The 121,394-nt window shown below is 41.4% G+C and overlaps 1 protein-coding gene and 2 long non-coding RNA genes across 3 annotated transcripts; 2 read left to right on the forward strand and 1 right to left on the reverse strand.

Annotated features, from left to right (window-relative positions):
• The first annotated feature begins 20,969 nt into the window (after nt 1–20,969).
• LOC137164513 (uncharacterized) lies at nt 20,970–23,921 on the forward strand. The gene is made up of 2 exons (XR_010923067.1): nt 20,970–21,339; nt 22,504–23,921. It is a non-coding gene; the product is annotated as an uncharacterized lncRNA (long non-coding RNA).
• Nucleotides 23,922–41,321: 17,400 nt separating this feature from the next.
• On the reverse strand, nt 41,322–110,975 carry TGFB2 (transforming growth factor beta 2). The gene is made up of 7 exons (XM_067564944.1): nt 110,160–110,975; nt 66,679–66,842; nt 51,081–51,213; nt 50,854–50,964; nt 48,781–48,958; nt 47,539–47,692; nt 41,322–44,997 (listed from the first exon to the last, which is right to left on the reverse strand). The coding sequence occupies exons 1-7, from the start codon at nt 110,500–110,502 to the stop codon at nt 44,839–44,841; spliced, it is 1,242 nt and encodes a 413-aa protein (XP_067421045.1). The 5' UTR covers nt 110,503–110,975; the 3' UTR covers nt 41,322–44,838.
• On the forward strand, nt 65,052–70,725 carry LOC137164243 (uncharacterized). Its single transcript, XR_010922973.1, has 3 exons — nt 65,052–65,186; nt 66,705–66,851; nt 70,627–70,725. It is a non-coding gene; the product is annotated as an uncharacterized lncRNA (long non-coding RNA).
• Nucleotides 110,976–121,394: the final 10,419 nt, after the last annotated feature.

Here is a 121,394-nt window from a genome sequence, read left to right on the forward strand (position 1 = left end):
ACAATACCTAGCACATGGTGTTGCCAGAAACAAATAATAATCATTGTTACTCTTCTCTTAAAACTATTAGCAATGGTCACAGAACCAGTTCAGATGAGAAATAAAATGGCCCCCTGAAGCTGCAGCAACAAGGCTAAATTCAGGAAAACTTCCCAAATTCTGTCTTTTATTGCAGGACAGTAGAAATATATATTTTTTCCTCTGAGACTTTAAATTATCTCCTGAAGAATATTGCTAACAGAAGGAAAGCATCTGGTGAATGACTTATAGTAAAGCAACATTTGGCTTGTACAGTACACTACAAGATTTTCTGGGTTTTCAATGGAGTGAAAATAGGAATATGTTATAATTGTAATCATGATTTATTAATTAGCAAAGACTGTCATCACATTCTTTTTATAGCTAATCTAAATGGCAGCCACAGGGGAGTCTGTTTTGTCTCATATTCTCCCTCTCAGTAAAATCAGGCACAGACACTTTGTTGGATATCCAAGGTGCTTTTATCTTTGCCTACGGAAACCCCCATGGAATGAAAACAGGAAGAAGGTGTGGCAAGGGGATTTGTGTCCCTGCCTTTTGGAAGGACCTGATTTTGGCGAGCTCCCTTCAAACATGGTATCTTAGCCAGTTCTTTTTTCTGTTTAATAGGACATCAGAGTAGGAAAAAAGCTGTAATGTTGTCCAAATCCTGACCCCAAACAGCAGCAGAATGATTTTTATGTTTCTCCCAGCCGGGACCAGCAATGGATTTTTCTAACCATAAAATGAAGTATGGGAGTCCAGTTTTCAAGAATGGATCTCTGCCATGATGATCTTCAATTAGTAACAAAAGAAAAGTGAATTTCACTATACAAGGAAAAGATTCGAAAGGACGGAACTCAGTACTCACAAGTGAGAATGGATATTGTGGATACTGAAGTAAATATTGGGTTTTTAAATAGGGTCCAGGATAAATGGTTCTCTCTTGAACAAACAAGAATGTTGTCTGAGACCAAGTCCCTCTTTTACATTGCTTAACCCTCTCCTTATTTTGGCAAGAGTCAGAAAGAAATCCAGGATGAAACAGGCAGATCAAAGGGATGGACAGGATGAGCACATATTCACCACCCATGTGTTGCATCCATGCAGTCATGACTCCAGAAGCCTGATTGACTGAGGTTTGTTTTCAGCAGCTCATCCAGCTAAGGAGCAGAGCTACATTTTGGAAGAAAGCTGCCAGATTTCACCCCCAGCTCCCCAAGATCAATGAGATTCACACAGGCCTGAGCTCTGAAGAAGAGCTCTGTGCAAGCTCATAAACTTGTCTTCCATCATCAATAATAATAATTGGTCTAATAAAAGATATTACCTCACCCGCCTTGTCTCTTTAAGATATGCCCAAAGCATTTTTAAATGTATGCCTACCTATTATATTATATCATATCATATTAACGTATTATTATATTAACATGCCTATCATATTAACAAAACATGTCTTGAAATATCATAGAAAGAAAGACACCACATTGTTTAATCTTACCTCAGGTAGGAGCTACAGCTCTTGGAATCAGCTATTTTCTATTACATAATCTAACTATGACACAACTGAAGATGGTTAAAGTGTCCCACAGATTTGTACTTTGTCCATAACCTCTTCCCATATTGTAACAATCAGTTACAGGAGTGTAAATCTGATACTGCTGGCTTGCAAACAAATGTTAGACAATCTGCAAACATGAGCTCATCACTCCAGGCAAGGTGCAAAAGAATCTCTGATGTGGTATCCTCATTGCTGGCCCCCAGATATAAGTCAAAACTCCAAAAGGAAACTGGTGTTTAATGTGGTGTCTGTTTTCATTTTGTTATCCTTTGTTCCGTCTCGGACTCTTTCACACTTTGAGATCTAGTCACTCTCTCTCTTTTTTTTTTTTTTTGCCTTGATTCAGTCTTGGGGCATTTTTTTATTAAACAACTGTTTCCCACAACAATGCTGTCACTGTGTTGAATTTCTTAGGGGAGCCATTTCATTCCCTTACTTCCCATACGCCATCTCCACCTTCCCTTAGCTCTGATTGTTTTCCTGTAAAAGACTTTTTTAAAAAGGAAAAAATAAAATACAACCTCCCCCCCCACCCCCCCCTCACACACATACAATTGTATGGCTGCTGTGAACAGACAAATAGGGACAGATTAGAGCACATTCAGGCCTTCCTGCTCCTCCTGCCCCAGTGCTCCTGTGCAGAAAGCAGCTATATCCTGGCTGTTTGCACTTTCCGGGAGTAAGAGAAAAGAAGGGGGATAGCTAGCATGGAACATCCCAAAAGCATGTGCCTGGACAGGTTGGAAGCAGCTACCGCTGGTGGAGTACAGCACTGGTGGAGGTGTGGTAATTGACCTAGCCTCTCTATGGCAGGTAGCATATTTGCTTTTTGGTAGGCATGATGCTGTACGCCACCACACATGTGGTGTCCATGCACTCGTTCTTAACATGGCTCAGGCTCCTTGAGTCATAAAGGAGCCCTCCATACTCTAACTCGTGGCAAATGAAAAAAACATTTGACATCAGACTTTTGCACCCTGTATTCTAGCCTAGAATAACCACATTAACCACAACATTACTCTTTCACTGCAGGCAGTGCTTAATTTGTGCCAGGGCTGAGCCCCGGCACCTCTGGGCCTGCTGTATCAGTTCTGAATGTAAAAAAATTGCTTCAGATCTGGCCCCTTTTTCATTACAAATTAAGCACTGATTGAAGGGATAAACCAACCACTTCATATAAAATAACAAACTCACTAGGAGCTGTGCAAATCTTGGTGGTTTCTGTTCATGAAACTTCTTGTGAACCTTTGGTCCACTTTTGCTCTCGACCTTTACTTTGTATTTCAGATAATGCAAAACTGTGTTTTGCAGTAGTTTCTACCTATTCTTCCTTAAAATTCAGCGTGGATGGGAAGAGAGAGGTTCATAAAAACTCAGTGATCCCAAAGTGGGTTTTGGGCTTCTAATAAAACCCCAAATCTAGCTAGAAAGCAAGCAAGCACACACACAAAAACAACTTACCCTTACTTGGGGTTTTGATCTAAAAAATTTCAATAAGCTCTAGAATTGGCCTGAGCCTTCAAGCAGAATTCGAACTGAATTTTAGCTGAGATTTGAAAATAATCTTTTGTTTTGCTTTAAACTAGTCTTATTCCTTTTCATTTGCCTTTGCGATTCCTGGTTCCAGACTGGTCTGGAAACAGAGGCACCAAAATACTGTGAGAAAGTTTGTTCTCACAGTATTTTCAGCATAGATATAAGAAGACAGTACAATGTAAACTTATTAACCAAACCCTAGGTGAGCAATAGTGCTGGCTCTCTGTCGATTGATTACATTTACTGGGGATTACACTGGATCTTCTTCACTGCAACCAAGGTTTGCCAAGTCTGGATTGTAGCCACAGCGCGCTGTACTGTAGGGAAGCCAGTTGGCAAGACATCTGCTTCAGTGTGCTCCAGGTTCTTCATACTCACAATGGACCATCTCCACCATGGCAAAGTAGGGGAGAGGAGTGCACCAGTGTCATTGAAGATCAGCTCCTGCAATGAATGACACAGGGAGCTTGGGTTATCTGCATTTTAACTTGTCCGAATTTTAGCAAGGTTCCATATGTCCTTTACCCAGACCTTTGGCTAATCAGAGTTTTCTGGTGCCAGAAATACTACAAGAAATATCTTGTATGGATCATATCTCCAGGCCAGTTGTTAGAGATAAAAGACTTGTATAGCAGACCTAGATTGGTCACCATCAGAAAATCAGCATTTATCTTATACAGACACTGATTCCCTATACTTGGAAGAGAAAAGAGCTGCAATATTTTTGAAGGGTGATTGCCACAATATCAGTAAATGATATTGCAACAGAATGGTCTGTCCACATTAAAGGCAGTGAGGTGCCAGAGTCAGTCAAACCTGCATCATTCCTTCTTGGAAGGATAAGCGGGTCAAGGTGGTATGGGGGGAGAAGTCAGGTGCCTGAGCCATGTGACTATCTGCTGAAGATTATAAATGAGTGCTCTTAGATCAGTCAAGGGCGAGCCTTGAATCAGGAGAGACCTGCAGGGTGGGACTCCTGGGACAGAACAAGGACAACTGCCAGGATTGGAGCTCAACCCCACAGAGGAGAGCTGTGAAGATTCTTCCCAAAGGGAAGAAGGAATTTGAGCCCAGGGACCAGGAAGAGACCAGGTGGAAGGTCTCACCAGAGATACTGGAGTGAGACCAGCAGAGTTTCACTGGGGGAGCTGAGGGAGAAATGGAACCCAAAGCCCTGAAAACAAGGATAAATTGGAAGTCCTTAGCAAGGAAGAGTTTCACCCTGGAAGGGCCAGATGAATTGTGTTTGTTTTGTGACAACTTAATCAATTAGATCCCAAGAGAGGAAATGTTATTTCAAAACTCCTGTGATGTATAAATAGATTGGGGAATAGTTGCCAGGTGTCCGTTTTTTTATCAGAAAGTCCGGTCGAAAGGGGATGCGTCTGGTGTCCAGTCAGAAGTACTGACTTGACACCAAAAGTCCAGTTACCGCCTGCAGGGCACCAGAACAGAGGGGTTGCTGCATGCAAATGCCTCCGTCAGCCTGATCTGGAGTGTGGGGACCAGGAGGGGCCAAGATGAGGGGCAGAGCAGTGCAGGGATGGGGGCACTGGGTCAGCAATACATGCCAGCCCCTTCTCAGATGAGCTGCCTCTTATCTGCATCTTGTGGGCAGGCAGGGTCCACATCAGCACCCAGCATGGTTTAGCAGGTAGCAGGTGAGTCCCAGGAGAGGCGGGAGCAAGCGAGTGACCGGGGGAAGGGCCTGTAGTGTCTGGTTTTAAAGAATTGGAAAGTTGGCAACCCTATGGAGTAGGGGTGACTACAGTTCCATGCCATAGGGTGGCATGGTCTAGGATCCCCACCCTGCAAGAGCAAGGCATTGAACAAACACAATTTGAACAAACATATCCTAATAGTAAGAATTTTCTAATACTTCCACTAGCAAATACAATGTTAACTAAAAACTTCAGGGCAGTTCACAGGTTTTGTGTCTTGCCTTCCACTTTCCTCAAACGAGAACCAATTTTTAAACCCACCACATATCCAAGTGCAGAATATCCTTTCAGTGAATCACCTCAGCTGGGACTTTCACACTTGCTGGCTTCTTGACTGAAAACTTAATCCTGATGCCTTTGGGATGTGTTGTATTTTATATCAGTCCTCCTTATGCTTTCAGTTCTCCACCTCTGGCTGTTTTTCACATTTCAGTCTGTAATCTTTCTAGTCCTCTTTACTGCCTTTATACTGCCTCAGCCATTCACTTTTTTAGTTCTGCTCTCATATAGCATCTGAGCATAGTCACTTGTTGTGTTTCTATATGGTCCTTTTCCTCTTTTTTTCCATTTAGTTCAATTTCAACCAAAATTTGATCTAAAATTTTAGAAACTTATTTTTCCAGCTCATTTTCAATCTCGTTTCAAACCTAATTGAGTGGCGATCCTTATTGATGAGCTGCCTTTTTATAGCTCAAATATTTTTTCAGTGTATCATTCAAAACAAAATCAAGAATAACTTCCAGGGCTGGCCCAGTTGCAGGACAGTGTCTGTCTACATGTTAGGGGCTCAATCCTATAAGGGATTAAACAGGAGCTGAGGGTACTCAGTAGTACATCACAGGTTCAGGATCCAGGTTATTACAGGTCTATAAGTACTGAAAAATTCTCTGATCCCTGAGGTGTGGACTCAGGTTGAAGCAAAATGGTAGGCCAGTGTAAGGTAGTTTGCTGTGTGTGTTTGATAAAAAAAGAGTGAACAGACAGCTATAGAGCTGATCCCTTTTTTCAGCTCTAAGTTCACACACAAAATATTTTTCTAAATGAAAGAAAGTGATATAAACAGAAACACTTTGTTTGTTTAAACATCTCTTCTTTTTTTTTTAATAGCCTCTGACGGGATTTGTGACAATGTTTAAATCAAATATTGGGTGACCTTTACTAGGTGGAGTAGCCATCAAGTAGGAACAGGCAGCAGCTATTATAGTGTCTCTCTGCAACGCTAACTCATGTTGAATAATACTTACTCATGAGAGTCTCTTTGAAGCAAATGTGAATCCAAAGTACACTGTATTTGCTGAGGGCCAAGACAATGTGCTGTTTGTAAGGGCAGTGGAATCTGGCACCCACCACATGCAATCAAGTCTACCTTCAAATTTGAAACCTAAAACAAATACAAGCTTTTAAATATCTTGCTACCTTTGTTAGCATCTAGAGTATATAAGCTTTGTTTGCCAGTCCTTTCTTAATGCACAGACATTTTAAATATTTTCATAGCTTTGAGGGGTGCTAATTAAAGCATTCAGCAGCTTTACTGTTTAAGCAGCGTAAATGTGATGTAAAAGGAAAATTAGAACATTCACACACACAGATGCTTGCTTGTTCATTGTAGCTATAAAATATAGCTGCAGGGACCTGGCAAGAGCACCAAGCTCTTACTCTTCTATACAAGTTATTCAGCAAAAAATTAGACAATGAATTCTAGTCTGAAAGGGTTTTTAGCTGGGTTCATTTGTTTTCTTCTACCAACACTGCATTCGGCTACCTTTTTCCTGGTTTGTGATATTGGTCATTCAAAAGAGCTGCTGAAATGGATTAAAAGCTGATTGGAAACAAAATCTTTTTTCAGTCTCTCTGGGTCACAGTCCACACACACAGTCTTTATTTATTTATTTGTTCCTATATCAGCACCTGTTGCGTGGGGAGCCTGGGTCTCTCTGTTACAGAAAGAATCCATTTAAATATCAGTGACAAGGCTGCAGGCAGAAAGGAGATGGCATGTGGAGGTATTTTATTTTCCAGTGTGGGTTGATGTTCCAGTCTTAGATTTTAAAGAATACATAGTGGCTTGTTATTTTTACTCCAGAGAAAGGAGCTTTTTAATCAGGGGAAGCTGAGTCACCCCTTGTTAGTTTTATCAATTTGCTGGAAGTGAATGTTGACGCTTGATCTTTTGCTGACCTCTTATTTTGATTTTCTGTAGAGCCCTGTCCCAATGTATTTCCTTTAATCATGTCTCTTTGATATGCAGGGGAACTGGATACTTCTTCATTTGGCTTTACATGATGTCATAGGCAAAAGCAATACAAATCCCACAAGGTTCCCCTCCATTTGAAATGGTTCACTTAGAGGATGAGGCTCAGTCCTAGAGTTTTTTCCAGGTTCTGAGTTATTTTCCATTTTTTTCCCACAGCCATCGTAAGAAAAATAGACCATGGGTCAGGTAATGTAAGCAGCAGACTACAAAACCGTTGCCAAAAAAATGTAACCACCCAATAGACTCGAAAGGAAAAAATTCATTAAAGTGACACATGTTAATAGTATTGAATTCAAAACACTTGTTTTGACATCCAGATGTTGGAAAGCGCCATATCCTGATTAACAAAAATATTCTCTGGTCTTTCAGTTCTTCCTTCCTTATTTTGATTACAAGTCAAGTTTTGGAGAAATTCTTTCCCACTACTGTCCACTGATCACATCCCCAAAGTATTTCAGAATTTTAACTAGTTTCCTATAAGGAAAAAATGGAAAGCATAACCACAAATATTTATGTTAATGTCACTGTTTGTTAGTGGAAGCTTAGTTCAGTCTGCTACAGTGCTGCAGTACCATACCATCAGATATGCAATCCAACTCCTCAGGACACTGAACAACAAACAACAACAACAACAACACACACACACACAATTGTTACAACATGGAAATAAAGTGACAGTGTGCCAAATATAAAAGTCTTCAAATACAATTTGTTTAAATGAAGAATTGTGAAATAAGCACATAGATATTACAGACTGAAAGCAAGGCAGAAATGCATCTAGTTCAGTCTTGTAGATCAACCATTCATTGGAAAGATAAATTAAAAAATGAAACATGCAAGGTCTTAACAATGAAGCTCCAAACTGCTCCTCTACAATAGAAATGTAGTCTTATTTTACAACTCGGTAATTATTTGTAAGATGGGGGATAATGACACTTACAGACGAAAAGCGCTACATGAGAACTAGGTATTAAAACAACAACAGTAATAAATAAATACAGAGTTATGTGCCTTATCCAAGGTCACACAGGAAATTTGTGGCAGTGTCAAGAATAGAACTCAAATCTCATGAGTCCAGTTTTGTGCTTTAACCACAACTGCAGCCTTAATATATGGTTACAGTATACATATCATGTATCTGCAAAGTGGCTTCATTTGGCAGCATCTGTATGTTTATTGCATACTTCAGTGTCTTATTTTGTTCAGTGGGAAATATAGCTAATCAACCATATTACAAATATTGGGCAAAATTAAGTCCTGACCTAACTTGGCTGTGCAGTGTGCAAGGAGGAAGCAATGACTTTCCACTGTCTTGTAAACCAATATATAGGCAGCAAGAACCACAGGCTATGTCTTCACTGCCGCCGTCAGATCGACTTCTCTGGATCGACTGAGCAGTCAGTGAAAACCCGCTCAGTCGATCCAGAAATCGACATATTAACACCACCTTCTCAAGTGTCACAGCGTTGCGTCGACGGGAACCATGCAGTGCAGTGAAGACAGCATGCAGAAGAGAAGTCGACAGGAGTTACACAAGTTTTTTGCGTAGCTTGCGTAACTCCGGTCGACTGCTGCCGAATCTCAGAGGTAAGTGAAGGCAAGCCCACAGTCTCTTTGCTTGAGGGAGCAAGGGGCAGCTCTTCAGAGGAGAGGCCACAGGAGCTGTGAGTAGGCAAGGCTCTGGCGCTACCCCCCTCCTGGGCTCCATGCAGCAAAGGAGAATACTACTTAAAAGGAAGTAATTATTTCCCAACCTTTCCCCCAGCAGGCATTGTGCCTCTGAAGGGTGTCTCAGAGGCAGAATGCCTGCTGGTTCCTCTTCATGGGATGGGATGGATCTGCTGTACCCCCAACACAGTGCAGTGTATAAAATGCTTACCCTAATCCATCTGGAAAAGGAAACTGTTTTCCTGCATGGCAAGGAAGGCAGACTCTTCTACTAGGATAGAGTTTCAAAACATAACAAAAATAAAGTGTACCATTGTTCCAGAACTTCTAGATTCTCATTCTAAAGACTGGTTATAAAAATTCTTCCTGATTGGAACAAAATGTTAGCTTTCCCTCTGCTCTGGTTACAGCTCACATCCCTTTTAAGACCTCGTGCTCTGCCCTGAACTATTTGTATAAGAAAGCTTATGTTTAAACTGGAATTGGCACAAATACTCACCCACTGGATATGCCTTTCCTGCAGTAATCTGATCTCTTTCAGTGCTTCACAAATCACACTATCCACTGAGGACAGAAGCCTGTGCTTTCTTATTCTCCAAAGAGAATAAAAAATCGTCAATAACCCTGACAGCTTCCTGTAATGCAGCTCTCACAGCTTATTCCAGATGAGCTGAGCAGTAAATTTGCCATAAAAATGTTATGATGTGAGTATGTATCTCCCACAGTATTCAGAGATTAGTTAGTGAGTTATATACCTACCTTCATCACTACCAGTCTGCAGCTAGCTCACAGAGATGGGATAATGGCACACCGAAGAAAAGACAGACCAATAGTAGCAAAGCCCATGAACATTTCTGTGTGATGGCCATTTTGTAGTATCTTTCCAAGGTAATCTTTAGCACCACATGACTTGCACCTTTCTTTACTTAACTGAGCATAAGTCATGATTTACGCTGGCACCTGTTTACAAGGTTTCAGTCAGTTCCACATTGAAACTGAATTGAACAGGAGGAAAGGAGGGGTCTAGTGGTTACAGCAGGAGACTGGAAGCCTCGGTTCTATTCCTAGCTCTGCTACTATCTATGTGACCTTAAGTACTCACTTAACCCCTCTCCACTCCAGTTTCCTCATCCTGTAAAACGGACAATGATCCTCTCCCCTGCCTACCACAGTTACAATAAGGGATGAAAAGTACTACTGAAATGCATCATTATTGACTAGGGGGCCACTTCTTAGCTGTTGTAAATTGTCATAACTCCATTCATTTCATTGGCTGACACCAGCTGAGGTTCTTCTCACTGAATAGCTGCTGCTTTTTTTTTTTTTTTAGTCTATTATGTCATTGCTAGATTTTAGAACAGGGACACAAGAGAACTCTCAAGTGTCCTGGAACTTATAAAAAATGGATGTTTCTCAAACCTCCCTCTCCTTCCCCTTCTGAAAATGTTTTTTAAAATGTGGAATGTTGTGGGAAATTACTCAAAACGTAATAAAAGTGTACATTAAAAAAAAACCTCTCTAACTTACAGTTTCCTTGGCTAGAGTGAATCCCAGGGTTGGATCCAGCTCAGCAATGCTCTTTGGCCTTTCTCTAGGTTTCTCTTTCCAGGACCATGTCTCTCATCCATTCTTTGCTTCCAGGACCTCATCTCTCACACACACTCAGCACATAAATATACAGACACATTCAGTGGACACACACCCTTTCGGCAGAGCAGAATGACCCCAAAGCCTCTCTTTTCCTCTCTGTTTTAAAAGGCCTAGGCTGCTCTTAAACCACAGCACCTCCATTCTCCCATCTTTGTTCTCCAGACAAGTATTGATAGCCCAACACAGTTTATTTGCAGGATCTGTCGTTTTTTTCCCTGGCATCCCTAGCTTATGAATAGCAAGAATGACACTGCCTGAAAGTAACTGCTGTTACAGGTGTGTGGTATTTTAACAAATCTACTTTGTAGTGAGTTTCTCCCACCTCCCATGCTATTAGAGGTGATCACCATTTTTTAAACTGAAACATTTTCTTGGAAAAAAATGGCCATTTTTGTCCAAAATTTAACTTTTTTGCAAAAAAAAAAAAAAAAAAAAAAAAAAAACCCCAAAACTTGTCTTTTTCATAGTGTGTCATTTTTCATAAATTTTCTGGCATCTTTATCCAAATGTTTATTGAAAATATTATCAGCACCACCAATTCTCTTTTTTTGTTTGATTACCAGAGACATTTTTGAACAAAACATTTACTGGAAAACCAAATTTCCACAAATGAAAAATGTCTTGCAAATGGTCTTGATAATGTTTTCAATAAATATTTCTACAAAATAAAATTGTGACTATATTGCAAGAAGAATAAAATATGGATCTGTTTCAAATTCCTTTGAAAGGGAAACAACTTCCACATTTCAAACTCCAGCTACTATCTAGTCAAGTAGCCTCAAATCTCAGATTTAACTATATCAGAGCGCAACACTCTTTCCACCTTTCCCCCCTCTCCTTCCCATTATCCCTTTTTGACACCGAATTATTTTCTCTTGCCTTCTCTACAGCCAGGAGGAAGCATTAGGAATTAAAAGGCAAACTGCAATGATTATTTCTAGTGCATGGGAGTGTTATAGCCCTGATTCTGCTCTTATTGAAGTCAGTGGCGTAACTCACATTGAGTTCAATGTAAGGAACAGGCCTTTCAAGAGGATGTGTGTAAGCCTCAGTTCAGCAGAGCATTTAGCATTTACTTAGCTTTAAGGATGTAAGAAGTCTCACTGAAGCTGATTAGCTGATTGCATGCTTAGTTAGGCATGTGCTTAAGTGCTTTGATGAGCTGAGCCATAAACCAGGAGATCTTAGGTGGTGGTTACATAAATTAAACACAAACACACACACACACAAAGTGTACACTGAAAATAACTTTCCAAGCTTTAGAAATACTTGCTCCAGTTTCAGTTTCTCCCAAGAGAAGGCATCCCTCACTGGGTGAAAGTCACCATGTGTGTAAAAACGATGCACCATTGAAAACCCTGCTTAACCCCAATTTTGATAGTTTATGTGGCTCTCAAGTGATGCACAGGAAAGTCTGGATCTGGCTCTTTGCACAGGAATGAATTTCACCCAGCGAGAGCTTCCACAGTGCCAGTACAGTGTTTCAAAGTGCTAATATTCCACTCTGATGTTTTCTGAATCCCAGGAAATAGAGCTCAATATCTCAGAAAGATGGAAAGCACTCGGTGGAATTATAATTTATGGTATATTCTATTGTTTATAGGTATTAGCATTTTGGAAGATTGCAACACTGTGTCAATGAGCACAATCGTTTCTAGAGCCCCTCACAGTGACTTTCAAAGTCTCCAGCCTTCGTGAGAACAGAAGCTCAGAACAGGACTAGTTTTTTCCAGGTTGACAGCCAGCACCGACCTATCCTGTTTTCCAGGATAGTTGTTTCGTTAGATGAACAGATCCCTAATGACACTGGGGAGGATACAAGCAGCAGCAGCACGGAGAGCAGGCTGTAGAATGTCTATTCTCATCATCCATATCATGGCTCTGGTTTATTTATAAAGGTATAACACTACAGCTTAAGAGCAAGACCAAAACACTACTGAGCACATTGCTAGGCTAGAGCAAACTGTCTCCAGACAAGTGGGAGCCAGTGAGAGCTTAGCTGAACATGGTGTGGGGAGAAAGCCCTGTTCTCAACACATGGGATCTGGCTAGAGTTCAGAAGATTGGGTATAGTGTGCAGGCTTTGAGAGTCAAGGGTCACTTCCTCTGCTGCGTCCAGTATTCTTTGCAATGTTTTTAAATGGATGAATTCATCATAAAGGGACATGTGAATGGGGAAAATCCATCCATCACAACATAATGTACTATCAACAGCTTCTGTAAAGGGTTTATTTTTCACATGAAATGTGACAAAGAGACCAGGAAAAGGCTGTATTCAGAGCTAATCAATATTGGTTGGTTTTTTACCCCTCCTCCTCTAAGCCTATGTGGAAATGCCCCATTGAATGTAATGTTTAGAGGGCCAAGGGTAGACTCCTAGACAGACACCCACTGTCCACTTAGGGAAGGAGCTCTTTCAAACAGGAAATATATTTGTCACTCTGGTACTGGATTGTCAGTATAAGGGCCTGCCCCTACAAGGTACCAAGCTCCCCTCTGTCCCTCGGAGGAGCTGAGTGCCCTCCATTCACATTAGACAAAAGTCTTCTCTCACACTGGAGTAAACCCAGGGTAACTGCACTAGTCAAGATCACCAGCTGTGACGGAGGAATATTTGGCATAAGCTGAGGAGTGGAGACATGAAGGTGCCTTTTGTGTTTCGCCATCCCAGCCTAATTAGCCTGCATTAGCCTAATTCCTGGACACAGGTTACAACAGTTGGGGATCAGTGCAGTGTAAGGGAAGCCCTGACTGGCAGCTTGCTATCCAATGCTCTTGCTATACAAGATCTTTGTCAGAAGATCCAGTCAGTGCCAGATTCACCTGGTTTAGGGCCACTGTGGCCTGGTGCCAAGGTGCAAAGCAGCTGGAGTGTAGTCCAGGAGCAGGTGCATTGATTTCAGGGGAGGTACTCCAGATTTACCTGTGTAACTGAGAGCAGAACTTGGGCCCATTGACTTCAGAAGGTGTGTTGGGCACTTGGAGATAAACAGCACTTTACAAGGTTGGACCCCAAAAGCTCTGTAACAGAAAGAGGCTGGGATTTTGAAATAAGCCTAAGGCACCCAAATCCCATCTCCTTCCGATGGTTGCTGGCAGCCCAGATCCCTTAGGCACCTTTGAAATCCCAGCCAAGGAGAACCTGGGCGGACACTGTGGTGTAGTTTGACAAGTTGTTCATAGAGTCTGAAAATGAAACAAATGCCCAGACTGCTGCAAGGAGCACTGAGACCATTGTTGTTTTGCACTGTTTCCTACGTGGTGATGTGCTCACATACAAACACCACTTCTCAGAAATCCCTTTTTGGTAGCTCATGTGACTAAAATGCTTTTGTAAAATTCTTGTTGAGGTGAGGGTGCATCTATGAGATTTTTTTTCTCCTTAGCTTTGGTACAACTTAATCTACACTACAAAGGGTTTGCTGGTTTACTATGTTCCTGCCTGGGATTTGATGAAAGTTCATCAAAGCCAAGATGTTACCCCAGAACATTTCAGGTTTAACTAATCAGCATTTTCCATCAAAACTCTGTTTCATTGGAAGATTCCTAACCAGCTCTAGTCAATAGGATATTGTACTATGGGTCAAATCCCTGAAGCCCTAGAAAGAGCTGATAAATGTCCTGAATGCAGTCATTCTAGCATGCCTGTGGAGCAGCAAGATTTGGGCAGGTCACACAGGGAGTGTGCAGCCCATCCCTACCACAAAGTACTGCTCTTTAAGGGCTTCCAGCATCTCAGAATGCAGCAGGAAGGTTTGGGAGGTGATGGCTACATGGGTCCACTGGACATATCCCACTATGGAAGGCGAAAAGACTGCATGCAGCAGCTGAAAGGGATCATTACAGTTCTAAATGTGTAGCAGTGACTGTGGTGTTGCTCCATGGCCTGGGGAGAATCCCATTCCCTCCATCCCCAGAGACCCATGGCCAATTTAGTTGGACTTGACACCGGAGTGGGCATTTGAAAATCGTTTGGTGGAGCTAAACTGCTCATTGTTGACTGTTGTTATTTATTATTAGCATAGTGGTAGCACACCAAGGATCAGGGCTCTATTGTGTTAGGTATAATGAACAAACAATCCCCGCCCCAAAGACCAACCTAAGTAGGGATTGGAAAGCATGTTTCCATTGATATGCTTTCATGTTTGTGTAAACAGATGGTTACCCAGGGAGGTGTGATGCTTGCACAAAGCTCCAAACATTTTGTCCATAGAATGATTGACAACATCCAATAATCTAATCACAGCTGAAATGTATGCAGGATCCTGTTAAACTGAACATGAATTGGCATTGCGTGTGACAAGACACAAAGATATACTCAGAAATACTATTGTACTCTGTACACAGTGTTAGCAAGGGTGGCAAATCTAAAATGCAAGGCAAATCTAAAAAGACAGGTAAACATATCTGATTGTACAGGAATATTTTGGAAAAAGCAACTAATGGAATTGCTAAAATAGTCACAATATTTAAGCTATACCCGGATTATTTTGCTTACAACATTAATGACATCGGAGAAGCCAGCAACACTAATTACAGTTCATACTATAGCCTAACAAATGAGTGAATTCACTGGCCCTGCATGAAGGATGGTGTTCTGTATGCAATAAAACTACCTCTAAAGTAAATATAGGCAAAAATTACACAAGTCTATTTGCATGTTAAAGATAGTTGCTCCACATGACCCAACCAACTTAATGGTACAGGAGTACTAATAACTCCTGCACTTGAATTTTATAGTGAGTAGCAGGCAATCTCATGAATAGTTAAGCAGAGACCTATTCTTCCACTCAGCTTTAAATGGTGACTATATTCCAAAGCTGAAAGTATGGAAAAGCATTTAAATATGATTTGCTGAAAGAATTACAAGGAATCTCACTGCACACATAAGGAATATGTTGACATGGAAGAATGGCTGACCATTAGTCTGAGTAAACTATTACATAACAGCTAAGCTATAATAAAGCCCTGATTCCAAATCAAATAAGTCTCCCAGACTGCTTAAAATGAGTCACCAACAGCTTTATAAACACAGAAAATACTTGACAAGGAAGTCTCTGATAATTTTTTAGTAATTATGTCTGTGAATTGTTCTCTGTTGACATCATTATTAGAAATGGTTTCCCATAAGTTTGCATTGCCTGTTAACATCTGCTCATTAATCACTAAATCTTTGAATATTTCTTTCATTACAAATTTATTAGAGAGTTTACATGATTCTGAAGCTGGCTGCTCTGAGATTTTTAATTAGCACAGAAACAACGGTCCTGGACAATATTTGTTTTTTTCATGTTCTTTAGAGTGGGGTGGGTTTTTTTCAGTAGATTCTGCATAGTTTGAATAGCTTCATACCAAAACATGGTTCAAATAGCTTTACACCAAAACATGGTTTCACAAAACAAACAAAGATGACACAATTTCTGTTTGTCTCAGATAGATGCAAAAAGCTATTGGATTTTTATTTTTTTGTTGAAAGTCATTTATAAAGAGATGTGCATAATTTATCTGTATCTTGAACAAGATTTTCAAAGTTTTGCCCTAAATGTATGATTCAGAAGCAAATCCAGAGCCAAACTTGAATGTCAAACCATGGTTTCTTAATATGGTCTGGCCAAACTGATTCAACTGATAAAGCCAGATGATGAGTGCAATACAGAGAATAATGAGGGCCTGAGAAAATTTCCTCATCATGGGAGATGTGGATTTTAGGAGAGTGTGGCCTAACAGTTATAGAACAGTATCAAGAAAGCAGGAAGGTCCTGAGTTCAAATGAGGACTGAAGTATCACCTCAGGCAAGTCACTTGACTTTTTTTGTGCCTCAGAAAGCCCCACTGTAAGACTGGATTCCACTGAAAACCAGACATTGCCTCTGAATCAAGCTATGCTGAGTAAATAAGTTACAAGAAAAACTGTGCATTTGAAAAAATGTTTTAATCAGGGACTACTACAAGAGGCTACTAACTACAGACCAATCAGGAGTGTCAGGTGCTGTGGTGGTTATAGATATTTCAGCCACAGATGAAACATGTAAATTATTTTGCTCCCTATGTAAATATTAGGAGGGAAATAAATAATGACTTGCAAGGTAATTTAAAGCAAAAATAAAAAGCTATAGTGAAAAGATGCAAAGCAACATATGATGCAAGGTAGAAATAAAATATGCTTTTAAATTAAGAAATGATTGCAGGGACACTCAGTGAGTTGCATTGGCTAAGAGATCTGATGATACACAAGTAAATGAAATACTGTACTGTCTGTCCACAATAGGCAGGACTAGAATGACTAACAATATAAAGACATTTTTTCAACAAACACCCACAGTCTGTAAAGAGGCAGATGCCAACCTGTTCAGAAAGATCAAAAGGACTCACTGGAAAGAACCTGGGAAGAGCCATATGCAAAACAATGTTGTTAGTGCCAAGAGCGAGGACCACACCCTGGTGTGCCTTAGTGCATTTAATTAGAGTGCATTTAAATCCCTGTAAAAGGCAGTTTGTGTTATATGCTGATATTCCACGTGGCTTTGCATTACACTGTCCACCTTCAGAGTTCACCTTAAAAGTTATGGGATGACAGTAGCCATTTTATGACTTTTTCTGCAGAGAAATGCAATAGAAAAAAGATTATTGCTTTCCAGCAGGTAGAACTTTGGATCTTTAAATTGTAGTTTATTTCCTTTCTTTCAGTACAAGCTGCTCAATCTCCCTGTGGTTTTAAACTCCGCTGGTGGTGTCATTTCCATCCTCATTACCACAGTAAAGATTGGCACTGAAATAGACTGTCAAATAAATGACACTGCAGCTACAAGTCAGCACCACACTTTTGTAGAAAGACAGATTTCAATTCATTATGTTATAGGTAAACTATTTAGATGGACAAATTGTACCATGCAGAGCCAGGGAGAATACCAAATACGTAACAAGCAGGGTTTTAAAATAATGAGTGAAATCCTGGCCCTATATAATCAAGGGCAAATCTTCCATTGGCTTCAATAGGGCTAGAATTTTACCCAGTGTGTTATGTTGGCTACATAGTGCTCTCCTATAATGCATGGGGGGAGCAAGGAGCCCCCTTCCCCTTCCCCAACAAACTTCTTGGATGGATATATTAGACCTGTCAGGAACACAGTACTAGGTTGGGGGGTGTGGAGTTTCCTGACTGATGCGCCTTCTGGCAAGCAATTTTGCAGGGAGGGATAGGGGGTGATGAGGTTGGCTGGATGCAAGGTAGAGGTGGCATGCTGTGCCCTTTAAATGGCTGTAAAAGTTTTTTCCCCCATCCCCCCCAGAGCAAGAGGTGATCTCCCAGGGAAATGAGACTCAGAATAGTGTCTGAGAGGCACAGTAGCTACCAGGGGCAGCAATGCTTATACACCACCCTTTGCTGAGAACTATGCCTAATGGCTCAGTCGTGTCCTGTGGGTAGAACTCCTATATATAACACGTACAGAAGGGACAAACTGCAGGGGGAAGCAAAAGAACTTGATGCCTGCTCCTTCTCCCCCTGAACTCAAGGGAATTTTGTCACAAAGCAAATGGAAACAGAATTGGGCTCTCACAACTGTACTTTTCAAGCACCAATATTTACTCAAGGCCAGATTCTGCCACCCTAACTCCTATGGAATAGTACCTTACTCTCAGAGTAGACCCCCCCGAGTGGCCTTTGCTCTTACTCAGGTACTGCTTGATGTGAATCAGGCCTACATGGCTTTCACCTCTCTTTTTTCCCCTCCTTACCTCTTCTTACTGTCAGAGTACTTTTAGCACAGTGAGCAGAATAGCAGTGGCTCTATCTTAGCTTGGGACTGACTCCACTCTTTGCACTACCGTTACACAAGCAGGTTTGGTTTGAAAGCATGCTGTCAAAATGAACAGGGAGTTTGCCCTTTTTATTTCCTGCAAAATGCTAGGAATGTTTGAAAGTTACAGTAACCAACGAAACAGAATAGGAAACGAGAGAGACGTTTATTCCCTTAGAAACAGCTTTATTCCCCTCAGATTTCCAAAGGAGCATAGACATTTTCTGTCTTTTTTGGCACCAAAAGGTATTAAAACAACTTCAGACATCAGGTTTTTTCCTGCCTTTTATAAGGACTGCACACACTGGATATCAGAGCAAGAACACAGAGCTCAGCTTTTAATGACATTTTACTCAGGCTATCAGCAGGAGAGTGTAACAAGTTAGAAGTTCTCTTGAAGGTTACAGATTAATCCAGAAGAATATAAAGTCACACTTCCCTCCAAAACCTATTTTCTCTGAGTAAAAAAAATCCACACCTCATACTAGCCTGTCTTCTAATAGCCATCTTCAAATCTGTTGAAAAATACAGAGTAACTCGAAGATGAACATAAAGGCCATTTGTACTTCCTTGTGTCAGGGATAGTTATTTTTCAGCTTTGGAAAACAGGCACTTTAGTTGTGATGGTGATTTAGCTGGTTAGTAAAACCAGTCACTAGGAGCATGATTCAAAGCCCACTGAGGTCAACAGGAGTCACCACTCACTTCAGTGAGCTTCAACTAGGGCCTAGCCTGCCCTGCAACCTACCTTGATCTTAGATTAGTGCAAAGAAGCTTATCTACACCCTGCAATGGTAAGAGCTCAAAGCACAAAGAACCAAAGGTCATTTTCACTGATTTTATACAGTGCATGGTGTTAGATGTAGATTTGTGTATTCTGAGCTGACATCAAGAGCAATTTGGAATTAGAGGTGGGTATCAAACAACAAGGTTTCATATACAACACTTTAAAGATCTATGAAACAAATGCAAAGGTTGGGAAGCCAAAGGAATTTAATCAGCTATTCTCCATCTAATTGTCAGAGAGCTATTCACGCTGTCAGAAGTGAGCAGTGATAACATTTGAATAGTTTGACATGCAGTATATATCCTAGCTCACCTAACTTCAATGCTTTTACTTATAGCATCAGTCAGGGTTCTAATCACTAAAGGTAATCTTAGTCAGCGTATAATTCTTTGACTATAAAAGAAATTAATGCCTGTTTTAAGTAGCCCTAAGAATACACTAGAAAGCTAACACAGTCAGTGAAGCTTGAACTGAAGATAGTTACCAAGGGCCTGAAGTCACACATTAGTATTCAGATGATTATATCTAGCACAATATGAATCTCTTTCTAAAGTCCCATAATGTGAGAACAAAAAGAGTTACTTAACCAAATGTGGGAAAATAAAAGGAAATGTTTTCACATAATGGTATAAAAAAAACCTGTGGAATTCATAGCTGCAGGAAATAATCAAGTAAAATAGTGGGGCTAGATTTGCCTAGGGGATTGTCACAGGGTTCACTATTAATTGCTGCAGTACCACCTTGTAGCTGCATTGGGGGAATTAGCTCTCAACCACTCTAACCTCCCCCCCCCCTCCCATTCAATTGCTTGCTTGCCCTGTCTCTCTCTCCCTCTGGACTTGATCACTCCCTCTTCATGGCTTGGTCCTCCAGCCAGGTCACTATCATTTTCCCCTTCTGAGGTATCAAAGTCCCACCAGATGAACAGTGTCAGGCAGTCCTCTGATCCACTGCCCAGATTGTGCAGCTTCCCCAGTTGCTGATAGGAAAACCCAGGCCCACCCTCTACTCCAAGCTCCAGCCCAGGGACCTTGTACCTCAGCAACCACAGTCTACCCAATCTCAGACCCTCTCACAGTTTCCCTAAGTTTCATATCCTCCTTTCTCAGTCTTCTGGCTCACCCCTAGAACCTTCTCTGTTTCCTATAGCTACTTCACGCTCTTTCAGGTTCTTGCTAAAATCTGTATTAGCAGGGGTTTTTTCCTCTCACCCCCCAACACTTCTTTGTATTTTCCTACCCCCTCCAAGAACTAATTATAGCTGCTCTATAGCCCTACTTTCTGCTCCACTTCCTGCTTTTATACTAGCTCAGTCTGCCCCTGCCTAGCTGGGCCTCATCATCAATTAGAGCTTATTAGTCCTGATTCTCCTCCAGGTTCAGTCTGTCATGGGGTTATTTGGCTCTTTCTACCTACTCAGGCTTTGTGTAGGGTAGACACCCCATCACAGGGGTGGATAATTTTGTGAGCAGTAGGAACAAGTGTAATTATAATTTAGGCCCGAAATCTGTGTGAAATTAAGCCCATACACAAGTTTTTGCATCATCAGAGCTTTAGACCACAAACTCCTTGGGCAGGAATATGTCTTCATAATTATCTATAAAGCAACATGCACATGGTGATACAAAAATATAATAAAGATATTGTGTTAGTGCTCTCAGCAAAAATTAATGCCCCAAAGGAGAGTGGCAGTGTTTAACAGCACCTGCCAACATCAGGGTGAATGCCTCTCCTGGGGTACAGAGAGGAAAGGGGGTCTCAGCTAGTGAACAGGGATATAATTTGCCCCACCTTCTGCCACCTTTTCTGAATTTAGCCCAATGAGAGGAATTTAGAACCAGTATTCAAATAAACAGTCACAATAAAATCATCTGAAGTTGGGGGTTTATGCAGTTGCACTTCTTTATATAGAAATGAAGGTGGGCAACCATTTCCTGTACTTTGTAGAATGTAGCGAGAGGGGATTAAGGTTGCTATACAGAAGTGTATTGCAGTACAAACTGGGACCGGGTCCACAGCCTGCTAAAGCTGATGGAAAGACTCCCAATGAGTTTTGGATCGGGTCCTTGATGACTTGTAACTGGACTCCTTGGAGAAGAAAGAACCCATCTTCCTCAACTGAAAAATGTAATATTGTCTTGAAATAAGTGCTGGCCTAAACAGTACTGAGACTTTGTTGTTGTTGTTATTGTTATTATTATTGGAAGGACCATTTTCACAGCAGCTAAGATCTGCTACAAATGATGACTCACTTGCACCACTGATCTACACAAATAGCATGTGCTAAGATTACCATCTGGTATAACAATCTACATCACAAGGCTCCACATTTCCTGTTACCCAGGGTAAGTAAATTTCAAGCGTGAGGGAAAATTTTAGCAAGTACCTTTGCAGAGAGAATAATGCGTCTTACACAGAGGGGGGAAAAGAAAGGGAAATTATGAGGTAAATGTTATTCCCTTCCCTCTGCCCCTTCACCATATAAGAAGAAAAACATATTAAGTTTGCAGTTCTCATTTCTATCGTATTCAAAAAGTCAAATCTATGTAATGAATACCTGCTTGGAGGGATTCCAGCAGGATGCTGACAGGCTTTCTAGACACTGTTTGAAATGGATGGTGAACATTTCATTCTTTTTTTTAATGTTAAGACCGTATCTGATACAACGATGATATAAAGAGCTTTAGACCCTGGAAAAAAAAGACCTACTCTCTCATTAGGCTAAACTATGCTGCTAAGGCACAGTCTTGCCCCAAGGGTGCTGAGGGGCCACCCTGTAGCTGGGTCATCCTTTAAATGGGTGCAGCATCTGCTTCTTGCACTGACCCAATACCTGTACATCCTCAGTCTGACTCTGTATGTACATGTAAATGGCTGCTCCAGATGTGGATGATGGAGGGAGAGTTGTAAGTACTATAGGTGTAGCTATAGATGATATACGCCAACTGGCCCTGTCTGTGTAATTCACCATAGCTCCATCCACTTCAACAGCTCTGTGCTGATTAACCTAGTGGAGGATCTGGCCTTTTCTAGATCTGTATCACCAATAATACACCCATCTAAGTAAACAGGTGCAGCTATAAAGGGCATTTTTAAAATTAGAGCCAACATGGAGTGCACTTCAGGGGTAACCCTTCGTTTTGGCAAAGCTTCTCAACACCCCACAAAACTGTCCTTTTGTTTCCTTCTGTGATACATTCCCCACCACCTCCAGAGAGCAGGGTCCTTTTGGGGAACAGAATCCAGAGCCACCACTGAGCAGAAAGCTTTGACTAGGCAGCTTTAGGAGCTGCCTAGATGTTACACCATTAAACCTCTCCCTGCTCTCGCCCAGGAACACTCCTGCATGTTAGGCCCAGCACTCGCCCCTCTAGCAGCAACACCCCTGTCCCTCCCTGGTATCTGAGCAGCTTGTCTAGCCAGCTTCTTATACCTGAAAGACAGGAACCAACCCCCTCACCTAATCAAAGCAGTGTTTCCTATTGAAAAAATACATTGACATTTGGCAGGAGCTGAAGAGAAGACCTGAATTTGTGAAGAAAAGCAGAGAAAGTCTCCCAGACAAAAGAACGGTAAATAATAAAAATTAAAAAGAACAAGCTACTGACTGCCAGACATTGTTCACACAAATAAGGTAGCTGAAAATCAACCAGGATTCTGAAAAGGGACTCGTCGGCCTCAAGAGGTGAATGATATATTCCATTATGTTGCAACAAGGAAGACAATACAGCTCAATATAGACAAGCCTTTGCAGAGACAATAGAGACTTCATCCTCCATTCACATCTTACCCAGAATCTGATGTTAAAAGAGAACTGCTGTTTGCTGATCTAAGGACTGCCATGGCTGCTTTTGAAGTCTGGTGCATAAGAACGAGGCAAGCAGCTGTGAGAAAGCAGCATTTCATCACAATCTGAGGTAGATGGATGAGTAGGGAGACAGAAGTGTCCTTCCCTCACTCTCATCTTAGTGCATTCTTCCATGCTGTCCTCTGTATCTGACACTCCCCTTTATCCTAAAACCCTAGTTGCCTAGATGCTCCTCCTTCAAATTCCTCCTTCTTCATGAAGTCCCAAACCATTAACCCACCTCAGTGAAAATGTTCGCACCCAGCCATGATATGAAGAGAGAAAACGAATATATATAGACAGATCCTCAACGGGTGTAAATTGTCCTAGCTCCATTGAAGTCAATGCTCCAAGGCAATTCCAGTCAGTGGCCCATTTGCACCAGCTGAAGATCTACCCCTTCCTAAATTAGAAACTTGCTCTTGGTTTCCTCCTGCAGTTTTAAATAGATGGACAGAAGAAAATGAAAACTTCTTAAGGCAAGGAGCCTATCTTCCTCTGTGTTTTGTACAGTGCAAAGCACTTTGTCAATGCCTAGCAAATAATAAATAGCTAATAGCTCAGTGTGCCTTAGGGGTCTAGACAATGGTTGCTATTTAGAAGGTCGTGAATTGAAATCCTGTCTAACCCACTGGCTGACCACTTTAATCAACTCTGTTGTAGATGAGGTTCTAACAAAGTTAGGTTCATTCTAAAAATGTTATTTATACATACACACAGACAAACACAGCTGCACTGTGACACGGGGGAAGATTTCTCTTACTATGCATGGGCCCAGTTACTCAGGCCAAATGCTAGGTGCAAGATATGGGCCTTTTAAAGAAAGTAGTAAATCAATGAAGAAATGTGGAAAAGAATCAAACATCATAAACTAGATTGTAGAGGGCCAAACTATTTCCATCCTCTGAGTTAAGACAATCTTTAAGAAGCTTTAAATGGGCTAGACTCAAGTCCAGTAATCCCAGAAGACAGCAAGATATACAGAACATTATACTGGTTTTCTGTAATATTTGTCAGCTACTAAATTTACGCTCAAATACAAGAACAAGATTATGTATCCAGAAGTGAATATGACCATTCTTATTTCTTGTGCTGCCTCAGTAAGGCCTAAATCAGCATTAATTTTTGGGCTTGTGCAAATCAGGAGTTATTCCATTGACATCAATGGAATTAGACTCATGTAAGTGATGGAGAATGAGGCCCAAATTACATGTCAATGTTTTGTGAACTATCTTGTCCATTTGAAACGTCTTTATTATTGAGCTTTTACTGTAAATCACTGATACCCAAACCTTTATTTTTCAAGCATAACTTTAAAGGATGAGGCATTGGGTGCAACAGCTTCCAAGAAGTTCAAATTCTGTATACCTATAGGGATGCTACCAATGGTAGGCCCATATTTTGACCTTCTTTTGTCTTATAACTTTGTAACAGCCACATAATACATTAGATGTGTTTTTCTTATTTCATAACAAATGTTTCATGGCTTTTTTTCCTAAACTCTGTTCAGAACAGAAGAACCATCTCAATGTCAGGAGCGCAGAACCTCTTAGCAACCCTACAATAACAATGCAGTGTGCCTGAACTCAACAGTCATGAGTCACTCTACAATAAACCCGCCATTGTGCCTGGAACCCATGAGCACCTTATGACAAACCACCAGTGACAGACTGAAAAAAAACCCCACTGAGTTAAACAAAGTTCAATTTCAAGCTTCTAAGCAATTATTTTTTATTTAAAAACCATTAGTGTGGGGGGGAACTCTGAAATTCTGTACATAAGTCCTGAAATATGATATTTAATATTTCCATGGCAGCTTTTTATTGTTTCTAAGTAAAATAAAATATACAGCCTCCCCCAAGTCTCTTACAATCTTTGAGGCTATGGCAAGACAAAATATGATCATACTCACAGCACTGATCCCACACTGTATAGATCACCAGTACATCAAGTACATTTCTATCTTCTATTTTCATGTAACATTTCAGTCAAGAGCCTTTGGGATGGAGAGGCAATTGATTGTGTTCATGTTTATTTTTGCTAAGCTACCTTTCTGACTTGATTCTTCCAGGCATAGAACCATGAAATTATTACTTTAGGTCCTAATCCTATATCATTGGAATCAATGGGAGCCTTACCACTGACTTTAGTAGGAACATATCCGTGAACCAAGATTTTCAAAGGTGACTAGTGATTTTGGGTGCCTCAGTTTTGGGCATTCAGTTTCTGCCACTTCAAAGGGACCTGATTTTCATAAAATGCTGACCACTCTTCCTCTGAAAAATCAGGCTTTTTGAAAGTGTCTCAAGTTGGGTGCCCAGAACCACAAGTCACTTTTAGAAATCTTAGCCTTAAGTTTTCAGGCATTGCCAGACACTCAGACAGGTATGCTGGGAACCTCCAGATACTGAGTTAGTAAAAAGGAGTATCACCAGCCTAGCTTTAGCCTTTAAAATGCTTGTATAGAGTGAATAAATATGCTACTGTTACCGATGTCACTTTGAATGAGAGAGAACAGGAAATTTTTCACATATAAATATATATTTCTATATGGGAAAAATGTTAAAGCTCTCAAGTTGGCTTGTGAATAATCAAAATTACCCACAAATGCACTCGACTAGCAAACAAACTGAGAAACAAGAATGCAGAATCTAACAATTCTGCCAGTTATCTTATTCCTTTATGGGCGCCAGTCTTATCTGTAATTCCAGACCCCCTCCATTTTCTGAGGTTTCTTGCAAAAACACATCAGTCTCAATATGAAATCTTTGATTCCCACAGAGAATTACATTTCAAAATGATGCTCCATGCTAGTAATTTTTTCCCTGGCCTTCCACATATGGCAATATTTATCTTCAAAGTTTTCCTCTTTGGCTCGTAGGCTGGTTTGTAAACCAGATGATCTTGTGTGGCCTAATTGTAAGATGATTTGTTGTGTGATTCAGTAGCATTGTTTATTTGTACAGTGGTTTGATGGAATTTGTAAACTGCATAATATTGTTTTACAGTGTTTTCTGTTATGAAAGAGTCACATTTTGCTCTAGCATTTGCGGAGGCAATTATAATTAGATGTAGTTCTCAAGATACTTTGATCTCTTCTCTCTTGCTATATTAACTAGTGAGATTAAAGCAGCAAAGTTCTCATTTAAGCAGGGCACTGATGGTGAGTTTGAAGACTGAGTGACAATAATGCTCCATCAGACAAAGAAGATGTAAAGTTAAATGGTGGAAATTAGATGGGTGTTCAGCGGCCCTAAGTGTTTCCATGTTTTAGGATAGCATTTTAGCTCCCATTTCAACAAATATCTTTTGTATTAGATCTTCAGAGATGTGTTATTTGCCATTCAAGACAATGATAGCTTTGTTCTATTTGATCATTGTATATTGTGTAGTTATGAGTATATAGAGGCTGCCAGGCCTATGAAATATTCTAAAGGCTTACTGATCTTCCCACTCAGTTTCCGTCATTAAATACACCTTCAGGAGCCTGTTTGGTTTTCCAATGGCAGATTTCGGAAGGGGTGTCATGAATGTAAATCCAGAAAATACTTTGAAAAACTTGGATTCCAAAATGGGCCTTTCACTTCTAGGCCACTGATTTGAATCCAATCCACTCCACTCAAAGTCATTGTATCTCATGGCTATTTGTTGGTCTGTGTGAAAAGTGGTGGTCTCAGTCCAATTCCTTGTGGACAGAAATCAGAGTTGCCAACCATCCATAAATTTATGGACAGTTAGTAAAAAAAAATGTACAATTTTAACAATGTCCATCAACCTATAAATAAATGAAAATGTCTCTGAAATTGGGTAGAAATAAAACATGTATTTTGACATTGATTGTCATCGTTCAGAATCACTTCTTGCATCATAAAACTACACTGATCATGATTTCATCAATTTCCTGTTTTCTATTATTTAACATGCCCAAAGACCCTGATTGATCAATTAAGTGCAGCTAAAACAATTGCATAATTTCGAATTCCTGTGTACAAAATATTGCAAATGAGTACACACTTTTGTGACGTTATTGTATTGTTTATGGTATTTTTAGTGATGTCAGTAAAAAGTTTACCGTGTCAGTAAAAAAAATCAACTTCAGATCTCCATGTCAGTAGAAACTAAAATGCAAGGTTGGCAACTCTGGAATGTCCACATCAAACACAAAATTCCCATTATTACAACTAGTGAGCTGATGGACAATCCCAGCATAATGGCCATAGATTCAATAGACATAAGGTTTGGGTTACTCTTTTAGCCTCTGGATGTGTTTCTCCATAAAGAGGGTTGAACTCCATTGATAGTATATTGAGTATGGGAGCTGGCTCTGCTGCTGACCACATGATATGATTTCATTGGATAAAAGAGTGACATCTGTTTCTAGGACTGTTGGCTTTTTCCCTTTCACCCTCACTCTGTTTTTCAGATGTAAAAAGTAAAGCACAGTTAACCATTGGACTCCACCAGCAGTATGTAGGACCCAGGGCATTCTCCACTGAAGATTAGTGTTGATCATCAAGCACAGTATCCCCTTTGAACTATTATCCTTGTTGTGTGTTCCTTTGCTGTGAAATGTTTTTTAGGGACAGAAGGGAACTGATAAAGGGACAGACTAATTAATACAGATGGGGAGTTGCTGCTGTGTATGATAGATGAACCTCCAGTGTCTGATGAGTGTTTTATAACAGAATTGGATACAAACAGTAGAATCACTGTCTCCCAGATTCATTCTGTAAGGATTTCAGCAGGAAATATGGATGCAATGGTGATTCATACAGAAAGACTACTAAAGAGTTTGGCTGACCTTTCATTTTTATTTAGACATAAGCTGTTTTTTGTACAAGCAGGTACTGTGAGAGAGAGACTCTGGCAGAGTATCAAAGGAATATATCAAGACGAAAGGACAGGACTGCATTGTAACAGAGGAGAGTAACACAAATTCATATTGCAGTTTTACCCAGACTATGCAATTAAGCTACTTCTCCACAATCCTCAGTCAGGCTATCCTAGCAGAAACATGTCTTGTCACCCTTTACAAAAATATTTCTTGTTCTACATTTCTCTACAGGAGATGCTTTTCTGAAACATAGCATTTTTTTCTCGGCAATCTTTATTATAAAACTAATTTAATTAACAACAACCTGGCTCCTGATTTGGGAGTCAAGAGACCTTGGCTCTATTCCTAGCTCTGCCACTCACCTACTGTGTAGAAGCTACTTTTCTCTCTCTCTTAGTTACCCCATCTGTAAAAAGGGGATAATAATGTCCTTTGTAAAGCACTCTGAGATCTACATATGAGAAAATGTTCCATAAGTGCTACTTATAGCTATTAGTAGCTGTCAGAGAGATGTGCCCAAGCCACAAAGTTTGAATCCAGATTTAAATCCAAACTTTCTCAAAGTTCAGGGTGTGTTTGATTCTGAGGTTTTGGTCTGGTGCAGGAGTGTTGTAAGACATTTGGCTTTATTTTTAGGCCTCAGTCACATGACATGGGTCAGAGTTACAAAGCATTTGCCCCTGTCCCTGGACATGGCTAGAGACCTCTTTAAGGCTTTTAATTAAGTAAATACTACTGGGAACTGTGTGATTATGGGATACTTTAACATCCTAGATATAGACTGGAGGACAAGTGCTAGTAATAATAATAGGGCCCAGTTTTTCCTGGATGTGATAGCTGACAGATTCCTTCACCAAATAGTTCCTAAACCAACAAGAGGGGATGCCATTTTAGCTTTGGTATTGGTGAGTAGTGAGGACCTCATAGAAGAACTGGTTGTAGGAGACAACCTTGGTTTGAGCAACCATGAGCTAATTCAGTTCAAACTAAATGGAAGGATAAACAAAAATAGATCTGTGATTAGGGTCTTTCACTTTAAAAGGGCTAACTTTAAAAAAAATTAAGGGAATTACTTGGGGAAGGGGATTGGACTGAAGAACTCATGGATCTAAAGGTGGAGGAGGCTTGGAATTACTTCAGGTCAGAGTTGCAGGAACTATCTGAAGCCTGCATCCCAAGAAAGGGGAAAAAATTCATAGGCAAGAGTTGTAGACCAAGCTGAATAAGTAAGCATCTCAGACAGGTGATTAAGAGAAAGCAGAAAGCCTACAAGGAGAGGAAAATTGGAGGGATCAGCAAGGAAAGCTACCTCTTGGAGGTCAGAACATGTAGCGATAAAGCAAGAAAGGCCAAAAACCAAGTAGAGTTGGACCTTGCAAAGGGAATTAAAACCAATAGTAAAAGGTTCTATAGCCATATAAATAACAAGAAAACAAGAAAGATGAAGTGGGACCGCTCAACACTGGCGGAGGTTAAGGATAATCTAGGCATGGCTGAATATTTAAACAAATACTTTGCCTCTGTTTTTAATTAGGCTAATGATGAACTTGGGGATAGTGATAGAATGGCTAATGGGAATGAAGATATGGAGGTAGAAATTACCACATCCGAGGTAGAAGCCAAACTCAAACAGTTTAATGGGACTAAATTGGGGAGGGCGGAAAATCTCCATCCAAGAATATTAGAGGAACTAGCACATGAAATTGCAAGCCCATTAGCAAGGATTTTTAATGACTCTGTAAACTCAGGGGCTGTACTGTATGACTGGAGAATTGCTAACATAGTTCCTATTTTTAAGAAAGGGAAAAACAGTGATCCAGGTAACTACTGGACTATTAGTTTGACCTCAGTAGTATGCAAGGTCTTGGAAAAATGTTTGAAAGAGAAAGTAGTTATGGATATTGAGTTTAACAGTATTTGGCATAAAATACAACGTGGCTTTACAAAAGGTAGATTGTGCCAAAGCAACCTGATCTCCTTTTTTGAGAAGATAACAGATTTTTTAGACAAAGGGAATGCAGTGGATCTAATTTACCTAGATTTCAGTAAGGCATTTGATATGGGGCATTATTAGTTAAATTGGAAAAGATGGGGATTAATATGAAAATTGAAAGGTAGATAAGGAACTGGTTAAAAGGGAGACTACAACAGGTCATACTGAAAGGTGAAATGTCAGGCTGGAGGGAGGTTACTAGTGGAGTTCCTCATGGATCGGTCTTGGGACCAATATTATTTAACCTTTTTATTACTGACCTTGGCACAAAAAGTGGGAATGTGCTAATAAAGTTTGTGGATGACACAAAGTTGGGAGATATTGCCAATACAGAGAAGGGTCGGAATATCATACAGGAAGATCTGGATGACCTCGTAAACGGGAGTAATAGAAATAGGATGAAATTTAATAGTGGAAAGTACAAGGTCATGCATTTAGAGACTAATAACAAGAATTTCTGCTATAAGCTGGGGATGTATCAGTTGGAAGTGACAGAGGAGGAGAAGGACCAGTGCATATTGGTTGATCACAGGATGAGTATGAGCCATCAATTTGATGTGGCCATGAAAAATGCTAATGCGGTCTTTGGATGCAACAGATGAGGTATTTCCAGTAGAGACAGGAAGGTGTTAGTACCATTATACAAGGTGCTGCTGAGACCTTATCTAGAATACTGTGTGCAGTTCTGGTTCCCCATGTTTAAGAAAGATGAATTCAAACTGGAACAGGTGCAGAGAAGGGCTACTAGGATGATCCGCGGAATGGAAAACCTGCCTTATCAGAGGAAACTCAAAGAGCTTGGCTTGTTTAGCCTAACCAAAAGAAGGTTGAGGGGAGTTATGATTGCTCTCGATAAATACATCAGAGGGATAAATACCAGGGAGGGGGAGGAATTATTTAAGTTCAATACCAATGTGGACACAAGAACGAATGTATATAAACTGGCCATCAGGAAGTTTAGACTTGAAATTAGATGCAGGTTTCTAACCATCAGAGGAGTGAAGTTCTGAAATAGCCTTCCAAGAGGAGCAGTGGGGGCAAAAACAGCCTGTAGCAAGGAGGTGTGACCTCTATCGGAGATTGACAGTGAGGTAGGGCCAGACGCCCTCTGCTGGGTGGAACCCAGAAAAACCACATCAGAAGCAGAAGGGTGGGACAGAGACAGAAAGTACAAAAGGCGGGCCCTGCAGCTCAGCTGGAGTGGAGCCGCCGAGGAGGATTAACAGATCTCACCAAGTCCAAGAGCCAAAAGAGCTTCTGGGGCTGCCACCTGAGGACTGGCCTGGGCCGCCAGACAACCAGGAGCCAGAGGAGCTACTTGCAGTGTACCTTGGGGTAACAGAGGACAACCCCGACCTGCACATACATTACAAAAGGGGTGTAGAAAGTAGCCCAGGCTACAGTCTGGCTCTGCTCCTGCCCAAGCACTGATCAGCATGTTTCAGCTGGAGGCCCACCAATCCAGTGTTGGAATGCTCCACCACTGTTAGGGCCCTGGGCCAGGACCTGGTGGAGTAGGGTAGGGCTAGGTCCCCCAAAACTGTGGTGGCAGACTCCCCCCACTAGGCCAGGAGGCTTATGGTTGGTGCTCACACCTGCCAGGGAAGCCTAGATTCTGTTGACACTCACCCCTGCCTGGGAGGCCTAGACTGTATGGAAGCTCACCCCTGCCTGAGCCCCTTTGATTGTTCGGTGCCCCACCCTACCTCAGGGCTTGGATTTACAAACTCACTACTGCTCTACCATGCTATAGGGTTGGAGCCCTGGAGATTGTTAACTTCCCCTGTTGCCAGACTGTCATTTTAAGACTGTGTAGCAAAAGCGGGTGGCCTCCCTTGGAAATTGACAGCCCCGCACTGCTACATGCCTACATGTGGTGGAGAATGCAGGCAACACCCACGCCCCTGAACCCAAGGGGGACTGCGCTGGTTCCAAGACCACCAGCAACAGAGGCCACCATGGACTGGAAACAGCTGCTGGAACGCTGGGTCAGGAACCTGCAGTGATACCAGGCCACTCAGCTCCAAGAGTAGCAGCCGCTCCTGCAGCAATTGGGGGTGCAAGGCTGAACCTGGGTCTTGGAACACAAGCCCTCTACTTTGAGCATGGCACTATGGCTGATGAGGGACTTCCAGGCTGCAGGAAGCCACAGTCATGAGGAGAGCCAGTATGGACTCCTACAGTGCCCATGCCCCATAGCCATTGGCTCCTATGGCCAGGTCTGCACCGGAGAGACCCATGCCCATCAGCACGATGGTCCTAAGGTAACAATCCCCATGATCCTTGGGAAGCTACACCGGAAAGCACTTCTTGACTTGGGGTGTGGGCAGACGTTAGTGCACTGGTGACTGATCCCAACTCCCAACCAGACTTGAGGGTAGATTAGTCTCCGCTGCATCCACAACTCACATCACTCTGAGGGTGGCTGGTCTGTCATAGATAATGCCCAGGGGTGTTACCATGGGGCTGCCCTACCCATCATTCTTGGCTGAGACTGGCCTGGGTTCACCCAATTTGGCCTCTGAGAGCCCCGCCAGATGGCCATCGAGGGGGACAATCCCGACAACATGGAGGTGGAGATGGGAGAACCAGGCCTAGTGGAACTTAAGAGGGACAACCTCGATGACATGGAGGTGGAGTCTGCCAACGCCTGATTCTCCAATCAGCCCACCTCACCAGAGGAACAGTCGCCGTGGAGGATGCTGCCCCAATCAAACCCAAAGGCAAAGTCATCCAGCTTGACCCGGTGATAGACTTCTGTCAAGACCAGAAGGACAATCCCATACTGGGCCATACCTGTGAGCAGCTGGTCTACATAGATGGCATGGCTCAGTAGCCCTGGTTCAAACTCACTCAGTGGCCCTGGTTCAAACTCACTGAAGACCAGCTGTATTGAGTCAAACGTGACCGGCGGACCCAAAAATCCTGGTCCCAACTACTAATCCCTCACTGCCATCAGAAAGTCATGCTACACTTAGCCCACAACATCCCCTCCACTGGGCATCCGGGTCTGGAAAAGAACCTAGCCCAGATACTAGCCTGGTTTTTCTGTCTGGTGTACACCGAGACATTAAAGATCACTGCACCTCCTGCCCAGAATGCCAGGTGGCAGCACTTCCAGGGGTCCCATGAGGCCTTCTGGTTGTGGGAATGCCCTTTGAAAAGGTAGAGGTGGATTTGATCGGGCCCCTCGCAAAGAGTGCCGTGGGTTTCTGGTATATCCTTTTAATGATGGATTATGCCATCCACTTCCCTGAGGCTGTCCCCCTGAGAAGTGCCACCACCTGGACTGTAGCTGCAGAACTCCTGAAGATCTTCACCGAGTGGGCCTGCCTCAACAGATCCTCATGGATTAAGGAGTAAATTTCACCTCTAGACTTCTTCGGGAACTCAGTCTCCTCCTAGGGATCAAGAGGCTAAGGACCTCAGTATACTATCCCCAGATGGATGGTTTGGTCAAGCGATTCAATTGGGCCCTCAAAACTATGCTCCGGAAGTTCCCAGTGGAGGAATTCTGCTGCTGGGACCAACTCCTCCTGCCCCGTTACTGGCAATAGGGGAGGTACCCCAGGCATCCAAAAAATTTTTCTTATTTGAGCTCCTTTATGGCTGCCAACCTCAAGGCTTGCTAGACTTCATGCAGGAGAGGTGGGAGTAGATCCCTACTGGATTACGAGGCTACTCCAAGATGTCCCCAAGCTGCAAAAACACCTGACAAAGGCTGGAGCTCTTGTGAAGGAGAATCTTCAAATTGTCCGAGGGACCCAAGCACAAGGATATAACTGGGGGACCCATGACCAGACCTTTGAACCAGGAAATCGGGTTCTCATCATGCTCCCCTCTGCCAAATCCAAACTGTTGGCCCACTGGCAGGGACCATATGAGGTAACCTGCCAGAAAGGCTGCATCAACTATGAGATCCGCCAACCCAACTAATGACAGAAGCAGCAGATTTATCATGTTAATCTGCTGAAACCCTGGCATGGACGAGAAGGGATGATGATCTCCCCTTACCTCCCTGAACCAGAGCGTGGCCACCAAGTGTCCAGACAGCCCGAGCCCAAAGGACCCCTGCTTGGGGATACCCTCGCAGAGGGATAACTGCAGCAGGCAAGGTGTCTTGTTGCAGCCTTCTCCAGAATGTTCACCGCCACACCCAGACAGACCTCCCAGATCCACCAACCCTGAAGAAGTCATCCAGGGGATGACCCAGTCACGCCAGTACAACATGCAGGATGCAGTGAAACAGGAGGTCTAAGCTATGCTGGAACTCAGGGTAATTGAGAGATCCTTGAGTGAATGTCCCCAAGCCAGACGAGACCCGCCAGTTTTGTATCAATTTATGGTAGGTCAATGAAATATCCTGGTTTGATGCATACCTGATGCTCCAGGTAGATGAGCTATTTGACTGTTTGAAGAAAGCCCAGGATATAACACCCTCAATTTAACCAAGCGATACTGGTAGATCCCGCTGGATCCTATCTTGAAAGAAAAGACTGACTTTGCCATCCCCTACTCCCCTGCCAGGCTCTGCCATTTCACCCAAATGCCTTTCGGTCTTCATGAGGCCCCCACAACCTTTCAGAGGCTAATGGACCATCTCCTTCTAGCCCACCTTGAGTACGCAGCTGCATACTTGGATAACATGGTAAGATATAGTTGACACTGGGAAGGTCACCTAAATCAGGTACCAGCCATCTTGGGGATCCTCCAGGAGGCCGATCTTACTGCAAACCCCAAAAAGTGCTGGAGCAATTGGCAGGAAACAATTTATCTGGGGTACACCCTTCGGTGAATCAAGCTGCACCCCCTTATCAAGAAAGTTCAGGTGATCCAAGACCACCCCACCCCGACCACTAAGAAGCAAGTCCCATCAATTCCTAGGATTGATGGGCTATTATAGATACTTTATACCCTATTTTGTGACAATCGCCACTCCCGACAGGACTGCTCAAGAAGGACCAACCCCTTCAAGTACGATGGATTCCTGACTGCGAGGTTGCCTTTCGGGAATTGAAGTGCCACCTATTCCATGAACCCATGCTCTATATCCTAGACTTTGAAACATGAAACTGTGTGTAAACTGATGCATCTGCAGTGGGATTAGGGGCCGTTCTCTCACAGAATATAGCGGCTGAAGAACACCCAGTCTTGTATATTAGCTGAAAGCTGTTTCCATGGGAATGCAATTACTAGGTAATCGAAAAGGAAGCCTCAGTTATTACCTCCTCAGGAGCCCCTTCATCGTGGTGACCGACCAGGCTGCAACAAATGAAGGACACCAACGCCTGGCTGATGCACTGGTACCTGACTTTGCAACCTTTCGCCTTCACCATGCAACATCAAGCCAGTAAGGAGCATGCCAATGAGGACACATTGTCCAGACCAGGGGAAGAGGACTTGACGAGCCCTGGAGATCAGGAGCAGGGCTTGAGAGGGAGGGAGTGTGTAGCAGAGGCGTGGCCTCCCTCAAAGATTGACAGCAAGGGAGAGCCAGATGCCCCCTGGTAGGTGGAACCCAGAAAGTCATGCCCACCAAGTCAGAAGCAGAAGTGTGGGACTGAGACAGAAAGTAGAAAAGGTGATTCATGCAGCTCAGTTGGGGTGGAGCCACCAAAGAGGACTGATGGATCTCACCGGCTCTGAGAGCCAGAGGAACTACTGGGGCTGCCATCTGAAGACTGGCCTGGGCCACTGACCAAATGGGAGCCAGAGGAGTTGGTAGGACTGATGCTTGTAGTGTACCCTGGGGAGATGGAGGACGACCCCAAGCTGCAGGTGTACTACAAAGGGGGGTGTAGGAACCAGCCCAGGGGTAACTGACTGACTATAGTCCAGCTCTGCTCCCACCCGAGCACTGATTGGCACATTTTGGCCGAGTCCCGCCAACTCAATAGTGGAATGCTCAACCACTGTTAGGGCCCTGGGCTGGGACCTGGTGGAGTAGGGTGGGACCAGGTTCCCCTACCCCCTGCCATTCCAACCCTGGGGTTGCAGACTCCCCCCACTCGGCCGGGAGGTGTGTGGTTGTTGCTCACCGCTGCCTGGCGGGCCTTAGACTGTGTGGGTGCTCATCCCCACTTGGCAGGCCTACACAGAGGGTACCCACCCCTGCCTGAGCTCCTTTGAATGTTGGGTGCCCTGCCCTACCTGAGTGCTTGGGCTTACAAACTCACCACTGTTCTACCCTGCCAGTGGATTGGAGCCCTGGAGATTGCTAACTTCCCCTGTTGACAGACTGTTGTTCTAGAGCTGTATAGCGAGGGGCATGGCCTCCCGCAGAGTTTGACAGTAAGGGAGAGCCCCGCACTCCTATATGCCAACATAGCCTATTGCTGGAGTAAACCAGAAGTAAAACAGCCTCTGGAGTTTCCTTTTTTTTCTTCTTTTTCTTTTTTTTTTCTTTCAGGACAATACAAATGGATTGCTTAAAACTTAGCAAATGATGATGCTCAGATACTATAGTAAGGAGCAACAATAGAGAGACCTACTCACAATGAAAAATAATGCAGTGTAAACATTATGCTGAAGTGTACATTTTAAAGAGATCTCACTCTGGTCTCTTTGTGTGCATCCATTTATGCAATGAAAATATCTGCACATGCAAGTGGATCAAATGTGCATCTAGTCACTCACTGGGAATGCAAATGCCCGCTTGCACATGTGGGTTTTATACCTGTACATTGTTGCACATATATTTTTGAATATGCAAAATCAGAGGCTGCAGTTTATAATATGGCCCCAAGTGTATGGCAGAGATACTGATTCCATCTTCATTGCTCTGTAAGGGAGGGGGATACAAAGATTATGGAACTCACTCAAGATTTCCTCTCTTGTTACTTATGATCCCTGGCATCCCTCATGTACCAGCAAGGATAAAAATGGGACCCCATCGCCTCTCTCCACTTTTATGGACTCATTCATATAGAGGTATATAATCTCTTGATGTAATGGGTTCTTTCCTTTTTACCACGTCACAAAAAAAGGCATGGAAAATAGGTAAAACTGTAAACCTAAGCGCACAAATGAGATGTGCTAAGAAAACCTATGTCAATCTACTCATGCAAACTTGACAACTAAAACTCCTGACTAAGCCAAGGGTGATCATCTACACACTGGAGCTGAGCCTGAGCCTGAGCCAGAATATTTGGTTCTGGATGTGAACTGCCCTAGAGTTTGAGGGTGTTCCCATCTGGAGTCTGAGTTTGGGTGCAGTTAGCAGGCTAGCAACTGAGCTGCAAAGGCAATGCAGCATAGCCAGCAGGGAGGGGGTGACTGCAGGCATAGGATGCCCGTGTGTGAAGCTGGAGCCAAAGGCAGTGGCATCACAAACATTTCAGCCAATTGGGCTGAGATATCCAGCTCCCAGGGAGGAAGCCCTGACCATCACATGGACTAAAAGGATAGGCCCCTGAAGATGGCGTGGAGACCAAGACCTGGCCACTGCATACTTTACCAAACGCAAGTGTAACCCACCACAAGCGTATGTTACAAGTCCCCCTCTGTGCACAGTCTGCAGCAGATCTGAGTCTGCTACAGCCCCTTTAAGAAACGTGACTGTTTTCAAGATGTAGTAACTCATGCTTTTAGGTCTGGAGGTCCCCAGACCAACTCCCAGTTTGTTGGCCAAACTGGCAGCACCATATAACCATCATCGGTTACCCCAAAGAGAAGGAGGTGCTCCTAATTTGGGAGTAAGAGACTGAAGTTGGAGGAGCCATCTGGACAGTTTAGTTGCTGGCCAAGTGCCTTGGTTGCCTATCTAGGATTTTGTGCATTGTATATCGTGTATAATTGTTGTGGTTACTTAACCACACGAGTTTTGTTAATTACCCTAGGATTCTGTCCATGCACTCGGTGGCTGATAAAGGTGTTGGAATATATCTGTGATTGGAGTTGTTGTTAGAAAAATTCCTCCCTGCTTAAAGGTTTCTCTGTGCCAAGACAAAGAAATAGGAATTTAGGACAACCAGTGGCAAGTTTGATAAATACAAAAACAAATACAATTGACTTGCGTCTCTGTTCAGCTTACAGTGCTTTACGTTCACACAATCCATCCTCCATACACATACTCCTTGCACACACTCAGTGCTCCTTATTTATGTGCACCTGTCTCCTCGTGCGTGAATTGGCTTTTATTTCAGACCAGACATCTGATTAATCTCCTACATTGCATGTATAATAGTCTGGGTTTGTTTAAAAAATGCTCATTTATTATATTTTGAAAACTTATTTAACTTTTCTCACAAAACGGATGGAAACAACATATTTTATAACATATCTGAACACAGATACAGCTCCCAAAACTTCTTAAATTGATCCAGACCACCGCTAAGATAGCAGGTTACACACTGCAATGGAATGCATAACTTGACCGTGAACTGCTGCATATTTTGTACTTCATATTTACATTTTTCCAAATGGGGGAGCGTGGGGGAGCAGTTTTCTTCCAGATAAAGCACTTTCTGCTTTTGATGGATGAGATGAATCTGTATATCCTTGGACTCTCTGCTGAGATTGCCAACAAGTTTACACTAAGAATTGGACTGAAGCCACAAATTCATTTCAGATGGGTTCCATCAGATGGCAATGACATTGTCAAATCAGTACCATCCTGCTGGAATTTCAGTCACTAGGTGACATAGAGGCTTTTTCCCCCACTACCAGTTCCCTGAGGTCTATCTTGATGTGTGAAGATATAGTCCTGTGACTACTATTTTAGCAAATGGTAATTAGCTGAGTAGATCCCTAAGTGGGATTTGGAGCTGGAGTGCTGGCAGTTATGATCTCATGGCCCCTAAAGGCCAAAGAAAGTCTAGAGGCTAAATTCACTATGGTCACCCACTTAAGTAAGTGCATAGGCCTTGGGTGAGCTCTCTGCATGGGAGCAAATTTCACCCTGCTAGTGTAATTTGGGTTCAGCTAAACTCAATGGAGCTGTCCTTGCATACTCCAGCAGTGAGTCTGGCCATAAAAACTCTGGTTATACCTCAGCCTCAGAACCAAATTCCCAAACTTTGGCAAAGTGTGGATCCAGATTTAAACATGATAGCTGGGGTCTAAGTAACTGACTTCAGAATTTGGAAATATTTGGACCCTCATCTGAACTTTTATAAGAACAATGTTCTGAATCCCATAGTGTGGTTCAGAGCATGGAAAGAGACTTACGTCCTGTTTGCCAGTTGCATCTAGTTCCCTTTCTTATGACAAAACTTTTTAGGTGTGAGTTGCATGGATTGTTTAATTGGGCTCAGTCTACAATATGTGCAAACATTACAGAGACCCAGTGATCATTGACCCCTTCCCCACTCCTGCCAACATTTTGGTTTGGATTAAAACAACCCATTCAAAGGCAATGTTAGTTTTTTGGACCACCACAATATGCTTTATGAAAGTTTTATGCCCATGGGGCTCAGTATTAGATTCCAACAGGTTACTTCATTAGGCAGGCATATCAAATTTGATTGGGAGTTCTCATCAGCTTTCTGTTCCATTTAATTTTATTTTTATACAGATGAAGAAATTACTGTTACACCCATACCCACTGACAAGCCAACTACATTACTTCACATCTACTTTACAACCACATATAATTACATAACCTCTTGGTTTATTTTCTCCCAGAACTCATGGCTCCTCTCAGAATCTATTCCGTCTGATCTAAGAGGCAGATTTTGGCCTAAAAACTGGTTTTCAAGATATTTACATGGTTTGGGGTTTTTTTCTTCTACATTGAATATTCTACATTTATTAACCACATTTTGATTCAAGCACTACAGCACAAGTTTTTCTGATCAAGTCTGGGTAAGCTGTATTAGTAAAGGGAAAAGATAAGCCCAACACACAGAAATATTCTGCACAAATAATCTACTTTTAATTATGCATAGCTGTTTGATTACATCTCTTTATGATGGGACAATTCTCATATTTTCAGCCACACATTATAAAATCTTTTCTCAGGACATTCTGTTCTCTTGTCTTTTTTTCTATCTAATTATATGCACCACAATACATTTTCTAACTAAAAATCCCCATCAATCCCCACGAAACATTCTTCATTTGTAGAAATGGAGAAACCAGGACTTCAAAGTGTTTTGACAAACAGGTATTCTATAAGAATGGGATTGGAAGGTCATATCATTGGGACTTTTATGCCAAAAGCAGCATCTTTTAGCAGATCTTCATATAAATGGGTATAATGAAAGTAAAGGCCTGATAGTTTTACATTACTACATTTTTATGACAGTGTGACTCTACTGAAATTAATGAAGAGAAACCAGCATAAAATTGGACTAACCCTGGTGAAGGGTCCATAAGATTATTTTAACATTCATCCCAAACCTAATTGTTTAAGAAGATATTCACAGTCCATGAGGTCCATTTGTTATTGTTAGCAAAATATGCTAAATAACCAGATACAATCAGATGTGTTTTTAATTCAGTACCTAAGAGACTATCAAGGAAATATTATGCACCCTTAGCTCCCACTGAAGTCAAAAGCAATTGCACTTGCTTTGCACTTCTTGAGATCAGCTCCTATGGTTGGAAATACTTTAATATACAGTATCAATATTTTCATCTTAAAATGTTGTGATCTAGTCTTGTGACCATCCCTCACTTGAGTTATGTTTACTCACGTGACTAAGGCTACTGATGATCCCATGAATAAAAGCATTGGGCTCCTTGATTCTTATTTGCTTAGATGACATGATTGCAAATTGCAGAATGGGGTGGGAAAGACTCGTCTCATAACAAACAGTGGAATCAAATTACTTCTCAAGAGAAGTATAGCCATGTAACTATTTCTCTGCGATGAACAAAGCAATATAAACACAGTGGTTTGCAGGTAGAGTATCACACACACTTAGCCAACACATGACAGAACATAGGGCAGACAGGATTGTGAAATCTTCTGGTATGGTGTGGGAAATTGCACAAGAGCTCACAATGACTATGAAGCTTGTCAATGTGAATACAATACAACTTCCATGAGTTCTATCTAGGAGTCTGAGTTGGGGCAGAGCATTTGTTATATGGATCAAGAACTGGACTCAGATCACCTACTCACTTCACACAGCACAACTGAACAGACCAGAATTACTTTCTGTCACTGTCAGCTTAACCTGGTCTGGATTCAAACCCATGACCTAGCAGGGAAACCCCTCACAACTGGTAGCCTTGATGGGCAGTCTCTGGAGGGAGGTTCTGGATTGATTATGCATGGTTCAGATCAGGTTCCGAGTGCAGTGATGAGAAGGTGCAACACAGTTTGCAATGCCATTGCCTCTGTTGCAACTGTTCTATGAATACAAAGGACTTTACTCTCCAGGACTGTTAAACCACTTTTGTTGGCACTACATTCACCTGGAACAATTTTCTGTCAATCAATATGCCTTGTATTTATACTGCAGTGAAAGAGAAAAAAGCACTACACGGATTATGTAATCTATGCTCTAAAACAGAGCAAAGAAGCAACCCATCCATACAGAGGCCAGTTTTTGTTAGATTCAGGCCACAGAATACAATTTGAAGAGCATGTATACAAAAATTACTTTGAAGTGTAAGACCTTCCCACAGTAGGCTGAGACGTATAGTACTGAACTGAGGATTTCTTATGTCAGAAGAAGACTGCCATACGAATGCGACATAAGCATATAATTGAAATAATTTATTTACCACTAGAGCACCACAAAAACAGACATACAATGTGTTAAAATACAAGGTAATCGGTCACCAAAATACAACACAGCTGTTCTTATGTTCCTTTTTTAAAAAAAAACCATGCCGTCCATACAACTGTATTGCTGCTAAACACACAAAAAATGCTATCCTAACCCACCCAGCTAAGTGCTAAGATTTGTCCCTCAGTCCCACCCCTTCGAGTCTGATCCTGTGAGGTACTGAGTCTCTCCTGCCCAGTGCTGAGTATCCTCAGTTCCCACTGACTTCACTGTGAGCTGAGCAGATCAGCACCTCACAGAGGGGCCTCATGCTTTGTGCCTCTGCACTTTATTTCCACTTACACCTCGTTCGGAGGCTTTACACTGGACTTAAATAAGTGGCTAGGCCTCCCTTCCTCTGCCCCTCTACACAGGGGTGCATTTCACCCCAAAGGAGCTCTGTCTGCACTTTGCAGGATCAGGCCCAATGTCCTTATTCACTAATGGAAAATATATGTCTAAAAATAAACCAAAAGAAAAAAGATTTAGGAGCTTTAAAATAGAACATTTCAAATACTATCAGTGCATTTCTGAGGAAAAATATACAAAACAAAACATTAGCCAATTTGGGGGAAATGACCTAAAGCAACTGTAAGGCATTAGGCACAGATTTTAAAAAACATACCCCTCCACCTCCCAAGCCCAAACTTTTGGCTGCGTCCAAAGCAGTGAGTATAGATTCACGCTAACGGCATCTCACATCCTGCCATTTCAAATCATCGTGCTTCAAAACCAGGGTTTTTTGGCCATATCTAAATTGATAGACAATAGCAAGTTGGTTTTTTAAGTTGCCCAACCCTTGCTCCCTTCTTACCCCTGCCATATAATTCTGATATTGAAGCTAATAAAACAGATTAGGGCTAAATGCTGCAAACGCTAGCAGTCACAGGGCTTTCTACCTCGAAGAGTTTCATTGATTTCCATGGGTCTCTCTTCAGGATAGTAAACACGGCTCTTGCAAGTGTTTGTAGGATTGGACCCTTTATTTGTTAATTTCAGTTTCCTAAATAATAATAAAAAAACCACATACACACAAAGGCTCATACACCTCCTCTGCACTGAGACAATAGGTGGGATCAGATTATTCACAGGGCTACATGGCTCCCAGGGAAGTCAACGGGAACTGTCTGTACAAATCAAAGGGGCAGAATCCAGACCTTGAGCCTGATTCTCCACTATGTTACTTCAGTTTTACAGCGGTGTTGCTCCTCTGAACTCAGTGGAGTTACACTATCCTAAATTCATGTTAACATAGTAGAGGATCAGGTCCCATATGCTTCGTTCTCAGATGGCAAAACTCTCATCGACTTAAATGGAGCCAGGATCTCTCCATAGGTAGGTCCTGTTCCTGTATTATCTTTGTGGGAGTGTTCCCTTTACATCCAATTGTCATATTTCCTTGCAGTTTTCAAGCTGTGCCATTCAGAACAATTTATAATGTGAAATCAATCGAACTATTTCTTTCATGTTTTTATCCCTTTGGCTAGTTTAGGGATCTATTGCTATTCATTTATTTTTAAACAATGTCTACGATGTAGATCAGTTTTTACTCCCTCTAGAGTAAGCTGACGATTGTTAGGGCCCAAAGGAGTTTCTTTAGGAGCCTTGAAAGAAAAGGGGTTAGCTGTAAAAAACCAAAAAGATTAAACAAATTTAGACGAAATTCACAAACCTGGGGCCCAATCCTCCAAATCCTTCCACGTGCCCACAGTCTCACTAGGCCTTATTTGCTGCCACAGAAGTCAGTGGAAAACCTTCTGCTGACCTCTGTGGGAGCAGAATCACTCCCATAGACTAACTGCAGGTGAAAAGCATGGCTGTGCATAGACCAACACAAGGCCTATAAACTGATGAATGCCACTCAAGCATTCTTTTGAGAGCTTCAGTGACACATGTGCTTTGCACTGGCCCTCTGCACAGTAGTGAATTTCTCTCTCTGTGTAAGGATTTGCAGGGCTGGGCCCTTGCCTCATATCACTTAGGCCATGAAATCATTTCATGAAAATCTTGCTCCTTTATCCCTCTGTTTGACTGTCCTTAGCCGAGAAAATAAAACAAAACTGGGTTTAAAACTCTGAGTCGCATTGCGATTCACTATTAGAAATGTGGATGATCTAGGGTATGGGGAAGGGAAGGGAAGAATATTTTAATCCATCCTTTTTGTAAAACAAAAAACAAATGGAGTCAGGTAGCTTATGTCATAATGATGAACAATATACAAAGCACATGTATAGCAAATATTATAAAACATGTATTTGTAGTGCAAGTCAAAATATAGGGACTCTACTCATACTGGCCAGCTAGAGGGAAACACATGACTGACTGATCAAAAAGAGCCCCAATTCAATTTCAAACTCATGAGAGTTGACAGTATTACAGAATACAAACATATGGTGAAAATTTACACATTACACACAAAGTACTTAATTTTTTTAATAGTTTACAATAGAGATCTACAGATATGTTTCCAATTAAGCTGGCTTTTACTACCCACCTATTGTAATACTATAGGTACGGTTACATATACCAAAAGAACAAAACATCCCATAGCATAGCTATACAGCAACATATTAAGGTCTGAAGATTAGACCAGTACATGTTAAATATTTCACTGGTTTACTAATCATTTACAGTAAAAAAAAATCAAAATCTTATAGACTTGTCTTTGAGACTGAAACAGAGCGTCCTTTATTAGTAAGTTTTTCAGTATTTAAAACAAGGGTTTGAGACCTTGCAAGAAGCCTCCCTAAGCCACTGGCATGAAAAATAAGGTATATTTAAGGCAGATTTTCTCAATAATGTAATAACTGACTTCTTCTGTTTTAATTGAACTAAACTAACCATTAGTTTCAGGATCTTTTGAGCTTGACTTCCCCTAAGCATTAAACGTATTTCTGGCAGTTTATTTGGTCTCCACTTTGTCCACATTTTTTCTTTTTTTCCAATGTCGAAGAAATGTTCATTTGATAGTTTTTACATACAAATAAATAATGCACTGTTAACGCTAAAACTAAAAAGAATGGGTAGGATGCCTATCACATAACAATACAGAGAGATCAAGTAAGGCATGGGACAGATACAGCAACTCCACTTAATGGGATTTTCCTGTTTTTTCCTTTCACATAGTAACACTAACATATTCTTCCAGTGTTTATTTTTTAAAAGGTGTGGTTCTTTTAGTTTGTGGTTTTTGTTTGCTTCTTGTCTATCTCACTAACTGAGTAGGTGAAATGTAGGATAGAGGCCTTCAATGTTTTGTTTCAGATGCCAGTTTAAAAAAACATAAACTTTCAAACAGTTCGGACTAGTACCACGTTTCTTCTTCTTCTTTAGTTTTTTTTTTTTAAACACTGATGAACCTAGGTTTTCTTTTTTCTTTCTTATTCTCATTTTCTTTCTTCCTTGGTTATTTATTTATTGACTGATTGATTGCTGTTTCAGGCATATCTTTTAGCTGCATTTGCAAGATTTTACGATCATGTTGGAAAGTTGTTCAATTTTGGGTGTTTTGCCGATGTAGTACAGGATGGTGAGAGGTTCTAAATCCTGGGACACACAACATGGAGAGGCAGATGCTTCTGGATTTATGGTGTTATACAAACTGAGTACCTAGAAGAAGAAAGGAAAAAATTGGGATGAAGACATTTATCCTTGAGTCCAAAAATCAATGCCTATCTGTGTGTCTAGCATCACTTGCTCCTATAGGACCTGATCCAAAGTCCAATGAAGTCAGTGGAAATGCTCCCATTGACTTCTATGAGCTTTGGATCAGGCCCATAGCCTTGGTCACTCCTTACACTTTAACTATACATCTCATCCCGTTTATCTCCCTTGCCAAAGACCAACTTCATGCCTTCTTCCTCACTCAGCCTGTACCCATCATCAATAGATGCCAGTATACACCAAGATATCCTTTCCTGCTTCAACGGATCTGTAAAAGCCTGTTCCATAGCACTTACCATCTAGAAATATCATACCAAACTCTGCTTAGTATTATATTATGTTGTGCCAGCTTGTAAACCGTCTGAGGTACGGACACTGACACAGATAGTTCACTGTACAACACGGTATGTGACTGCAGGGCCACACAAATTGTAATGAATAATACAATTGGTGTTGATGCTCAGCATTCTTTTACTTTGAGGATCTCTTATACCCTTGAGGTACTGTCTCCTTTATTTAGATTGTTAGCTTCTTGGGACAGAGACTGTGTCCTCTTACATGGCTGCAAAACACCAACCAAAAAACGTTTAAGTAAATAATAATGTGTGTGCAAAATGTCCATTGTTGGTAAATAAGCTTAGTCAGAGTTGAACTGAAAGGCTTTATACCTGCCAGGATCTGAGTTGAGTTCACTCTATAATGTTTTAAAATGTCAGCGATATACAGTAATTGTCGCTGGAGGAGAAAGGCGAAACACTAAAATCAGGTCTTAGCAGGTGAGTAAGAGAGGAAATTATTTTTAAATTACTTTATTTGAATGTACATTGACTTGATTTGTGCACAGATATTGGGGTTTGAGGGCACAATGGACTTCTGGATATTTTTCTAGGAACATCCCCGGAGACTGGATGTATTAGACATACATTCTGCACGTTACATTCTGTTAACATGGTGGGCACTGAAAGAGCTATATTTATGCTTTCAGATTTTAGTTGACTGTTAACTGATGTTGGTTTTGCATGTGCATCAAAGAGAGAAGGGAACTCTTCACTGAGTTAGGCACTCCTTTGTTTTCCTCCCATGCCTCTGTGTCCATTATTGCTGCTATGGATTCATTGTGACTTTGATAGCAAAACTCCTGTCTGGAACCAATTAAGGCAAAGTTAGCAGCTTGGCAGCTTTCATGACACATTAGATTCATATGCAGAACGGTTTTCTCTAAGGGAAGTATGTAGGTTACCCACTGATGATACACAGGTATTTCCGAGGATGCCATTAATGTGTTAGTTAAACACTAAGTGGCCTTTTCCCAGAGCTTCAGCACAGTGTTTGTAGCAGAGACAGAAGTCCTGTTCAGTACAGCAACACTAACTACTTTATGAAGCAACCTCTGACTTGTTGGGTAACTGTCCAAACCACATATTTGTGACCATGACAGTTATTCTTCCTCTTTCCTTAAAAAACAAGTACTGCTCCAAACTTTGCATACTACTGCTGTGTATCAGAGGGAATTTATACTTCCTTCTTGCATCTGAGCCTTGTTGACACCACTGGACTATAGTGATGCAGCCAGCCAGCCACACATATACAGTGCCCATGTACAGAATTGTTTATATTCAAGATCAAAACAGGCCTTTAACAGGACGATTTTCTCAGACTAGAGAAAGCAAGATTACTCTTCAATGTGCTGAAATCCAATTGCTTGCTAATGCTAATCTGATATTTTAAAGAAGGCTTGAGGAATGGGAGCCATCATTCTTGGCTTGAATCCAGCTGCAGATTCCATGGCACAATGCTGCAGAATCATCAATCAGGAGACAAGTTCAACTTTTCACATTCACTGAATCTTAAAAATAGACCAAAAATAGGGAATAAATCATATCTATTCAGTTTCCATGAAACTTGCAACAGGTGGCAGATCAACAGTGGAAACCAAAACCCTCCAATTATCCAAATAATAGATAAGGTCCAGATAGTGGCTGCAAAGGCTTCCCCTCACAGGTACACTATCATGCTTTTGTGATTTTGCAGGTGAAAGAAAGGGAATCCTTAGTGGAAGCTCCATTTTCTCAGGAAGCCTAGCAAAACTAGAACATGTTAAACTGCAGAGAGAGTGAGGCAAGTCTCATCTTGTCAGCAGGGCCAATGGTGAAGCTAAGGCACTCTCTTCTTCATGTTCGTGACATATGTGAGGCATCCATATGTCACAGTGATGGGCACACTATTAAGGGGAAATTCACTCCCATGCAGAGAGCCAGCACAAGGTCACATAAGTCCCACTTAAGCTCTAAGTTGAGGCCTGGCACGGTTCCATTTGCAGGGCTGAATTTCACCCTAAGTCATTAAAATAATAAATGTCTTGCACTATGAAAGCTTTTGGTATTTGGTGGCAATGATAGCTCTGGAAATATAATGCAACCCAAGGTTTTAACATAACTGTTCTAATACAAGTCACATGAATCAAAGTTCTCAAAAGGCAGGACTTACTCTGCTGTGCTGAGTATCTGAGCTCCATAAATATGGGCAGGCTCCTGCACAGAAATTAGCATGATACCCTTTAGGTTCATGAATCCATTTCCAGCCAAGATCCCTTTTGAAGTCAATATAAAGTGGACGCAGGCAGCAATTGTCCTGCACATTTCTGGAAATAAAAATACAGACAAATGCATTGTTCAGAACCAAAATGTGTGTGTGTGTGTATGTGTGTGTGTGGTGGGGGGAGAATCCATTTAATTGCTTCTTGCATAATGCTTTACAGGTGAGCTCAATCCTAACCCTCATACTGATTCACAGTGTAAGATTCCATACAGTGCCTAAGCAATGATATCAACTCCATGTATTAAGGACCAAATCCTGGTCCCACTGAAATTAGGGTGAGACATCAAAATCCTTCCTATGGATGCCTCACTACTGATATTGGATATGATTTGACACATTATCCCATATACAGGGGAAGCACTAATCAGTCACTAGTCTACTAATGTTGAATCAGGGGCATATATTTGAGAAATTAATCTATAGTTGTCTCCTGTGTGGAAACAACAGTGCCTGTGAGACTTAAGGTTTTCCCTGCAATGGGAAAATGTGCAGGGCAACTGACCAACCCGTATGGAATTATGTGACTCAGCTCTAATTCTTTAAACCATGGGATACTGGAAGAATCTACACTCATGGGATTCAAGAAGAAAGAGACAACTACTTGGAAATAAATAGTATCAGAGTATACCTGGAATAAATCAGAGTACACGGGAATCCATTGCTTAGGCACAATTATTTTTGCTCACATATACAATTGTTTGCCAGACTTAACATTAGGAAGGATTTTTCCCGAGGTCATATAGGTATGAAGCCTGCCAGGGTGAACTTCCTCTGAGGAGGTTAGCATCCTCCTATCAATGATCTAGTTCCTGTGATTGTATGACTGGTATGGTTGGGGACTAGTTCTTGTGGATCATGATATCCTGTTTGCTAAAGGTCATGGGTGTTCTCAACTCTCTTTAACTTCAATTAACTTCATCTCCTATTAGGTGCATATCCCACGTGGACATTTCAGTTTTACTATAGACTGACCTAACCTGTCTGTGAATGAAGGGTAGTGTTTTGTGTTAACACCTAGTGAAAAGATAAAGAAATTTATCAAATCATTTTATGAACGACCAAATTACCCATTAGAGGCCTGTAGGCATGTGTGAATAAATATAAGTAAGTTGACTATATACGGATATTTACCTAAAACAATAGGCAGCATCTAGAGCACGCTTCTTCCGCCGACTGGGTTGTTGCGACTCAAGTCTGTAGGAGGGTAATAACATTAGCAGAAGATGTGGGGTCTTCCCACTGTATTTGTTCTTATGGGACTTTAAAGCTTTCACATCACCACTGGAATATGTGTAGGAGTCATCAATACCTTCAAAAAATACATTTTGGTGATAAACATTGTGTTGCTTTTTCGTCACAAATTATATAACCATCTCTTTTAAAAAATCTGTCTCAGAAATCAGGTGGTGATGACATCAGCTGGGGGTGTCATAGGGGAGGGGAATCACAACCTGAGATCTCTGCATTAAGGTATATATAGGGTCATGTACTCCCATGTTTGACATTGTATTGGCCTTCCCCCAATTTCAGTCTATCTAAATGGCTTTTTGAAGATGATTAATGGATCTATCAAAATTAGTGATGAAAAACACCTGCTGGACCACCTAATCCATCCTCTTACCCAGGTGTGAATGTCCATTTTGTCTAAGCTAGTTTTAAATGGCCCATATGATGATGCTTTTGCTACTTTGCGTGGGAGACCAATCCAATAGAATCTCTCTCTTTTCATAAATTCACAGATTCTAAGGCCAGAAATCATCATTAGATCATCTCTTGACATTTAACCTACATTTTCCCTTGCTTAATTTCATTCCACCATCCCTATTTTTCCTCATTGTACCACATGAGCAATTCCTTTTCCTCCTTCATATTTACATCTTTCAACTACTTGTACACTCTCCTCTTATCTCCCATAGTCTTGCATATCACTAACCAAAACATATTATTTTGTTCTGCTAATTTTCCTTCATAAATCAATCCTTCCAGCCCCTTAATCTGGTATAGACAAGGCAACGAGGACGGAGTTAGAGATCACTGATATTAGGGTTAATTAATTTTTTTTGGAAGCCATTGACAATGATCTTAGATCACTACTAGTTTTATTTAGTAGGACAAAAGACTTCAAGAGATACAATAGGAATTTGGTGGATACAACATTGTAGATCATTTATACAAATTTGGCATGCACTGTATAGTTCTTCCCCAAATGATCTATGCCACAGTTAGACTTAATGCATATTGAAATGTTATGTCAGAGATATAACCAAGTGAAAACACCCAGGAGGAACAGGAGCCTCTAATATCCCCCAAGGAGTTGGGTGTCCATTTGCATGTACTCACAAGTTACTCACAGGTACGGATATGGTTTTACATCAGCCACAGAACCATTACCCTTCCAAAAATGGCATCTTGTGATCAGCCAAACAGTGTCTGGCACCATGACATTCTTCATGTCATGTAAGTGGCTCTTCTGTCCTCCAAATTCCAGATGACATTATTCATTTGTTTGGGGAAATGGAAAGCAAAACACCTGACTACTGCCTGGTCTATACTAGAGAACTTTACCATGCTAAGAACTGCTTAGTCCCTCTAGCACATCATGTTCACACATAAAAGTGATGCAAACAGTGTGCATGTACTCTGAATATTGTCTGGATTAGATCTGCCTACACCAGGGCTAATCAATGGTTTAGTCTACAGTATTGTAGCCTGCACCATTTAAGTGCTAATGTGGACAGCAATAAAATAGTTCAACTGAAACAGTTCAGTCAATCCTGTCAGCTCAGTTATGTCTCATATTGCAATGGTGACCTTTCAAGATCTCCCAGAATACATTGCTTTGGGAGCTGTGCCATAAATTATGAGATAGATACTGATAGGGCATTGGAGCTAAAATGGTTTGGAACAGGCTAGTGTGGATGCACGGAACTATCTGTGCTTATAGCAGTGCAATCTCATCTATTCAGATGTGGAACAGTTCGATTTTATAGTGTTGACATGGTTTTAGCCATGTGTCTTCAATCATCCCATTCCCCCCAACAAACAGTCAAAGCTCTCTAGTTCTTCATCATCCTCATACCCCAAAATGAGTTGTATTTTAGATTTTACAGAGACCATAGAAATTCCTTATTTATATATTTTAACCAGCAAACATCACTCCCCTTTGTACAAAAAAACCCTACAATTTTGTTGTTGTTTTGTTACCTGCAAATCTTGCTTCTAGCTCTTCACTTTTATTTGGGATGATATAATTATTTGAAGGCACGAAGGTGCAGCATGGACAATGTAAACTTATCTTAAATCCAAAGTTCCTCTCTGCAAAACATGAAGTGAGGGGGATCATTTTTACATCTGGAATGATCCTGAAATAATTCAGGTAATGGAGGAAGAGATGGGGTGGGAAAGCGGGAGGGAAGAGCATTAATCATCACCTTTGTGATGGAGCCATTCATGTACAGCGTCAGTGACATCAAAAGATAGCCATTCCCCTTCAGCTCTTGTTTTAACTACTTTGCTATCAATGTAGCGCTGTCCTGGCGAAGGTAGTTCTTTGGATTTAACAACCTGCAAGAAACAGTGAACAAGTCAAGACTGTCTGCAAATTACAGTTTTGCAGGCTTTTATCAAAATGGACAGCCTCTAAGAGCTCAACATAACACAGAGTTACGTTAATAAATAAATTAACAACAACAATCCACACATACACAGGATAGACAGCCATTCAGGCATTTCAAATGAAAATGTATACTAGGAGTCTTATCCTGCACTACTGCTATTGATGGTAGCTGTTTTGCTGAATTGCTGTTCAGAGCGCACAAGATCAGGGACTAACTCATGCCTATTGTGGTAAAAGTCACCTGAAAGATACTGGCAAATGAGATATTTTCCATCTCTGATTTCTATTGTTCTGTTCATATTGTCTCTGAACACCACCAGTTACTCCATAGTTCTGCGTAGTCATAGGAACACTGGAGTTGCCATGCTGCAGTTCATATCTGTCTCTAGTGCAATACATCTTGCCTCTAAAATGCTCGATGCTTCAAAAGAGGGTGAGGAATCCCCATATTTGCAGCTAGACTTACGAAGTATTTTTCTCAGCGAACACGGGGAAACTGCTGAAGTAATAAGTTTATATCCCGAAACACAAGCACTGTCTTCCACGTAAGTTCTCCAAGGGGAATCATGTAGAAATGACAGTAACAATATACTGCCCTGTAGCATAATACTGCAGAAGTGGTGGAGCAATGGGAATAAACTCAAAACATTAAATGAAATTAGTGAGGGTAGTTCACCATTGGGCATAATATATATGTTGGGTAAATTAACACATGCTCACCTCAGGCTGAACGAAAGCTTGTTGGTGCTGTGTACACTGATGATACTGTTATACTGCTCAAGAACAGTTCACCTGTACATAAATATTGCCTTGTTAGAGCTACTCATGTCTACTCTGACTCAGGGTTACTGGCCACATGAGTGCCCACTGTATACATTACAGGCAACCCATGTAACAGATGCAGCCAATTGTAGAAAGTGATGCAGTATAAAGCAGTGTGAATCCTAACTGAATATAGCCTTTTATTTGTACTATGTAGGATGATTTTTTAACCCAAATTTTCATTCCAACATCATTTGTATTTTATGTCAACAGATTTATCAAAACCTGGTACTGAGTCCACCAAAATCTCATTAGAAAAAACTCTTTTGTTACCTATATAAGACACTGCAGCACATTTCCAGATTCTCAAGTGCAACAAATTCTTCCCCTTATTTCCACACAACTGAGCAATCACCTCATTGTCTACAATCTCTGATTCCCTCCATATCTGGGAAGGAAAACTTGGGATTACAGCTATCTGTGAACTGGAATTCCAGTTCCCCGGTATTACTACATTGATGCTTTTGTGATACAGGGAGCTGATGCCATGTCACGTTAAGTAAATGTTAATCAAAATTTAACATCAGTTTGCACCCATTGGTATGCAATGGTGACTTGCATGCAGCTCTGTGACTTCATGTTTTTTTTCCACAGTCTGAGTCCATCTCTAAATGAATGATGACAGAGGTATCCATTTTTCCATCCTGTGTTCTCAACCGGTCAGCACTTTATTATATAATCAGCAAATGAGATGTTAAAATTCATCTGAAAAAAATCGTTAACAGGCATGAAAATAGGCCATGTGATTGAAATAGGTTCTTCATCATGAAAAAAATGGGAATTAGGCTACACTCAGATGGGAGATGAAGTGACTCCTCTTTCTAGATAGTGCTTTGGAATCCTTACAGATAAAAGATGTTCTATAAATGAATAGAGATTATAACACTCCACATCCTCTTTCCTATCTTCCCCTGTTGTCCTTCTCGCCACACTTTTTGCTGTGCACTTTATTTCTGTTCATACTCTACACTTGCAATAACCTCTCCACTTCCAGTACACTAGGACCTGCCATCTCTATCAAATACTGTTTCAAGCCCACTCACTCTTTTTGTGAAGCTTTTCTTTCTATGCTGATCTTCCCTCTGACAATGTGTCAGCACCTTCTCTGACCTGAAATATTCTCTTGTGAATTGCATTTGCATGAGTTAAACTATGAGTTCTTTTGGCAGGAGTCCTGCCTGTTTAAATTATCTGGAAAGTACCATGTACACTTCCAGTACAATAACATAATAATGGAAGATAGAGGTAAATAAGTGGAAAGAGAAAGGAAAGATATAAATGACTCCAGGTGTTGGGGAGAAGGGGATTGGGGTAAAATCCCCAATTTACAAAGCTATCCCTTCATACATCCATCTAGCATCTCCTCTAATCCTTCACTTTTAAGAGCTACAAAGAGTCTGATTTTCATTTGGATCCCAACTGGCTTTTTTGTTCATTATCACCTGCATATGAAGGTGACAGATTCAATCATGTGCAGGTTTAGGAGATATAACTTACATAAACAAAACACCATCACCCACATGTACCAGCGATACATTTGATCACCTGCACACATGGGTAGGTGACGATGCTCAAAAATGTCCATGCACAATACATTCACAGCATTATCAGTGTATGAGTGAAGGCTGCCTTTGAAAATCAGGCCCACGATATGTAAAAGCAGAGTGAGAGTTCTGTGAAATACTGCAGCTTATAAAGATGTGAATGATCTTGTGCATACATAACATGCTTTTCTGGCCTACCTTTCACATGCACTCACGCAATAATGTGATTTTAAAAAGGATTACTGCACAGTATGCAAATGTATGTGGTTGTGTGATGGAAAGATTACTCAGGTAAGAGGAATGTATCTAGTAAAGTTCTGGACAATTGCACATAGTATAACTTTGATTCAATAGCATTGCTTTGAAGTCTGAGGGCAGTTTCTTGTTTTTTGCCTGCTCTTTTTGTACATAGTACACCTCTGTAAAGGCAGTGACTGAGAGAAACCTCTTTGTTAATCTCTCTGAGATCTTCATAACTGTAGTATCTGAGTGTCTCATAATCTTTAATATATTTATCCTTAAGGGAGAGGATTATTCTAGACCAGAAATTCCCAAACTTTTTTTGCTGCTTGAGCCATGCTTTCAAGGGCATGGAGGATAGGCCCATCAATGGCTATTAGCCAGGATAGGCAAGGATTGCTGTTTGTCTGAAGTTGGGAATGGCCAATGGGATGGATCACTTGATGATTACCTGTTCTATTCATTCCCTCTGAAGCACCTGACATTGACCACTATCGGTACTGGGCTAGATGGACCACTGGTCTGACCCAGTATGGCCGTTCTTATGCTCATTTTCTATGGCACTGCCAAAAAAGTGGCATGGCTAAATATTCTGGACCAAGTTTCTTTTTACTTACTCATGCACTGAGGGCACCTTAACAAAACTCATAGATGGTGTCTTGCCCTGTTGCCTATGCTTTGTATTATCAGAACCCCTTGAAAAAAACCCCACAAACATACATTGTAGTTCATTTGGAGAGGCTGATGAAACAGCGTAGACAGAAACATGCATAAGACCTCATTTGCCTGCACATGTTTAATGAACCCTAACTCACGCAGATGAGTACTCACAGAGATTTTAAAGGGGCTACTCACAGGAATAAATTCTTGTGGATGCAAATAAGAGTTTCACAGTCTAGTTCTTTACAGATTACACAAGGGTATCTTTGCAGAATACACCCAAGGCCCTGCAAACAAACGGGGTATTCACATTTTGCTGCTTATTGCCTATAAGACCCAAAGTACTGTATCTTATGCTAAAATTTTCTAGTGGTGGCAGCATAGGGACAAAAAAACCCTCTCTCTGCCAGTCTCCATTCTGTACTTGCTCTCACCAAACATCCCACTCTTCAAATTCTGTAAAGGGACTCACTAAAAAGTCTCAATAGTTATGAAGTGACCCTGAAGCTCAAGGGGTGCATTCTCTGCTCAGCAAGCAGAGATACCTGTATGCATCTCCCTATCCATTGGGAAGAGAGTAGATCTTTCTGAGACTCTGGAATTACGAAGACCAGGATCACTATATTTAGTGGTGAAGAGGGTTAGAATTTCATCACAAATAGACATTAGAGGAAATGCATTTCTAGTATAGGGATGTAAAATGCTTAATGGTTAAATGGTTAACAGTTAAGTATTAGGCTTACCATTAAGACTAATATTTATCGGTTAACTGGTGGCATGGGGGTTAACTGGTGGCACAGGCTCTCTGTCTCCATGGTGACGGCATTGGGCAATGGCGGAGATGGCCACTCTGCTGCTGCCCAGGAAGACTGAGGCCCTGGTGCAGGCGCTGTGGAGCACCCTGCTGTGGAACACCAGGGACCACTGGTCCGAGACAGGGGTCCCCCTGGAGCCGGGCTGGGGGCGCTACCCAGAGGCTGAGGAAAGGGGGCAGGATGTGTGTGGGGGGACACAAAATTATATCGGTTAAATGGTTAACTGATATCATTTTAATAGTTTAAACGGTTACCTTTTGTAATGGATATTTACATCCCTATTCGAGTAGGTTGTACTCTCAATTTCTGTTGCCACTTGTTCTGCTTTGTTCTTCATACAAGCTACAGTGCATTAGCTTTTAAAAAAGACATTTTTTTTAAAAACTAAGAGAACAAGACAATTAGATGAAATTATTAAAATTCTGGAAGACAAACCTCCTTAATGTGGGTGTGTGTCTCCACTTCCAAGAGAACACTGCATGTTTCAGTAAATAACAAGGCAAAACATTCTATGTACCACGTAAAAACTAGGGGCAAGGATTGTCTTATTCTGTTTTGTAAAGCACTGTGTACACTTACACTGCTATATACTGCAATTTATATGATAATAAACAATAATGGAGAGTTTCTGAAACTAGCAGAAACACAGCTCTTTTTCCAAGACAGGCCAGACCCCAAGTTTGTGTAAATCAGTGTGGCTCCATTTCACTTCAGCAGAGTTATTTCCACCAGCTGAGGATCTGAATTTCTAACTTTTTAAATAGTGAAAATACAGAAATGCTCTGTTATAACCTTTGCATTGGCTACCTCCTTTTCACACAACTAACTGGCAAAAATAGGGGATAAATGAAGGACTGCTAACCATCTAAACCAGCATATTATCATCATCACACACATAAAAAGGTGGGAATCTCACAGAAAGACAAAGGCAAACTCTCTTCAAACAACTTAGAACTCCAAAAGCAACTTTCTTATAAATATAGTTAAGCTCCAAACTAGACCCTGATCCTGCAAACATTCAATCATCTGAAAAACTGTGCATACATAGATAGTCCTATGGACTATTCAAGTGCATAGTTACTCAGATACATAAGAGCTTCTAGGATCAGGACCATAGAGTAATCCAGGTATGGTGGCTTGGCCAACAGCTACTGGTATTCTTACAGCTACCACATTAAGAAATCAAAGAACAGAAAACCTCTAAACAAGTGTTCCAAGGACCTTGTAATTTATTACTAGGTAATTTTGGCTAATAAATCCATCACCTCCTTAAAAAACAAACAAACAAACCCAACTACAGTTCAGTAATGACCATATACAAATATAGATATGCAGGCTGATATTGTGCTTACACGCGTCAATTAGAGCCGAAAAAAACTCTAGGCTCACATCAAAGACCAAGCTTTAACAATAACAAAGGGCATTTTATACTTGGGGCTGGGTATTACGGTCACGAAATATTAGGAAACATTTTTGGCAACTTACCCTTCCTTTAAAAATATTACTGAATAATTTTCAAAACACAAAAATCAAACGGCAACCCTAGAATAACTATCTTGTCTACTACATTGCAACACTATTTAGGGTGACAACTATAATCAATTAATACGCTTTTTAGCTATTTCTATAAAACAGTAATATGAGGGTATTCTTTTGTAAAAAAATGGCAATAATCTGTTTCCCATCTCCAGGCACCCTGGGATCTCTGATCTCCTCCTTCCAGATACTCTTGGCTCACTTATAACTTCTTTTCTTCTGTTCTCTCCTCTGCCACTTCAGACCTCTCAGATTGTTTTGTATTATAGCATCTCCACAGACTCACTAATTCTTCCCACACTCATCAGTCAATATCCTTTGTCTCCCTGAGAACTTCATGTCAACTTTGTCAATAATGGAAATAACCTTCAGGATAACCTCTTTTATGGTTCACACTGTGATCCCAGGTAAGATGGCAAGAGTCACCAGATGCTATTTCATCCTGTACAATATAACTGAAAAGGTTTCCAAGTTTTGACATATGCAGTTTTTGGTTCCTGTGAAGTGTGTGCCATTCACTACTGAATAAGAGACTCATTCCCTGTCAGATCCCAGATTTCACTGATATTCTCAGACAATCTTCTTTAATTTCACGCTGTCCTTTCTAAGGAGTAAGGTTGAGAAACCAACCTCCAAGTTAGCCCCCAATTTCTTCTCACTCTACTGTTGAGTTCAGGAACTGGAATGAAAATCTTGCACTCTAGTAAGAAACAAATCCATATGTTTGTTGCAGATCACGATCATCTCTGATTGCTCTTCTCCTTCTTTTCTTTAATGATTCTGTGTGAAAATTCATGTTGTAAATTAACTGTGAAAAGATTTTGCAGCACATTTCATAAGATACTGATAAAACTGATCTAAATGAATTTGCTGGTTAAGTGGTTCTCACTATGGGTGCAAGAGAGCAACCATTTATTTGCTATAAGATTTGCTGCATGAATTTTCAAGATTTTTCTGGAACAGGTTTTGCAACACATTCAGACTCAGAGTCTGCTCTCAGAGCCGTACAACCCTATGCAATATTATAGAGCTACGAGGGTCTATGGCCCTGATCCAAACCCCACTGGAAGTCAGTGAAGGTCTTTCCCCTGACACAGTGGGCTTTGGATAGGCTCTAACTGAGGGCAGAATTTGGTCCTTAGAAACTAACCTACGAGGTGCAGGGTTCTTGCTAAAATACAAAAGTACAAAGTACTTGCCAAAATGTTTTTAAAACCTATAGCTCTATGATGCATTTGCTTGAAACTTGCCAGGCACATTCTTCACGCAAGCTTCCAGATAAAAAGAACATACTGCACACAGACCCAAATTCACTTTATCTCTAGGTGTGAGGCAGCTGCACTTGGCACAGTAACTGCCTAGCTGCATCAGCCTGCTAGTTGCTTTGAGGGTATGGAGGAGGGAGGATGCGATGGTTAAAGCAGATCAAAAAGGAAGCTGACCAGTTCAGGTGGTTGTCATGGTCAGGTCTCTAAACGTGATGATACAGCACTGCATCATCTCATGGTGGTGGGATGAGCCATGCAGAAGGCATCCCTATCCTCCAATGAAGGCCCTACTCAGCCAAATGAAGGTACATGTATGGGTGTGTACAATGCGTGGAGGTGGTGTTCCACAGCCTCTTTTCTATAAACACGTTTTACACTTAACCAGGAGGGAAGACTCTGCATTGTGTAAGCAACAAACAAGAAAGGAGGGTTGGGGATGGAAGATTTTGAAATACTCAATGCAATTTCCTGCAGTTTAGAAGATTTTAAGATAGTTCAGAAGAAAGGTTTTATGCAAAATGAAGCAAAACAAAAAAATCTTGTAAATGTATCTAGCATTTAGCTGTAACTTGCCAGAGGCAAGTTGGGTTTTATTAAAGCACCAACTAGGGGCCAAAGCCAACAAAGCAAGAATGGTTTTCCATTCTCCTATCCCTACCCTCAGAGTCCTATGCAATCACGTTCTCATCTCCCATTTTAATTTAGGTCTCTCCCGCTTCTCCTACACAGTCGTGTCCCCTGACATCTATAGCTTATATTCATGTGCATTTTATTGCAATATCTTGGCACCACACCTACTATCCAATTTAAAATGATTGACTCACTGCATCTCCCAAGATCCTGTCTCCCTCTCCATAAGTCACTCCTCTTTGTTCCTTTCCATCTCTGTTTGCTTTGTTTTTCTTAAAATCCCATTTTCTCTTGTGATTAACTTCCCTCCCATCCAAATCTTTACTCTGTCCCCCTCCAGTTTTCTTTCATCCTTTTTCCTCCACTATCCTTCACCCTCAGATCTTTTCCACTCACTTATCTGATCCTTTTCTGATCCCTGTGCATATACTTTGGACTGCTAGAGGTCGTGTGGAATCTAATGGGATTCAGAGCCATGTTGTTGCCCTGGGATTTTTGGTTCCAAGATGGGAGCAGGAGCTCACTGACAGAGCATCTCCTCTTCAGTCCTTTTTATTCTATGAAGGGGAGGGAGGAGTCTTGTATTCATGAAGAAGCAGATGGGGGTCACCTCTTCTTCTCTGTCAAGCATTGATTCTGCTCCATCCACAGGTAGGAAGACTAGAAATCCAACAAACTCTTTCTACCAGGCAGCCACTTCTTCCACTGCACCTTCTTCAGATTCCCCTGCCTATGAAGTTTTCATTTCACCAGCCAGTGAGGAAGCCATGTTCCTGCACACCAGTGAAAGAAGGGGGTACCTTTCTCTCTTCTTTTAGCAGAGAAGGGGTCTCTGTGTTCAGCTACATTCCTCCCTTATTTTTAGCCCAGGCCTGCGGCCCTTTTTACAAATTATTCTTTGATTATCTAGCTCCCAAGACAAAGCTGTGTGGCAGAAGCCATTTTTTCATCAGTGTGGCAAAAGAGTCTTGAATAAGTAATAATCAGAGCAAATCAGAGCTCCTTTTGCCAATACACACTTGCCTGAGGCCAAAAGACACCATAATACACCATGGTGGTCATTCTTCAGACCCAGGATTTATTAAACTCTCTTTCTAACTCAGTCATCTCTGTTCCTTAAAAAGCCAAAAGGATGACTTTCAGCAACACAAGGTTCTTTATCATTACTGAACATTCTGCCCAAAATGGAGGCTAAAGCGTCTCCCTCCACAACACGCCCAGCTCCTGCTAGTTTGGGGGTAGAACCCAGCCTAACCCTGTATCCTACAGGGTGTTAACTGCTAGGCCCCAAGATGTATCGAAATACAATACTGCATCTCTGTATTCAGTTGCTCTGACACTGTGTTGCTTTAATAAGGAATACTTGTCACTAACTTGAAAAATGTCTGTCTGGCAATGGTCTATATTTCTATGTTCAGTAATGTATACCTGTGACTATGTATTCACCTATGTCAATTTGTAACGGGATATGGTTTGCTTCTTCAGATTGCACTAGACTTCGCAGGATAACAAACAAAAGGGAATTATAATACAAATAGAAAGCAGTTAGGCATAAATACACCCCACATACCAGAGATACACTTAATACTGACCCACCAAGTCTCACCATTTCATTTTTTCCTTTTGCAGGGAAGAAAACTTATGTCCACATATTCTACGAAGTTTGTAGTATTTGTTATAGTGAAGCCAGATTTCAGATTGCAAGAGTATAATTTCTGGATAAAATCATATAAATTGTGATAACTATCAAAATAAGATGTTTTATATGTAATCCATCACAAAACCAGTCAAATGACGTCAAATGCCTCGGGTGAGGTTTATAGATAGATTGTCCTGGTTCAGATCCCCAAATCCAGTTTCTCTGACAAGTATTTCCCAAGGCATGAAAAATGCATTACTTAGCAAACCCATTTAATCAACTGGAATTCTCATTCAAACGAGAAATGGGGCCCACACAGTACTGCTCTCAATTACACGAGGGGTTAATCTGTGGTAGCTCCACTGAAGTTAATGTAATTACTTCAAATTTACACCATTGTAGCTTGGCCCAAGCTTTTAGTATCTTGTTCTAACTGTACTCCCTAACTGAATGAAAACAAGACAAAACACTGTCTGAATTGTAAGTGTGGTATTTGGAACACTGGCTGTGGTTTACATTTAAATCTGACTCATAATGGGGTGATATATTCCACGGCATCTTCTTTCTATCCCTCAAAAGGAGGCCCTTAAAAACCTTTAAGGTATCTTTGTCTGAAGTGTATACTCTTCTGTTCAGCTCTTATCCAATGCCACAGAAGTCTTGGATTGGGTCCTGACACATAAAGGGTAAAATTCTGCTCCCAGTTTCTTCAAATTCTTCATTGTAATCTGATGTCCCCCTTGGGCTCTAACCTGATGCTGCGTGCTTACTTCAGCTTGACTATTTCTTCCTCTAATGTTTCTTGTGGTGCATTCCTCTCTTCTACCAGCCAATCAGGTACCCATATAGAGAGAGCAGCCTCAGATAACAGCCACAATAAAAACCAGCGTTTCAACTGCATTTTTCACGATGCTTTATGATGTGTTACCAAAACATGGCGCCAGTTCCACAGGAAGTCATTTTAACATGTTATTGTTTGACAGTCTGTACCTAATAAAGCTACCTTAAAAACAATACCTCTCAGAACAAGTTGAGTGGATAGGAATCTGCCCTGCTGTGCTTTTCACGTGTCCTGCTTTGCTAAGATGCCTATTTATTTTTGGAACACTTATTCATAAAAGTTGGGCCTTTTGAGAAGAGTGCAGAAGTTTTATTCATAAATACAGAAGCACCTTAATAAAAGAAAGATGTGCTGAGTCTTCAAAGCAGACAAAAGCACTGATGAACAAAGACATTCCCATAACATCCAAGCTTTATTTGATCAAATTCCAATAAAGCCTGCATTTGGCATAAATCTTTAAAAACATAGCGAGGGCCACTGGAGGATGCTAGGACTTGTTTATTTAATCTTATTCCTTCTCCAAAAGGACTTTATCCTCCTCATATTCGCTAAAGTCTTGGTGTACATTTGAAAATGCATCACATGAATGCTTTTGAGCCGACGGTTAGGGACACACTAGGAAAGATCATTCTCTGGTGTTTGTGGCTGTGCTGTTTTCCTTCGAGCTTCCCACTCTCCAGAGTGCTGATGTTCAACAGCCACCATGAACTGATAAAAGGGAGTGTTCAGGGAGGAAAAGAGACAGAAATGATAGCTCTTTTGACAAGTTTAAATATCTGTGGGTCCATCCACCTGTTACAGGCTTAGAAAGATAGTAGCATCTATATAATACAGAAGAAGCTTGGCTCCTGCTCCTGAGAGGATGAAATAGGAATGAATGAGGATGAAATGAATGGAATGAAAATGGAATGAGAATGAAATGAGGAGGAATAGGATGAAATAGTTAGCACTTATACAGCACTTCACATCTGCACAGGGCTTTTCAGACATTCACTAACTGATCCTCAGAATGCCACTGTGAGGCAGGTAAGTGTTATTTTACCACTCTGACAGATGAGAAAACAAAAGCCCAAAGGGTCAGATTTGGATCTCATTAACACTAGTCAGGCACTGATTTCAGTGGAAGTACACTAAATTTATACTGATGTAAAAGTCATCAGAAACAAGTACAAAGGACATCAAGTGACTTGCCTGTGGTCACACAGCAAGTCAGTGGCAAAGCCAAGATTAGAACAAAGCCCCTGATACCTACAGTGGCACCACAGTGTGCAGAAGCGGGAATATCATTGACAGAATGGAGTCAATCAGGGCCAGATTAAAGCATAGGTACTATAAATGAATATCTGGGACCCAGCTTGCAGAGTCATGTGATTACATCAGAAATAAGCTTTCATTTAAAATTTTTAGTTTTCATGGCTGTAAAGAAAACCTTGAAAATGTGCCCCTGATGTAACCAATGCAGTGACATCTGCCTGAGTCCACGGGGGATAGAAACAATAGCTCTGAGAAGTGTAACTTCCCTGTGCATCTCAATAAGGTGTTAACTCTGAGATCTTTTCTGCGACAGGAGGAGAGGAGTGCAGCGGCCTGGGCCAACCCCTCAAACAGCTCACTCTGGCTACTGGGGTAAATACAATGCTGCCAAGCCTACTTCTCTGGGGGTGGGGAGAGGGGATCCTTCTGCCACCTCCAAGAGGGGGGAGGCCCTTGTTACTGCTCCTGGAGTGAGAACAGGGCTCCATGCCACTACCCCACCTCTCTGGGAAAGAAGAGAAGCCCACAGGCACCATCACACCAAACAGAGGGCTGGAATCATGGGGCTTTGTGTTCTGATGCATCTAGGGCCTGAGATTGCCTTAATACAGTCCTGGAATTAGTGCCCTTATTGGGTCTTAGCAAAACTCAGTGCACTCTTTTTCTGCTGAGGACCCAAAAGGAATGGACAGGAACTGTCAATAGAACGTCTTAGGGAAGCAAAGATTCTGCCTTTTATCTTTTTCAGCTTGAAAGGGGTGATTCTGTAAGGTGAGAGGCCCAGGTACCTGGAGAACTAGAGGGAGAATGCAAGGAAAGTTTTTCATTGTGATAGCTGTCAGGTGCTAATTTCGCCATCTCTCTCTTTCCCACCTTTATATTTTTGGCTGTAACTGTTCCCAAGATAAGACTATGACATTAACTCCAAATACTAGGACCCTGTCCTGTCATGCATGCTCTATTCACTGCTGCGTTACCAAGTTAGAAAAAGTACCTACTGGTACCAGACCTTTACACTCCACCCCACCCCGTTCACACACTGCTCAAATCATAGCCTCTCTGACTATGAGGTGAAATCTACTACATGGCAAAGCTGACAGGTCTCTTTGGTTTCCATGGAGCCCTTCACCCTCTCAAATCATCCTTGCACATACAATTTTGGGGGACACCTCCTTCCCATTGAAGTGGCTCCTGCCCCTCCCATCTCCCCCCTGAATTCAGCTTTGCAGAGGTAGATAGAGGACTCCCATGCATACTCATTCCCAGAAACTGGTGGAAATGGGAGTAATTTTAAATGAAATGAAAAACTAATGAACAGGATCTCATTAATGAAATACAATTCCAACACATAATGCAAATATCCACCCCACTTTCTTTTATTATTCCTCTCTCCTTCCTACCTCTACCAAACCAGAGGACTTAAGGACCTGGCTCAACACTCATTTCACCTCCCATACACAGGTTCTCCTCTCCACCTCCAGAACCTTCTAGCTCTAGTTTCAACCTCATCCTAGCCCCACAGTTCTATTCAAGCTTGTCTCCTCCTTTCCCAAGACATCTGTTCTTTTTATCCCTCCGTGGATCTGCCTTCCTCTCCAGCTTCAACCCTCTCTTCTGGATGTCAATTCATCTTTGAACCAGCTGAGGCATTTCAAAGTTCTGAAGACCCCACCGAGTGCCCCTTCTTTTGCTGCCTCCTTTTGGGTCTGCAAGTCTTGGGGCGGTCAGAAAGAGAATTTAGCAGTACTTAGAGATGGTAGTAGTAAAGATGCTTTATAGCACAGATTCACCATTTACAAAGCTAGCTGAATGATTGGGGTAAACCCTTTTATTAAGAGCTGTATGTAAGGATGCAAGATTGGTAGCTAGGCCACAGTGAAAAGGAAAATAAAAACCTTAAGAGGAGGGAACTGGCCATAAGAATATTCCAGAGTTTCAGGAGCCTTTAATAAGTGAACCAGAGAGTCTGACTTCAGTAGCTGCACAAACACCATCACTCCAATAAGTCACTGCAAAGGAAATGTTGCAGACAAACTCAAGTTTATCACACTGGGGACCTAACACTGTATTATAGTCCCAGGCTTTGTGTCTTTAATCAGTAAGTAGGAGCAAAATAGTAAGTACACATATCGAGCTGGCTGGCTTTAGCCTCCTGTTTCTTTGTGGAAGTCTGATTTGATTTCACTCTAGTCTAGATTTATTACTGATATAAAACCTTCCCTCATTACTCCCTGCCGAACACAAAAAGAAGGCAGCTCTCCACAATAACTGCACATATAGGGCCAAAGTACTTGCCCTTTCCCAGGTGTCTATACTTTACCTAGGGCACAAGCTTGCTCAAGTCCATACCCCCCAGTAACGAGTTCCAGCTGGCCCTCATTACTAGTCAGGCACTCAGTTAAGAAAAGGCACTCTTTGAGCCCTTCATCCCCTTCACTGCCCAAATGAAGAAATCCAATGGGTTTATCTCAGGCTGCCCCAGACACACACCTTCCAAAAGGTTGATTAGCTACCACAGAAGCACTGTGACAGTAACTCCTGTTGATGGGAGCCAAGTGCCTAAATACCACTGAGAAACTAGGCCCTTGGAGGAAGTCTTGGTAGGAAGACCAAGCCAGCATAAAGACAGAACTACCCTCAGATATGGAGAGGCACACTGGTGTGATAGCAGGGTGAGACTTGCAATGTCACTCCCCACAATCACCTTATCTGGTTTATAACCTTCACCAGAGGCTCACTTTAATTTTTTCTTTTAATGAATGTTACAGAAACTTCAAAATCAAATCATGCATTTGAACTTACCTCCCACCCCATCACAGGTATAAAATAAAGCCAGGTTCCAGTCTACAACCAGCTGCTGAACTGCAGAGGAGTCATAGTCTATTGTGAATAGTGGGGCCATTATATCTAGAGCTCATTAATTTGTATGCACCTGCTCTGCAATCTTCACTCCAGCACTCTTGCTGCTGATTTCTAAGAGGATTCTGAGACCCTTTGTTTTGTAAGTTGGGCACCTGCACAGCAGAACCTGCAATAGAATTCTGCACATCCCTGGCCTAAATGATGACTGCAGTGCGTATGTCTCATGCTAGCTTCTCAGGAGGATGGCAGCAGAGCTCCAATTTCAAGAAAGCAGCATAAACCCTTAAAGCAAATTGTAATAACCTTATTCCACTGAGCTGTGGCTTACTCCACAAGCAGTCTCACTGACGTCCATGGCACTGCCCAGAGTCTGCCCTGTTGATTTTACTGAGGTTTAACTGGTGTGACCCAGGGCAGAATGCCTAGCAGAGAGGCATTGCTACACTAGTATCACGTGGTTCCTGTAATGTCCATATGATAACCAACATACTCCTTTGGTGAGAACTCCTGGGAGCTGTGTTCATAAATCATCCTATATTATTAGCTGAAGTGCCTGGTGAAGTTTCAGAGTAACTCACAAAAAACCTTTTATTAAAATATAAAAGAGTCTCACCAGGACCTAGGGATGAGAAGAGGTAACATATAACTCATTGTGTCTGTTCCTTTCCTTAATCCCATAACCAAGTGCATCTTCTACTCCCTCCTTTCCCTGTGATCTGTGGCTATCATACAGAAACCACCCTAGAATACTATGAATGAAGCCTCAAATTGTAATCTTGCTTTGAAATGTTGTAGAGATAGTTTTTGGTAAGGAATAGTAAATAGGCTCTGATCCAGTTCAATTGGGGATTAGGCCTGAGAACAACAGTCCAATTTCTCACATGTAAACAGAACACCCAGAATTAGAGATACTTCTGAAAATTGGGTCTTAACTTCATTTTGTTCAATCTGTTTAATTGGGGATAATAAAATTTGTTTACTTCAGAGTGGTGCTGTAAGACTTAATTAGTGAATTATTATTTGTAAAGCAATTTGAGATATTGTAATGAAAGGAGATGTACAAGTGCAAAGTATTATTGCTCCTATTAATTTATTAGCTTGAACTGTGAAGTCACTTGAAGATTTTGAACACATGAGGCCTGATTTTCTCCTTGTGTACATCATTGTAAATTAGGAGTAACTCCACTGAAGTCAATGGAATCATTTAAGGTTAAACCAAAGTAAGACAGAAGAGAATCAGATGCATGGAATGTAATCATAAGGACTTAGTACAATAATCCACAGTAATAGTCAGAGCTTTACCTGATACAGTTCTATTCGTTGTTCAGATACCCGTGCCTTTGAATTCTGCAAACGAAAGACTCTAAACTCTGCCTTCACCAAGTTGGAAGCATTTTTCTCCATCGCTGAGACATCAAATCTTACGATCCTGTAGTAAAGGCTGTAATAGTTTGGTGGGATGGCATCTGCAAGAAGTTAGTGTAATCTTTTAAAATGATCAAATACATTGTTCTTTCAAAGACTGCAACACAAGATAGCCTCAAGAAACAAGTAAGGGAAATGTGTGCAGTATGAGTCAGTTTCCAATGGCCAGTTTCTGGTTAAATTGTTAATGATATTAAACTCATGAATTTGACTATAGGAATAGCTTATTAATAGAGATTAACAAACCATTTCAAACTCTTTCCGGGCATGCATTTAACCCTGGTTGGGTTTATTTTTTTTTAACATAATGGTGGAAAATCCTGGATGCTTATAAATTGGAGCGCGTTCATGATAGTTGATATCAGGCGGATGATTTCAGACTTGCATATGCTTAATCGTATTTGCCAAGAAACCAGAATTTAATGACAAACACTTTGTCCTGTATAGGTTTCATTTTTTCAAAGTCTAGAGTAAAAATATCCAGCCCTGTAGAACGTTTTCTGTTTTAAATATTTTGATTGTATTGAACTGCAAAAAAGAATTAGAAGGGAAAGGGAACAAACTAGCATGTACAAAAAGAGAACTACGTACACAGTGACCAGCTACAAACAATAACTGATCATGTATATTAAAATGAACTTCTGCTGTGCACTGGAAAGGGTCAGGCAAAGGCACAGGTACTGTTTTAACATTCAGAAAAGCTGAACCAAAATCTTTAAAGATAGCATTAAAAAAATCATCAGTTTAAATTTCAAAAGGTCTTCCTCTCCTGAATTGCATCTGAAGTTAATGTGGCAAGCACTTAAACCCAATTTCAGATAACATAATGGGTTCAGGGATCGTCTTAAGATGTTCTACCTAATTTGTCCATGAGCACAAATAGCAAACTATGTGTAATGCTGATGAACACGCTCTGCATTTGTAACATTCTCCACACCCTGTTGTTTGGTAAGAAGTCCTCCAATTGCAGAGTGGGTACAATGCGCCAAATTCAGAGATGAGTCGAGGTGAATGTAGGGGCCTAATACAACTCCCACTAAAGCAAAGGGAAAGCCTGAAATTTCTTTTACATTTTTTAAACTGAAAACTGTATAGAAAAGCAACAAAGATGAAAAACACATAATGGGGCAGGGGAAGCATTAAAAATAGACAAAGTGAGCCATGTTCTCTGTCCATGTAACTACAGAGGCTTCACTGGGGTTATGCTAGCAGAAAATTTGGGCCACCATCTTTAAAACACAACATTCTCCCCACCCCTCACACAACTCAATACTTGTCATACAGTGGAAGCAGTTGGCACCCAGCACACTACAGGATAGGGCATCCGGACAATTAAAAACCCGAGTGTGACTCCCATGCTTTCTCAAATGTCCGGAGGAGACCTTTTGCTCAAACCCTTTCCCTGTAGCATACTGACTCTAGGACAATAATCCATTCTCCTACCGATGGAATAGAGTTATTTCTTCTGTAATGCATTGTACAATTCCTAGCTATGGAAAAAGCAACTCCAATAAGTTTGAGTCTATTTCTAAGCCACTTGCAATAGAGGATGATTGAGACAGATCATTAACAACGGAAACCCACAGACAAAGAATATGTTGTATGTCTACAATGTCTTTAGGGTGTTTTTCCACTGCTATCAGAACTTCTGAACAACCCAGCAGTTTCAGACAATATGCAAAAAGGTGCCAGCCTCAGTTTTATATTTAGTACATAGGTCACTGTTCATTGCATCTATTTTACACATTCTGTCTGGACTTGAATACACTAAAGAGCAAATACAAGCAAGTACCAATGCAGTAAAGAGAAGGGCAAGAGTGAAATCATATATCTGTCCTGTTCTTATGCCCCTCACCAGGGCATCTCCTCTAGACACATGACCCAAAATCTCATTAAAAACAATTGGGGAAATGGTCTACCTGAAAAGTAATCTTAATAAGAGGAAAGTCTCAGATGGCACAGAATTAATCTAGACCATAGTTTGGCTTCACTATACATAGTAGATAACCAATTCTCAGAATACCTACCAAAACCCACAAAAAAGAGGACTCCCAAAATAAAGCTCCACTCAACATGGTCAAACGCCTTCCTCACAACTAGTACAGTTAGCACATTGACTTACCAGTCTTTCTTACTGGTCCCATCAATTAAAACGCCTTCTTAAGTTAACAAATATACCATATCCTAAAACAAACCCTGAATGAGCACTGTGCTGGGCAACATCCTTGCTACTGTGTTGGCTAAAATGTTTACTATAATCTTAAAATCAGAATTCAAAAGAGAGTATAGTCTAAAAGCCTTGCTCAAAAAAGTCCTTATCTTGGGTAATACAGTTGTCATGGCCTCACTCAAAGTTCTAGGGAATTGCCTTCTGCTAAAAGTTTCCCTTTACATTCTAAACAAAGAAGAAAATAATTTAGTCTGGATACTTTTGAGAAATTCTATCAGAAAGCTGTCTGGACCAAGGGTTATATCCAGTACTTAATTTGTAATTACAAATGTGACAGGGCTCAAGCAATTTTTTTACATTTATAACTGACGCAGCAAGCCCAGAGGTGCTGGGGCTATGAACTGTCAAGCCTAGAGGTGCTGGGGCTCAGCCCTGGCACAAATTAAGCACTGGCTATAACCCCACTGAGAGCAAAACAGCCTTCTTAATTTCTTTTTCTGTTACAGGGAATTCCAAAACTACTACTTGTTCCTCATCCAATTCTTGACCTACTAGGAAAAGAAAATCCTCAATAGAACCCTCAAATTTCACATTATGGGAGGAATATAATGTTGGCTAATAATGCATAAATGTATCATTGATGTCTCTAGGATTAATTGTAAATTGTCCTTGTCAATAATAATTCCATGTCAATTATTTAAGGTATCAGCCTACAATTGTATTCCCTGTAGCTATACCAAGCTAGGAAAGAGTTAATCCAGCAGTACACACAGGCAAATGCACACACATACACAAACACACACATCTCATTCATATACTCTTTATTTGAGGTACATACGATCCATTTCATCCCTCAGAATTAAATAAAGCTCTACTGTATTTCCAATTATTTCTTCCTCTATTTCTATTGAATAAGACTTAGCAAGGGTCTCCTCTAGGTTGCTCAGTGTTGTTTGTGGAAATTAAACTTCCTTGTCCCTTTTCTGTTTTCTGTTTTTGATACAGCCTATTATTATCCATGAATGCATTCCTGAAAGATCTGCCGGTAATTCCCCTGATCTGCCTCCCCAATGTATTTTTTCTGAACAAACAAAATCAATGTTTTCTCTATTTATTTTACCATTTTTTCATTGCCAAATAAAATAAGATTCAATCTCCATTACAAGAAAGGGGTAGGACATCAAAAATGTGAAAATAACTGAGGATGGGTTACTTAATTTACAAAATCCTTAGAAACAACTGCAGAATTGGAGCTACAGAAGAAATCTATACATCCTATTGTATCAATATTAAGTCTGTGTATTGTAGCCATCTTTAAAGCAGCAGAAAGACTCCCACTGACTTTAAAGAAAGTTGGATTTGGCCCCAAGTAACTCTAAAATGCTGTAATTTGTACCCTCTTCTGACCCCTCCTTAGCATACAAATTGTATCAAATTAGGTACAGTTGGACTCCCTTCAACTCCCCCTTTGACTCTGTCCCAATGATTTCAATCCATTTGCACCAGGGATGAGTCTGTCCCATTTAGTTTCTAAGCATTGTTAGAGAGCAGAAGCCTTATGCATTCTTTGAAAGAGCATCACAAATGAGTGGAACTAATTCAATATGTTTTCTGTTGTTAGGAAATGTAAACAACTTTTCTTTTCTCATTGGTAGAAACCATAAAGAGTGACTTCACACATCCACCCACACTGGAAAGGCTGAGAGCTTCAATCTAATCCTTCCATCAAGGGCCAGTAATAAATGCTTCAAAGATTTATTTTTATTCCCTTTTGTGTTTATTAAACTTTGGACAGTTTTCTTTGCCTTTTATTTTCCCCTCCTCCTCTTCTTTCTGGTGCTTTGCCCATTCTTCATTATGGCAGTTACAAAGCATGGGGTCCCTTTTTTCTCTCTCTCTTCTTTTTATTCCTCTTAACTGAATTATATGAATGGCCATGTAGTAGGCTTTGAAGACGCATATGCAAATATTTATAAGAGTAGCTTGATTGTTATTAAATGCAGTTGTTATGCTTTCTATGCTCTGGCAGACAGCCCTAGCCTCTGACTATTAGAATAATCTAAGCTGTGTAGATTGCAATTCACTGATAGCAATAACCTACATTTTTTTAATAGGCAGCAGTCACTTTTGCATAACATGACATTGTTTCTTCCCACCTCCTGTTTAGATTTCATTCCTTGCCCTACATATGGATTCTTGCCCAGAGCAGCCCCCCTTTCATAACAATGGCATGTGACAACTGAAGCTGTATGTACTGGGAAGTGGAGGCAAAGGCAACTTGTAAGCTATCACTGAACTTCTTTCCAGCAGGATCCTGTCCTTGCTGTCAGGCTCCCTCTTCCAGTGAAAACCTCTGCAAGGAATGAGACAGTTGACTAACACATCTGGATTCCAAAATCTCACAGCTAACTGCTCTGCTTACCTCGTGACTCCAACATGACTGAAGAATCCTGCAGAAAGCAGAGTCTCCCAAATGCAGTCGGATGCCTATATACAGATGGACCAAATCATACCTATGGGCTACATTAACATTTTCAGGGGTCCAACATTCAAGTATTCAGAGGCCCAAATGGACAGCTCAGGTGTACACAGTTACCCCTGTGGTAAGATTTTCCCTTTGTGATAAAAGCTTCTGAAGACATCCATCTGCTATTCCAGTGCCTTGGAATACTGTAGCTGTAAAGTCATTCTTGATGCAGTTATCTATTCAGACATCATTCCCAACTTCCTGCAGTGATGCCATAAAGTCAGGAAGTATTCTACACACTCTGCATTGGCTCCCTGTCCAGATCCACTTTAACATCCCAGTTTTTTATCTTCAAAGTTGCCAATGGGTTATTACCTGGCTCCTTCAGCAACCACTTCTCTGTTCACAGTCCCCTACCATCAAAAGGGACACTGAGGCTGATGGAGCTAAGGGTGACATTCTGGGGACTGTACTGCAGGGAGTTTTCAGCCGAGGGCTCAATGGAATTCCTTTCCACCACAGATCATGATAAGTTTGTGTCTTGTCTCTTTCAGAGCATAATGCAAGACCCACTTTTTTGTAGCTTCTATTATTGAGGGAGGCCAAGATTTATACAGGCACTTATGTGTTGCTGTGCTCATTGCTGCAATCCATCTCTTATTTAGGAATTGAAGTCTCATTTTCAAAAAGGATTTAGGCACTCAGGAGCCTAAATCCCATTGATTGTCAATGGGATTTTGGCGTCTAAGTGCTAACTCCTTTTTGAAAATGAGACTAAGGCTCCTAAGTCAGTTAGAAGTTGCAATGCCAAGTGCAACAATGCCTAAGTATCTTTAAAAATCTGTTCTGAAGAGCCTAAGCAAAATGACAGGTAGCTTGATCTATTGCACAGAATAATCCCTAGAAATAAATCCTAATCACAGGGGGCAAAAGGGGAGGGAAAAGAAGTGGTGTACAAGGCTCAAAATCTCATCCCCCGGTACTTCTTTGAATTCTTGCATTTGGTGTCTACATATCATGGCAATGGGCATAATATATTTGGATGGATAGAGAGAGAGAGAGAGAGAAGGAAAGGAAGAGAGATTCCCTTAGCATAAAGGCAATAAGAAAGAGAATAGGTTTAGGACCCAATTGCTGAATATTCTTCTGAAACAGTGGAAGAACTGAATATTGATGACTATTGAAATCAAATCAGTTGCTGTACCACTGATACTGGCTGCTAGAACTGTCAAAACAGCAGAATGGTAAAGAACCAATATGCCACCATTCAGAACATGGATTGTAAAGTCCTGGGAAATCCTTGCTATGAAAAACAAACAAACCCAAAACCTTAGTTCTAGAAGGGGCTCCCATTCTACTTAATCAAACACCTGGCTTGTTTTCATCAGTTATATTTACACAAACCAATATTAAAGAGGTCTCTTTATTTAATTAACTTCTTTCCATATTAATGAATGAGCTTTTCTTTTAAGGAAGAATCATTGTGGTCAATACATATCCAATAGGGAATCTATCTGTGTAATTTTCTCTTTATATTTTCATGAACTCAATGTAGATCACAGGCCCTGTTCTGCTGATAACTAATAGATTATTAGTTATGCTTAAGTGATACAAGCTTACCATATTTACAGCAGGAGAATATGAGTTCTATCCCTGCCATGCCTGTGAAATTCCATGTACCCCACACAGTGCACAGCTAATTACAGCCATACAGTTCTGGGAGATCATGAATTCACAATATAATAATTATCCAATTTTGTGCTTAATGTCCCACTGTTGGACTGCTGTTCCTCTGTAAAAATCTATTATACAATAAGAAAAGAAAAAAGTACTTTTACCTGCTTGGAAAGTTAGACACAGTTAGAAAAAGATGTAATTCTCTAACAGATGACATGCAACTGTTGAGGTCACAATTAAAGGTTTGACCCCCCCCCAAAGTTTGAGTCATGCCTCCCCCGCACCCCAGGCAGGCCTCCCCTTCCTCCTCTCCCTCAGTCTCCCTTCCCGGAAAGCAGCGGCCCCTCCCTGCAGCACCCCCCAGCTGTTGCTCCTGCCTCTCCCCACAGGGTGCAGCTCACAATGCAACTCGCAGCTCGCCTGGCCTTTGAGGTCACATGCTTGGCTTGGCTCCGCCAGCTGCTGCATAGGTAGGGGGCCCGGTGGCACCATGTGACCAAGCAGGGCCAGCTCTGAGTCAACAGGAAACCCATGAGCAGGAGTGGGGCAGCCCCAGTCCCACCCCGAGCCTCTGGAGGCTGGGTGGCTTCCAGTTGTAACTTCCAAGCCCACCCTAGCTGGAAGCACATTAACTTCCCAGTGGCCCTAGTTAAATCCCAAAGGGTCCCTGTGCGAGACCCGAATAAATACCAGGGCATGCGCTTGGCCCCACAGGCCAGCAGTGACCCTACAGTGGGCCTAACAGAAATTTGGGGGGGACACATGACTCTGTGTGCCCCTCCCCCATGCTTTGCCTCTGACTGTGCATGTTCTCTCTGTCTCCCTTCCACTCCCATTCCCATGAAGCTAGCAATCTTTGCAGACAACTTGAAACATAATTCAATCTGGAAAACAAACAAACAAGGCAGTAAATGGCTACACACCCACTCCACCTAGGTAGCACTGTCACATGCTCTGCAGGCCATTCAAATTCCTTACCCAAATCTGAGCTAGAGGAGTATGACTCCACAGCTGATGCTGCTATTCTGTGCAATGTCCTCCCATACCACCAAAACTGGCTGCAAACCAGTTACCCTACTGAACAGTCAGTTCTGGCTCTTCCTTCTTCCTCTCTTATTCACTGTGTGCTACCAAGTGGAGAAGGGCCGTTATGCAAGATAACAAGAGTGAGTGCATGTTCATCTTCTGTGCTACATGGAAGTAATAGTTAGCCACTCTGCTAAAACATATCCGGTCGCTGCAGCTGAGGAGGAGACAATGAAAAAGGACAACAGCTACTCCACTCCCTCAAAATGTGGGGGAGGATGGTGAAACTTAATACCAAAGAATAAAGTTACAGGGACACGTATGTACTGCTGGTTTATCTGAAAAGATGTCTGGTGCTGGGCAAAGGCCTCAGATATAGTTAACATTATCATCCTCTTAGTAGGCACATATAGCCACTGCTTTCTGATATACTGCAGTTGTAATGAAACAGTGAGTTAATTCAGGCGTGGAACTTACACTGGGGCAAAGAGACTCAGGGTCCATTTGCAAACTGTGAAACTAATGCTAATTTATTTTTGAAAGACATGGATTAACCCTTTCTGCTGCTTTAAACCAAGACCAGAAAGATCGTATTTTCAAGTACTCAGCACCCATAATTTGGGTTAGGTTTTCAAAAAAGCTCAGCTTCCTCAGAGATACCTAAATAAGGGTCAGAATTTCCAGAAACCATAGCAACCAGTAGTTGTTACTGTGACACTTGTGGCCTGATTTTCAAAAGCGCTCAGCACATTCTATACTCTGAAAATCTGGCATGTATTCTGGTGCTGAAATGGGAACAGAATGCTCCTGAAAATATGGCCCCAATTGTGGGTGGTAAATCCTACTAATAATCTGACCCTAAATATTGACAAATCCCTAGCATAAAGCAAAGAGTTTTCTCCCAGGCCCTATCGGTTGCCTAGGATGACTGTGTCAAATGTGTGATAAATAGACAAATGACAAGAACATGCAACCAATTGTTGGACACAAGTGTCTGCATGATCAGAAAGCCACACAGCGAGCTATAAAGTAATACACTGCGCATGGCCTAAATGTAAAGGCAAAAATGCAATGAAAAAACATCTGTGTATCCTCTCTTTACCTCTCTCTTTCTCTTGATATTCCCTATCATATGCTGTTAACAAGCGCAACATTAATATGTTACAGGATGCTGAACAGCGTCATGGGCACCCATTCCTTCTTCCCTTCCTGCAGATGAATGAACTATTAAAAAAACAAGACCAAAAAGCTAAGTGCTGTCAAAGCACAGACAGCAAGAGCTAAACAGTTTGGAGAAAGAGATACTACGCATGCCTGCTTCATTCCAGCCCACACACACGGCCACCCACTGCAGGAGAATTTTACCAAAATAGAAAGCGATAGTGAAAGAGTATGGATGGCTGGTGGGTGAGGTGAGAGGAAAAGGCCTTTATGGAGAAGGATGACCCTATTTAATGTCAGTGGATAACAAAAGCTGTTTTTTCAACAGCTACTATTCCCCTGCAAAAGCAGGCCAGCTGTAAAATAATTACCTGTATATCAGTGTGCTCTTACTAACCCATGCTTTCTCCGCTGCAGAATAGATGCCAATGACATTATATGGACTCTAAGAGACACCCATAAAGAAAAACAGTTTACAAAAAAAATTAGAACATACTTATTTTTGGAGACAGAGAGACCCTGTGTATTACAGCATATTTGCCTGTTGAATTTTAGCCTAAACAAAATGTGGCAGGGTCACCCATTTGCAAAACAGAATGGGGGAACTGACTGTGACTCAGGGTTAGGAGGAAAGTGAGAGTAAAACCTTAAAATACACACACACCATCACAAAGTCTTTCCACTCACAAAATTCCATTGATTGGAAACGGAGTTGTGTTTGTACATATAAGATCTGCTTAGATTGAAAAGGAAATGATCATGGAAATCTGGTAGTAGAGACAAGAGAACAAAGACTAGATACTGTGCAATTAGACTTACATGCTTAAATATATATTAGAGTGAATTACCATATAGATTGTGAGGGCCTTTTGTTATTATTACTTCATAGTCAGGCACTGCTATTCAGTCAAAACACAAGCATGATCCTGGCCCTTTAAAATTCTTCCTGTCTTGAGAGTGCATTCCACTGAATAAGACTGAGTTCCTGTAAAAATGACACTCCTCCCCCCACAAGAGAAGTGGAATTTTAAAGGGCCAGGACTGTACAGATGAGCAGTTTCACCACAGAAGAAAAGTCTACAGGTATCAGGGAAAATATTTTAGTGTGGTGGGGCTAAGCACAAAGCCCTGAATCAAAATCCTGATCCAAACATCTCTGAACTACAGAGGTGTTCAAAAGCTATATTCAAATGGTTGAAATCTCTGACTAGAATAAGAAGAGGGTAGTTGTCTGTGGCCTCCCCTAGAAAAACTGTATCTTTCTCCGTCTTCCAGTGTCCACTCAGAGCTGATCTTTCTTCACTGCTGTGCTAGACTTATATTTGCTGCATGAGGGCTGTATAACAATACATCTCTAGGATTATAAAATGATTCATGAAGTTATATATTCCTGCCCAGAGTGCAGAGAATCCAAATGGGACAAAGCAATCATTGCTGGTGATTGGAAGACAGTGTGACCAGTATTCTTAAAAATGAATAATGGAGCCCTTCCTAGATTATGAATCTGCTCCTCTAAATTACACTTCACAGGATGAAGAAGAACAGGAAGCACTGGAAGGAGGAAGACTATTACTTATTCTCTCTCTCTCTCAGATCAGACGCTCACCCCTTTGCAAAAATAAAAAACTAAAAATCAGGCCAGCCAGCAACCAGCACGTAAACACCTGCAAGCTTTTCACAGATGTGTTCTGCTTTACTACATGCATTCTGCTGCTGCTTCTAGGATTGTTTGAAAATTAATCCACTGAAGAAAAATTCCATGGCACACATTCACTCGTCTCCCTCCTTCCCTCAGCTTTATTTATATCTTTTCCTGTGGCTGTGTTGCTTTTCCTCTTCCATGCTGAACCACAGGGGCTGAGCACTGATGACACTTGATGCATCTCAAGGTTGTTGTTTTCAGGTCATATACTGGGCTGCTAAACAATTGTCTTGGACTACTTAAAAGGTGTAACCAAGTTCCCCAAGAGTACTTTGGTGGTACCAGTTGGTTTTCCATCTTGGACCATCTTTAAGGCATAAACAAATTTTTCATACTATTAAAAATGGTTAAAAGCTATGAACCTATACCTCATTTACACTAAGGTCCCTTTATACCACTTTGCTGGTGTAAATGGGCCTTAAAGAGAATATAAATGAGAATCAGGCCCTTTAACTATTTTTTTAAATTAGTAATTAACACACACATACTCTCAAGGCTTAAAGGTGGCTACACATCAGAATGTTCTATGACACAAAGGCAAAAAGACCCATACAACTCTATAGCTAAATGTATGAGGCTTTGCTTGCTCTACCCTAGGGACAGAGCCTCCCTCAGGCCCCTGTGTTTGATGCCATTATTGCAGTCTCATGGCCTTATGATTTTCTACCCCTGATGAGAATTGGCAGAACCCTTTCTTCTGAGAAGAGGCACAGTATACTAAGGCTGCTGCAACCATCAGCAAGGCATCTGGGAGAGCCATGAGATCTGCACTGCAGCCGGGAGCAAGCCTCACAGCATATGTAGACAGCTCAAGGTAGCGTCCTAAAAATAGCAATGTTGATGTTCCAGCTCAGGATGGAGCTCAGGCTTTCAAGCTTCTGTCCAAGCTGGAAAACCCACATTGCTATCATTAGCATGCTAGCTCAAGCCCTGCCAGCACAAGTCTTTCCCCCAGGGCTGAGAACCTTGCTCCCAGCTTCAGTGTAGTCATACCTTTAAAGCTCTGGGGTAAAAATCTGTGGTCCTACCAAAGTCAATGGCAGAACTCCCATTTATTTCAATGGGGCCAGGATTTCGCCTGAGTGCACGGCAGTCTAGTGTAAAAATGGAAAGTTTTTTCAGCACCAGATGACAGTCTTCACTCTCTCTGCCTTGTGTTCTCTCCTGATTTAGGTTGCCAACGAATGGTCCTTCAGCTTTTGCCAGCTATTTTCTGAACGTCTGAGGAAGGAGAACCCTTCCAAATCACCATCGGTATCCTTTGAATGAAATCCCAGGTTATCATGTATCACCACTGAAATCAATTATGTAAATAGATGTCTGTTGTGTTTGGAAAATTCTCAGGTATGCACTTTGCTATTCTGCTTACACTGGAATGTGAGAAAAATTCCCAGAGTGTCTTTCATCTCTTTCCATAGAGTGCTACTCCTTTTTCAGCTAGGATTTATAAGCAAGAATCACAGGCACTATTTCCCATCTCCATTTAAGAACCTCATCAGGGCACACAAGCTGACCCTCCTAACTGGCAAAGTTGAGGCCCTCTGAATTTGTTGTATTGGATATGCTGAGCATGCTGATGGCTAAAACATATCAGAATCATCTCCTGCAATGTTTGCAAGATTGACCAGAGGCTTCTTCATAGCAAAAGGCCTTTTCTTCCTTTCTTTCCCCCACCTCTTTTCTTGGGCTACTTAAAATGATGTTTTCAAAAGGGATCTGTAACTAACAAGAGACAATGCCATTGGCAGAGTGAACCATAAGATACAAGGAAAAGCCTGGCAGCATTACTTGCTTTATATCCAGACTTCTTGATGATGGTGGTAAAAAAATAAAATAATAATAAAAAAAACACAATTTTTTTTTATGAAAGACAGTGTTTTTCATTCTCTTATCAGCAGGAGATTAAGTATTGAGCTGGGTTTGCATGCGTGTTTATTATTTTTAAATCTGTCCTCTTTTTTGGCACCTGCCTCATAAATTGCATTTATACTGACAGCAAGATTAAACCTGGCTTTGGGATGTTATCTCAGCACCAATTTACTAACGAGCTGTATTTTAGAAAAATATTGTGCAAACATAGTGTTACTGAATCCATCAGACTTATTGCTAACTTTACTTCTGTTACACATCTATTCTTCTCTTCAGCATATTATACTCTTGGCATAGCTACACCTAACTGCATCTGCTGTGCATATCCCTCTTTTTCACGGCTCTAAGATTTCTCAAGGTATTGGAGCCGAGGCAGAAGGTCAGAGACAGGCACATGGGAATCGTGGAATCTTAACTTCAAGAGAACCTGCCGCAGATAGACAGGATGCACCTGCACTTGGAGACAGTGGTCTGATGCCAATATGGCTACTCAGGCCAGCTCTGAAGCAGCAAGAATGCAGTTTTCAATATTCTGCGCCAAGTGCTAAAAGGATTTGTCACCGTTGCTTGTTAATAAACTAAACACTATAAATATAAGTCAGGAAAAGAAAGTATCCTTATTTCAGCTATGTCTAAAGCCCTGAGTGTGCATGCTGGACAGCTGGTGATATTTCTCAATGACTTCAATGGACTCCTTGGTATCTGACACTTTCAGAGATGGCCTGAACATTGCTAGGTGGGTCTCTGGGGCCATTCTTCTGTCCTTCTTCCCCATCCCCTACTAAATGTAAATAACTCCTCTCCACTGTGATCACAGCATCATTCTCAGGGTCAGGCTGAAGAGTTCAGGGTGGGTCAAAATGGTGATTCTGTGGGGAATCCCAAATTTAATAGGTTCATTTTATGTAAAAAGGGGCTGGAGCACAACTTCATGCTGTTTACCACTGCAGAAGTGGAGTCCAGCTGTTTGTACTAGGGTTGTAACATTCAGAAAGGTTTTTCAAGGAGATATTCTCAAATGAGACTGGAGTCTGGGGCTCCAGACTTCAGCCCGTTGGGGGACTGTGCACATTCTGTAGAGTTCTAGCACAAGCATAACAGTGCTCTACAAATGGTAATTCATTATTTGAACCTCACTCTCCACCCAGCAAGTAGCTATGGAGATATGTATTATTGTCTCCATCTGTAAGATGGAGACACTGAAACAAAGAGTGGTTAAAATAGGGTTGCCAGGTGGTTTTTGACCAGAAAGTCCAGTCAAAAAAGGAGCCTGGCAGTGTCCAATCAGCACTGCTGACTGGACATTTAAAGTCCGGTTACCACGGGTGGGGGGAGGTGCTGGGTCATCAACCTGCACCAGCCATGGGTGTAGTTTGGCCATTCCTGATTTCTGCGAGCCAAGCAGGGCTTGCTCTCCTCAGCCTGTTGGGGGGGCTGTCTTTCCAATGCTGCTGCAGCTCCCTTGGTCCCTCTCCCCAGCTGAGGCTGGCAGCTCCCGGACACTGCCTCCTGGGTCCTAATGCCCATTGTTGTTCTCTTCTACTTGTGTTGGATCCTATTTCTGTACAAGAGTGAGTGCCCATGGGATGGCAAGCAAGTGGAGCAGGGGGAAGAAGCAATGGGGAAGTCACTGTCTGTCAGATTAAAATGCAGGAATCCTCAGGTCTCAGTCCCACGCTAAATCCATTTAATAATACAGCCTTCCATGCTGGGGGCTCACGTAGCCAGCCCGCAGGGTGAGAGGAGGCCTGTTGCTGCCCTTGTGTCAGCAGCAGCAGCCACCCAGGAAACTATCCCTCTCAACTACAAACTAGTTTGGGGGAACCATGGCTGCGTTTCTTGGGTACCAGAGGCGAGTCCTGGGTAACTGTAAAAGGGATTGTGATTAACTCATGATCTTTAGAATAAAGCACAGACACAAACTTTCAACCCTAAAAATTGGGTTAGTACACTTTCAAGGCTATCTCCCACAAAGTTACTCTTCTTTTAAAGTAAATTGTGATTGGCATTGATATTTCTATGTCCCTAAAATCAGGCCAGGCCTCAAAAGCTGTTTCTGTAAACTTTACAACTCCTACAATACACACAGTCATCAACAATTCTCCTACCAGCTGAGTTATGCTTTTCAATGCTAAATTACCGGGACAGTGTTTTACCTCTCTGAATAAACATCTGCATTTTAATTGTTTGTGTAAATGAGCTTGTGACTGCGAGTGCTGTTGTACAACCCAGGGTCTACACTGACACCAGACTCAGTGCTAACAGACTGTTCATTCGACACAACAACATGCCACTGCTGAAGCAAGCTGTGCTGGGGGAAAAAATTGGAAACATTGTGAATTACTTAAAGAACTACTAAGTAAACTTTCCCTAAATCCAATTTTCTACAACAGTGTCACAACAACCACAAAGCCGTCATACATGACAAACACAGTGGTGTTGAAATCAAGGAAATGGCAGTGAAAAGACATTCTCAGGCTATTTCACAATTCAGTTTGAGCTATTCAGACTGTTGTATTTATGTGTCTTTAACTTAAGAGCAGGGGAATTCGACAGGAATCATTTTGCTCTTACTTCACAGCATTGTTGTTTTCATGTAAAACACTTTCTTGTTCTTTATTTAATCTGCAGGGAGTTTCAACCAATTGGAAAAGAATATGTGTGGGATAAATGATAAAATCATTCTGATACTTCTGTAAAATAAAAAATCTGTGGCTCTGATTTGGGAAAGCACTTAAGCCTGTGCTTAACTTTAAACTTATATCACACTAAAGTCAATTTAAGAGCTTTCCTGAATTACAGCCTGTAACTGTAAGTGAAAATGGTATTAACAGGGCTGTCCCTAGGTGGGTGTGGGGCCTCGGGCAAGGGCAGGCAGCAGCTGCTCTCCTCCTGCCCGGTCCCTGCTCCCAGCCAGGAGAACTGCAGCCACCTGCCTCCTGGCCAGTCCCAGCACAAAGCTGGGACCCTGGCAGCAGCTGCTTGCTTCCTGCTGGGTCTCGGCGTGCAGCTGGGAGGTGGGTTGCAGCCACTGCCTCCTGGCTGGTCCTGGCACAAAGTGCGGAGCCCCCCAAAGCGTGGCGCCTGGGGCGGTCGCCCCAATTTGCCGCACCCTAGGAAGGCTCTGGGTATGAATTTAGTGTTGGATGGATAGCCCGAATGATTGAATCACTCTGTTTATCTATAATGGTGGCAATGTGAGTTCCCCCTAATGCCCTGGCAATGTACTTGATTCCTGTCTCGAAGAGACTACCTCTAGGAGTAAGAGTGTAGTTCAGTCTTCAAGTCCATTCCATTCTTGCCCTCCCTTCTGAGGCTCCCACTCAGAGGTGACAATTCGTGCCAACTCTGGATGGGGAATCTGTGAAGCAGATATTTACCTACTGGCGTGAGATTTATCTGGACTGGATTTCAGTCTAGACAAAGCCACCCAATCCCACAAAAACATCTAACTTTGAAATATGAAGTTGGGCTTTTAAAAATTCAACAAGCAAATGTTGCCTTACTTGTCAAGAAAACTAGCTTATATGGACAATTCTCTGCATAGAGATCTCATTAAAAGTGGGCACTGCACACTTGAGAACCCATTAGTGATTTACTGTTGAATTGCTGTCATTTGAATGAATCATGATCCTTCTGTGTTGTTCCTTCCAAACTAACCCTCCATCTCTCAGTTCATATGGCTCCCACCACGAGAGATATTGAGTGCCTCACACACATGACTCTCCACAGTTGGTGGTGGCTCTTGCTGCCCCATCTGAGTTGGAAATCTCCCATAATTTCCTTCCTTCAAGCCACTGTCATTTTCCCTCTTTAATTATTCCCTTAAAACTTTCCTTTCCTTTCTTTAAGATCATAAATTATTCTTTCAATGAAGCATTTTGAAATGCCCTCCACATAGGACAACACTGTATTTTTTTTAAAAGGCCTAAGTGCGCTGTCATGTTCTGTACAGTACAATATTGTACATGTCAGAAGGAGAACAGCTGTATATATTGATAGTTAAGGTAAGATTCTCAAATTTCAGTATCTTTTGGAATTGAAAGGCAGCAAATGAAATGCATAATTGTAAAATATGTGAAGTTAAGTAGGCTTCTCCAATTTAAAGTTGCCTATGAAAGCAGTTTTCAGTGCTGTGGTTTTAATTACTACATAAATGAATGGAAAATAGGATTAAGGATTTTGCACAATTGTAACACATTGTATTTGGAATTGGAGCATTTTTTCATCTACAGAGGCATGAAAAAAAACAATCGAATGAAGTCCAATTGAACTGGATCCAGCTTCTTTTTAATATTTCAGTTTACTAGACAACTTCTGAAATCATTCTCCAATGGCACTTAGAGGGGATTATTGGAACACAAATTATGTAGGTGATTTTGCAAGTCAATCTTGTTTCTTCTCAGACTCTGGATTGTATTATTTGCACAGTTGAAAAAAGTTTACAGGACCATTTTCCCCAGCCATTTAGCTTTATCTCATTTACTAGCTCTGTTTATAAACAAGAGATTTTCGAGCACTGATTGAGAAATTGACTGAAATCCCTTCTAACTGAGAAGAGTCTCACGGCTAGACAAATTCTGGCTCAGTACAAAAGTAAAGCTCATGTAGGGATAAAAGTCTTAGAACTGCTGTTGTGTCATTGTAATAACCAGTTCGCATTTGCAAATGCAATAAAACCCAAAGCTTGCTAAGAGGTTAGCCACCTCCAACAAAGCCAGAGAACTTTACATCCACAGCTAGAGTGGTTCTTTCAATTTTCCCCTTCCTTTTATTTTTTGCTTTCATGCACAGTGATTTTAGCCTGAATAAACTGCCCAGTGAGTGAGTCTGTTCTTTACAATGTCTTCACCTAAGTCAATTACCCAGTAAGAATTTAGCAAGCTGTATCAGTTCATTCAAGCTTTTCCTCTCCAAGCTCAAACTCTCTCTAGCTCCCCCTCCTCCACAGGCCTGCTCTTCATCTCCAGCTGAACTGAAATCTGGTAAATATTACACTTACAAGGTAACAGGTTTGGAATGTAAAGCATCTCAAGCACAGCACAGTCTCTTCTTGGCACCTAAATGTATATACTTTGTTGCCTAGTGCCAAACTGCATTCAACGGGCTTTATACAATTCAAATAAAGGTATTAAAATCTTGGGATATATAAACAATCAGATTGTTTACCAATCAAAATGACAGTTAAAAGAAATGCCTTCCTAAGGGAAAGAGACAAGTGCTACTTGCCTTTTTAGTTAGAGATCTTAAAGAGACCTTTCATCTTGGGATAGAGGAACAAACGTTTACATTTTTGGTTCTATCTTAATAAATATAGAACAATGGCAGGAAGATCAGTCTGATTTGTTATGCTCTTCCTCTCCCACAGAACCTTTCCCCACATCATCATACATAGTCGTGGTCGTCAGCAAGTGCAGGCATTCTTGACATTTTACAACAAAGCTCATGGGGCAGTATTTTAAACCAAGTAAAAGCTTTTTCTGCATGCAGGATTTTAAAATAATTTGACCACCATTCTGCTAGCACACAATTAGCCATAGATGTCTGCATAGTGTAGTACTTAATGAGTTAGGAGAGCCATGTTGGAGACATTTGCTTACAGTATCTTCTGGTAGCTGAAAATGCCTATTTAGAAGCATTAACCAGGCCTCTGCCTGCTGCCTAGGAGACAATGTTGATGCTAAAGGGAGAAAATAGAATCACAATGCAGCAGGCAGGTTCAAATGTCTTCTTTATAAGCAAGCATTCCTGAATGGCAAAAGTGAATATCACGGCAGCTACCTTCTGTATCACACAGTATGGACTGGTTGGAAGGATCCTTGCATATTGCCATCAAAAAGCATATTTCTTATCTGCTAATTTAGGGCCAGGTCTTGAGAGGTGCTAAATAAATGCAACTCCCATGGGCTTCAGCTGGAATTGCAGGTGCTTCAAAAGTGTTCAGAACCCCTCTGAAATTTGGCCTTTCGATTCTCAGCATTTTCACTTACTAGTCTGCATATTTGGGTTATGATTCCTTACATCCAACACACAGAAATAGAAAACAAATAAGATTTTCAGCTTACAGCACATCCCTGAATGCTTTAGTTGGACATATATTCCGCTACTAGAACACTGAAAGGTTAAAGAAATATTTTAGATGGGGTGGGGAGAAATCTAGAGCTGGACAGAACTTAATGAACATGTAAGAAATCCTTTCTTATTCTGCCATAGCTGTCAACAATCTCAGGACTTTTTTACTGGTATGGTACACTAACCTAACTGTAAGAGGATTATCCTTTTATTATGATTTATAGAACCTCCCCTCTAAATGGTTCACCTGGACAAAACTGTAACAGTGTATCCTGCTCGTAGTGTTTGCTTGAGGAACATAAGGAGACTCAAACAAGGGATTTACACTATTACTTGAGTTTAGAAGTTTCTGTTATTTCCACTCCAAAGATAATGATGACAGAAGTAGAATGTATCCCCATTGCTACAGTCACTGAAGAAACTACCTTAACATAAGATTTTACTCATCTAGCTATAGCATGAATAGATTATGCAGGAGCCACAAATAATCTAATAATTTTAAAACTTTAGAACTTTCTAAACATACCTTAAACCTAATCTTACTTTTAAAAACTTACTATGAAAGCAACTCTGCTTAACAACTCACTTGAGACAGAAAAGGGGAAGGAGTATTTTTTTATCAAGGTTGAAGAAAGAAGAGACCACCCTGTAAAGATGCATGTGTCAGAGGTAGACTTTACTGTATGTATTGTTCTGTCTAATGGAATACTAAACAGGAATCCTTGCATCATTAGGCTTGAATGTCCAAAGAGGTCACATGTAGCACAAGGTTCTTGAAACAATTATAGATGAATTGCCATGTATCCAAGAAGCACAAGACAGAATCATGCTGTGACCATCAGTACAAAACAGTGCAAAAGGATTCCTGGGTACTCCTTGTACTATAGGGAAGAATTTTAAAACGGCTAAAGGAAGCGTTGTATTGTACTATATTTTTCTAGCCTACACAACTAGAGTAGTGTAGCCATCTGCTAAGTTTTTCCCTGGTATCTATCCTCAGCATCCTTCTGTCAAAAGATGGAAAAGCATGTCTGCTTCCACACAGTCACTGCAAAACCCACCAGGATGTTGACAATAGTGTAAGACATAAACACTGGGCCAGTCAGCCTGTACTAAGAGCTTCGATTCAGGGTTAAACAACATATGGGAAATATGGTATACTTTTAGTTGATTGCTGCAGGTGAGGGTAGAATGGAGTAGAGCAATAGATCCACAGTAGTGTTGCTCAGATATAAATGAGCACAGAATTCAGCACTTAATATACAAAACGGAAACAAATGAAATTACTTTGAATCAAACAAAGGGAAAATCCTACTGATACTCAGAAGGTACATTTATGTAATAGATCCATGGCTAATGGCAGGATCTAACAATTGTTCCTCAGAAATTATTGATTCAGATTTTTCAATATTCCAAACTATTCCTGGAAATGCTGTAAGCACTGATATAAATAAATGATTTACAATTATTTTTTGGTTTCCACTAAAGAACATAAGAATGGCCATGCTGGATCAGACCAATGGTCCATCTAGCCCAGTATCCTGTCTTCTGACAGTGGCCAATGTCAGGTGCTTTATAGGGAATGAACAGAGCAGGTAATCATCAAGTGGTCATCTAAAACAATACATCTTTTAAATATTTTGATCTAAGCAGTTTCTCAGATTCAGAGGTAGATTTAGAAATGGCCAACTGTGTCCTGAAAACTAAGAAATGGAGTGTTGACATGGACAAAATTTTAATATACTCTCCCATTGCAATGAACATGAGATTTATACAGGAACATACGATTACTTGGTTGGCGACAGACTAGGTGTCCTTTACCAGGAAGGCCTTTTGTGAACAACAGAGAGCTTCCCCAATACAATTTAAAATGGGAATAAGTTAGTAAAAAAAAAGGGCATATTGCCAAAAAACTTGAATTCAATGTTTTCAAATTATAATATGGTTGTTACTGCTATTACAAAACTTGGCTAGTCACTATTTTTTTATTTGAAAAAAATAGATCATTTTACTGAAACACTTCAGCCTAGCACAAACGTACTGTGCCCTAGAGTCTTCTGAGCCTTAAAACCGTTCTATTTCAAATACTGGTTATTGTAGATGTGGGCAGATGTCTTGCATGGAGTAAAATCATATACACATTGAAAAAGGTGTTTGATACAGTCAATGTGCAGGTCTGATATTTTAACCCTTTGGTGGCTGGGAATGGAAGATGAGCAAAACCAAACAAAATCATTGAGCAGCACAGATTATTGCAGTACTACAAACCATGAGATGTAATCCCAAAAGTCTTTGCACCAAACACAAGGTAGTAGAGCACCAGTGTGGAGGCAGGGCATTACAGCAGCTCAGCTGTTATTCTGTAGTATTGCTGCTCTCCCTGGAGATAAGGAAGTAACTCAAGGGTAGATTAGTCTATTTAACTCTGGAGTGAAGACACAATTCTTGTCTTGTCTGGTGTTTCGGTATCGACTGAGCTTTCTATTTTACAAGGCAATCTTTGGTTTCCTGGATGCGACTACAACAGCTAAATGGAGCCAGTTGAAACAACTGAAGGATATGACAAATGTCTTTCACTGAGACATACTCGTTTTCCATCAGTCACAGAGATGGCAGCTGCCTGCTTCAAGTTCATCAGCAAAGGATTGGTTTCAAAGAGCACATTCTACTAAATTGTCAAGGCATTCTCTTCTTTTTTTCTTGGTGAGTTTCAGAATTTTTTTAAGTCAACTCTTCCACATACCAAAAGAGGTGTCAAAAACTTTTAAAGCTTGACTAAAAACCTGCACTTCAGAATGACCCTACCATGCTGAAAGCTATGGAGCTGTATCAGTAGCAATGGGGATTACTGAAAGCCACAGATCTCACTAGCAGGTACTCAGAATTCCAAAGATACTGAAACGACATCCAAACTTAACAACACATGATCAAAATAAATGGCCTTATTTCTGCAAGTTTTGATTGATTGCTTTTTAATCCATTAACTGTCCCTGAAGTTTCACCTGTTTTGTTTTTGTTACTTAGACTGTTGTCTTCCTAATAACACCACCAAAAGGAATGATCCTTGAAGCAAGAAAGAAAGACTACACCAAACTCCAGACTGTGAACAAAGTTCATATTCTGCGGATGCACTCCATAAATTGCTTCATAAAACAGGATGATTCAGAAAATACAGATGTACAGCAATGTGAGAAACAACACTTTTAAAGATCAAAACAGAGTACCAAAACATCTGCTGTTACTAAGAACAGACTATGGAGCTGATTATTTATGAACACACTAGCATAAAGCAACACAACAATCAAGATGGCTTTTCAGAATAAGTTGTCGGTTCTGTGTTGTATACCATTACAGATGTGTTGTATACCCATTACAGATGTATTTTATCGATTACAGTTGTTATCAGTAGGGTAGTGCAAGTATTTAACTGATCAAATCTAAAGAAGCATAACTGTAAGTAATCTTCCTCATTTAATTTAGTCATATGATTCTATTTCAAGTTACACAGGATACTAAGGGCTATTAAGTACAGAATATGGTGTTTAAATTGGCAAGGGATTTACAGAAAATAGGGAACACCCTTCTGCAAACTAGGATGTGAAACATGGAATTGACCCAGAGATTAGAAAATCAAGTAGCTATGCTCCCTTTGGGCAAACAGTCCTCAATTGTAAACTCTGAAATGGATTTACATGGAATGTTCCTATTGTGAAGCATCATGCATATTTACATTTGTTTCAGGGGTGCCCATACTTTGTCCAGTTGGAGGTTGCACTGGTATCAAGATGGAAAGCTGCAAACCCCCTAGGTTGAAAGTGTTTGCAGAATTGTACAGCAGAATTCCAACATGTGCATTTGGTTGTGGAATGCATTTTACCCAACTTGATACATATGACAAAGGAACCATGTAACACTGCAGAATGACACTTTCATACAGGCCAATGAGACACCCCATCTAATGCCATTAGGATTCTTGCAATACAAACACATAAAGAAGATTTTTCAATTTCAGTACGCATAAACATTTAAAGAGGTTCTCCCATGCGCCCCGCATATAAAAAGCTTTATAGAAACCTAGAGAAAGTAAAAAAAGAATAATTAACAATGAAGGTTAATATGTCTTGGGAGAAATAATCCAAAATACTGGTGTTCCACTGGAAGGAGAGACCTGGGAAGTAGCAAGAGATAGAGTTGACAGTGGATAATAGATTAGAGATGAATTTCTAATCTGATACGGCATCAGAAAAAAATATGTGCTTTTGGATTGCACACTCAGAGGCATCCCGTCACAGAGCAGGGAGGCAGTAACCTGTTTCTATATGAATCAACCGTGACCACATTAAGAATATTGCATTCAGTTCCAGGCATTTCTTACAAGAAAGATATTGGCTAATTGGAGAGAATTCAGAGAAAAGCAACAAAATACTTAGAAGACTGGAAGATCTGGCTTATGAGGAAAAATCACAAGAGCTAAATATGCAAAATGGATCACATGCTTATTTAGGGCAGTATTACCATTACCCTGGAGCACACCTTGTTTTTAGAATAATTTCTGGCACTGTCATGTGAATGCTAAGACACTGCTGTGTTTTAGGCACTCAGATACAATGGTGAGAAGTACAGAATAGATAGACAGATCAGTTAGGCAGAAGGAAGAGATGCTAAAAGCATTGGGTTAAAATGAAGAAAAGGAATACCAGGAAAACCCAGTATCTCCAGAGTGTGAGATATTGGGTACAATTTTCAAAAGCACTTAGGAACTTAAGTCCCATTAACTTTCAGTGAGTGCCTAAGTTCCTTTTTCAAAAGTGACTTAAGTTCCTAAGTCACCAAGGTGGTTTTGAAAATGTTAATCCCAGTCCCTCAGGAAAAGCTGAAGAAGCTCTATCTGTTCGGACATTTACAACTAGACTGGACTGAAGTGAACACATTGGCATTGGCAGGAAGATGGCCTATCTGACCTTCTAGATCTTTTCCATCCTTAATTTCTCTGATCTCTGTGTTCTGTTCCATATATAGCTGAACTCTGCTCTAAAAAACAAGAGGGATATTCAGTGCCTTCTAAAGTGGAAGCAAAGTGATGAACAACTTGTACCTACATCACTCAATGCTCCCACCCCCACAAAAGCTTAACATGTTGTGCCCTATCTTTAGTGATCATTGTAGTTTCCCTGCCCCTCCCTTGGCCCAGATTAAGGTTATATTATGAACAGCAGAAAACAGAAGACAATCTGCAAATAACATTTTATAGAATTATCTCAGTTTGAGAAGTCAAACCAGGTACAGAAGATAGTATATGATGGGACTTAGAAAAGAAAACTATACTATACCAAATAAACTGTAAATAGGCTCTTTTCATGATTTATCTATAAATTCTAGTTGCCACCTACATCTTCTTTAGACATTTCAAGTAAGTCAATGCACATTATGTCAGAAGTGGACAAATCAACTCCTACTTGCATGTTACTCAGTGCTAAAATAATTATCAACAGAGAATTCCTGATTTGCCTGGAGGAACTATATGTCCTTCGTAAAGAAAGATGTGATCATAGTAACAGAAACAGAAAAAGGAAACAAAACCACCATTAAGGTGAAAGAGTGCAGGCAAAATACAGCAGGACCCAAATCAGGCAGTAGTAATAACATGCTCAGAGAAGGGAAGCAAAAGAGCACACATGCCCCTACCTGTGGGTGATGCAATATTAATATTTCAGGCCTATATTTCTGGGATCTTGGTTAGTTCAAGTCCAGTCTGATATTCTGTTAGACACTGGAGTCAATAGGTAGCATTTTAACCAGCTGCTGAATTCATCAGGATTTTCTTGAAACAATATCAAAGCAGCACTGTTAGTGATTCCATCAGGGTAAACTGGGCTCTTGGATTCAAATGGAAGTTACACACACTTATCTAAAGGGGGAATTTGGCCCATAATTAGATGTTTACACTATAAATCCCTGTCGTCCATGGATTAGGACTATGTCATAAACATTTGGCTTCAGAATTAAATATGACACCTCTACCCCAATTTACACCAGCTGAGGATCTGGCCCATGAGCATGCAATTCACTTAAAAAAAGAATTATCAATTTACATTTAATATCAACTAACACTAACGGATTAGATACACAACAGATACTTATGGAAAACGCCAGATCTATATATACTCCCTTGCCTAAATCATTCCAAATACATAACACCATTCTCCCCTATCATCCACCTAAAGAGTGGGACAGACTAGACAATGCCTAGGTACAGGTGACAGGTGCATTAGATGGAGACAAAGAGAAGGAGGGTGAGACGAGGTGAAGGAGGGAGGTTCATTAGCAAAGTAATATACCCTTGACACCAAATGCAGAGCACTAGTGAGATGGTGTTTTGGAAATCATACTAAAATAATAATAACTTGAATGATGGTGGTGCCTCCAAGCCTGCACCCCATTGGGCAGGCACTGTACAAATAAAACTGAGATAGTCCCTGACCAAAGAACAAATCTGAGAAGATGGCATTTTCCATCTCTGCTAAGCCCTGTTGATATGACTTAGTATGACAACTCTTGTCAGCATTGCACACTGATTGAATTGAGTCAGGAAGAGGATACTACTTGGGTTTGATTTCTTGAAGAGGAATGAAAACTAGTTACTTTAAAAACTCTTTTGGATGAAAGATACTAAAGAACTGCTAAATGTTATACTATGGATTAGCATTTAAAACAAAAAATGATGATCAAGCTATTTGCGTTCGAAAATCAGGTGCCATACATGCTCAGCAACTTCTTCCACGTCACTGTTTGCTACAGATTTCTATTAGGAGGAATTCTGATGACTGTCTTCCTCTTCTATACAGACACAGATGGGCCAAGAGGCAGCAGAACCAATGGAGTTTTGCTGTGTGTAGGGAATAAGCGCAGGCTGCAGACAGCCCACGTACAGCAGCTGGTCTCTGAGAGACAGGAGAGCTGGCATAGCCAGGGAAGCTGCAGTTATGAATTCCACCAACCAGATCTTCCTGTCTTGGGGCACATGCATAGGCTGTAAGGCAGCGTAGGTTGCAGGGCATTTTGTCCTCTGTGAAGATCTCTACACAAAGCTCAGTTAGTTGGAACTTGTGTAGGGAGGAAGTTATGCTCCAAATTAATGTTATTATCCCCTCATTACATGAAAGTGTTTCCTGTTGGTCTTAATGGGGATTACACGTATACAGTGAGAGACTAATGTATTTTCAGCAAGAGCAAATTGGGTCAGCTAAAGGAGATGCAGCTACATAATACAAACAGGATACATACATATTGATAAATAGCTCTCATTTCTGCATAGCATGTGATAAATACATTTATATATAAAAAGTTATTGTAATATATATATAATGTACTTATAACATAATATTCAGACGTATGTAAATGCAAATCAATACAATTGTTGACTCCAATGGAGCTACACAAATTTACACTGACTGAGGATCTGGCCCACAATCTAGCAGGTTAATAATATGCATGATCCTGAAGCTGGAGTTCTTATGAATACCAAACCCCCATTACAGTCACGGTGAATGACAGGATTATAACAATGTGCTCTTAAATATGCACATAAGTAGGTAATAAATAAAAGACATCATATTTCTTTGAAGCCCTCCTCCCCCCCAGTTTGTTGGATAAATAATCAATTTAAAATAAAGTTTGCAAGTACAGTACTAGAGATAGCTATTTAACAAACAATAACAGCTCCTCAAGTGAAAAAAGATATGCCTTGGTAACAAAATATGCATGCGCGCGCTCTCTCTCTCTCTATTTACCTGGGAAACCATGAAATATATTTTCATTATTTGGATGAATAATGTGATATTGATATATATAAACTTCTGTGAATACAGAGAAATAGAGAATTCCAGAAAAATAAAATATAAAAACTATTTTGTAATAATGTAAGTTTGTGATAAAAACAATCCAATGCCAAATTTTGGCTGACAGCCCATCTTGAAGACCAGAATTTACCACCCTACTATCACTAGGTTGAGTTGTACTTTACTCCATGAGTAAACATATCGATGTCATTGGAATTTTTCATAGAATAAGGTTACACTCAACACAAATAATGATGGCAGAGTTTTAGTGAGTTCATTATACTGTGTGTTTTTTGGAGTCGTTGGAGGTATTTCATCCTTAATTTTGAACTTCCTGCTTTGCTGGTCTGCTGTAGAAGCCTAAAGTGAAACAGTCTAGCAGTCTGAGCCAGAAGTTTGACCTACATTGCAACTGCCATAGTCTGATGGGGAAATATACTCTAGATTCTAAAGTCTCTTTGCAAACGCACCACTTGGCTGACAAGAAATAACAACCACTAAAGCTATCTGGCGGCTCTAGGGTTGCCAACTTTCTAATAGCTGAAAACCAGACACCCCTGCCCCATCACTCCTCTCCCCCTCTCTCTGTCACTCACTCTCCCATCTTGGGACTCACCTGCCACCTGCAGAGCCGGACTGGGAGGAGCGATGAGGATCCTGCCTGCCTGCCCAACTGGGGCACGGCGGGACGGAGGGTGGGGGTGTCGGTCCCCAGAGCGATGAGCCGGGGAAACTGGGGCAGAGCGGGGCGGAGTGGGGGTCAGTCCCTGGAGGAAGGGGCCGGGGGCAGTCAGGACATGGTGGGGTGGAGGGGGCAGTTGGTCTGCAGAGCGAGGGGACAGGGGCAATTGGGGCACAGTGGGGCGGACAGGGAGTCAAGTCTTCAGAGCGAGGGCAGTTGGTGCATAGCAGGGCGGGAGGGGGTTGGACAGGATTCTGCCCTTCCCCCCACACCCCAAGGAGGCCAGTGCCAGTACCTACCTCTCTGCTGGAGAGGCTGGAACCAGGTCCAAAAGCCAGCCAGCCACTGCTTTGAGCAGAGAGCAGCTCCTCCAGGCTCCAGCAGCAGCTGCTGCTGCTCTTCCCACTTCCTTGACAAAGGTCGGTTACTACGGGTAACCAGACATTTAGTGTCTGGTCAGCAGTGCTGACCGGACATGGCTAGGTCCCCTTTTAACCAGACTTTTCAGTCGAAAACCGGATACCTGGCAACCCTAATTATTCTGGCCACTGTTAAAGAAATAAAAAGCAGTAACATTAAATGATAATTGACATTTCTAACACATGAAACCCTGTTTCTACTGTAGGACTGGTCTCTAGATAAGTCCTAGTACATTGGACTGGTCCAGCTGCAGAATGACAAATACTGTCACCACAAAGAAATCTTTGAGCTGGTATGAAAAGTCTCCAGTTTAGAGCAGACTCATTTCTTCTTCAGCATAACTTCTTATATCAAGGAGCAGCCACTGTTTCTTACTATGAATATGACAGACCCTAGCACAATAAGGGCCTGATCTCAGTTGGGGTTCTAGAGGCTTCTGTACTGCAAATATTTAAGCATTCTTCACTCTGCCTCCTAGAGCCTCTCTTGGGTAGCGTTGTTAGCAACAGATGGATGCAGCACATTTCTACCAGAGAGTTGGCTGCATTTAGGTTTGGAGTGAAATGATCCTTATAAATACATGACCAAATTCTGGTTGGCATTTGGTGCCACACAACAGAAAATCCTCAGCCAACAGCTGTAATGCGGAGTGGAAGCTGGTTTCTCCCATTCTGGCCCCTCCAGAATATCAAAGAAGATTCAATTTTCAGGCTCTCTGTGACCAGAGCTATGGAGGAAGGTCTGCATACTCCCTGAATTGGCAATAGCTGATAGAAATAATCTGCATAGGGAGGTGGCACCTATCTATATTACTGTCTGGGGTTTTGTTTTGGGTTTTGTTTTTTGTTTTTTTTGGTTTTTTTTTTTTTTGGGGGGGGGGGGGGGGGGGGGGGAGGCGGGAGATTCATAATCCCTGTCACGGGGTATCTTAAAAAAGTTAGAGAGAATAAAAGTCCAGAACAAAAAGTGTTTTGTCTCTCTTTTTCTGGAACACAAGGTGCCTGCTTGTGTAGAGGTTTGGATTATTTTCTCTTGGGCACTATTAAGAATAGAAATTCCTTATCAAAAAAGTCTACCTTGATCTAAACACTGGCTGGTTTGTACTTTGTCTGACCTCTTCTGCCAAGAAGTTTCACAGCCAAAGCCCTGCCACCAAGAATGCTTTGTTGCCACTGGTTGACTGTTGGAACCTGCGCCTATCCAGCTGCACAGTCCCAGTAAAGTGAGGGTAGATGTCTTGGGATCTCCTGGAGACTAAGGCAGTCTCTAAAACAAACAGATCTCCACCTATTAAGTGCCTTCCAGATTAGGACCAGCCATTTGAGCTTTACACTAAAGCAAACGGGGGAAGCCGGTGAAATTGGTAAAGTACAGATGTGATGTGTTTGCAGTAGGTATTTCTACCAGTAAGACATACTGCTATGTGCTCTACCGGCTTTGCCTTTCTTGAAGCAATTGTGTCCAACCTAAGTAGAGTGAGTTGCAATATTCCAACCTGGGGGTGTTTAAAGCCTGGATCACCTAGGTCCTCACCCCAGAGAAGTGAACCCAGCTTACAGGCCAAGTGAAGGTCAAAGAAGGTACTTCTCACCATCATGGCAAGTGGCATGTCGAGGAAGAGTAAGGCTTCTAGCAAGACCTTGAGGCTGTGCTCCTTGATGATCTGTGGTTTGATGTTCCAGATCACTGCTGATGTTAGTGTACTGCTTAGCTCCTTAAAAATATTTTCCACTACCTGCCAGCATTGTTCTGTCTTTCTTGAGTTGAGATTGAGCTAACGACTCTTCATTCTTTTGATCTCATCTAGACATTGGGACACTCTGGTGATGGCAGAGGCTGAGTCATTGCAGAAGACATTCAGTTGAGTTGGGTAACAGCTGAGTCTATGGCATCTCAAGATCTCTCTGAGTGGTCTCAGGAAGAAGTTAAAAAGGAAGGGAGCAATTAGTGAGACACAGAGATCCAGCAGTATCAGCATACAGATGACAGACCTGGAGAAGGTTCTGCATCAGAGCCATTTTTGTATTATGCCCTGATCTGAAACATGATTACGATGAATCAAGAGTCTGGCAGAAGATAGATGCTGCTGGAGCTTGGATGCCCCCATCTTCCCAGTACTTCTATTAGCAACAGAATGGTCTCAGCTACAGTGTACACATTAGTACACAGGGTACACATTAGTGGTTCTTTCCAATGTGTACCTGTTTAGTAGGTAGGGCACAACACCTGATACTGACCCTATCCTGTGTCAGAGGTACTAACCCATGAAAACCTGACACAGGTCAGATGAGTGAGATCACGAAACAAAGTTCTGTTGTCTCTTACCAGCAGTCCTGCAAGTCACCCTTTTATCACTCTTACCTTATTAATCAGCACTCTGTATATATAACATATTTGTAAAGCTGTTATTGATATCATATGCTTGCAACTTGCAAAGGGCTATCAGAATCTTGAAGCATCACCACTACTCAATACACTGTTTCCAGCAGACGGATTCCCTCTGAGCACTGATTCTTTCGCACTGCACACCAGTGATGGGCCTGAACCAAAACAGATCCAAATTTCCCCTGAACTTGGAAGTGAATCTGAACTTTAGAGCTTGTGCCTGCCTCTAAATGTGTTGAAATAGAGGATAGAATGCAGGCACAGATCCTGTTCTCCCTAGAATTGTTCTGAGCATGTGTATTTGAGAACAGAGGTAGCTCATGCAGGGTGACAATGAGGATGGCTCCAGCCCCTTAGCCCGTTTCCCTTACAAAGTGTTCAAAATCACAGTCAGCATGGAGTAATACACTCTTTCATTAGATGCCATCCCCCTATCCCCAGCACGGATTAACTTGTCTCTTTACTCAATTACTACCTATCAGAGTAGGTTGTTTTTCTTCTGCCTGGAAGATTTAAAAGTAGTCAGCAAATTTCTGCATCGGTTTGTAGAGAGGAGATGAAAGTGAGTCTCATGGCTTAGATCCTGTTCCTCTAGCCCCACCTCTGCCAGGAAGAGCTCCTGCTCCTTTGGCAAGCCCTGAAGCTGGCTGGCTTCTGATGCTTAGCCAGAGTCCCAGAAAACAGAATTTCCAAACTATTCCCTGGCTGTAGAAGGAAATGAAAGCAAGTCATTGTCAAGAAAAGCAGGCTCGGCAATCCAACCTTTTGCTCTGGGGACAAAAAAAAACAAAACAAAAAAAACCCCCAACAAAATATAGAGAGAGAAAAAGTTCAATAAAGAAGGAAGGGGAAAGAAAGTCAAAAGAAAGTTGGACATTTTGATTTATATTGCAATGAAGTGGAAATTCCTAGATTCTAAGCTCAGCTGATATATCTTAAAGTAAATTAAGATAAAGATACTCAAGCTAGTGGATAATATATGGATGGCAGAGACAGAAGAAATTGCAAGTTTTTAACTGAATTGAAATTCTCATGTCTTTTCTATCTCACATCAATAGTTACAGTAAAAGCAATGCTTGCAAATTAGGACTAGAAATGCACAGAATGATTTTGCATTGTCCACCAGGAAGAAACCTCAGAAGAAACTACTGTATAATACTAATAATATTAGCTCCTGGAGTGGTGAGATTACTCTTTATAAATTTCAGAGTGAGGTATCTGATTGAACTGGCCCTAAACTGTGACTAACAGACGTTTTGTGTCAAATGCCTTCAAGTACAAATTTACTAACCACAAAATTTCAAGTAGGCACTCATCTATTTAATGCCTTATACAGAAGAACATCTCTGATGGCAATTCATCAAAGACAGCAAGCCATTTGATCTAACAGTGAAAAAATGTTTGGAACATTGTTGTAGCCATGTTGGTCCCAGGATACAAGACACAAGATAGGTGAGGTAATATGTTTTATTGGACCAACTTCTGTTGGTGAAAGAGACAAGCTTTCAAGCCCAACAGAGTTCTTCTTCAGGTCAAATAACGAACAAATAATGAAATAATGATCATATCAGACCACTATGTAGCTAAGATTTATGAAGGACAGGTCTTATGGTTATTTGTGATGTCCAAGCAGCCGTGAGTGAGGAGGACATTCTGGCTGTGGGTTTCTTTTCACCCTAGTAGCACGACTGCTGGGAGATACGTGGCCTGTCTGCAAGCTGTTGAATCAGCACAGGACAGCCAGGGTGAAGTGTAGGGACGTGGCTTATGTGGTCACTTGTGTTACTTGGCCTAACCAACCCTGAGGAAGAACCAAAACTAAATCCCTACTTTTAGCTAATGTTAAATATTTTTCCATTGTTAGTATGTGAAACTCAGGTCAAACCTGCCCTTAGTGGAAAGTTCTGTAAAAGTGAATGGGGTGAAACCAACATGGCCTGCAATCATAAAAGTACCTACTGTGTGTGGTACCTAGGTACTGTGGTTAGGTGAGTGCCTAACTCTTTTAGGCACCTTTGAAAAGCCTAGCCATATACAATACTCTGAAAACCTACAGATTTTAAAAAGGAAGAAGACCCTATCCGCAGGATTTTGAGAACAATCAGTAGAATTCTAACCAGATAGCAACAGATACTGCACTCACTATACAGACAAAGTCCCACTGAAGTTAAAAGAAATTTTCCCTGCTCCCAGACTGCACCTGGAGCCCATAACCTGGAGACAAATTTGATTCATCCTGCCACACGTATATCTTTCATGCTGCACTGCAAATACACTGTCCGATCACATTTATTCTTTAACAACAGTTTTGGATATCAATACCATGTCCTTCCACATAGTATTACTCTGGATACAGCACTAGCAACTGGTTTGTAAGGAAAAATGTTGCATTGGCAGGCTGATGAACATGATGAACTAATGAACCGAACTTTCAAAATGTTATCCTCTGTAATGATACCCGCTAATAATAAGCCAACAAAACTTAGGCTTTGAAGTGCCTAAGTCACTTCTGAAACTGGGACTTAGGCTCCTAAGTCACTTGGATTCTTTTAAATATTTTACCCATGGAAAATACGATAAGCCCAATATATTCATAATCACTGTGATGCATGCTCGGACCTAAACCTAGGTCAATGCATTTAACTCTACTGGACCCTAGTCTCCTCTCCTACAACACAGTCAAGTGATCAGTTAGTTATTATTTAAAAATGAGGCCAGATCTGGAAATGTATGCCCTGAGCAGAATCTCTCATCTCTGCTCATCTCAGTACCAACTACACTTATCAGGTGGCATTCCAGCTCTATTAGTAAGCAAGCCTTTGAAGTAGAAGATTGTGGGTCTGATTGTCAAGTACACCAAGGCCCCTGCACACCACTCTGGCAATATAAAGGAGTAAGTGAGAATCAGGCCCTTTGGCTTTACATCCTACTCCAGGATACCTGGGAACATACTCCAGGCTGACCCTGATCAGGCATGAAAAGTACTACAATGAGGGCTTTCCTTTGGATGAGAGGCTATACCAAGTCCCCTTCTCTCTTGCTTCTCATGGGTGCTGACCTCTCACTGCTTTTTGTTTGTGTTTTCAGTGATTTAAATGGATTTACTCCAAGTTTTCATCTGTGTAACTGAGATCAGAACGTACCTCCAGATATTTAACTCATTACTTTATGAGGCACTTTGAGACATGTCAAGCAAGAGAGGCTCTATATAAAATCACATTCACGTCCATCCCATTAGCACAGCTCCTGTTCCCAGACTCCTTGGCTTTCCAGCATGTAAATTCAGCATGTATTATTGCAGCCAGTTGACTCAAGCTGCTGCTTTTATCAGTTGCTCTGCTGGCTCCAGCTTCATTCAGGACTGATTTTAAAATTTTGTAGGTAACATACAAGGACTTGTTGGCGTAGCCCTGGCCTTTCTTTCTGATCTGCTTGGTTCTCATTTGCAGCCTTTAGAGTCTCCCTTGTTATGTGCATTAAGGTTTGCTTTTTACACTTGTCTGTGGAGAGGCTTTTAAATATGGAGCCCTTAGCTTCTAGAATAAAATTGGCTTTAGGGAGGATGATAATGATGTATTATGGCATGTTTATTTGCAAGGTCTTCATGGTCAGATTGTCATGTCTTTTAGGGAGTGGGATGTGGAATACCTGAGAGGTACAGGACATAAACTCATGCCTATTGCCCCGCATTCTGTAATCATCTGCTCTTGCCATATTGCTGCCATATGCAGTTAGCAGATGATATTTGCTATCAAATGCTGCTACCAATAAGCTACAATGTAGTTTATTTGTAAAGTGTTTTACAGAGCCTCATACAGAAGAACATCTCTGATGGCAATTCATCAAAGACAAGGAGCCACATTACAAAAATATGTCCCAAAATACCTTGAAAATGTGGTTATTTTTTTAAACAGATGGTAAAGTGTCATAGGCCTGATCCAAAGCCCATTGTAGTCAATGGAAAAACTCCCACTTGTTTCAGTGGGCTTTCGATCAGGCCCTAAATCAGTAGTAGACTCTCAAGTCATGTGGAAACAGAAAAGTTCAGGGACTTAGCTGCCTCACATGTGCAGCTGGTCTTGTGGCAAATGGGGATTAGACAGAATTGTTTCCAGCCCTACCATAACAAATATTCTACCATCAAGAGGAAGAGAGCTCTCCCAATAAAGTGGATTAAAATAAGACCCCAATTTGGAAGGGTGTAATGTTCCCTGAGGCACATGATACTTGTTGTGACTCAGCCATTGGTCATCTTTTTAAAGATTTTTTTTCCTACATCCTTTGAGGGTCTTCTGTTCACAGGAAAGGAGGGGTGCGTGAAAATTCCAACTGACTTGCTCACAGACATAAAGACGGACGTAACCTGGAAAGTCCGGATCCAGATTAAAAGTTTGAGAGAGCTCAGACCCAGGGTTTTGGTGGACAAGTCCACTGTAAAGACATCTAGGTGCTCGTTTAGATCCCCAGCCACCCAAAACGGAGATCCTGAATATGAGCTTTTCAGTTGGATTTCGTCAAGAAAGGTGGCACTTGTTCCAAAGCTCACATACCTAGTGCTCTACGTTCTCTTTGTTGCAACATTCTGTCGCTCTATATTACATGAATATGCAACAGGAAGGATAAAGAACACGGGCAAGCATCTTTCTTCATATATTAATGCTGAGAGGTGGCTATTCTGTATCTAATAGGGAAAATCACAAAGAACTTGAGCACGGGGAAGGGAAGCAATGGTGCAAGTCACCTATACCACTACTTTGCCAGGGGTCTGGAGCCAGTACAGCAGTTCACAAACTGGGCAGGGTCAGCCAGTGACAGGGTGTGACCAGAGCACCCAGAATATGCACTGATCCATTAGCAGAGCTCCTATGGAGCCCCAGTTTAAATGTGTCTATCCCGATGAAGGATGGCAGTAATATAAATGACTTTCTTCCCCCCAGGGTAAATCCCTCCTATGCTGCTCCTGCCAGCATGTGGTCTAGGGGTGCAAATGCCATCCTCACATGTGAAAATGAAACTAGCCCCTGGCTGCTAAAGATTTCATTGGCTACATATTCACTAAATATGAGGTTGTGGGGTTAAGCTGGAGTTGATTCTAGTAGGAAAAACCTCAGAAACATGGAAGTCTGCAATTAAGATGCAAGAGAAATAGCTGGTGCTACGTTCACTACGCTCACAGAAGTGTTTCTTAGCTTTGCTGGTCTGCCCCATTCTTATGAGCAAGTAGGATTTGAAAATGGGCAAGCGGCCTCCTATATTCTCTAATGACCAGTGGTGACAGAGTCCTCTCTCACCATTCCAGGCTTGCCAGTCACTTCTGGCCAGTATTTCAATCCCTCTGTACCTAAAGAGGGGAAATCTGCACCTTGATATTTACATGGCACTTTGAAAACTTACACTGCTATAAAATTGCTACATATTACTCTTTCTAAGAGAAGCTTTGGCAATTTCAAACTACTCCTTAGTGCCTGTTTTTCCAGAGCACAAAAACACCAATCCGTATAGCACATTGAGCAGCTCAGAAGCAGCCAAGCTTTGAAATAGCAAGGGCTATTGTAGGTCAGGTTTGGGAAGCATTAGCAGACATGTGCAGGCTGGAGAGCTTAAAACAGCTTCTGCTCACTGAATGCTGGGCTCATGATTATTATTTAACATTTACATAGCAAGAGCAGGGCCCATTATGCTAGGTGCTGTACAAATAAACAAGAAGACAGAGTGCTATCAGTTATCAGTTCTTCACCTTCATGAGCATGAAGTTCACTCCCAATTTTTTTAAAGGAAAAATCCCCCATATTTTGATTCCTCAATCTTCTCTACAGTTTTACCAACACTCTGCTTTAGCTGAGCTAGCTACTGAATTGCAAAGGCTAAATGTAAACAAAAACAAATAAGAAAAGGAAACTTCAGCAGCACTTAGCTTGCCTTTTAAAATTCAAGGCAGGGATTTGAATGAGACGAAGCCAGTGAAAACACAAGATACTGACACCAGCCAAATGAGGAAAAATAACGAATTTATAGGAGTGAAAAACTGAAATGGAAAGAATGACAGATCTACTGCTACATTTGGTGCGCCTATAATATTCACTGATAGACTTTCCCCAGGAAGTGTTGAAATTACCATCACTGAAATGAGTCCAGCAGTTTAAAATTAAATTATCTTTCCCAGAACATTCCAATTTAGGCTTTGGCAACAACAGATGTTTTAATGCTCTTAAATATATTTATATATTTTTTAAAAAGCACAGTATCCGCTTTCAAGCAAGACCTCCCTCTTAGTTTTTGCAAAATCAGACTGGACTTGTGGTCATTTTGCAGGGTCCTTCTTTCAAAGCCAATGTTCGAATTCACAATCGTCCGATTAAGCAACAAATAGGGATTCTTACAACAGCTCTGAGTTATGAATGAAGTTATTTGTGAACTAACTAGCCTGTCAAGACAGATGCAGTATTTGTCGGTGGAGTGTGGGTTAGATATGGTGGGAAGGAGCCAAATAAACAGAGCCAAGGTCAAAATCACAACATTTTCACTCTCTCACTTTTCTTTTCTTTCTTCCCCCGTTTTTTGTTTTGTTTTGTTTGCTAAAATGTTTGCTGAAATATAATGCACAAGTCAATACTTTCACTCAGCCTGCTCTATTTTTTTGTCTGAAAAGCAGTATCTTCTCCATGCGAGGAAAGCAAATGAATTTATCTTTGAAAAAAAAAATTAAGGAAATACAAGGAAAATATAACATACAGGGCCTCATCCAAAGCTCACTGAAGTCAGTGGAAAGATTCTGATGGACTTCAATGACTTTTGGGCCATAGGGAATTTGGATAAATAATGAAATCTTGTCCAGATTAAAACTATTATTATTCATTTGTATTGCAGTAGGGCCTACAAGCCCCAGTCATGGACCAGGACCCCGTCGTGCTAGATGCTCTACAAACCCAGAACAAAAAGACAGTCCCGGCCCCAAAGAGCCCACACTGCTGGCAAAAATCTCATTGATTACAGAGGGAGTAAGATGAGGTCTATAGTGAAAATCCAGAATGGTTTCAATGCACCTCACTGTGCATCATGGGACCGCAGTTATAGGAAATTTCTTGTTTCTAGCGAAAACTTGCATGATGAAAAATGAGGTTTTGAAAATCCCACCAGTTCAAACTCAGGGCTGCTACAGAGCTTCCTCACTAGAGGTAGGAACACGGGTTAGTATCCCCAGGATGGTATTGAAGTTTCACACTGCCTGGGAATCCATAGGGAAATCCAGGTGTGTCTCTCTGGACCTTAGGGTGTGAGAAAGGACAGGCAGTCCATTTACACTGCTTGCCAGACCCTTCCCCTCAGGTACATTACATTGCTCAGGCAACAGCCCTAGGCTTCTTCCCATAGGGGGAGTCAAAATTTCAACAAGCAGTGAGAAAGCCAAAGCAGATTTCCACTTGGAACCCCACTGGGTTTGGAGACCATTGTACGGCAGGGAGAAGGTGCTTCCGAGCTCTGAACCAACTTGCAGAGCACCTGCTGTATGTATGTAAGAAAAAAATCTCAACAGACACAATTACCCAGACCTATACACCTGAGGAACCAGGACAAAAACCTTAGTCCTTCAGATCCAAAAGCTCAGTCTTCTGTCATTTGAGCTAAAGGAGAACTCCCATAGAAATTAGTAATAGCAGGTATGTTCGTCCCCTTCCTCCCACTAGAGGTCACCATCATTCACTCACTCATCCACACAAAGCCCGTGGCTTACATTGGGAGGAAGGAAGGGAGACATGACACTTTGTTCTGGCGGTGCTCCCTACCCCCTTCTGCAGAGTTACGGTCTTTGTACCCTTTCCCCCTCTCCTTTACTCCCTTCTACACCATTCAGCTGTATTTTCTGTACTGCTGGGTTTGTCCTCACAGTTATTATATAACAGCAAGGATAGTGCAGATGGTTTGGGGAGAGTTGTTTCAAGAGGAAACATAGCTGCTTTAACCAGACCATTCCAGGAAGCAAGTCGATAGTAATGTTGCATTTAGGCACCTCCTTGTGGATATCATAGATTTAAAAAGAAACGAACAATGGCTCGTGGTAGTTGGAGGCAGGATGCAAACGTACTCTAAACAAATGGCTGAAACAAACTTTTTAGTCTAAACAAATCTGTTCAGCACCCATAACATATTACATTATACCTGAAGAACATATAATTCCCAGGCTAAAAACTGCCTGTTTAAATGTATAGGATATGGTTTCACAATGTGAATGGAAACATTTGTGCATCTTCACTAACAACTTGTTTTGCCAAGATGCACTGGAAGTTTCCTCTTAATCTGTAATGTGGAAGCATTTCTAGCAGAGACACTTGCATAAGCAAGGAAAGCAAGCTGTCCAACTGGAAGAGACTCTTCTGGATAACAAAGATATTGAACAGAGAACATTTTTTTCTGAAAAAGCCTTTTCAAGTATTGCTTTGTCATGATGTTCAGCAGTACATTTTCTAAGCGCCGTGAGGGATGTTAGCTGCTTGGCTCCAAAATTCTGTTCACATCTCTGTAAATGTTCCACAAAATCAGGTCCCAGTTCAGCAGGCTTCTTAAGCTTTAATTGTTAATGGGACTGTTCACATCCTTCAAGCTGTACACGTTTCTTGCTGAATAGGGACTTCATTGAAGAACAAATCCTAGAGTCCTGGTTTAGATTTTGCTTAGTTCTTACACATGCAAAGGTCCCAAATTTAAAGGGATAACAAAATCCCACTCAGGAAATATTTTACCTATTATCTTTACAAGTAACACCTAAAATGACTAGGACTGACAGACGTTAGTGAAAGCAAATAGTTTGTCTTTGTTTTTTTCAGTTTATTTACTTTGTGTGTTTGACGGCACTTTGAGAATACTCAATTCTGCTCTCTCCCCTCTGTAGCCATTTGGGCCCTGATCCTATAACAGACGGAAGCCAGTGGAACTCCATGTGAGTATAGGGTTCCAGCTATGCAGTCATTTGCAGGATTGACACTTTAGTCAGTCAGTTTCCTCCATTATTTATGTGGGTCTTTCACACAGAAACAGAAGACAGAAAAACATCTAAAAATGGTCACCTGTGACTGTAAAACCCCCTACCTGCAGAAGAGTAAGGGATAGGTGGAGTATAAGAAACCTTACTTTTAAAAAAAAATTGACTGGATTCCAAGATAATGTCTCTTTAAGACAGACTTCAGTGGGAGTTTTGCTTGAATAGGGACTGAGATAGGACTTCAGGATTTTGGTCCTAGGTTTTTTTGTCCTGGATGGTCTTCTGAACCCCCCTGAGAGCCTAAGGGGTTCCTTCTCTCTTTCTTCTCCTTACTCTCCCTTCCCTCAAGTCACATAGTAATAGAATGTACATACCAGATTAGATTACTGAGCTCCCAAATCTGGAACTCTACTTTTGTCTGTGGCCAATATCTGATGGTTCAGAAGAAAGTGAAAAACACCCAGAATGCACCTTGTCATTTGTGTGATGAGGGTACATGTGGAAGGAGTGATTTCTTTCTGACTCCTATGTTGATCAGCTTATGCAGTGATGCATGCCATTTGATTACCCCAGTCAGTATGTATAACTACAAATGATACCATTTTTCATTATATTATCCTGCCCTTTTATAAAATCTATCTACAACTTCTTGGCTCTAAAAAGGAGAGGAGGACTCATGAATACTACTCATGTTTAAGCCACATGGCATCATTCCCACCACCTTCCCTCTACCCTAGCGGAAGCCTCTACCAGTACTCCAAATCCCTTCCAACAAGTAAGAGACTATGGGGAAATCAAACCCCAAGGAGGCCACTGGGTCAACATAGCTGGGAGGTTTAAAATAATATACTCCTTTTGAGAATGCTTCCATATTTTTAACAAAAGAGAAAATCCTGGAAGATTAAGTTCTGGGCTCTGCTAAACGCAAACACACATGAGCAGCACATCAGTAGCTATTAACATTTGGTAATGATGCAATCAGTGAAGGGGAGGCACGGAACTTAGCCACTTCTACACTAGTAACTCAATTATTCTGAAGACAAGGAGTCCACATGCACATAATCACTAGTAAATCAACTCCTTGTTCATAAAGCAAAAGCACGTCCTTGTCTCCAGCCCATTTATATGGGGGTTTTTTTCCATTAGACAAATACTCAGCAGAATGACAGTCTCTGTAATGCAATATTTTTGCAACAGACTTCATAGAAAGATAAGTCATACCAGTAAGTCCCTTAAAATTGATGTATAGGTAAGAACTTGTCTTCATGAGGGCGGGGGGTTGTTCTGTATAAAATTAGCATAACATTAATATGAAACAACTACCAAAAAGAAAAGGAATTGTAATTTTTCAGGGTTTTGTATATTTTTAGCCCACCTCCAAAGTTGATAGAACACTCAAAGTGATCACGTACTTTCAGAGGACCCAATCCATCTGTTTTTACTGATTCACTGACTGTAATGGGAGTTTTGGATGAATAAGGCATACAGAATTTGATCTGTATATGTTTACCACAAATAAGCCATCCAAATCCCTGAAAACCTGCCTTGTTAATTTTATGTATAATGAATGTCCCAGCTATGTCTGATTATTATTATTATTATTATATGCAATCTGTAACTGTACTGATATTACATTTCTGCAAATTAACAATGAAATGACTGCCATCTCTAAACTGAAATAAACATTGAGTTTAAATATCAGAACCTGTCTAATCAGCAATTTTATCACAGAGACAGAATTATCATCTAATATGACCCAATTTTAATAAAACCAGTACTTTGGAACTCAAAAGATAATTCTTTCTGGGCACAGAGTTTTCAAGAACTCTATCATCTGCTGTCTTTAGATTCCACATTCAATCTCCTTTTATAGATCTCTGTAAAACATCTCAATTACTGATTGCTAACTCCATTTAAGAATAGATTTGGACTTTAATTACCTAACCCATGCTGGAGCAAACACAAGATACAAAGAGACTGCTGCACAAACAAAAGCTCAGCTGCTTTTTGAGTTTTCAAAGCTTCTTGATATTATTTTCCTGCCACTAATTTTGCAATCTATTGTCTATATGGGTCTATTATTCTTTGACTCTGTGAATTTCCACATATATTCTGACTACAACTGTCTTTAACCTCAAGTGGACTGTCAAGCAGAAGCCAGATGCCCCCTTATTCCCTCAGTGCAAACTATCAGTAAACCTTAGCATAACTTTACTTTGAGCCTTAAACTAACAGCATGTGAAAAGATTAATATGAATAAATTCAAAACTAATCAGATCCCTTCTTTAAATGTTGACACAGTATTATTTATATCCCATAAATACCTTCTTGACTAAAATTCATCCCAGGAGATTGGCATCTTGCCAGTTCTATTCATATTTACTGTATTTATATAGTACAGTTGGCCAAGGATAATATTTAAGACAAAATATGCCTCAGGGTATATACAATATCTCTTATAGTTTTCCTTTTAAATCTCCTCATTGCTAAAAATATTTTGTCTGAACTTTATAAAATGCCCCACAAAGACCTATCAGCAATCTGTAATGATATATAGCTGACTATGAGTATAATTAGAGCATATTTGTAATACTTGGGCTGTAGTCAGTTACTGAATGCTAACAACGTTGTGGTAAAACTGAACCACTGATCTTTCCCATGCCTTCATCTCAGTAGCTTTTGACCTTCAATGCATTCATATTGATCTTCTTCTCCTTCCTCATCACTGTCCCAATGGGATCAGAAACTGCAGAGTTACGAAAATTACTCCATGAAGTCTAGAAAATAGTGTATATAGCAGCCAATGCTGCACTTTCAATTTGTTTGTTAAAAATATGGTGGAGCGATTCCTTCCTTTCTGTCTTTTTTGGAAAGGTTCACTCAATCCAGTATAACTAGAGAGCAGTGGAAAAACAGTTAACCTACTTACTATGATGTTAGCCACAGCACTTGCACAGCAGTAGTATTGGAACTGCTGCTAAATGGCCTTCCGATCCCAAACTTCTGATGCACTCTGTTGGTAGATACCTGCAGTCTACTTTATGTTGCCAAACCCCCTTCTGATGATATTTTAGTACTGTTCTGGCTTTTGACAATATTTTAAAAATAAATCCTCTGTAGACTTTGATGTCACACAACTCAGATATTTTAACATTCTGAAAAGTATGTGTCTGGGTATTATATTAGTAGCTCTTTGTGGATTTTCTTTGGGTGGAAAAGGGGGGAAATCTGTAGTCAGGATCAATGCACCTTGCCTTCAAAAATCCTCTGTTACAGGTTCATACCCATATGTCAAGGAGTTGCTACTACTCTCCATGGGCTTTGTTCGCAAATACTTGCTACCACGTTTAGGACATGAGGTATTGGGTCTCAAAACAAAGTTCTGACTTTCACCAAAATACCAGCAAGGATGGGGGAAGAGGGACAAGGACGGGGTGAGGGGGGTGTCAGTGAGTGTGCGGGTGTGTTTGGGGGAGGAGGGGGGGGTTTGAAAGAAAACTGCCACAGTTCTATGTTCCATCTCAATGTTATTGCTACAAATTACATTGAACCTTTTGGGCATATCCACTTGGCTCCAGCATACATAAAAAAATCTTCCTTCCCCGAGGGTAACAAGGGTGGAGTATATTTATCATAGCTGTTATTGTAATTACAATAATAAAGTGGCTTTGACTGCCAGGGTGTTCTGTACCTGATGGTGTCATTTAACAGTAAAAGGAGAAAAAGGAGAGAGTGGAAAAAGCTGCAGAGAGTGGGGTTCAGACACTTTGGCTGGTATCATGGGACTATCACATGCAAGACACAGCAAGCCCTACAGCTACAACTTGTTAAACTAAAAATAAATAAAAGAAAATGCAATTAGAAACTCTAGGATAAAGTTACCAAGATGGCTACATTATCTATTTAAGCAAGAGGTATGTACTTTTCATAAACAGACAGCAAATATATAGGGCATCAAGTAGAGGGTGGGGGAAGAGGGAGGGAAATGAAAAGATTAGGCACTAGAGTTTTGGATTCACTGCTAGTGAAGTTATTTTTTTTATTTCTGCTATTTAACCTTCCTTGGCCTTTTCCTTCTTTTTAAAGGAATTTTATGCTTTTTCTACACACCCAACACCACCACCAAAACAAAGAGGCACGTTATGATGATTTTTATTTATCATGAGTGGGATTTGATGAGATATCAGCATAGGACATTTATTCCTTTTTATTGTTCAAGATGAGATGCATCATCAATGTCATTTAAAAAATAGCAAAGGGCAGAAAAATGGGGGAGGGACTCCAAGAACTGACACCAAACAGAAGGGAGAACTTTTTTGTACCCAAAATTAAATTGGAAAGTTGGCTATTAAACTGAAAACAGGAGGGAGAGGTCTCTGTATCTGTCCTTTCTTAGGGTACCAGTTTAAGGAGGACCTTCAGAAGGATGTTCCGGGGACTGGAGAGTTGGCAGGGGGAGTGAAAGAAGCCTGTGTGATTCTTTTTTTATACCTTTTTAAACCACAGGGATAGATTCAGATACATTCAGTGAAACAAAAGCTATGGAAAGCTATTAGATCGTTTTAGAGGCTACACATGGGTAGGGGTGTTAGAATTTGGCGGTGTGTGTCGCAAAATAAAGGGTAATCATAGGAGGGGGAGGTTTGTTTGTTCAAGTCCTAGGGGGCACATACCGAGTTGTGTGATGAGTTTAGAGGGGTGGGGTGAGAAGAGATCAAACACAGCAGAACTGGAAGCAACCAACCCCTTCCCCCCACCTCCAAAAAAGCATGAAAAACTAAGAAGAGAGTGAAATGAACAGATAAGGGGGCTTAGGATCTATGGGGCTGGTATCAAGACGCTGGGCACCGCCAAGCCTGGAGGAGGAGGAATAAGAAGGTGGGGTGAAATCACACACACACACAGGACTTACTTTCGGGGTAAAACGGCAGCATGTCTATTTTGTAAACCTCTTTGGCATAATACTCCTCATCGCTTCTCTCCCTTTCGCAAGTGGAGGCTCTATGGTTAGCTTTCTCCTGCAGCAGGTCCCTGGTGCTGTTGTAGATGGAGATGACCTCCGGGGGTACCTCCTCGGGCTCGGGGTACTCTTCGGGAGGGCTGGTGAGCTTCAGTTTGCTCAGAATCTGTCCTCGGATCGCCTCGATCCTCTTGCGCATAAACTGATCCATGTCTAGGGTGCTGCAGGTAGACAAGCTGAGAGCCACGGTGGCCAGATCCAGGGTGAGCACCACGCTCAGGAGATAGCAATGCATCTTCGGGCGTGCACCCAGCGTCCCAAAAAGAGTGACTTGAAAAAGAAGTGGGTGCGGGGGGGTGCCAAGGAGGGGGAGCAGCGCGGTTGAAAATGCAATCGGGTGCCCAGGGAAAAGACAACAGGGGCTCAAGTGAGAAGTGCACCGGGCTCACGTGCGGGTTACAAAGAAAGCAAGTCGCTAGCTCTCTGCATCAACGCGCACGCTGGGCAAACCAGGTGCTACTGCGACCAGCCCCCGCGCGGCGCAAGTCCCGGGAGGAGAGCGGTTCCCTGGCGAGCGGGTGGCCGAGCCGGCGAATGAGCAGCGCTCCTTGCAGCAGGAGGGCGAGAGGCTGCTGTCAGCCGGGCGCTGGGCTCCGGACTTCTGCGCTCGGCTCCGGCAGCGCCACGCACGGCACGGCACGGGACTGGACGGGAGAGGGGCGCTGCGATGTCAGGGGCGGGCTGGCGGGGCGCACCGAGCGGCGCGGACTCAGCTGCCCCCGCGCGAGCTGCTGCGAGCCGCCCACGTGTGTGTGTGTGTGTGTGTGTGTGTGTGGGGGGGGGGGAGGAAGGGGGAGAGCCCGGGACGCCCCGGGGCTGGTGGAGGGGGAGGTGGGCTGCTCTTCGCGCCTTCCTCCCGCAGCGGGCAGCAAAAAGCGGCGGTGATCCAGCTGCCGCCGGCACCCCGGGGCTGCGTGCACCAACCAGCTCCCACCCCGCTCTCGCGGCACAGCTTCGCCGGCTCCCTCCCTTCCTCCAAAAAAAGCCAACCCAAGCCCCGGGCGACAAGCCGGCGCTGCTGCAGCCTCCTGTGGGTCGCGCGAGCCCAGCCGCTCGGGGGAGCGTCGCAAAGGTGCTGTGCCCCTTCCCGTGGCGCCTCTCCCCGCCTGCTCGCTTTCGGTGCTTGCCACGCGCGGACCGATCCGCAGGGCTCCCCGCTCCCGCGCGAGTGTATCTCCAGCCCCGTTATTCCCCCTCCTCCTCCTGCCTCCCTGCCGGACTCGCGCTCGGCCACTTTGCTCGTCGTCTCGCTGCGAGGGAAGCGCTGCCAGCAGATAGCAGCACGCTCTCCAGCCGCAGGGAGAGGGAGATTTATAAGGGCTCCCTGCACCACGTGTTTCGCTTCCCCATCAAGTGACGTGGTGAGTTTGCAGGGAAGAGAGGAGGCTTCCTCCGGTCTTTCCCTCACCCCGGCTCCTTGGTGGCTCCGTGCAGCAGGCAGGGGCCCCGGGCGCCAGCCATGGCCACGCGCTTAGAGGCGCCGCACCTCACCGGGGGGGGAGGCGAGCTGCAAAGCCAGAGCAACTCGGGCCAGGCTTGCCTCGGGTTGACTGGTTCTTGGGCCTCTTAACGGCGGGGAGCTAAATCACCTCCCTGGCACTCCAGTGGCAGCTGAAAAGGGGGTTAGGGGCAGGCCTGGGTGGGGCCCTTTGATATTTCTACTGGCACAGGCTGTGCACATGAGTAGGATTGTTGGATCATGAAGTAAATTTGGCCTATTGTTTTAATAGTCAGCAGAAGGCGTTCCGGCTTTGCTCCATCGAGCCTGTGCAGTTAACTTTGACTTCCACACCTATTCTGGGGCCTTCTCCTCCTCATCCTCCCTTTGAAGTGTTACCTGGTTATCATATTCAGGATAGTGATGATGATGATTCTCTCCTGCCTCCTCCTTAGTGTCCCACATTATCAGGCTGCTTCATCTCTACCAGTCTTACCCTAGCACAAGGATGTGTCCATTGTCATTTGGATGAGGCCAGTTAATTGCTCACTTCAGGAGTTCTTTAATTTCTGTGACTCTCAATTTGATCTCTCAATTAGTTCTTAGATCCACCACAAAAGACCACCATCTCCCAGCTGTTATATATACAAAAACCTCTTGGATTTACCTTGTCCATCCTGGTGCCAATGCATGATCATTCCCTCTTTGTACATAGAGAATTGCTAGTGGTTTGACCTAGTGCATTCCACTCATACTGCATTCTGGCCCTTCTCTTGAGAAATTATTCTACAGTCAAATAAATCTCATTCTTAACTTCATCCCCTAAATCTTTTCTTTTTCTGTCACAGTCCATTTATCACATCTGTACATCAGTGTGAACTCCATGAAATGATCAAGTAGCCTTTGTTCCTTTAACACCAGTCATTCTATCCCTAAATTCCCTTAAGTATTAAGATGTCGTAATTTTTCACTCAATGAGAATCACTTGGGAGCCTCTACTAAAGTCATCTAGTTCACTCTCTTACATAGTGACACGGTTGTTTTTAAACCTCCTATTATGGTACAAGATAAAGGTGTATGAGTGTTCATTGCAGCATGATGACATAAGGGACATAAAAGATTAGGACCACAGCTATACCATTCCTAATTATATTACAAGAATATACAAAGGAAGTCAGGTAAAATGGCTTAAATATCTCAAAAGATATAGGCCCAGATCCTTACCTGGTGTAAATCAGCAAAGAAGTCAAAAGAGTTAAATCAATTTACACCAGCTGATGATCTAGCTATAGAAGTATAATCTACTGTTTTTAGGAATTACTGAAAAAATGTCTAAAACTTGCTAGTCACTTGAAAATGGTAGCTCCTAGTTTAAAAGCAAGATTTTACTTCTCAGAACGTCTACAAGGAAAACAGCTTCTTTACAGCAGTTATAGTAGGGGAGGGGAGAGGAGTGGGGGAGATAAAGGGGCCTAACAGTACTGAACTACTGCATGCTGTTTCCACTGGCAGGGCACCACTGTAGGGAATATTGCAGTATGTTGCCAACTAACCCAGCATTGCTGTGGATACAAGCTAAGAAGTGCCTTCCTAATGGATAAAGAACATGAAAATATTATTTTAAAGGGCATTTTTGATAGTATGAAAGTAAACTTGTTTACTTTCATTTTTAAAAATAAGCAGAGATGGATGCTGCTGCAGCCACACAACTAACGTTGCACCAGTCCCGAATGTCACATTTAATGGCACTGTCCATTTAAATCTCTTTGAATTCCTACAGGAGCTGAGTAAAAGTTTCACTGTCACATCACCACATTTTTATTGTTTTCCGTATCAACATTTTACTCCTATTGACCTGAAAGATACAGCTCCAGTGATAATGATTTGGGAAATAATATAGTCTCCAACTTCAGGGGACATGAAACTGAATTCTGTAAGATTCCTGTTTAAAAACAAAAGACCATTTCCTCAGTTATGTACATTGTCATAACTCCATTAACTTCACTGACCAGCTAAAGATCTGGCCCTGTTACCTATTGTACCTAAATTGAATATAAGTTTATGAAATTAATGTATTTTCTCCCAAAACTATCTGAAACCATGAAGAAATACACTGTAATGTATCTGTGGCCACTTAAGAGTTTACAGTTGTTATTATGCTGTACCTCATAATGATCCAGAACTTCACAGTGACAACACGGTAGACTCAGATCTTCCTCCTGGAGTACAAGCCCATACCACTTGAGCTAACAGAAACTCTTCATTAGCTGTCAGCAGTGATAAGTAGAGTTGGGCAAAGTCAGGTAGTTCTGTTTCGGGGAGGATTTTGATATTTTGAAATTTGGTTTTGTTGCGATTAGGAATGAAAACCAAAAATTTCAAAATTCTCTGTGAAAGGGAATGGAGACCAGCTGGTGGGCATCCCTGGAGCCATGGACCCTGGAATCTCTGCGTAGGGTCTCCAACTCTGAGGCAATCTGTCTGGGGCGCTGCTCCTGAGCCATAGACCCTGGAAGCCTGGGCTTCCCAGCCCCCTTCCAGGTGAGCTGGGGAGTGAGGCAAATGAGCTGGCAGGAAACCAGGTAGGTTTCAAAACCTGACTAGTTTTCATCAAAACATCAGCAAAATCTAATGGTCTCTGGGAAACTTTGATTTCACAAAATCAGCAAATTTCAGCAGAACAACGTTGTGTCAAAACTTTTCCGACCAGCTTTCATTGCAAGTCTTATAACCTACAAGACAGCTGTTCTTATTCTGCCCAGCAGAGAGGCCAGTGGTACACATACACAATACCAGTTCATTACACCCTTTCCTAGTTTGACAAATCTCAACCTCTAGTGTCTGGCATTCACTATAGTTCAGATCTCAATTTCACATCAGTGTAACAAATGCTTTGCTACCTAAGACTCCTTGATATCACTATGGTACATATTATTGCCATTCAGAACCCCTCAGGGGCAGCAGAGACAGAACGCAGATTCCTGTTCCAAAAGCTTAGACCCCTGCCACTTGAATTAAGCCCCCACCACCTCTAGCATAGGGCCTGACACATACAGTTGAGCCATTCTGATTCTCCCCAGTAGAATACAATGGTTCACATACAAACTAGACAATTTAATACAATTTCTATCAAAACAAACAAGCAACAAGTTTCTGTTTTGTAAGTAGAAAATGTATAGAATTCTCTTTCTCATGATACATTGACTGATCCTACTCTCTATGTGCACGCAAAACTCTTGCTCTCCCATATTTTCTTGTGGATATACATGCAATGCAGAATTGGACCCCAAATGGGTAAAGAAGAACTTATGGCCCAAACTTATGGCCCAAACCCTGTTTATCATAGACGTGACCTATCATAGATAGATCATTGAGTAAGGCAATCAAGATTTAGCCCTGTAATTTTTGCCATTTTACGTGCATGGTCCAATGCTTTTCTGCTGGATAAAGTGCCATAAACTAAACATACTTTCAGAATTAAATAACCACATGCCTTTCAGTACAGGTAATTCAGTTTCTGGGTTATAACTTTATTTTCACTTTGCACATATCTAATAGGCTAAACTACCATAATTAACCCTTGCATTTTATTTTGGGAAGGTATCACGTTGTATTTATTAATTCTAAAATGTTAATGAGTGAAAAACTGAAAAACATTTACTAAATACAAATGCAGTTAAATTTTATCTGATCTACGTACATTTTTTTTAAATGGACCTCATCCTACATTCCTTGTGCACCCAAATGTGAGTAAAGAAAGAAGGATTTGGCCCTTCACTTATACACGGAGAAAGAACAAGACTTATCTGTTCTTGTGCTTTCAATTCAATACAATGCTGTCTTTTTATGTTGATTTTTTTTAATAAACAGTAACTGTTTATTACAAAAACAGGGACACCTGGAAAGTTACTTCACTCACTGAACTTAAGGCTTTCATGTTTCCTGTTAACTTAAAAATTATGTGGTCAGGATTTTACAATTTGTGGTTTCTTTTTAGATTGTTTTGGTTATACACAAACTCACTGTGCGAAATACAATGGCAATAATCTTTCTAAAACTGCTGACGACCAGGTCATTAAGTAAGGTGGCTGGTCACATTTCATAAACTAGAGAACATTGTTGGAGAAGGAATAACTTTTAAAATTTAAGAGGCGAGTTTCGTAAGCTTCACATTGATGACGAGCGTCTGACAATTGCACAATTAATTCTTTGTGGTATACACAGAGCTTTGCAGCAGTTACTATGCTCATGTTGAATCTTAGCTGTTCTGATGCAGTGTGCCAGTCAAGAAACTTTTGAATTCTCCTTTCTATAAAAAAAACAAAAAGCACACACACCATTCAATTTCTAGAGCAGGGGTGGCACATTATAAAGGTGAGGTGAAGAGATGACAAATAGAGGAAAACTGTACCATATAATCAACAGGCGTCCTTTAGCACTTTAAAGACTAACAAATTTAATTTCTGCAGGCATAAGCTTTCGTGGGCTGCAACCCACTTCGTCAGATGTAAGGAACAGAAATCACATAGGAGGTATATATATACATATCCAAGGGTAAGTAACAACAATGGGGAAGCAAAGTCCATTCAGTTAGAGTAGTTGAGGCCTATTCCCAACCATTGATTAGGAGGTGAGAATGTGTGAACAGTGACATTAACTTCTTGTATAAAGCCCTTGATGTTAACATTTGATACCTTTGGTGCAGCTCAAGGTACCACCAGTACGCTGTACTTCTGTACTGTGCTTTTCATTAGTGAGCATTGTGATTCCTATGTGTACTTGAGATTAAAATCCTACTGAGTTTACTTATGCAAGCAGCCCCATTGGCACCAGGTTGTGTCACTTATTTCATACAGCCATTAAGTTCCAAAGACATTGATTCATTTGTGCCCCTTGCTGTTTAACATAAAATGAAAATGGTCCGTTTACATAGTGATTATCATTTTAGAGGCCTGAAATTCTTTGCAAACTTTACAAAGTGATGGTCTGATCCTGCAACCTTTCCTCATGAGTAGTCCCAGCTCACGCAAATAGACTTGTTGGCTTTATCAGGAGTGTTCATGTGAGACAGACCAACAGAATTCAGTCCGAATCACTTTGTCTACTTATAAAGTGCCAACACCTCTGAGTTGAAAGGTGGAAATTGTACTCTAGTGTACACCAATACTATACAACAATTTAATGCAGGAAACAATGAACAATATCACAAGCAACTGAAGCTGTAGTGCAAATTTAGAATAGACTATGACCAGGATACCAACATTAAGACACCAAAGGCCAGAGCAACCACATCACCAGATGTCCATAACAAAAGGAGCCTGGAGTCCCCCCATAAGTGCTGAGCTGATATAACTATTTCTTGGACCACTCCTCCCTGCAGCTCTAGCTGTAGGAGGAATTCTGGGAGCAGCAAGGGGGTATGGCCAGATTGCACCATACTCTAGTTCAGGAGGTGCTCCCAGCCAATGTGGATTAGACCCTGACAATCCAGAAACCACAGTACCGCCTTTGTGGGCCAACCCTACACTACTCAGCAGAGATTGGATGCTGCAGAAAATCAGGAGCACTAGTCTTATGAAAATTGTCAGGGGCTATATAAAGACCACAATGGTCAGAACTTCTGATCTAAACTATTAAAAAGTCATAGATCACTGCTTTATAGGGAGCATATAGGTATTTTTTCCCACAGTATTTTGAGGCCTTAAAGGTCATTGCATGTTATTTTAGAATTGCATAGAGACAATGTTGGTTGTGCTCCAATAAATAAGACAAATAAATGATAAATGTAGAAATTGTTAGTACTTTTCGCAGAACATCTAAATGAAACTATTCAGGAAATTCAATTGTACAACTTCAGTGAAAACATGCGTCTAGGCAGTACTTGTGGTGGCTTTTAAGAAGAGGATTGTTTATAAAGCAATATTAAGTAAGTGGCAGCAGCCTCAAAAATAGGCCAGTAGTAATGTAATATGTTAAGCCATGTATTGCAGCTGCACAGGAACAGTTATTCTTTAGCTCACAAAGACTGTAGGGTTCTTGCTTCTCCTGCAGCCCGCTGGTGCAGTTCACACAAAGAACAGCCTTAAATCAAACAAAGTGGTTCCCTAAGAGTAACATCTTCAAAGTGGCTCATGTTCAAAGGCCATGGGGAAGAAAAACTCTAGACAGTTAATAGACTTTCATTTACTATTTTAGACTGTCCCAGTAGAGAGTTCACATCTAATGTTTAGACTTTGTGCTGCTTTCACACACTGAGCTACTTCCGGGGGGCTGGTAGGAAGACTAACAACTTCTGGTTTTTGTTCCCTAGCCAGAGATTGATATGGGGTTTTGTTTGTTTGTTTGTTTGTGTTTAAAAAACCCCACATTTTCAAGACCACTGATCATGTTCAGGCCACTGAAATCAACGGGAGCTCTGCACAAGAAGTGCTTGCAGGATTGGGTCCCTTTAGAGTGAGCTGGTGTAAATGAGGAATCTGCAGTCATTTGTCAAACTGAAGAGAAAGCCCTAGACCAAGTAGGATCAAATTTGCCTCTGTACAGAGTGCCTACACAAAGTCTATGCATTTAGCCATCCTTTATGCTTTTAAGTGTTACATGAGCCTCCTGTGATTGTTCTGCACAGGACCCCTAGTGAGCCAAAGTATACATGATGTGTAACAACTTTGTCTCTCACTATTTTTCCTTGCTTGCACTGTGACAATGGGCATCCTTGGTCTCCCATGTCATAGCCCAGGCTTCATTCAATACATACATACAAACCTATGAAAGCAGCCACTTGTCAAGACATCAAATAATTAGCATGAATATTTCTATATAGCTCAGAAAAAGGTTGCTTTCCCCAAATGTTTACACTGAGAATCAGAACTGGATTATTTCATTCTTAATGAATATGTCAGTCATTCTAGTTTGGTTTGATTTTGTTCAACTGTTTTAATTAATGCAGTGAAAGGAATTGACATCCCTGGGTCCAAGCTGGAATCCTGCATTTATCTACAGCATGATACTGCTAACATATCTCATCCCGACTGGAAGGGGTAAGAGGGCAGTTCAATATCTATGCCCCTTCATTGGTCTTTCAGCTGAGTGCCAGCGAGGGTGTCAACCATACTGGCATTTTTGTGGTGTGGGTACGTTCCCACTACAAACCAGTCTGAGACCAAACTTATTTCACATAGGCTACTAAACAGCCACTTTTGGTCTCTATTCCACCTGCACAAGTGACCTAGAAGTACAAAGGCTCTGATCACCAGTCTCCTAAACCATCCAGTCTCCCTGCTCACATTCTGTATGCATCCTCCAGAAAATGCAATAGCAATACTACATTTACTAAGGTTTGTAGGACCTGCACCACAAAGAGTCTTACCCTACAGCTTTGGATCTGGATGACCCACAGGTTTTTTAGCTGAGGCCTACTGTCATTTCAGTGTCAGATGTACCCTCTACCAGGACTATAGTTTACACTTGCGTAGGGTGGGGCTAAACTCATGTATGGCAGGAAAGGCCTTTCCTGCCATACATAGATGATCCTGCTTCATTTCTATAAACTCTCTCAAACTGGATTTCTTTTGTATGCAGTTTTGGAAGCTTCATATAAAGCACTTCCATTCAGCTGTTCCATTTATTCACTTAGAGCTAATCCCTGACCCTGTAAGGGTCAATAGAGGCAATTCTATAGCATTCCAAATTAAACCAGATCTAGGATGGATTAGCAGCTGCAAAGGCCACCCACACACAGGGATGCAACTCTCAGCTGTCCTGGTTTCTAATTTCACATTTACCTCTGTCCCATGCAAATTTGGTGCCACCCCTTTTATTACAGTAAACCTATTCCATCATAAACACACAATCAAGGAACAGAGGTTACAGAAAATGTTATTTCCACTAAAGTGGGTAATTCCTCATCAATGCCAATTTGCTCTAGTCCATAAGAGCAGGAATGGCCCACCTGTTGCTTCCTCTTTGATTCTGTGTCCTGCATTGTAGTCTATCTTGGTGTCTTAGCAGGTGGAGACTATAGCATGGAGCTTTTTTCTAGTTATCGAAGCCTGCAGAAGCAGGCAGCTCAGGAGGTCTACATAGCAATTAGGGTGTCTGGTCACAGAGCACTTCCTAGTCCAGCACCCTAGAAATACATTAATTTCAATGAAGAACGCTCATTGGGCAAGATGCTGGCCAGTCCTGCATGGGTGCTCTCAGTTGGGGCATGGAAGGAAGAGAATAGGGCATTGGGTGGTCACTACTCCTTGCACACTTGCCAGCCACACACTGTCCATGAGACTATGAGAATTTTGCTCCTCTGTCTACACACACCCATTGGAGGGGAACACACACATGAAGCAGAGTACCTACAGCACCCTGTAAAAAGGCAGTGGAGCTCCCACAGCATAGTATATACACACCCTGCCTCAGAGGCACTGGAACTGATTCAGATAAAATGCTCTTGGGAGCACGAACTTCTGGAAGGCCCCTCTTCCACCCACCCAACCAGGCTATGGATTAGAGACCCCCGTCTTCAAATCCCTAAGGAAGACTAAAATAATATTTTACAGATCTTTGAAGCCTACACATTTCTCAGCATGTATTGCAAAAAAAGGAATGGGATGGAGACAAAGGAGTTCTGTGCAAACTGGACTTCTATAACACTGGGCTCCTGGACACAGAACACTGTAAAAAGGAAACTCTCTCTTTGCTCTAATAAATACATTAAATAATCTGCCCTTTGGCCATTATCTAATTATAGAAATGTATCCCCTAACTACTTGGAGCATTTCCCGATCCCATTTATGGAAAGCTTAGGCTTAAGAGACAGACCTCCTTGTTCAGGTGTTTCCCCCTTTTAGTTTTACCTTTCCTTTATGCATCTTTTCTATTGGACCATTCAACATGGTACACAGCTGCTGGACTGAGGTTGCTCAAAGTTTTCTTAAATTTTGTTCATTTCACTCAACTCTTGACCCAAATTATGTTCAATTGTTTTTTCCTTCCTTTTCCCCCTAGAGCTGACTACGTTTACATCTATCATTGAAAGGTAAATTTGTATTATCTTGCTGGAAAATCTGGCTAAAACTTATTTATAAAACATGTATTAAAGAAAGAAACAGATCGAACTGAATTATACATATGCTGTGGGCTGGATAATTTTGTTATGATGATGAAAAAGGCTAATTAGGAGGATATCAATTGGAATTGATATTTTACATTGCTTCAATGTGCTTGTTCCCAAGTATTTTTTAATAATGTTTGAAAATATTGGGTAGCTAATTAAAATGGATTTTTATCCATCTGTAGGTTACTGGAGTAAGTGAAACATGTTGCTAGTATTAGTAACTGCTAATAGTTGTTTGAGCATCCTGTGTGTAATAAGCTTAATGTCTGAAAGCACAGATGTCCACTGCACAGAGCTACCGGTCATGTGCACAAACTCAGTTGTCTGAGCAGAGCAGCCAAGGTTTGAATGGGGCAAAGAGACCGAATGACAGGGCCGTGTGGCAGTTGCAGTCAATGAACAGACTTCAGTCAACAGACCTGCCCCTTTAGCATTCTTCACAAGCTACATTCCTTTTCTTTCAGACACCCGTCCCCATTCACCCCAAAACACAGCTGGAATCAGCCATTTAAAAAACATCTTCAGTATATTTTAATTTGTAATGAACTTTTGAATGCTGTAGATCAGTGTAATTCCTTTC

The sequence above is a fragment of the Emydura macquarii genome, unplaced genomic scaffold (genome assembly GCF_026122565.2).
Source record: "Emydura macquarii macquarii isolate MOO-44397 ecotype Brisbane River unplaced genomic scaffold, CSIRO-AGI_Emac_v2 contig_2676, whole genome shotgun sequence".
Taxonomy (NCBI): domain Eukaryota; kingdom Metazoa; phylum Chordata; order Testudines; family Chelidae; genus Emydura; species Emydura macquarii.

What these genes read in the sequence shown, in the direction of transcription:
- TGFB2 (XM_067564944.1), bottom strand. Translation starts at nt 110,502, where the DNA reads ATGCATTGCTATCTCCTGAGCGTGGTGCTCACCCTGGATCTGGCCACC. An exon ending in GCTGCCGTTTTACCCCGAAA is followed by an intron (nt 66,843 to 110,159) that starts GTAAGTCCTGTG and finishes AACTTCTTGCAG; the next exon opens with ATGCCATCCCACCAAACTAT. An exon ending in GATGCTGCCTATTGTTTTAG is followed by an intron (nt 47,693 to 48,780) that starts GTAAATATCCGT and finishes TTTTATTTCCAG; the next exon opens with AAATGTGCAGGACAATTGCT.